Source organism: Chelmon rostratus, chromosome 3 (assembly GCF_017976325.1).
Source record: "Chelmon rostratus isolate fCheRos1 chromosome 3, fCheRos1.pri, whole genome shotgun sequence".
NCBI classification, from domain to species: Eukaryota; Metazoa; Chordata; class Actinopteri; order Chaetodontiformes; family Chaetodontidae; genus Chelmon; species Chelmon rostratus.
In genome coordinates, this window is record NC_055660.1 from 28,417,322 (window position 1) to 28,550,972 (window position 133,651).

Sequence of the window (133,651 nt, forward strand, 5' to 3'; positions counted from 1 at the left end):
TGACTGCAGGGCTGTCACTCAATACTGGACCAATTTCAGAAACTGTCCTCACATTTCTCCCAATTGCCACGGACAATGAAATCTTCCAGGCCATGACTGACTGGGAGATGCAGTCCAGCGTGCTCCTCAGCTCAAATTTAACTGGTTAGTTATTGGTTAATGGCCTTCGGGCCATCAAAAGCAAAAATAACTAAAACTGCCATCGCTAGTTACAGGTTATCCTAATGAAAAAAATATTAGCACATCTACTGTGTAGTTTTTACGCACTGTGTAGATGTCGCTCCAGGATGCTGTCACAGTTATCTCAAGGATGTGACTGAGCTAACGTTAGCCGAATTAGCTGACAAACTACAGCGGATAGAAAAGAGCCCGCTACAGTCATCATCAACCGGCGAAATCGACAGCTGCAAGGCAGAAATGGGAATCCTGTTGTTGTGGACCTCTGAAATCAAGCAATCACTGTTACAATATTATTAAGAGCTTTGAGTGAAGTGGCCTATGTGTGTTCCATGCACTTTTTTCAATTTATGCATAAAAATGAATAATAAACACTGTAAATGCATGGCTCAGATGGAAAAGTGCTAAAAGCAAAAGCGACGAAGTGCAATGCCAACAGAATTATCAAATAAATTACGACGTAGATGAAGCAAAATCATGACGAAAACATCTCATCTGTGTGGATCGATGAGGAGACTGCAACCTTCCTCAGATAAACGCATGAAAGAACCGTGTTGTCATATGATGTCATGGCTTTTTTACCCGGATGAACTAAGGCTAACAGTAGTGGATGGAAATGCACGTTAATTAGCATTTTTCCGATTTACTGCAAATTCTGTTAAAAAGTTGGTTTAAAGGCCTGATTCCCCCCTCCCCCCCCAAAAAAAAAAAAAATAAAAAAATTGAAATGTATGTAATGTGCCAAATTTCACTTATAGTACTGATCATTTACAGCATCAAAAATCTTTTCAGACTTGGATTTAGCTGCGGTTCAGTGCTAGTCTATTTATTAATCGATCAAGTCTAAAACCAGACCACAATTTTCGGTTTAGATTTTGACAAGAGGGAATTTAACATAATATACTGAAATGTTCTCACTGCTGCTGTGATAACATATTTAATCCCTGATCTCATCTGTGACACTTGATCAAACTGTTGGTCAGTCAGAGCAAAAAGCCTGATTAGAGTATTTCTAGTTTGTACTGAGCATCAGTCAGGAAGCTCCTCCTGCGAGCTTTCAGCACAGTGTTGTATGGAGCGCCGCTCAAATGCCACAATCTGTCCATACTGTACACTACTCACCCGAGTGTCCTGCACTGCGTACATCCCTCTGACGTGGCACAAGTCTGCGGTCTCCACCGGCTGAGCCTTTGACCCCTCCTGCTGATCAATACTGCCCCATCTGACTGCTTCTATTCCTGGCCACCATCCCTGCAGAGTCAGCCCCCTTCCCCCCTGCCCTTCTTTTCCGCTCGCCTCGCCGGGACCGGCCTGGCACAGCGGTGTCTGCTGCCAAGTCTGACTCATTTGAAGAGAGACGCTCAGTGACGAAACATTTTACGCATTATGGCCTGTAACTCATGATGTGTGTTACATTGTTCCCCATTTGCAGCCCGATGGGAACAGTTCATATACGAGAAAATTCATAACAACACACAGATATCAGCAGATGACCAACACTCTGATGCAGATCGCGGACATATGATTTATTTACAAGGCTCCCAGTGTAAAAAGCTGAGTGACCCAAAAATGTAATGAGAACAGTGTATAAAAAGATCCAGTCTGACCCATATCCAGTTTAGATATGGAGCGAGTGCATAAAAGATACAGTTCATCTGACAGTGTCTTGGCCCAGACTAAAACAGCTGCACTTTTAAAAGCACATGAAAGTTACAGAACACACTCACTCTCTCTCACTCACTGGAAAACACTCTCGCTCTCTCATCTGAAAATACACTCTGTCACACATTCATACACACACACACACACACACACACACACACACACATACACACACACACACACTGGTCTTCTGTAGTTGCTGATGTTCAGAGTTCTTGAGAGCCACTCATTTCCAACCTGAAAAAGAGAAGAACAGACATAGAACGTACCTTTAATGCAATAACACTTCGAATTTAAAAAATAACATAAGACCTATGAAATAATTTTAACTGCTGTTGTTAAATTGAGATATCTTTCATTATACAGCTGACACCTAGCCAAGGGGACATGACTGTGTTCACATAAGTTTTGGTCTGCTGTCACCAACAACCCTCACGGTGGGCATGACCTGTATGACATGCTCGATCAAAGTTTGATTTATGACTGCCAGAGCTGCCGGCTCTGACAGAATCATCACTGTTGTACAGCAGCATTTTCCCTGTGAGGACGTATTCTCCTCCACATCTCCACAAGGTCAGTCTCAAAAATGACTCATTTTTGTCAAGACAATCTTTTAGTGAGCTTATTGTCCTAAAGCATCTCCCCAAACATCTTTTCTTCCACACAATCTCTCTGCCTGAACACCATCTCACATACGAGCAGAAATGGTGCTGTGAGAAAGTTAGGAGTGATTTCCTGCAACTGACACATACGGCACAGATCCATGACTGGGAACGCAACATCTGATCATAAAAAGATGTATTTGAACCAGGGTAGTAACCACTACATTTACTCTTGTTACTGCAACATACTGTAGTTGGACATTTACTTTTACTCGAGTACTTTTTATCACAGTGACAAGAAAAAGTCCCGTTAAACTGTGTGAGAATAGAACAAAGACAAATGAGCAGCTGCAGCAGAGAAGAAGAAGCTGCTGGTGTGTCTGTGGCTTGACTCGGCCGTCACTGGTGGAAAACATACATGTTGGAGGTAAATATTCATTGGCTGTGGAGGGCCATGGGGTGTGAGACAATGCTAAATATTTAAGAATGGCATCATTATGGGTTATTATTGTACCTCTGCATAGTTACAAAATGTTGCATCTATCTTAATTAATCACTGGTTTAACGCACCACCTGGCAAGAGCGCTAAATGACCCAAAGCAACATACCCATGATGTTACCTGACCAACAGGTGCATGCTGGGTCTGGCTTACATTATAAATAAAAAAAAAAAAAAAAAAAAAAAAAAATACAAAATGCTAAAATGCTTCATTCATTGAGGAACTTTTACATTCAGTGAGGTGAGGCCTGATCATTGATGGTGGGACAAAGAGGCTGAGTGGACTAGTTACAGTAGGACAGAGAGGCTGAGTGGACTGGGTGGACTGGTTACAGTGGGACAGAGAGGCTGAGTGGATTGGTTATATTGGGACAGAGAGGCTGAGTGGACTGGTTACAGTGGGACAGAGAGGCTGAGTGGACTGGTTACAGTGGGACAGAGAGGCTGAGTGGACTGGGTGGACTGGTTACAGTGGGACAGAGAGGCTGAGTGGATTGGTTATATTGGGACAGAGAGGCTGGGTGGACTGGTTACAGTGGGACAGAGAGGCTGAGTGGACTGGTTACAGTGGGACAGAGAGGCTGAGTGGACTGGTTATATGATGCACTGAGAACGAGCAGAGAATCTGAACCCAGAGCAGATTGTTGCATGAGACTCACAGAATGCCGTTCAGACAGGTGAGTATAATAAACATCTTATTTATTGTTTTAACTCAGTGTACAGATGAGTGTCAGCAACTACTGTGTTGCCTAGCAACGCAGCATCTTGCTACGTGGTGTGTAAAAACTGTGCAGTCTCTCCTTTGCTTATATATGTGTGTTAGTTACTGAAGATGCTGTGGAGTTTAAACTGTTTATACATCTCTGTGATGTCTGCTTTGGTGATGTTTTATTCTGCTGTTGATACCATAAGAAGTGTCAGGCTATTCAATTAATGTGTCTCCCACACCTGCTGAGGAGTCCATACACTTTATATTCACTCTCAGTCATCTTCCTTTGAGTTCTGTCGTATTCTTTGGTACATTGTAGTGAGGCTACACTGAGGAAAGTGTATGTATAAAGCGTCCTCTATAGAAATGGAAGTTACTGTTGGTTTGGACATCAGAGCTCATGCTTTATGCTGATGTTGTTCCACTAGTTTATAGTGCAGGTGTTATTTCATTTTACTGGCTTTTTACTTTCAGTACATATTTTTACATGAGTACTTTCAATTTACATGAGTGAGATTGCTTTAAAGTAACAAAACCTATACTTTAGTACAGTATCAAATATTACTCTTCCCATCCCTGGGGCTTCATCAACACAGTACTGAAGACATTATACTATCATGCCACGTCTATTTCTGTGCTGTACCAGCATAAACTGGAGCCCAACAGCGTGACCCATTAGCAGCCTCTGTCATTATTTCCCCCAAATTGTGGAAGCCTCAGTCTGCCTTCCTAGTTCAGTTAGTGTGGGTCCTACAGCAACACAACACAAAGCAATTTGCTCTGAATAGCCACCCAGGACATTTTCAGTACATTACAGAGGCTATGAGCATCAGCAAGTAAACTGGAGGAGAGCGACACTGAGCGACAGAGCAGCAGAGAGGAAACAGAATCAGGAACTGTGTGAGGAAGGTGCATAGAGAAAAAGAGAGAGGCAGATGGAGAATGAAGATGGAGAGCTGCTATCATGTTAGACGGGCACAGTGCTGGTCGAGGTGCTGAAGGGGCAATGAAAGGAGAGCATAACACAGCTGTAATGGCAAGAGAACGGACATTACATAAGGCTGACTCAGGGTCAGTGTTATGTTAGGGGAAAGAAGATGAGAGATGAGACTTGCTGCTGTGGACACAGCAGGTGTGTGTGTGTGTGTGTGTGTGTGTGTGTGGATGTGTATTAACCATGTTGTGGGGACATAAATCTGTTTACACAGTCACATTGTGGGGACTTGCCTGACTTGTGGGGACAAACCCATGTCTTCATAATATAAATCATTCAATTTTAGATTGACATCTTGGGTTAAGATTAAGCTTTTTTAGGCAAGTAGTGGTCATAGTTAGAGTTAGTCTCCAGGAAATGAATGTCAGTCTGTGTAATGTCCCCAGAAATTATGGGAACACAACTGTGTGTGTGTGTGTGTGTGTTTGAGGGGGGTTGTTGTCTCTCCGTGGACCTGATGTTAATATACTGCAGGACATATTAGTTATTAGATATGGACACATGATGTCGTGGCTGGTGATTATGGAGAGGTATTAGTTCTGTTGCTGAGATTGTGTGTGTGTGTGTGTGTGTGTGCGTGCATGCATGCTTGATGACTCAAGCAGCCATGTCTTTCTGCAAACTCATCTCTTCAGGTGAATATCAATAAACCACACACGGCACCCCTGACTCTGTCCTGACTGAGCAGCACAGCATGCAGTCCCGTGGCTGGTTTCTCCTCTTTTCTTACAAAGCAGCAGCTTTGTGTTTGTACTGTTTTGCCTTTCCTTGTGTTACCATGAACCTCAGTAAGAAAAACGAGCTGTCAGACAGTCATAGAGGTGTTAATCAAACCCCCAGGGTAACCAAACTTATTTAAACTGGATAATCTGGGCATATTCCACATGTGCAGTGGAGGTTTACATGCACGTTAGCCAAATACATTTAAACTTATCCACAATTCCTGATATTTAATTCAAGTCAACATTCCCAGTCTTAGGTCAGTTACGATTACTACTTTATTTCAAGAATGAGAAATGTCAGAATGATTTATTTTGGCGTTTGCTTTCTCTTTCTCGTGATGCCATTTATTTTGTGTACTGTACCATTCCCTCCTGCAGCAAAGCTCTCCCACCACATGGTGCTGCCACCCCCGTGCTTCAGGGCCGGGATCGTGTGCCTCCAAACAGCTCCCAACATAATGATGGTCATTATGGCCAAGACATTTCTGTTTCCCCAGACCAGAGGACGTTTCTAAAAAAAAAAAAAAGTGTAGGACTTTTACTGTGGCTATAGATACTTTAATACCTGTTTCCTCCAACATCTTCACCAAGTCCTTTGCCGTTGTTCTACAATTGATTTCCAATTTTCATGCCAAAGTATGCTGATCTCTATAAGACACAATGCGTCTCCTTCCTGAGTGCTGTTTACACTTGCCATCTATTGTTTGTACAGATGAGCAAGGCACCATCAGTCATTTGGAAAATGCTCTCAAGGAGGAACCAGACTTGTGGAGGTCTTGGTTGACTTCTTTTGATTTTCCCAGTGATGTCAAGCGAAGAGGAACTGAGTTTGAAGGTAGGCCTCAAAATACATCCACAGGTAGTGATAGCATGAAATATGTTGAGTGGTTAAAAAGGTATGTAAACTTCCCACTGGATTAATCTGAAAACACTACATTCGGAATAAGGCCTAGTCCAAACAGGACATGCTGTTTACATGATCCGTATCAAATTCATATCAAAAAGGATATTGTCACATCTGGAAGAACAGTGGGATATCAGTGAGCATATAAGCATAGTCACCGTCACCGCAAATGTTTTAAAGACAATCGAGCAGATGGCATAAACAGGATTTAAAATGATGAATAAGTAATGAGGCGAATTGCTGTTTTGTAGTGGTTTCCCCAAACACTTCCTCTTGTCACAGAATAAAGCCACTGCGGCTGATCTGCAGCTGATCTGACAGAATGCAGGAGGTGGCAGAACAAAGAGGAAAAACAAAGGAGGGGGCGTCATTTCCCGCTCTTCCACCGTCACATATAAATCTGACAATGAATGCCGATCACAGAAAAAGGATATTTTTTAGACATCGGCACACTTCATAGAGTCACTGCAGTTCTGGTTTTGCCTTTCAACTCAGTATTTTAACAGATGTAATGTTGCTATGGTGCAAACCAGTGCTTTTGTGCAGCACAGAGTCAGGTTGACACAGAAAAGTTTTAAAAAATCGAAGCGACCACTCCAGTTTCTTTTGCTCTTTTCCTGCTGTCCCATCTGGTCTTAAAATACACTGAACTTATTGTGAAAAAAATATGCTCACTGTCAAGAGTGGCCTCATTCTTTATACGCGTGCTCTCGGCAACACTTTTTGACTTTGCATGAGTTGCTGTTAAAAGCTTATTGTTGATAAAAGACAAATAATGAGTTTTGGAACCAACACCTTCTTTAAAGTGTACAATAGGGCTTTGATGGCTTATGACTCAGGCAATTAGAGTTGGGAAGTCTTACTCTAATAGGCTATTATGCATCCTTTCTAATTAGATATAAGACATGATGATACATGAGGGGGGTATTACAGGGATGCAGCACTAATTATAAGCAGGGAACATTTTAATTTTAATAAATATATTCAAGGATTATGCACTTAGAAATACACATACATGAATGTTAGTTACTTAGAGGAGTTTTCAGTCCTAACAAAGGGCTGCAGCCAATAGGAAATGAATGCTTTATGGCGTCTGGCAGACATTGTTCAGCTTCAGTCTACAGCCCTGGGTTTTGTTCCCTAGTCCTCCATGCTCTGCTGTCAGACACACCATGAGTTGTGTGTCAAGCCATATTGTACCATTCTTCAAAAAGAAAAGCCTCTAGTTCTTTAAAGGATGAAGGAAGTGGAAATGAACTGAGTCCCAAATTATTGATGCTGTAGCTACAGGTAACCTCTGAAATAAAATAGAAACTCGCAGTAAACAAGTGATAGAAAAGCGCCAAGCTGCTGGGCCACATTGTCCTGGCAGAGCTCCTCTTAATGCAAAAATCAATGGAAATGTGATCATCTCCAGTGTGTATCTTTGCTATGATTCATTTGCACCAGAGAAAAAGGAGATAAGTGTGGGAGCCACACCATGTAGCCACAAAATGTTCTGTGCCTAATTGAAAGAAGCACCAGTACCAATGCCAATTTATAACTGAAAAAATAGACATTCAAACATTCAAAATCATTTAAACTGGCAGTGGGGAAGTTTTTTTGCTTTAACGTATCATTATGACGTAAATGTTGATTGCACAGTATAATGGCTGTAGAATAATAACCACCAGTGTTAAGAATTTGCTTGCTTTCACTGTGTAGTTTTCTGCCATGAGTGTGATGTGTGATCTCCAGGGAAAAACAAGGCTGACTGGTGATCCAGTCACCTGCCACTGGTTCTGCTTTCATGTCTTCATCATAGATGAATGAGATTCAAACTATGGTATTGCTCCAAATAAAATTATGACAAGCTCCCTCACAAGCTCCCCTCACAAGACCTGCAGCTCTTATTATCGTCTAATTCAAGATCCTCCTTCTTACGTCCAAAGCTCTTAATGGCCTGGCTCCACACCACCAGACATGCCCTTAGATCATAAGCCCAGCAGATCTCTCAGGTGTCAAGGTACCAATCTCCCTCACCTTCCCAGAGCTTTCCCAAAAACTAATGCCAATTTAGCTCCAAGCATAGAGCAATGTGCACCAACGTCCTGCCTGATGGGTCTCACATTATCCCTAAGAAAACAATTTTAAAGGCTCAATTTATTTTAGAGCATCCTTTTCATTTCTCTTTGTGTAGAGTTCCAGTTCTCTCCCCTGCAGACCGAGATTTAGACTTTGATTGGCTAGTTTGTATGCACAGCATGTATTTTATTTTGTGTTATGTTCAAGTTCATTTGCAGTAAAAGCAAACTTTTTATTCAATTTGTTGTTCTCATGAAGGACTGTGAGCATTGTTATTCTTGGATATCTATTTGGAGTGTTTCATGTGCTTCTTTTCTCGTCTCGTCCTCCTTAATTATCCAATAACAAACTTTGACCTGCATTTGTTTTAAATGGAGCTCTACAAATAAACTTCAACTTGAATGTGTTGTGATTTCAAGTTAAGGGTGGTGTTAAACCACCTGAAAGAGAGTTTTGGATACTTGGAGGATTCGAGCCACCTTTCACTCAGGAGGCTTGTGGACGCAGTGAAAGAGATGAAAGGTTTGACCTTTGACCTACAGCAGGCGGGTGCACCATCAGCCCGTCTGACTCGTGTGTCTGCGCTGCACAGCCAAGGCCAGCTCTGCTTTCATTAGCCTGACCGGCCTGTCTGCCAGACACACAACATGGACATATAACAGAGCGAGGGCGGCTCAGAGGGAGCCGTTTTATATGCACCTAAAACTGGTTCATGGCTGCAGCAAACAATTTCACATTTTTCTTGCCCAATCTCAGTGTTAAGCAGCCGGTCGGCCCAGTACAGCCAATCAGAGGTGGGAAGCAAGGAGTTGCATTTACTCTGTTAAATGTACTTACGGAGCTTTTCCAGTTTCAATGCAGCATACTGTTTGCTCTTATTTCATTTTTTACATTCAGTGAGGTGTTTGAGGCCTAATCACTGATGGTGGGACAAAGAGGCTGGGTGGACTAGTTACAGTAGGACAGATTTAGATTAGATTTAGTAGATAGAAAAAAAAACATTACTACAAAGCCTTTTTGTCCTGTAGTTTCAGGCGTGACGGTACAATAGTGATCAAAATTTTGCAGACATACAAGCGAGTCTGTCATCAGTGAGTCAGGGGTGCAGTTTCTGTGTAACCCACACTACAAAATAAGTGAAGGATGTAAAGATAATTCCAAGGGCTGACCTCATAAGAAAGACCAGGTCAAATGTAGCTTTGAGCACATCTTATTGGTGTTGTGTGTGAGTGTGTGTGTGTGTGTGTGTGTGTGTGTGTGTGTGTGTATGGGGAACTCAATCTCAAATACAGGAGTGTGTATTGACATTAGGGGAGAGTCCAGGCTGGGAGAAAAGTCCATGTCTAACAGAGGGGGTAAATATGAGACACTGTGTTCTTGAAGTGGGGGGAGCAGAGAGGGGTTATTTTGTCTTAGTAATGAGAACAAAGAAGATTATTTCTTGGTTGGCACTTAAGAGACTATAAAGAGGGCAATCGTCAGCATTAGAAGCCAAGACAATGTCACCAGTTCAGAAAGAAGATCCAATAATATGATTCTCCAGGTAACGAGCAGTTCCAATCAAACATCACAGGAGCCAAAAGGTCAGAAAGAACAATAAAACCGGCTCTTGGTGTTTCTGATGCAGCTCAGGGATTCACTCCACTCATAGCTACGACTTCAAATAAACACGAGTCACAACCGATTGAAACTTGCTCGGCTCGTAGTTCAGATTTAGCTGTAACGCTAACTTCTAAGTCATGCCACTGTTTGCAATGCGTTCTCTCTCTCAGATACGGTCCTTCACATGTGTCAGCAATCCTCGGCTGTGCATTAAAGGAGCGGTCTGCTGTGTTTTTGGCTCGCAGCAACATTTTGTGGCATTAAGCCCTCAGAGAGACAAATGTGAGGAATTCTGTCTTGCACCCCATTATCATTTTTCCACTGATCACTCTGATGGTTTTGGTGACAAGTGACAATAACAACAGTGACGCTGGTGTTAACATGTGTATTTGTGTAGGTATGTGTACATTGTATTGACTTCCATTTTATAGTAATAGTTTTATTTACTATCCACTGCTGTATGCGAGCCAAATTGCCCCTCGGGGCCATTAAAGCCTCACTCTACCTGCATGCACACACTGCAATCATAGCAACTGCTCTGTAATGAGCTAAATCTTTATGCTAATTCAAGGAGATTGGTGAACGGAGTGCAGTCTTGATAAAGATGACCCAACCGTATAACTCATTGAGAGATAATGAGACTGACCTACAGTATCATTTACATGATATGTGCAAAGGCTTTGGTTTGATTAGCATATTAGTGAGCCTCCCTCTTACTGGGCACGGTTACAGATCAGCAGTAGCTTTATGATTTTGTCTCTTCGGTGGTTTCAAATGGGCCTCAGTCCTGTTTCACAATAGCAATTGTGAGACCAACAAACAGAGAAAGAAGAAGACTTTGAATGCTGTACAGCCTTCAACAACAGCTGGCCTCTGGATTTATTGATGTGCAAAAATACATTTACACATCATGGCACACCCATGGCCACACACACACACACATAAACATAAACACACACGAAGGTACTTCTGCAGACGCATGCATACAGAAACATTCGCACACAAAACCCCCTAAAGTCAGCACATTTCTAGATGGCAAACAAGCCTGGGAGCTGCTTAGCCATGCTGGTCAGGCTTCAGGCATTACTGGTGCATATAACATGAACCCACGCACACGCACGCACGCACACACACGCACACGCACACACACACACACACACACACACACACACACACACACACACACACACACACACACACACACAGGGCTGTAAACATTAGCAATATTTTCCCATTTCTTCTGCAGGGCAGATGGGAGAGCAGTAGATCTTCAGAGGGGCTGAGCCCTTCACTGCTAATAATCTCCTTTACACTTCACAGTGCCAGGGAGATGAATCACGGTGGATGGTGTGTGAGAGAGGGAAGGGGACCCTGATGTGCCATGCGAAGGCTGGCCTTTATGGTCCTTGGGTGTATGTTAGTGTGTGTGTGTGTGTGTGTGTGTGTGGATTCTTGGGTGCAGATAGAGGCCAATGATCTTGATGATCTCATTCAGATATTGTCAGCAGAGCAGGAGTGCAGAGCTACTTTCACTAATGCAGATGCTGTTGCCTGGATCTTATTTTAGTTTTAAGTACAATGACAAGTGAAGGAAAATCACAAGAAAAATACTGTGTAGCATCACCTTTTCAGGCTGATACACATATTGTTCTTTTCTTATGAAGGAGATAAGACAGGCTACACATCCTGAGTATCTTTTTCTATCCACAGAGAGACCGCCACAGAGGACAGATGAATGAAAAAGCTAGTATTTTTAAGGTAGTTTGGATGAATAATAAATACATTGCCCCTTTTTATTAAATTCAGACAGATACAGTAGATAACACATATAAACTTCAAATATTTTGCTGCTCACATAATTTAACATGATAATACAACCACGTTTTGTTGCGATCATGCATTTGTGCGATTCCTGCCACCCACACATCCCATGCAAAAGATAAAATTAACCATTTCTTGGGAATAGAATCAGTCTGAATGTCATAATCCTCAGCAATAGCCATTCACTGTATTCACTTTCTGTAATTACCTCTTTAAATGGTGGCTTTTATTGGCAATGGTGGAGTCCGCCATTCCCCCATCGGGTTCAAATGGCACAAGAGGAGATGACGGGAAACAATGCACCATGCAGTCTAGTGTTCCTGTTTTTTAATTTGGATCTCACTGATAACATCCTCACTGTTTACTGTTCTGTTCTTACTGCTGCTCCGTCACATTTTAAGCATTCAGCTGGCAAAACGGGCTGGCTTTTAACGCACTGACTGTGATTCTTCATCAAGACAACAACCTTTTTTTTGTCAGTGGATCAGTTTAAAATAAAGCAGGGAGAAGTCGAAGTGAGCTGTTACACATCCATAAAAAAACATATTCCTCTGGATTAAACAAATGGCACGTAACGTGCAATTTATGCAGTGATCTTAAGAGGTGCTGGTAGGATAGAGCCAGGCTAGCTGTTTTCCCATGTTTCCAGTCTTTGTGCTAAGCTAGGCTACCTTCCTGCTGGATGTAACCCATATTTAACTGAAAGATGTGTGTGGTATCAATTTTGCCATCTAACTCTTGGTGAAAAGTGAATTCCCAAAATGTCAAACTATCCATTTAATAGGATTTAAAAGCCCTAAAAAACAAACAAACAAAAGAATAAGTGGGGCCCACGGGACAAAGCTGGCCCGCCATAAGGTTCGCTTTGGGCCTTTGTGTTTTTTTGGAGTTTGTATTCCTGGGGATTGTAAATCCCTGACAGCTCAGCATTCAATATCAGTCAGCAATATTATTATTATTATTGTTTTCTTACTCCTCTGCCACCTTGCATATGAACAGAATGACTTTATTCAACTATGTGGAACATTCCCAATATCAAGTGAAACCAAACTGTGGCTCTGCTGCACATCAGAATATTAAGTGGCATCACTCCTGGATTCACACAGAGAGTCAAAGTGCAGCTAGGCTCATTTTCAGCTGGGCTTTAAATAAAACATACAGTAAGTGTACTGCTAACGTGTTTGTGTGCTGGTGCATCTCGGGGCCATTTGTGAGTCTGAATTGGCAGATTCATGTAAAGCTTTTTAAAATGTGCACACATGCCAAGAATTGGCCTCAAGGTCTTTTCACTTCACGCATATCCAAAGCCTCTCCAGCTTCCTCAAAGTCCACACTTTTTTATTCAAACTTTAACTAACCAAATGAGCGGCGTTAACCTGGCTCGCATTGAGTTACATGGGTGCTCAATATTCTTTCATGGCTTCATCTGAGAGCAGCCTGATAAAACAGAATCTCATGAAAATGCAGATGGCTGGTTTGGTCTCATATTCTCACCTTTTCATCATTTATTGCTCATTTTTTGTATAACAGCATTATTATATTAGTCTTACTTACTTTCCCCAAAACCACATGAAACATGATATTGTGAATATGAATATGAATGTATAAAGAGGGGAAGTATGAAAAGCTCTTGATTGGTCACATCTTTGAAATAACAGATTCAAGCGAGGGAACTCAGGAGACATCAACCATGATAAAAAGAAATTTCCGAGTATCAGATGATGCAGTATCAGGTCTCAGACCTACGCTGTGTGACGTTAGCAGTGACCTGACTGATGAGGACATGGCAGGGTGACAGCGACACCTGCCACCGAGCCGGTCCCCAGGAGACGCTCGCTACCTACGCAAACTGCTGACCGACTTCCAGAGAGGAAAAAAAACACCAGAATTTATGGGCAACATCTGCAGCGTGGTGACAGGCTGCAAGTCAAGATCAGAGGGTGAGTTTTTAAGAACTTGTTCCTTCATGATTCAAAATGACATCCACAGCATGTTATAGGAGATGACATTTTTGCCTCACATTTATGACTGACACTTATAGTAGCAGTAATACCTTTAGTAACAGTAGCTATAAGTACATTTACTCAAGTAATAGAATACAATTACACCATTGCAAAACGTACTTGTGCTTTACCTGAGTATTTGCACTTCATGCTTTCACACTTCTACTACACTATTTGACAGCTATACTTACTAGTTACTTTGCAGATTATGGTTCCACATCAAAACACGTGACCTGCTAATGAAATATTTTGTATTTCTATTATCCACCAGTATATAAAGCAGTGAAATCATGCTGCTCACACAGCCAGCTGAAGTACACACCTGACTAATACAAACACCCCGCCATAAATCCCACCTTCATGAAGGTTATAACGTTCAGTTTTTGTTTTCGTGCAGGCTGCAGCCTGCAGCGGTGCTGTTGAACTGCACTGTGTACTGGGAGCTGCTATTTAATCAACCCTTATTGATATAAATGGGGTGGACAAAATATTTGAAAGTGAAATGTTGTGCATGAGAAATGAATCCAATAATACAATTTATAATAATGTAACACTCTGAAAAAGGGCATTCTGCTTAATTAGAACATTTAGCTGATAACAGTGTTGCTTAACGAGTAACTTAACACCAGCTGGAAATCTTGTTTTTGTTGATCTCCAGCAGCTGAACTTCTCACCTTGCTGCAGTGATGTAGAGGTATACCCCATGAAATGTAGGACTTACAGCTTTAATGGACTATTTGACATAGTGGTGCTGCTACTTTTACTTAAATAAAGGATCTAAATACTTCTTTCACAGCTGAGTAACAGCGGATAGTAATAGTGGAAACAGCAGCAGTACTTTCTTTGATACGATTGCTTTTAATGTTCATTTTTATACTATTTGTGTCAAAGCAATGATTTTGTCACTATTGTTTCTATTCAGAATTTACTGTTTATTCCCATGTTCTGGTCTGTGTTTCTTATATGCCACATAACAGTTTGAAACATAGGAAATTATGGGCCTAGCTGAAAATGTGCTAATAAGTGTAATAGTAGGTTATTAGTGCAGTGTAGTGGTATTAGTAATTGACAGTTAGTAGAAGTAGTAAACAAGAGAAATAGTTGTAGTAGTAGTACACACATTACACAGTGTGAAATCTGTCATTAACAGCTTCTGAAGAGAGTGTACAATATTTTATACTAACACACCAAACTCAAAGTCAGCAGCAGAGACCAAACACTGCTGGCAGTGTTAACTTCAACAGCTTGCCTGCTGAAGCCCACTGGCTTCTTCCCCAAGAGAAATTATTCGCAAAAATCTAATATTGTCCTCTCTTCAACCAGTGGAAGTGAAAGGGAACAATCTGCTATTGTGGTGGTTTGGGAGGTTTGTACTTTGTTTGTGCTTTCTATCATATTTTGGAGGTTCATGGAGGATCACAGCGGTACATACACTCGATGTGCCTTCGTCTGTTTAAACCTCGATGTGAATCTTTGCAGAGTATTGCTCTGCGCTCATCATCTCCCACCGCCCATTAAGCTAACCTTGAGCACTTTCTTTAATGATATCCACTGACTTCAGACCTTGCCAGTCTCATTTGACTGACCTGTCCCTTTAAAAACACCTACAGGATCCTGACTAATCAGGAATTCCAAGCAGAGAGAATCAGTGAACAGTGAACAGTCTCTTGTCTGTCTGTCTGTCTTTCTGTCTCTCCCTTGTTTCTGCTCCAAAGCAGCTGCTCACCAATAGCCAACATTCGCTTTGAAGCGATGCCCCCTCATACTGAATTCTGATTGGGTCAGTGCGATACGATTCACTGCCATGTGTGACAGCTGTGGACCAGAGTGAGAAGGTGATGGAGGGGAAGCAGAGTTAGAGAGACGGCCTGGGCTGGAGGGATGACAAACAGGGTAAAGACAAGTGAACAAATTAGAGCAAGGTGTGACGCTGACGAAGGGGACAAAGATGGAGGAAAAGAGGAAAATGAGGAAAGAGTAATGAGATGTCCGGAGAGGGAGAAAGACAGAGCGCAGAGAGGAAGTGGGTAAGAGAAATGAGACATGTACAAAGAGAAAGACGGGATGTTTGAAGCTGCCTGTCTGACATTAAAGCACAGGCTTTATAAGGCAGCAGAGCCTTGACACCGAAGGGTAGGATGAGGAGGAGGAGAGGAGATGAAGGGTCCCCCTGTAACACCCTGTCAGTGAAGAGAATTGACATAACGAATAATGCAATCTGTGCACCTAACAATCTGCACCACTGTCTATTCAACAGCCAAGATTTACCACCGTGTACAGTATGTACTCTCTGTTCTATAACAGTGTGGCATTATACCAGGGTATCATTAATACATGTATGAACATAACAGATGTCTGCATGCACAGAGAAAAAAAACACATTTGTGTGACATTTGAGATTAAAGTCAAATATTTATCATTGATTCACAACTCATCTTGCCAACAAATCACACCACTGCCTCGCCTGTAGTAAAACACCATATTACTCTGATGCAAATGAGCTGCAGCGAGTGTGATGCATGGAACTGGATGCAGTATCTCCGGGAAACTCGCGGGCAACACAAGCCTCCACTGCTCGTGCGGATCTACTCCACGCCGAGACGCACATTACAGCCTATGAATGGCACGGGAGACGAGGAATTACGGTGGGCTGCGGCGAAAGAGCCCAGAGGCCACGGCTTCTGTACCGTGAATGATGATGTGTGTGAGTGAGGGGAGGTGTTGGTGCGTATGAGCTGCTGGTTTTCCCACAGTAATGAGTGAGCGTGATGGCATACTGCACAAGAAGAGAAACAAAACAGAAAAGCCCCTCTACTCGTGAACACATGCATGCAGAGGATTGGGGGGAGCGCCGAGGAAATGAGAGCGAATAATGTGTGGGAGGGATAACGACACTGGAGCTGCTGATCAGAGCGCTGAGACGAGAGGCTGATGCTATAGATCAGCATATGATTACTTTAGAGCCTCAACCTGCGAGCTCCATCCACTGCACCCTCAGGGGTTATGAAGAGTGTTTGTGGCCATGGGTACAGCATGTGCACGCAGTAAAATGTGTCAGCCAGTCTGTGGAAAAATACGACACGCAGACAGTTAGGTGCACAGCTGGAATAGAGGAAAAGTAACAACTAACAACTAACTACTGTGAAGCTGGTTGATGTTAGCTGCTGACCACTGCTAATACAGCTGACAAGTGATTTTACTGCTCGACTAGTTGAACAGTGAAACCTCTACGAGACCTACTGAAAGACATAAGTAGAAAACCAGACAGACAGATCTTTATTCAGTGAACATTTGGCTCAGTTCACAGTGATGACTTGCACTGAAGTGCTCTGGGACATACGTCAGGGCTGATGTGAATGAGCCTATATGATGCCTGTGAGTTTAAAAGATGATTACTTTTCATGGAGCAAAACCAGAGTAAGCAGGGCTTTGAAGAGTCCTGAGCCAGAGTCTTAATGAACCGTGTTGTCTGAATATTTTGAAAGGTGTACTCTGGAATAAGAAAGTAGTTTAAGGGAGGGAGGGTAAGACATTCTCCCGAGCAACTAAATGCCAGAGCACACTGCTTCATTAAAAACTGCATTTGCTAACAGTCTAGTGGGACTTCAACATTTAGTACGCACCATAATACATACATTTTGATGAATCTATCATACTTCAATTAGTCCATTCAGCCTTACAAGCAGTTAGGAATGATGTTTTCCTGAGGGTGGCACCTGAGGAAAGGTAAAGCCTGGAGGTAATTCATGAAGAAGGTAGGAACCATTCTGATGCCAGATTTAAACACAATGTGGTCAGTAGTTGTGCAGTTATTCAAGGATTACCAGAGGAGGAACATGATGAGGACCTACTTTATTATCTGATCTTGAGGTCTCATCTTGAATTTATTTTTGTTGCATATTGCTGAATTAGGTTATGTTTAATCAAATGAACACTCTGCACCGCACAATTCATATCCAATGTCATCATCTGTGCCCAAGCATTAAGCAGTGTGTGCTCTAAGTGGCAGGACATAAAGTCAGGGCGTGGGGGTCTGGGTGGTGTATGCGTGTGTAGACCATCCACTATAGAGTTTGTGTCCTGTCACAACCATTAACTTTGATCTCTCACTCTCTAACCTGAGCAACACTCTCGCTGTCATGTGCAGATATTGTACACAATTTTTTAAATGTTTGGACATAATTCAGGATTTTGTAGATACCATATCAACGTTCTTATCTGACAATGGTTCCGAGCATTCTGGGGGCTTGCAGCTCATTTCTTCTCCACCCCCCCCCCAGCAGGTTAAACTGGCTATGGGGACATTCAACTCTGGACCAAAACGTTGATGATTTAGACTCAACAAACAGGACTAACAGCCTGTCATTGTGGGGGTTTTTATGGTGCATACAATGAGCTCCTTCAAAAACAAACTTAACATTTTGATCATGGGTACAATGGACATATGGCAAAGATGTAGATTAACACATAGTTTAATGTTACATGTGAAAGCTAAGGTGGGAATCTCGTTAGTGTCTAAAGCCTCCAGTCAGTGGGAAAGGCTTCTGAGAGCGTTAATCCCTCTCCTGACAAAGCCAAGCATCGCTGCTGACTGAAGCACCTTACAAGTGGGAGCGGAGCGGCCTACTGGCAGCGACGATAGAGTTACTAAGCAGGGGTGGACTTCACATAACAGCCACTCAATGAAAACAAAAGCCCTGGCCATGTCTGCTGAGCCTCTCATCCGCTCGCTGGAAAATCTAATAACCGATGTTCGCAGCATCTCTCCCGCCTCGTCCAAGGCTGACGAGTCCTTATTACAATAGATCGGCCTCAATTGATTTGTCTTTAGAAGCCTCAGGGAAACAAAAAGGTCCCATTGATTTTCTGGTTTATAGTGAGGGCGTCTAAGAAGTTCGAGTTTGGGGTGAAGCGGATAGCGAGACACCTGGATGCCTAAAGTCAGCACGAGAGGGTGCAGGGTTACGGACACACAGGTGGTGCCTGGGATGTTGGTTTGAGCGGGCGCGCTCTGTGCCGGGGCTTCTACTGGAGATAAACAAGGCCATTTGTCTGGTGCTGCAGCAGCTCACCTGTCGTTATAGCTCAAGTGCCAGGCAGAGTCAGCACGGCCACCTATCAATCACACACACACACACAAACGTCAGGATGCCACAACAGATCTGGTGCAACGCTGCGGGGGCACGTTCTGTCAGATTTAGAGTGCACAGGAAAAGCCAAACACAGGAAACACAAACAGAAATGTCGAAAGAGGATTAATAAACGCTAAGCTTCATCCAAGTACGCTTTCTGGACACTGCTATTTTTACTCTGATATAGTTTAAACTTTCATATTGCGGCAAGCTTAAGCTTCTCTCCAGAGTGACTTGACATTGAACGCAACAACAGTATTTGAACATGGAAGGTCGAGTGAAACTGCCATGTCTCAGCACCGTGTGTGTGTGTGAGCGCATGTGTGTATATATCTGGGAGTAGGATATTGTCTGTCATACTATGCTTTTATTCTTTCTGTTGTTGTATTCTTTTATTTTGTGAAGCACTTTGTGTTGCATTTTAAATGGATGAAAAGTGCTATATAAATAAAGTTTGATTGATTGATTGATTGAAAGACAGAGCAACAATAACTAAACGGTGACGACTACTTTGTTGAATTCTGAAATCAATTGAACATTTGAGGAACTAAAACGCTGTGCTGAACTCTACCTTTTTAAAGGGGCGCACCACTGATTTCGTGTCGCTCCTCCACAAAGCAAGCAGACTTGTGGAAGACAGATTAAAAAAATAATGGTCAAAACCGAAGCAGCAGATGGATCCTTCATTTCCCATAATGCAACACAAGCACCGTAAACTTTCATTAGATTTATTTAGATTACATTGCCCTAATTTTTCTCTCCGTGCCCCGAATTTTCTGACTTTACACAGACCCTCCAGAGCATGCAGCTGTTTTACACTCTGAACAGTCTGATTCTTCCATGGCTAGCAAAGTGACCTACATATGTAAAATTGTTGAAGGGGCCCCTTTAATTTCACAGCAAACTGCCTTAAATTTTAATGTCTGACTCATTTATCTAATGAGCAGATCTTCAGTTGAAAATACACCTGTCCTCACATGAACTGAGTGGGTCTGTCTAACAGCTAAGCATACTTTAAATACTACTGGAGAGAATAACGGCCATGCCACCACTGTGTACAATCAAATGAAATCATCATTTACGTGTTCACGTTGCCTGTACATGTAAATGTTGTACAGGTTTTTTTTGCTTAACAAAAAGTGGACCAGTGCGTGGGTGACAAGACGCCATGTTTAACCAGCAAATCTGACACATCAAGTCACTTCATTGCTGCTTCACATCTATGATGGGATTTCTGATGTTTTTTAATGATTTTATCACCCCATGTGGTGTTTTTGACAGCTGCTGTGGTTACAGACAGGGGTGACTTGCATAAAGAGCCCTCATTTCGGCTGGATCCTTTACTGTTCGTGCTGACTGGCAGAGCGGAGGCCTGTAACGGTGAGTGGCAGCACAGCGTGAATGCTTTACTCAAGAACAAATAGGTAGAGGTGTGTTGTACAGTGTAAAATCTGTTAAAGCCATCGCTTCATCACAGCTTCTCTTTTTCTTAGCCACGCATAAAAACTTTTTTGCAACATTATAGCTTTTTCTCCCGAACTTCTGGGGTTTCTCTTCAGGTCTAAATAAACACCCTCTGTAGAAGATGGTGCTGGCTCTGAAGCTATTCCTGTACTGGGGAGCCAGGAGGAAATGCTGAATATGGCAGAAGTCAGTAAGTACATGAGGACGGCGCAATATACAGTACATCCACCTTTCACTTCAAAACTTCCAAACAAGATCTTTCCACACAAGGAGTTGCAGGAGCGGTTTTTCAGTGTATTAATCTCCCGCCTGAGCGTGACGACCCCTCTGTGAAATCAGCTGCCAGTAGAAAAAGAGTCAGAGGAAAAGGTCAAAGCATTATGGGAGCACAGAGGAACAGACAACTGAATGCTGTATTGATTAACTCCTCTATGTGTTTTTCTACAGCACTGACTTACATCCAGACCTTTCTCCTGCTGCAGAGCACCTCTGAATACAGCAGCATGCTGCATGGATCTATGGCGTGACTCAACACAACTCAGGTGTGAATTACAGTCACAGCGCTGCTGGAAATGACAGCATTGTTACGACAGGGTGTTTGTGGGAAACAGAGACAGCTAAAAACACCTTTTCATACTTGTGTCTGAGCATGAATCCCTTGGTTTACTGAAATCCTCCTGAGGTTATAAAAGTATCTGAGGTGGAGTCGGGAGAGCCAGTAAACTGGAAATATGTATATTTCAGCCGTATTCATATTTCTTGATCTTGATTCAATTAAAATAAAACGGAGCTCTTATTCTTGAGCGCACAGTATTTTGTCATCTCTCCTGTCTGTCAAAAACTAAATGAAGCAATGTTTGCTGCCTCCAGTTTTCTTCTGCCCCCTCCCCAGACCCCACCCACTTATTCCTCCACCCATTTGCCCTCTCCCTCTGTCTTCCCATCTCTTATTCCTGGGGCTCAGCAATTGTTCTTGTTATTGCTGAAGAGCGCACAGGGGCTTTGTGTCAGTGCGTATGTGTTTGACGACGAGGCGGCGGCGGTGAAAAATGAGGCAGGTGGTGGCAATTTATCAACACTTGAGGGGCGCATGGTGACGCTCTGGCAGAGTGAGGCGAGGCGGCGCAGAGCGCGACGCTGAGGGTTTTTCTGTGTGAGGCCGGGCATGATGAAATGGATGCGGTTTCTCCACCGCTGCATCAAGCAGACAGTCGGAAGGAGAGAGAAAGAGAGAGGGGAGAGGGAAGGGTCTTTCCTCTATCTGCAGGCTTCCACTTCCACATCAAGCATCTGCTTTTCTCCCTCAACAACTCCCTCCACATCATCCCCATCACCCCCCATCCTCCTCCTCTTATCCCATGAGTCGGTTTTCAAGGGTTTACTCTGCAACCGTGTAACCCTTTCCCTTTTTCTCTCTTTCCAATGCAATTTGTATCTCTGTTGGCGTGGAAACAGATGACAGAATGCCAATAGAAACGAGGAATGAACAGGGAGAGAAACTCTTCCACAGTCCAATGACGCCATGTCAACTCTCACTCCCACCCACCCTTTAACTTTATAACCATCTCTTGATTAATCTCCCTCCCTATCATCTGTGCAGTCAACCCCCTAAATCAGCATGCACACACATACACATACACACACACACACACACACAGAGAGGCACGCACACACACACCCTAACCACCCTTACCTTCTCTCAATTTATCTCCTTCCCTATAATCTCTTCTCCCAATTCCCCACTTCAATGCGTAAACACACAAATACACACAGATACTGTACACACACATACAGTACTGTACTACTGGCCCCGCTCAATGCCTGCAGCTGCCTCAGGCATGCTGTGCAGCTCTCTCCACTGGGAGGAACGCATGGAGGGAAAGACGCATCAAGGCAATGGAGGGTCAAGTGGCTAAAAAGCCGCAAAAAAAAAAAAAAAAAACATGACAGAAAACATGAGGACCAAAAATACTGGATAGTGAATTAATAATGATAATAATAATAATAAAAAAAAACCTTGGCTGAAAGTTGTCCTTCACTAGTTCAAAATTACTAATGACTCCATCTGGTTAATTTCTCAACAAAAAGCAGAATGTGCCAACGATTTTATGCCACTGCCAGATACGGGAGGAGTCACACAGAACAAATTAGAGAGGGCTGAAACAAAACACAAGCAAATTTTGATGAGGCCGAGCCAGTGAAAGTGGAACAAACGAGGGAACAATAAGTGGGGATGGTAAAACAAGGACAAATAAGAAAAGGAAACGAGACAACAACAGAGCAAACGCTCTATAAACAAGTATCTGCAGGTGAATGTGGGATCTGTAGGCAAGGGAGAGATCCTGGTATTGGGAATTGTTTTGGTGTCCATTTGCCGTCCAAGCAGTATTGACCAATCATGTTTGAGCAGCCTTTGGTTGCATTCAGGTAAACAGTCTGTGTAGAGAGCAAAAGAGGTAGAAGGCGTTGGCTGGAAAGCAATCTCTGAACCCATCGTCCAACAACGATTTAGCTATTTGTTAGCTTTTCTTTAATGTGTCTGTATTCACATGCAGATATCTGTTTATGGAGATTATCCGAAATGTCAAGCTGTTGTCGAGGTGAATGTCAAGTTGCTAATCAGACTGTAAACAATGACCATGACTGTCTACACTGGTGAGAGAAAGCACCTGAATAGAGAACAGACAGACGGAGAGCTGGAGACAGGCTGAGATAAAAATATCATTAAAGCTCTGTGCCCCTGAGTCACCTGAACATGTTTTATTTACTGTCCCTTAGAAGCAGAACTTTTTGCTCCACAGTCTGGACTGAGCGCCTGATACACACAGCCAGAGGCTACAGTCCTTCAGGACACACTAGAGCCACCCACACACACCCACACACACACACACACACACACACACCTTCATCGATTGTGCCCCCCCCCTTGTTAATAAACCAAGCCAAACAGGTTAATCTGAACTCCTTTAAAGTGAACTGATGGTGTTTGAAAAGTGTCAGTGACATACGGTGGTGAAACATACTGGTGTTTCTGAGAGTGAGGAGTGTGGTGAAGCATTCGCTGCCCCTGCATATCAGTCCTCCACTTAATTCAAAGCTGAATAGTACCTCCAGCAACAACCTGTGTCCTTGGACCGCTCTAACTTTTTAATAAGAGCGTCTGCTCCCAACAGAACGCATCAGAGCAATCTTTGGCCGACTGCCTCCGCAACACTTTCCGTGACATTTGAAAAATGTTTTTGGAAAGGGCAGTCAAGTTTGTATAACAGCATGACGTTGATTGAAACAATCTCCATAGCTGAAACGCAGCAGTTCCTGATGACTTACTGATAGTTTGGGGCAATGGAATTCAAATCTGCCATAGCAAACCCTGAATGCAACTCATGATAAAATGTGGTGTGTCACGTGGTTAAGACACATACCAAATCAATCTCGGTTCAATTCAATCTCACATCTTTGTCTCGTATCATAAGCCCCTCACTCTCCCTGTGTTTCCTGTGTCATTATAATGTCGTACAATCACATAGAGCAAACAAAGGCAACAATTCTATAATTTTTTAAGTAATATTTCAATATTTAATAAGTCAATTCAATGTTTTTTTCAAAGAGCAACTAGCAGAAATGACACTGCCTGTTACACTGCCATCACTCTGACAGGAGAACACAAAGACATGTTTCAGCTCATCATTATTTTAATTGGTAACAGGTGATAGTATCATGATTGGGTATGAAAGAAGCATCCTCCATCCCTGAGGATGGAGGATGGACATGATTGTATGAAGGATATGACTACATGGGCTCAGGAACACTTTGGACAACAGTTGAGCAGCGTCCCAACTTTTTTGGATGAGGGTTGTAGAAGAAATCAGACCAGCTGAAGTTCTGTTTTTCTATAGTTTAGGCATCATGTTGCCGTTCAGCAATAAAAGCAATCAATAGCAGTAGAAGAAGTTAAATCCAGCATATCGCTCCATCACTCTCACCACTAATAAGTTTTTATCCTCTTGCCTTGACTCCTTGCTTTTTCTCTCTTACGTGGGCATTGATTTTTCCACACTCTTGCTCTCTCCCTCCCTCTGCACCCCTGTTGTTTCCCTCCTCTGTTCGGATCTCTTCATCTTCTCTCCTGCTGCTCTGTCTTTCATGTCTCCCCCCTCTCTCCTTGACAGAGAGAGAAACTCCATATCTCTTCCTCTGCCACCCAGGGACACCTACCTCAATCCGCTGTCGAGCCGCTTGCTCCCTAAAACTATCTGCAGGTGAACACTGGAATGAGCTAAGCCCGTTACTGTAGAGCTCAGAGCTACAGTAAAGACTGATTTTTAACATCCTTCTGTCTCGACAAGAATAAGCGTCTTAAATCACAGAGCTAGCAACCTGTCTGAAAACAACCTAATGCAACATTGGCTGGTTGCACATATGAGGAGGATCCAAAATCGAAAATAGATGTTTAGAAAAAGATAAAATGACTTACAGTAAAGAAACCAACATTATCCTACCGTTTTAAACTCCTGTTTTCATGGCTCATCTAAACAGTTTATGTACTGAATTTGGAGAAGATCGGATGGCATTTATACGAGGAGCTGGCTTCCTCAAGTACGAGAGGAATGGCTTCTATTGGAAGAGGTCTCAAACCACCAGCCCAGGGCCTATCTGGACCATGAGACAGTGTCTAAAGCCTTCCCCAATATATAGTTAGATCAGCCTGGTTATTTCTCTGTGTTTTATACAAGGATAATCAGTTAATTTTCTTGTAAAGCTGCAAATCCCAGGCACAAAAACTGCTTTTTTATTTCACATTTGGCAAACTCTGCACAAATGCACAACTTCAAATAACCACTTCAGATAAGACCAACAGCAGTGTGAATTAGTGCCACAAGTTACAAGTTAAAAACATGAAGCATTTTGTAAACGACTGCATGTTGGTGCCACCTGCATCAAAAACTAATGAGATCCTCTTTAGCCCATGGCATTAATTTCAAGTAAATTTCACTGAAATACATTGAGTGGTTTTTGGGATACCCTGCTGGCAGACAATCAAACCTACCTAATTAGTCACGTACCTGCCAAATGTTCAGCAAACTGTCTCGGTGATAATGATGCACAGATACAAATTATAGTGCTGCTATAATGTAATTTAAGGGATCACATGCCTGAAGTGTACAGCTCGTCAGCTGTAGCTGCTAGGTACAGCGTGTCTGATCGACTGTGCCTGCGGCCTGCTGCGAGTGAGAGGGTAAAGCTGGGTTAAGGCCGCGAGGAGCCTTCTACAGCCCTGCCTACTCAGCACAAAGCCTCTCTCCCTGTCTCAGTCTCTTTGTAGAGAGGCAGATCAAAGAGCAGAGCGCGCTCAGAGGATTCACCACATCACGGAGCTTCGGAGCGGATGAACACGGACATCCCATTATGTTTCCCAGTGGGGCACGCTGAGGGATGTGATAGTGCACACACCCTAGTGTGCCTGCGTGAGCAACTGTGAACAAACCTGCGAGCGCGAGCAGCTGCTCTCTGGTCCTGAGCGTTCGATTCTGGGCACGTTTGAAAGTGCTTGGGTTCGGAGGGTGAGAGCGAATGATGATTGAGTTTTCGAAGCATCTGAGTATGCCAACGGTCTGCGGCTTTGATCGGTAATGAGGAAGGTAGGGTCGAACCGAGCGGCGCTGCCTGTTATTTCAGATGAGAATCACAGGATCAAAGGCTTTTTCTGTCCTCATCGTTGCTTCTCTCTTTCTGCCTGTGTGTCTCTGCTTGACCTCAGGCGTCCTTCGCTCACCTCTGCCCTGTCACGCCCCTTCAGAGAAGTTGTCAAAGGCTCTTAAACTCTTAAACACCCCCCCCGCTGCAGCAGGATGGAGGTGTGTACCATCACTGAAACAGGACGTCTTGTTCAAGCTCCCTTCTTTGAGCGAAAAAATCAATCCCAACCAGCAGCAGGACAGCTGCTCTGCTGCTGACCTCTGACCTGCTAATAAGGCTAATAAAGCTAAGATATGTTTTCCTCACAGAGATCAGGGCCTGGGCTATGTGGACTACACAGTGTTTGTAATGTATGAGTTTAATTTCACAGGTTTGGTTTAAACGATTCTCTTACTTTATCTTTCCTATGTGCCTACTGTGCTCCTGTTAATTAGGCAGAGAGAAGAAATTTAGAGAAAAATAATTTGCTGGCAAATTCTGATACAACTCTCAGTTTACCAGAATGTTTACCCTCCTCAAAATAAATTTGCTTAATTTAAACAGCAAATTAGGTAAGAATGATTAGGCTTTCTACCAGGCTTTACTTTAGGATTTGGGGAAAATCCTCAGTGAGTCACTCACTGTGGCACTTAAGCCTATTTTAAGACTGTATAAATCACTCTTCTCTCACTGTGTGCTGAGGTACCACACATACAAGTTATTTGTGTGTGTGTGTGTGTTTGTGTGTGTGTGTGAGAACCCACTTGTGTATGATGTATTTTGTCACTTACCTCATTCTTTGATTCATGTGTCTGCAGCTGGGAAGTGTATGCGAATGTATTCTCTGGAGCGACAGTCTGCCTGTGGAAGAGGAGAGGGAGGACGAGGATGGAGGGAGCCAGAGAGAAAGAGGGTGAGAGGGAGAGAGAAAAAAAGCCAGGGAAGGAGAGGAGAAAGATTCCCCATTTAACAAGTTGTCACAAACTGTTCTCGGTTGTTCAGCCGTGTGAGTGGGAACGCCCTTACATGCTGAACATGTTGTTCTGAAGTTTGAAATTAAAATTAAGTGCCTTGATCCTGACTTTACACAGAACAAACTGAGCTCTTCTGTTTGCTGCCAAATCTGACAAACAACATAAATCATTGTGTGACACGTTGGGTTGTTTGTACAAATGTTTCTGAGCTGCCTTCTAAACATCATTAAGATATTACAGTGGCCCTTCTCCAGTCCCAACATTGGAAAACTCGTTTTATGTTCTCCTTAGTGGCTCCACAAATGAGTAAAATGCAACATGAAAGTGTTGCTGCGGGTTACTCTCTCCGAAGGTTCTTAACAAACCAAACCTCACTCTTTAAAGATGTGATGCTCTATAAAGGCAGTATGACATGATAGTTATGAGTGGTTATGAGTAGTTATAAGTGGACCATGTGTCAAAATCTAACTACTAACAGAGCCTACCATTTATGCAGGGTCTTTTTTTACTCCTCCACATCCCACATCCTCTCTAACAACCCAGTCCTGAGGTTGTCATATCTTGCCCTGCTCCCTAGGTTAGGTTTTTCCTTTGTTTTATACCATTTGTTAATTCTTTCCTGTTTTATTTTGAAATACTAGGCCTCTCTTTTCAGTTTCAGGCACATGAACATGACACATAGCAACAGGGGCAGGCATGAATCAAGGTGATGGCATCATCGTTTCCCAAATGCTCCATTTTGAATGCACACTGGGATATACAGAAACTGCACTGCAGAAGGAGCCTAAAGTGTCTGTTTTAGATCACCATCGCCATGTGAAAAGAGGCTGAAATGCAGAGGAAAATGTTTTGCTAAACATCTGTTTCTGTGTGTTCCCGCTCTCTCAGTGCCAGTTCATCTTTGTACCTTGTGTTTAATTTAGGAACATTAAATATTGTATTTTGCTCAGTTCCATTCAGTTTCAGTGCACACGGTTTTCAGTGCACATTTTGCCTGCATTAGGTCTCCATTAAAACTAGAGAAGCAGCTTAGACGTATGACAGTTTAATACCTCTGCATTAAGAAAATATATGACCTGCATTTCAGCATTCCTACCCTTGTATCCGTCCAGTCTGTAGTTGAACTAAGGTACGCACTGACAAAATATTAAACTTATGAACTGACAGCAGCAGTTCAGGTACGTGGTTAACCTGCAACATCTACAACAAAAAAAGTGCAGAAAGGAAATGCTTTTGAAGTGCTTTTGAAACTCTATTCTAGCTATTCTGCTCGCCTCTCACTTTGCTGTCGTCATGTCATTAATTGAAACTGCTGGCTGCAGCTTTATTTTGTTGCTCATGGCTCAGTCTCTAACAACACTGTGCAGTCAATGTTTTAACAGAGTGAAAGTGCACACTTTAAACAGCTGTCATTCCAGATTTGGCTTTATGTCTCAGCTATAATAATCAAAGGAAGCGCGTGGGTCACAAACAAGCAAAAGCCAGGGGTTTCATGACAGCAAGAGCAGCGTCTTCAGTAGACCGCCCCCATAGAGAGGCTCAGCATCAGATGTGTTGTGCAGTCTGAGAAGTGGGGTCTTTACGCATTGTTATGGTTTGGGGGTTTGTGTCATGCATTGGTTGTGCACTTTTGGTGATGGCGTGGCTTGCCTTGGCCTATAAATGGCCCTGAGCTGCAGTGAAATGGAAGCTTTTGTTGTATGACAATGATTCTGCATTACTGGTTTCTGGTTTGGCATAGTGTTAATACAAGCAATGCAAATTGGCATCACTCTGTATTCACTGAATATATCTCCTTAAACTCAAATGACAGTGATGAATTATGCACAATTTGTAGTGTGTTGTGTATTGAAAGCTTGTTATCCATGAGCCAGCCAGTACATTATAACAGAAACTTGCATTTCACTACATTTGACACATCATTCATACACATTAAATAATGAATAAAAGATGCTCTAATATAAAGCCTTGGGGCACCTCACTAAGGTCATTAGGTTCTGACTTTGTCCCAGTCCCATACTCCACAAGTGATTAAGTGTGGGAGTGGGCCAGTACAGCTCAAGAACCTGCATATGTACAATATTGTTAATGGTCACACTCCTGAATATTTGTGTTTACAGGCAAAAGCTCTTTTTGTATACTGGCATACTTGCTATTGCTATTTGGTCAATTAGTGCTATCTTCTTCCCAAAAGCATCAAGCAGAAGTTACAGGCTCCAGCTTTGATCAATTGATTGCTTTGATTCAGTGAAAGTGTTTGAGCTCATAAACCTGGTCTTGTCTGATCAAGCGACTCCAAACAGTCATCTGATGCTGGTTATGCCTTTTAGATGTGAATTACAGACAAGTATGCATGTGGTGGTTGTGTGCTAAAGAGTATGGGTATGAATGCTTGTTCACACCTCTCCATGATAGTCTGATGAAGGTGTGTGTGTGTGTGAAGCTGCCATGTCAGACAAACTTCAGCATCAGTTTATATAAAGTGCAAATCACCCGACACTCTTTGTACACTTTACAAGTCTGTAAAAAGAAAACACATGATATTCCATTAAAAGTACACACGCACTCACACACAAATACACAGATAATAGTGTTAATATGACAAAAAGGTTGAGGGTTATGGTTCAGTATAACCATAACAGGACTGGGGTAGCTAGCCTACTTGTCAATGATCAAGAACAATCAGTGATTTGGGTTCCCAGCTGTTGAAATCAGGAGAGATGAAAGATAACAGAAAAAAGATGTGTTTTCAGCCTGGATTTGAAAGTAACAGAGCTCATCTCCTGAATGTGACCACCAAAAGAGTGCTCATTAAATGGAAGAAAGGTAAAGTAACCAGCATCAAAGACGTAATGGAGTAGGAGAAACTTGAAGATACACAAGTGATGAGAGCATTTAAACCCTTATAGGTAAGAGGGAGGATTTTGAAGTTTGAAGGTTCTTGCATGAACTGGGAGCAAGTACAGAGACATCAGTGCAAGTTTTATATGATCCAACTTCTTGATCTTGTGAGGACTCTGGCAGCTGCGTTCTAGACCAATTGGAGATCAGCAGTCTTAGGTAGGCCAGGGAAAACTGCATTACAGTAATCTATTCTAGATGTTATGAAGGCATGTATGAGGATTTCACTGTGGGGTGTATCTGGGCTATTTTTCCTGAAGGTAGAAGAAGGCAGTTTGTGTTATATATTTAATGTGTAGCTCAAATTTATGTAAGGGGTGGAATACTATTCACAGATTCTCAACAGTATGGGTCTGAGAAATTGTGCAATCTGTCACCTTGTCCATCAAGGTTACTGGATAAATCTGTAAAAACCGATGTGAATCTAGCTGGACCAACAAGCAACATTTCAATCTTATTTGAATTTAAATGCAGGACATTGTTGCACTTCCAGGGATGGATAAGTATAATTCTAACTTAATTAGCTGGGAGGGATCATTGACTGTTACAGGAATAATTGTGTGTCATCAGTGTGGCAGTGGTAGCAAGGGGGGAGCAAGTGAACACAAAACAAGAGTGGCCAGAGTATTGACCCCTGTGGAATACCATATTTGACCTTAGAGCAGGAGGACATAGTGTTGTTGTATGCAAAATGTTGTGCTGTATAATTTGGCTATGAATGAAACCAAAAAAGTGCCAGCCCTTTGAGGCTAGTAAGGTTCTCAAGATGTTATAGGAGGATGTCGTAATCCACAGTGTCAAGGACAGCACTTAAATCCAAACTCAAATAGTAGGTGAACAGTTAGCAGTTTTGGTGGAGTCTTTAGATGGCCAGTCAGTTGGCTGGTAACACCCTTTTCTTACAGTTTGGATATGAAGGAGAGATTTGAGATTGGTCTATAATTGAGTTTGGGAGTCTTTTCAATAAGGATGTAACCACCATTTAACATTTACTGATGATGTCCAGAAGAGAGATTTTGATCACAGTGAACAGGTCTTTTATGAGGCTCCCAGGAATGGGACTGGTTTGGAGCTATTGATAATTTTGGAGAAAATTGTTTGAATTAACTGGATCAAACTGAAAAGGGTGGCTGGATGTTTGGTGATCAGTATAAGGAAGTGGTAGACGGTGAGAGGGATCAGAGGTAGAGGGACTTACCAGCTATGTTCTTAATCAGTTCAAACTTTTCAGTGAAATAGTTGTTAAAAACCTCAGCCGTAAAGCTGAGGTTTGTCCTGAGTACTGAACAAAAATCTGGGGTTATGTTGTTGATCACACTGATCAAAGTAATAATTCGGATGTGGAAGGGCATATTTGCACATTAGCAATGATTCACTCCAGGTCTAACAGAATACTTCTGATGTTGTTTGCACTGTTTTTTTTAGTCCACATTTCAGCAAGACTGTTTGAGAGCCAGAGCAGAGTCACTGAACTATGAGGTAAAGTTGGGAGAGGAATGTTTTCTAACCTGCAGGGGGGCCACAGAGTCAAGCGCACCTGGTGAGTTGCTATTTAGCTTATTTGTTAAGCAAAGAGTCAGGGATGTTTATTCAGTTTTGTGAGAGCATCAGGAAGGGATGATTCAAGAGCTGCTGTCGCCTGGTCATGTTGAATCATACTCATTACAATATGTTTGTGCATCCTTCCACATATTAAGTACCTGTGGCGATCAAAATTACTGTGGCAAACAGTGTTAAACCTGCAGTGGCTGTCAAGCTAACCTGCTGTACTGTTTTCTGTCCCTGTACAGACTGCTGTTCCCTGTCTAGAGGGTAAAAATACAGATTCGGGCAGAAGCTACAGCTGGAGAAATGAATGGAACAGAACAGCAGGTTTGAGACTGCTATTTACATAGTGACAAATAGAGAAATTCTGCTTGGGGTCATGTTCCCATCAGGATGAATTGTAATAATAATAATTTGTCCAATATTTTGATATATGGCCAAATACTAAAAACTAATATCAAACTACAGCTTCACTTTGTGTTTAAACTTTCAGCATACTAACATCATAACTCTTGCTTTTCTCAGCTATGACCTGCAAGGTGAGGGTCACATCACAGACAGAGACCACTGAAGGTGGTAGTAAGCAACTTTTTGATAGCCCTGATCGACCTGTCTGCTACTCAAATTCTTTAAAGTGAGCCTATGTCGGCCTACGTTTCAGAATTTCTACAGGACGGCTCTGTTTTATTATCTGTCATTGTAAGGAATGTTTTTTTCTGTATGAGTTCATTGTCCATGTTGAGTATTTCACAACAAGCGCCCCTATTCTCCCGTGGGAGAGGAGCAGGAGCAGGAGCAGGAGCAGGCAATTTTACTTCCATGCAGATTCAACCCTATCACTTTCTGTTAATTTCATAATACTCTGATACAGACTTCAAAGGGATACCAGTTCCACAGCATCTTCATTACTAGCAAACCCCATGCAGAAGCCCACCAGTTACATTTCTTCTCTTTTTTCCTAGAGTTACAGTAGATGAGAAGATGATACAGCTATGATATCTGTCCTCTAAATATTAATACAACCATCAGCCGGTTAGCTTGGGGAGTTAATTACCGAGCTTTGGATGTGACTTTGTTACCTGTTGTTAGCCATTTCCGCCTATTTCGAGTCTTTACGTTAAGCTAGGCAAACAGGCAGCTGGCTCCAGCTTCATATTTATGATACAGACATGAGAGTGGTATCCATCCTTTCCAACTCTTGGCAAGAAAGCAACATAACATTTCCTCAAATGTTGAACTATTCCTTTAAAACAAAAGGGAACATCACTGAGGCAGCTGCACAAAACTTTAAACCCAAATGCTTTGACTTCTCTGTTCACCAAAATCTCTAACCTGGCAAGCTGACAAAAATCTGCCCAATAAACCACCTATTTTTTAGATCCTGCAAAACTGATACAGGAATGTATACACACCTGGTTGGCTTGTAACTAGGCAGTGTGAACTTAAACAAACCTTGTAAAAATTGTCAAAATTTCCCACTCTGGTTTGGAGCACCATAAATTATTGTTCTGTGTTACCTGACAAAGAGAAAATGGAGGGAAAAAATGTGGTAAATTGCAACGACTGTGACCACTGTGTCACTGCAGAGCAAAGCAAGGCCTGATCAGTTCACAACTGGTTTCCTCTGGCCACAGTCCCTGGCAAGGCCAGAATGCACCGGTGAACAGATGTGCACTGCTGGCTCTCTGCAGGGGCCCTTGGTACACTCAGGCCACACACACACATGCAGAGGTGTCTGAGTCCTGGCTTTGGTCCATTGGCCTGGGGCAGGTCTTTATCCTCCAGCTCCCCAAAGCCCCTTAAGCCCTGCAGCTATGCCAGTCTGCTCTACCCCATTCCCTTCTCTATCGCTCCTTCCTTTTCCAAATCATTTTTATAATTCTCCTTCTCCCTGCAATCCACCTTCCATCACTTTTTTTTTATACAGCAAATCCCTTTTATCACTCTAATCATTAAACCTTTTCCTCCAGATCTCTATGCCTCCTTCTCTTACCTCTCATCTACACCTCTCTCTCCCTCACATCCACCCTAGGGCTGCTCTTTCGTATCTCTCCAGCCTTCCTCCAACCTCTCTGTGGAGGTCTGGAGTCCAGTGGCTGCAGCACCAGAATGTCAGTCAGCCATATATTAACATTTAGACAGCCTCGAGGCCCGAGGAGGAGCTCCGGTTTAAATCAGTCACATCCTCGGTGAGTGTTCAGAGAAGCTCCACAAGCCGACTGGTACAGCTGCCACCTGCGGAGCACCGGTGTCAATCTTCACGGGTGTTTTACCCCATCAGTTGTCAGACGTGACTGTTTCACGGCTGTGTAGGCTTCTCTTTCTCTCACTTTTTCCTCTAAGACCTGTGTGTTCCCTTCCAATTCCACTAAACACATTGTGTTGTGTCGCCATCAATGTCAAGTCAACGTGACGTTCTAACTGCTCCACAGAGAACCTGGCTTTAAAAGAACAAATGGGGAAATTTACGTGTACCATTGCTATCAGTGTGGAACCATCTGGTGGATTAATCATATTGAACACTCTGTTGATGATTTTTTTATATCTGTTGTCTATAAAATGAAATCCAGAGCAATGTTGGTCAGTCAAACAGTCGGTCCACCATTGTCCACATGAAATATTCCCATAAATATTGAATGATGGTCCATGAAATGTGGCCCCCAGAACATAAATCCTAATGACTGTCGATCTCCTGACCTTTCTGCTACAGTTTATTTTATATATATGTACAATATTTAAAAGTAAAATATCATTGATACTTTGGTTTATGACTAAACACCTGCAAAACTAATGACATCAGCCCCTCACGCTAAAATAAGGTGGTGAATATGGTGAACATTTATACTGTCTTTGTGAAATTAGCTAAAGTTACCATTAAGCAAACAGACTAAAGTGCTGCTAGCTTTGGCCCTTTGTCTCATCAGGTAACACATGACAATCACAATTGTTGAATCATTTTCAGTAGATACTTACACAGTAACACAGTAGCCTTACACAAAAACTTAACAAGTGGTACAAAAACTACAAAACTAAAACAACCGCACTGAACTCTGGCCAGAAAGTCAGACCAATAAAAGCAAAGGAGGAGCCATGTGATCAAAAACTAGCACTGGTTTCCAAGTTATGTCTTTCCTCACACACACTTCTTCAAAATCAGACTTTGTGTAACTGTGGAAGACACATAAGTGAGACACGTAATTATTCATTGTCGGGAGAGCGGAGCAGAGACAGGGTGGAGCACGGTGATGGTGTGAAATCCCTGCAAGGATAACTCTTCGTACTTAGCGAGTCTCAGCGGCCTCACAGAGTCTGATACTTTTCTGTTTCTCGTTTGTGTGAATCGGCGCGCTGGCATGGCTGCGTGTGTGAGTGTGTATGTGTGCGTGCTCGCTAATATGGGCTTTGTTTGTGTTACTGCAGAGGTGACAACAACCAAAAATACACTAGCTCTGCAGGCCTGAATTATTCAGAGAGTGGAGACGGAGCAGGGGGTGGAGATAGATGGATGGATGAGAGAAGGCGGCGAGAAGAGAAACAGTATAGTGAGGACAAACAAAGTCGGGGAGAACAAGGAGGTGAGAAGAAGTTGAAAAAGCAGGGACTCATCAAAGGCAAGCCATACCTTCTCATCACACCGGCTGGCTGAGGTGACATATAAGAGAGAACACACACATGCATTCAGAGAAACATACATTTTGTGATGGTCTGCTGGGGTGCAGAATGAATTCTTGCGACTGCACACTGCAGTGCTAAAAACAAACAGGCACACACACAAAAACAATAAAACCACAAATCTTTGCTTCTTCCACATAAATATATCATGCTCTTCAATATCTGCACACAAAACACACATCGGCAATATCTCTCTCCAAAACACACACACACACAAACACACTGCATGCCTCCTCTTTTCCCCATATACCCACACACGAATGCGTTCCTCAATCTCTTTTATTCCGCGCATGCAGGCTCCCCATTGCCTATCACTCACATTGAAATTCCATCTGTTTTTGCAATCTGGGAGTGCAGCTGTGGAGCTTTTACATTTGTTGTCTTCCTGCCCAGCACGGGGGTGGGGGTGGGGGGTTGATTGGGGATATATGGAAACCCAAAATAGAGACTGGAACATGAAACCACATTTATCGCCTGTTAGCAGGGAACGTGTACACATCCAATATCCAAAGAACGCTACAGTGCTGTGAAGCATGGGCGCTCTGAGGAGAGGTTCTTTCAACGCTGCCGTACATAAACGTCAGCTACACGGGAAAACAAGTCAAACCCCTCTGATACTTCCAGGAAACAGTGTGCTACTGTAGAAAGCTAGAAAAACTGTGAACTACACAGCGAGTGGTTTTTACAGCATTACAAAGAGCCAGCAGTGTACAGGTGACTGCTGTAGAAGGGGAGGGAAAATAATTAGTGACTTCCGCTCAGCACAAAGCACTCAGACAGAGAGGAGAGATCTGGAAATAGGCTGTTACTGTATGTCTCAGACAGCTCCTCAGAGTCCCATTACTGGTGGATGTCTTCCCATCAATGTGTGTGAAGGAGGAGGACGAGAGGGGGACTGGGGAGTAATGGATATAGCCTGGAGATGATGGCCGATGGACCACATGTAGCACAAGACTTCACACGTGACACAACAGTGTTAAAAACCCTGTTATGTGAGGGCCAGTGTCAGACCGGTGTATGAAGCTTATCGGTCATCCAGATTGTCGTGTGCCTGGATGCGATGAGTAGAAGGCAACAAGATTCCCTATTTAAACCCAGAAGACGTTTCATCTGTGGGGCTTCGTCTGTCCACTGGAATGACGAGGCCTCTTGAAGGGAAATCATACGTACACACAGAAAGCTTGCACGCTGAGTACAATCTCTGACTCACAAGCCAAAGCTCCCTTGAAATGAACTAGACTAGACTTTTTAATTTTTGCTAAACAGAAACTACAGTGGCAACTACACCATAATGACAGCAGCAGAGGGGCAGACAGGGAATGTGGGTGGAGAGGAAAAAGGGGAAAGTTGTGGCGATGCGTTCTCTGGTGACCTATGGCCTTTTTGCTTTTCAAGGTCCTCATTAATCAGTTGCCGGACCACAGCTTTCTTTTTTTTGTACAGGTTCCCGACAGAGCCGACAGGCAGGCCTGTTGATTCCAAGTGAGCAGTGCTGACAGAGGAGCCGCACGTTTGTCGGGGAACATTAGCTTAGAGAGATGTAGGTTTCAGCTCTACTGCTGTCCATTAGAGCTTTTAACTGACTGCTGAAGGAAGGGAAGGAAGGAGCAGTCCTGTGGGAGTGTGTACAGTGTACAGGCTTTTATGTGTGTCTGCGGATGGCCAGTGTGTACACATGTGTTGTGTATCTGTGTACAATAGGTCTGGCCAGAGAGGTCAGGAGAGGGAGCTACTGCCTGCATGTTTCAAAGATGATCAGGAAGGAGGCAAAAGTGACAGAATTACTCTCTCAGTAAAACTATTTTACAAGTTTGTTGTTTCCTAATAATGTCTGGACAGTTTCCTGGAAAAAGTATGGAATTTGGCAATAATTAAAAGGGAAACAAAAGACAGAGTTCTGAGAGTCTCGAGTCAGCTGTGTTGAGTTTTTTAGAAGAATCTTTTTAAAACAACTAAAAAAATATTTCTGCACACCTGAATGTGTGAAACATGGGTCACAAGACTTGCTGCTCCTCTATTTACCTATGAACAGGTACAGGATATGAACAAGCATCACAGTTCCTTATAGTATACATTCATAGATGCTGGGTATCCAATCAGAGGATCACAAAAAACAGGTTAACTGGTGATTTAAAAATACTGAGAAAACATGCAAGAGTTAAAGAAAAATAAATGAAATATCATGCTGTTGAAGGGCTGGAAAAGGAAAACAGTATTTCCATTATCAAGTTTCAAGTATCAATTAATCCTTTAGTCTGTAAAATGTCCATCAGTTTCTCATAATTCAAGGCGATGTCTTCATATGTCTTGTCCAACAAATGATCCAAAACCCAGAGACGTTCAGTTTAAAAATGATGCAGCAAATGTTCACATTAGAATGGCTGAAACCAGGGAATATTTGGGATCTTTGCTTGAAAAATGGTTTAAAAGATCAATCAATTCTAAAAAAAAAAACAATTACCCAAACCCCTCAATAAAGAAAGAACAAGAAAATTAAAGTTTCATCATCCTCAGATTGGATCATTTATCCAGCATCTACGCATTCAGTATAGAAGGGAGTTTTTTCACTTTGAGTCAAAGGAATTTCCTTTAAAGACCTGCTCCATGACAAGAGGCAAGAGCGTCAAAAGTTATTCATCCTTCATTTAATATTGCAAACTTTCCTCGATGTATATGTTGAGTTGTCTGCTTGCCTGCAGATGAAACCTGCACCAGTTGAACTGTCTCTATTCTACTGACAGCAGTCTTTCCAGAAGGCTTCCGATGGAATCGTTAGGACAGACTTGTAAAATCAGCGTCACAGTGGAGCTGCTCAGGAGACAGTAACCTCAACAGAGCCACGCAGGCAAAGCCAATAATGGCATCTTAATAACTATAAATATTCCTTGTAGTTAAATCTACAAATATATGGTTAATGTAAGACACTGAGTGATGACTGAAGTCGACTCTGCTAATCAACACATCAACACAAGAGTCAGAGCCAGCTCAGGTGCTGCCAGCGTGCCGGCAAAAACACTCGACAACTGTGAGGTACTGTCACACAAAGTTTTGAGACATTAGTTTGTATGAACAGAGACAATGAAACAAACACCACGATGAGCCTCTACAGCCGCCGAATGGGCCACTACTGCAACATCCCTCTAACGTGTCAGCTTCCTCCGACCTCCGCCCGTCACTCGCCCACTGTCACGCTGACCGCAGAGCAGAAAAGCAGTGGGTCGAGGCAGGTGTCAGCTTGCCTTCTTCTTCCCGTCACACATTTCCTTAGGCTTCGTCGAGTGAAGCGTGGCACACACAAGGAGTGTCAGAATTTAATGGTGTGAGGGAGCGCGGCTGAGATGGAGCGTGAATTAGTTTGAGCTGGCGGTATAGAAGCTTCTGCTGCAGTGCTTTCACACACGAGCCTTCGCTGCAGGATCCAACCATGATGTCATCTTTGCCTTTCATCTGTCTCTCTCTGAATCTCTCAAGCTGTGGAAGGAGGAGTTTATTTCAGTCATGATGGAAGGGCAGAGGATCTTATTAGATAGTGCAGAGAGGGCTCGAGGAGAAGGGAGAGAGAAAGAGAAGCACCGGCTGACGACCTTCCGACATCATGGTGAACCAGTTTCAACTGAAATGTAAACTTTCCTCCATGCTAGAATATTAAGTGCCGAAATAACTAGTCAATTAATTAATTAACTGATTGACAGAACATTGATGGACTAACAACGCTGTCTTTTTCTTCAGTTTCTCAAATATGATGACGGCAAAGATAGTGTGTGAGCTGACTTATTGTAGTTCTGCTGCTGATGACTAACCTGGACAGCAGCAGCAGCTCATGGAGGTCAACACAATACTAGAAATTAGATTAGTGCCGTGCAGATGTCCTTCAAACTCCATGCCCACAGGTTGGAATACAGGCCTCGTGTTACACGTTTAGCCTCCAAACCCAATCTCATGACAACCATGACATTAGCAGGCTAAGTAGTTCCACCCCTCCTCTGTGTGTCCCAGCGGTGAACCACAACTAGACAGAAACCACAGCACAGTGTTTTGTCAGTAGGTGTGTGTTTGCCCTCGGTCTACCATTATGAGTGTCTGGACAGAGGGGCCATAGTGCAGCTCGTCTTCATCTGTCTTTTTCTCCACAAGTTGTGACGGAGGTTTCACAGGCCTGGGGGACGTGAGTCCTCCTCTGACCACGGAAGAGCGACGTAAACACAGAGTTCGACTCCAAACATGACCCTCGACAGAATTGGATCTCTTTTTCTGTGATGTTAGCAACAGAGAGAATAGAAAATATCTGCGGGAGAGCGAGAACACAGGGCCAAAGACGGAGACGGAGAGAAAGAAGACGTGAAAGTCAGGGAGAGAAAGGAAAACAGTCGGATAGAGAGAAAGATAAAGACAGAGGCGCCAGTGATTGGACAGAGGAAGAGTGTCCCCGGTTCTCTGATGTCCACATTCAGTCCCTGCTGCTGTCCTCCTCCTCCCACCAGCTAAACACATCACACTCACACTTTGATGAAATAAACACACACGCAGAGGGGATGAGTTAGCCGCTGCTGCTGCAGCTCCCCTGGAGAAAAACTGATTTTGAGACGTGTAGCTGTGTGCGTTTGAGTGTGTGTGAGTGTGTGTGTATGTATTTTTTCTGTGCAGTGGTGCACACACACAACAGCAGAAGCACAGCACAGCCTAGTGGCAGAGTGGCAGAAAGACAGAGAGCCTGAGGCAGGAGGAGGGAACACTCAGGTGAGGTTAGGCCCTTCTCTCCTCCACCAGTATGACTTCTGATGATGATGTTTTTGAGACTACACTTTTTAAGAGCATTTTTTTAAATAAAATGCAAAAATGCTGCTTATGGAAACTATCACTCATTTAACACCACTCATGTGGTTGCCAAATGAGTAGTAGAAGTATTTTCTGCAGCCACTTGTCCTTTTAAGGGGCAGGTACACTCTAAGAGACACTAAAACACTAACAGTGATCTTGAGTTCAATTCAGTTTACTGTGCTGTTTTAGTCAAAGTGATCAAGAAAAAAATGAACAAGATATTTAGAAGTACATTGGACCTGATGCAAGAACATTTTGTAGTTTTATCCTAATCCTCTCTTGGTGTTTTCTGCGAGGTTTGCCCATACAAGTGTTCCAAGTCGGATTCAGCAAATTCTCTTTGAGGTGGTACGTCGCCAATTCAACCAAATGTGAAATAAAGTCACAGTCTGCCCTCCTGTTCCTCAGTTATGGTGCTGAATAATGTCCAGAAAACAGAACATTATGATGTCACGGTGAAGCTGACCTTTGACCTTTTGGATATAAAATGTCATCACATTTATGTGAAAGCTTGTCAGAATTAGTACATGAATTCTTGAGCTAGGTCCAAAACTGTCTTATGTGAGGTCACAGTGACCTTTGACCATCAAAATCTAATCAGTTCCTCCTTGAGTCCAAGTGGACGTTTGTGCCAGATGAAATGACATTCCCTCCAGGCGTCCTGAGACATCGCGTTCATGAGGATGAGACAGACGTATGTACAGACAGACAAATGGATGGATGGATGGGTAGGCAATCTGAAAACATAATGCCTCTGACTACAGCTGTCAAGGCATGACAATGGAATAAAAACATGAGAATAATGATACCTAGTCATCAATGCTGTTAACACACTTGCCCAGTGTTGTCACTGCAAACACATTTTAAGATAATAGCAACAGCAACAGCTTGAGCAATGAGCTCTGAGGCAGACAAAAGGATTGACTGTCCCCTTGGAGGCTCCGTCAGACCAGTCCCTGACAGTGAACACTGTATTGCCGTCTGAATCATGGTTTCTGCATATCTACCCCACAAATCAGACCATTCTTATTTTGGCTGCATACATTCTTCCCTCCATGTCCCAGGCCCCGCACAGCATGATGCCCGCACCTCCTCCCTCACAGCAGGGTGCTGTTACACCAGTGCACCGCTCGCTCTCCGACACAGCGCTCTGAATCTTTTGCTTTTCGCTCTGCCTGTTCTGCGGGACGGGCTTCCCCGTAGCTTCCCTGTAGCTGCTCTGCTGCCCTGTCCTGATTGGTGAACTCACTGTTGACTGGTGTGTGTGTACCTGTCTGATGGGCTCTGGGACCCGGTAGCGGCAGCAGGAGTGTGTGAGCCGCACGGCCGTGTCCACACTGATCTTGTGGCCGACGGACACGTACACTGGTTTCGAGCTCTTGTCGGAGCTTCTCAATGCCTGAACACAAAGAGAAAATGTCTGTTAACCTTTGCACGCTCCTGCCTCTCTCTGATTGTTACTGTCACACACATGTTGTTGAGTTTGAATGGTAGCATGGTGGGTATTCTTTGAAGTGATCAGCAACAAAACAACGCCTTTGTTAAAAGTATTTGTTTCTGTTTTTTGTGTGTGTCCTTTGCCGCACCTTTCCGAGCACTTTGCCTGAGGCAGCTGTGAGTGGGAAGCTGTCTCCTCCTTTCTGCAGAGCAGCTATCTACGGAGGCAAAGAAACAAAAATCAAAGGCAGAAACCATGTGCAGCCTGCCAATACACATAGCAGCGTACTGAAACAAACTTCTTCGCACTCGCATCTCATTCCTTCTCCAACCCTTTCCTACGATATGTTTCAAACCTTATTTAAATATTTTATTAAAAATATAGCGATTACACACTGTTTTATCAAGGTGAAGCTTCAGGACACTATAAGAAAACTGTTTTTTCCTACAGAGGAGGGTGTCATGTACCAACATGCTCTTCTTTGAACTGGGATAGTCTCTGGAGAAATTTCCTGCCGGGCAGGTCAGAGGTGTTTCTCCAACACTATGGCAGGTATTTCACTGATTAGCACAACCAGGACTACCTGCTGTAGAATCTTATTATTAAAGAGTGAATTCAAAAATTGTAAAAAAAAAAAAAAAAAAGTCACAATATTTTGTCACATTTTTTTCCAAAGCATTTTTTTTCAAATTATGACAAAGAAAACAACAAAATAGGGACAAAATGCTTTTAATTTTAATGTTTCACACTCTGAAGGCTACACTCTAAACCAGCTGTACCCATAAGCAGAACAAAGTAGCTCAAAATCACATTGACGGATAATAATTCATGCAAAAGGTAGTTTTCACACTTTGATTTTGCATGAAAAAATGCTCATTTTTAAAGGTTCAAAATACAATATTTTATAATCCAATAGTAACTGTTAAATGTATTCAGAAAGTCCTGAGTATGACTAAAGCAGAGAGGCTCTCTTTTATTGCTGGATCCCTTTTGTGTTTGTTCCTGTTATTATTATTCTTTCTTTCTTCTTATTTTCCAAAAGACGAGAACTCACCACAGTGGGCAGGATGGTTGTAATTAGCACTGTATGCATATTGTTTTCCATTTTCCCATATGTTTTATTAAATTTCACCAAAATATTTGACAGAACACTCAAGAAAAGCAGGTTGATGTGTGTCTGGTTTATAGCATTTCCTCATTGTATCCAGATTGATTTTAGAAAGTCTGGACAGCAAAAAACCATGAAATGTGATTTTTGCAAATCAGATCCAAGTCAAATCCGATCACAAGTGGGAAGACTCAGACACATGGCGGGTCATACGTGTGCCACAGGAACTAATATACATGTGCAGCTTATTCTAACTGTAACGACAACAAATGAGCATAGGACAAGATGAAAATGGAAGGCACTCTACGTACATCAGGGCTCCTCTGCATTTTTTTAGACACCCAAAATGACAAGTGTCCATCAGCAGGTGCTACTATTATCACGGTAAGTGCTTTGGTCAGTTACTCCAACATTTTACATCCAAAATTGAAAAATCTTACATGAGCATATTCCCTGAATTTTTTTGAATAGCAAAATAGCAAAACATACTTTTTGGAACTGTTTTGAGTCCGATACGGACTGATGATGAAAAGTTATTAAAAGAATTTTCTCTGTGCTGCTCTCGATGTTCAACTTCAACGGCATGGACCCCATTAATACCTGCCTGCAGGTGGAGTTTTCTGTGGTGTTATTCAATCTTTAAAGAAGGCGAGAGAAAGTATCTGATAGTTAACAGATGCTGAAATTTCATGTACAGGCCAACAGAAGCACGTCAGGATAAAAGCCACAGTCTTTGACACAGATCACCAGAAAATGTGATCCCACTGTACCTGGAACAAAAACACAATATGCAGCATCTAAATATTCAGGTACTAAGCCTTTCCCTCGCCCACTCTGAAGACTGCGATCAGGTGCCATCATAGTGGCTATTAATCTAGTATTTGTATCCAGCAACAATAAGTCAAACGTGTGATTAGTGGATGAACCCAAGGCAAGTGCGTTTTCATTTTTTCCCGACAGGAACTGAAAGTTTTGGTCTCACAGTTGAAGAGATGGTGCAAAGTCAGATGTAGTGATGTGGCCGCTGTTGACAGGTGTGCTGCGGGTTATGGGCCAGAGCGATGAAGGGAGCTTAGCCGCCATGATGGATGGGGTGTCTGCTCTACTATGACTGATTACAGCAAGCAGCCAGCGGGGAGACAGGAGGGGCCGCACAGGGCCTCCGATCCCGGCTGGGATGAGGCCAACAGTGTGTGTGTGTGTGTGTGTGTGTTTGTGTATGAGAGAGAGAAGTTTGACTCCTATGAAGAGAGAGAAGAGCTGAAGCCAAAGCACACAAGTCAGACAGATAGAGCAAGTCATCAATAACACACTGGTTTGAGTTACACCCCGGCTATCAAAGAGAGAGGGGGAGAGACACAGAGAGAAAAGGAAGAGGATAACAAGAAAAAGATGAGATGGGAGGAAAAGAAAGTGAGAGGGAGAAAGAAGAGCGAGTGGGAGAGGAGGAATACACTGGATGTAAGGAGAGAAACAGAGAGAAAGAGATGAGGGAGAGACAGAGGACGTAAGATCTGAAGGACACTGAGCTGCGTGGAACTTCAATTACAAGGATATAATTTTCCCAAAGTGAATCTAGGACAAAGAGGAAGAAAAGAAACATTCTTTCTCCTCTTTCATCCTCTTTGTTTCGTCTCAGAGTCAGATCTCAGACAAAAACACACAGCACTCCCTTGCCTCTATTCAAGCACAGACATATTACTTTTCCGTCTTCTGGGCATTCAGCTGCATGGAAGGTGGCACGGCTGAGCAGGTGGACTGTTTTTGCTCAAGGACACGTCAAAATGAAGCTGTCGAGGGGACTCTAAACACTAAAACAAATGTGTTTTAATCTTATTTGTTTGAAGACTCAACTGTCGTTTTTCCTGCACTGCGAAAGTTGAGTTGAGTTTTCTCAAACTCTCAAGCTTCATTTGTTGAAAGGAAAACCTTTAAGGAAAGAGCTTTTCTTTTTCTTTTTCTTTTTCTTTCCAAAAATGAGATAAGAAGATTAGCACCACTATTCCGGCTGTCGTTAAAGCATCCATCGCTGGCAGCTTCATGTAAATAAAATCCAGTATTACCACTGTGGATTCAGTTTGTTTTATTAGGTTTCACCTGTTAATGAACTGCTCCAAACCCGTAACCCTGCTAAAGCAGCTAACTAAGGCTCTTTAAATAACCATGCTTGATTATTTTAAATAATATAATCTGTTCTTCCCATTCTGTTGACTGAGGGAAAGTACAGAGCTACACGAAGCTGTGGTTAGCCTAGCTTAGCATAAAGAAACAGGTAGTAACAGCTACTCTGGCTCTGTTCAAAGCTCAGAAATACACCTACCAACAACAATGAAACTCACAAATTAGCATGTGGGATCTTTTGCTCGTCCAATCCGTACACACAGAAATAAAAGTAAAACGACAGTTTGCAGAAGGAGTTGGAGGACGTGCTGCCTTTTCTTCATCTTTATGCTAATGCTAGGCTAACCACGTCCACACTCAAGATACATACACAGACCTGTGATTGAAAAGTGCAGATTTTTTTTCCATATATAGCACAACTTATTATTCAACAGTGTTGAATGTTGCATCCTAAATGTTATGTGTGGGCCCTCGGGGGCCAAGCCTGCCCATGGTGTTTCTGAACATTAGAAACTGATTTACCAATAAGTAAAGCTCACCTAATGAGGATGGTCACTCAGCAGGTGAATCCACTTTAAAGAATCAGCTGCAGCCAGTCGTTTTGTCAACTCCAGACTCCAAACTTTTGGGTCTTTTTCACCGTATGCTTGCAAATACTGAGTAATAGATATGTTAAAGAGTAGAATAAAACGTCCCTTGAGCTGCATGCTGTTGCAGTCTTGCTCAGTTCATGTGTGGTGCTGTCCATGGTGCTGATGCCACTGTCATGTTTTTAAGGACTTTCTTAGGCCTCGAGCTGTTTGTGTCTGAATTGTGAGGTTTAATAGTCAAGTGAGACAACTCGACTTAGCATACTTTGCCATTCTTATAATGAACAGGCTCCATTACCAGGTTAATTCATTTATATCAATTGAGGCGAATTTCAAATACAGTAAATAAGCATATCATTTCATGGTTGTTTTTTAACACATAAACCTACATAATACTGACCTACTCAACATCAATCCACTGTTACTTCCTAAAATACTGAACTCTTCTTTAAAAAAAATGATTTTTGAAGTTTACCAGTAGCATTTTCAGGCAGGCCAGCAGACCAGTCTCTCTAACCACTTGGTCATTGTGCCAGAAACATACGTGTTTATTTGTTCTACACATGCACACAATACTTTTGCTTTAAAGTGCTATATTTTGTTACTTTAATACCTGAGCCTCACAGAGACGTACACTAACAGCTTTACTCCCGAGGCACGCACGCTTAATTACAGCAACTGAGAGAAAGTTTCTCTCTCTATCCTTCAGAGACTCTTCTCAGACTGCATATTGGTTTTTGAAAACTCTCCCCATGTTTTTGGAAACTCTTTCTGACATCTAATTGAGTATGGCAGCGTAATGCTTGTCAGTGGTACGTGCCGGTGTCTGCGCATCTCCGGTAATGGCTAATCTTATTTCTTAACAGCTAATTTTCTGAAATTTGGTAGGGAGTCTGATATGGCTTGTGTTTCACGGATTACTTCACGGCTAATTTTCCACCAAGCACTCAGACGCCACTGTTGGTGTTGACTTGAGGTGTCGCAATTCTGTGCGTGCCTCTAGACGAATTAGACGGAGCCCCAGAGAGTGACAATTACATCAATACGGCCGGGAGGGGAGTTCTAAAATTTCATGCACAGAAGCTGATCCGAAGCTAATAGCTTGAGCCCAAAGATGCCGCATGGGCTTGTAATGCAGATGGTACCTGATACTCAACATGAACATGTCCAAGCCACTAGGCTTTTGGCACAGAGATAATATCAGGATATCGGTGAGACTGCATCCTCAGAGTGAGGCTGTTCTGTGTAAACAAAGAGATCAGGTTCCCCTCCACGCCAGAGATCAACCAACACTTTCTGACGCCAAAGCCACTAGCACTGATTGAGGGAGATGGATACACTCCTGTGGAGAATTGAATCAGCATGCTACACGGCTACATGAAAACCACTGGAGTCTTCGGCCTGCTCATCGAGTTGGCAGTGGACTGGATGATTGCTAAAGTCGTCTGCGCTGGTTCCCTTTGAAACTTTTGAGTTTTGCTTATCATCAGGAAATGCTCATCGCACCTATCTACAGAGCAACATCATCTACAAAGAATTTGCGTGATGATAGTTTCCTCAGGGAAGACACTTGAGCTCAGTTATTATCAGTGTCACTGCAAAGTAAAAGACAGGGCTCAAGCCCTTTCTATTTGTCTATTTTGTTTCTTTTTCCTCAGCACGTTTGTGTTGGTTTGCTTCAGGCTACACATCCCAAACACCAGATGCAACTTTAGCCGTTTTCCAGAGGGATGACAGATGCATGAACAACATAGCGTGTGCAAATGCATCTGCAGTCTAAGCCTATGTGAATGTACACATCTAATTGGAAAATACAGTGTAGAGTAGACAGTCTAACCTTCAGCTTCTGCAACCAAAGAACTTCTCCTTGCCTCCAAACCCTGCTGAATTAGATCATGTATCCTCTTACTTTAGACTCTAGCCAGATGTCTGCTCATCAGGCAAATTTAACTTTAACTTGCTTTTATTCTTTGCTCAACAGGTCACTGAGGCTCCAGACTGAAACAAAGGGAACATTTGCATATTAATGAAATCCAGCTTTTTCCTCTCCCACAGGTATACTTTGACCAATAGGTATTTGCTCCAGCTTTGATTTGTATTCAAAAAGTCACATTAGCATTAGCTACACAAGGAGGCCTTGGCTTGCAGTAAAAGTCACGCTGTCAAAACAGCACGCACACTAGCACACACACTCACACGCACGTACAAAGAGAAGTGTGGGTTCAATGCATGCACACACACGCACACTCAAAAGTAATTGAGGATTCTGTCCTTTGCTTCGTCCCTCTCTGACATTTCTTTGCTTTTTTTAGAACACAGTGAGCAATGAGCAACAGGAAAAGTGACAACACGCTGATGACTTAACTTGAATAATTTAATCTATTGACTCTTGTCAAGGGTGGCAGCTCTTTGACAGACACGGCATGTCAAGGCTACAGCCGTGTCCCACTTTCTTCCTTTTGTGTTTCCCTCTGTTTCCCCGTCCCTGCATCTCCAGGGCTCCCATCTGTCTCTCTCTGTCTCCCTCTCTGCCTATGTGATTGTCTGACTGGACACAGGTGTGCTGAAGCCAGAGCAGAGCACCAGCAGCAGCATCCCATCCTGTAATGAAGCCTACAAAGACTCAGCTCTGCCTCATTCACCTTGCCGGATCGTCGTCTCATCAACCATCCTGCTGCTGCTGAATCCGGCCCTGCCTCACCCCCTCTCCTGTTATAAGTCTGCTGCTCTACTCTGCTCATCCAGTTCCCTTTGGGACCTGTCTCCCATCCCTTCACCTCTTCTGCCCCGCTCCCCTGCCTCGGACCTCAGCTCAACCCAGCGACTCTCCAGATTCTGCCCTGCACCTGCTGGACTCCTACTCCCATCCCATTTGCTCTCATAATTAAATACCTCAAATATTACATGTGTCTGTGTGTGTCTGTATCTGCACCTCTGTACTGTACATTACAGTCTCACTTACACTCTGTAAGCCGACCCACAGAGTGACAAAACTCTACAGCACTGTTTCTCAATCCTGGTCCTGGAGTACCACTGCCCTGCATGTTTTAGATGCTTCCGTGCTCCAACACACCTGATTCAAATCCTCAGCTCGTTAATGGGCTCTGCTGAGGCCTGATAACGAGCCATTCATTTGAATCAGGTGTGCTGGAGCAGGGATACATCTAAAACATGCAGGGCAGTGGTACTCCAGGACCAGGCTTGAGAAACAGTGCTCTACAGCACAGAGGAGAAAAAACAAGTGAGTTCAAGTCGGGTTGATAGGCGGTCCTCAATTTAGTCTCACCTGTGACTGGTGTTCTTCATTCTTGTACACACCCTGCACCTGCAGCAGGTTCTTGGCCACACCCACACACGGCAGCCCTGACAGCACTCCAAGATGACATGCCAGGCCGAACTCTGTAGGGTACAAACCGTGACAAATCTTCAGTTGATCTTAGCACAAAAATATTGACCTTGTGGGCTTGCTGTGCTAATCTTGAACTCTTCAAGTGTTTTTCAAGTGGATCCAAGTAATAAGATGACATTAACTGTACGTTCACACATCAGTTTGTGTATCACTTCGTCTTGTTCACCCCAGTTATTAAACTGCTCAAAGGAATAGTTTCAGTAACATCCCGAGAAATACTTTGGTTTTCTTATAAGAGTTAGATAAGGAGATTGATGAAATCTAGACTACTCTACATTAATCCATTTAACATACTTAACATACTGTGAACCCCCATGCTCTGATGTGATAGCAACAGACTGTCACACCGCGGTGAGGTTTGTCTCGTCTTGGGTTTTTGTCTTGTCATTTCCTGTTTTATTTTGTAAACCTAACTCTCCTCTCGTTTCAGAGCACTTGCCCTCCCTCATGTGTCACCGGTGCGTCAGCCTGATTACCTATTGTCTCCACCTGTTGCCTATTACCCTCCATGTGTTCAAATAGTCTGCGTCTCCCTTGTCTCGTGCCAGTGTGTTTTTTGTCCGAAGGTCGTTTCACCCGTGCCAACTATAGATCCACAGCCACAGTTCAAGTCGCCTAGTAAGCCTTTGATCCTCTTCGTGAGCGTTTTCTGTTTGTTAATATTTCATAGTCTAGTTCAGGGTTTTGTGTTCCTTTGTTATTTCATAGTTTATCCAAAGTCCTCTTTAAGAGTGTTTTTGTCGTTTAGTAGTCTTTGTTTTCTTTCTAGATATTTCATAGTCCTCCATGTGAGAGTTTTTTGTTATCAAAGATTGTTAATCGAGTTCTGTAAATACCTCGTAGCCAATTCTCCATCCTCCTTGTGAGCGTTTTTTTTGTTCTAATCCTTTTCAGAGATAATTGTGATAGTCCTCCGTCATTTAAGAGCGGAGTGTATTTTGATTTCTGTATAAGTGAATTTCTTGCGTTGGTTAATTTGATAGCCTTGTTACTTTTCCTCCTTCTGGAGCGACTTTTTGTTACCTAAGTTTTATAGCCTCGATTCCTCTTCTCAGAGCGCCCTGTGTTATTCTAAGTTTTAAGTTTCCGTTGTGTCTTGACCACAGTCTGGTCCAGAGAGTATTATCAAGAATAATTTCATAGCCATTGCTTTCACGCTTATCGAAGAGTTCATTGGTTTATTGTGTTAAATAAAGACTGTTACCGCTTAACTCTGCACCTGAGTCCTCATTCTAGTCCCGGCCTGACACAGACTCTCCTCAGAGCAGACTTTTTGATTTGTCATAGCAAAAAAAAAAAATGAATGATTACTCAGTGCCAAGTGTCTACGTAAAGCATTACACTGAGCTCACACATATAGTCATAGAGACACTGGCTAATGTCTCATTCATGTCATATCCTCTATAACGTAATTACGAGCAACCGAGGAGCAAAAACCATTCCCGTTAGCCTCTGACTTGTAATTCAGAGCTGGAGATATCAGGGATTTCTGACACCAACAATATCTGGTGAAAATAACCATACACGTGTCAAACTGCTGGCAGAATGGCAGCAAATGCACCACTGCTGGCAGTTACGTCTAAATAAAAGTAACTAATTTTACAGAAGCTATACACCGTTTGTTTGTCTCTGGAGTCACTTGGAATCAAAGTGATCTAAATACGTAACACAACAAAAGCAGCTAATTTAGGCTGTTTATCTGATGTGACTACAAGGTTAGCACTACAGCTGACAACCTTGGAATGCATGAACACTCCTTAGCCACAATTAGGGGTGCTTTTCCTGTTCTTGCCATTCTGCCGACATTATGTGAACGCAGCATAATTAGGGGACATGTCCCAAAAATGCACAAAATTAGAGAAGCGTGTGAAAAAATTCAACTTCTCTTTGCGTAGTTCAAAATCGGTGAACTTTTACATGACTTTTGGCTCAGCAGGTAATGGTCATGTGCCTGCATTTGCGTCATTGTGTGACCATACCCTAACACCTAAATGGAACTCTGCCTTTAATAATGTTATTAACCACACCTGTGCTTTTCTGTCATTGAACGCATCCTGCCATAAATCAAACAGAAAGTATAGACCAGCTTCTCTTACCTCTGTAGTGGAACAGACCATTCCCATCCACCAACACCACCTGTTGAGAGGGCACACCACACATACACATCTGATTTGAATTTCCCCATAGTACAAAACAAAGCTCTTGCTGCTTGAGCTGCTGCCCTACTGTTCACCATTTTTTTCACGCTAGCACTTTTCCAAGGTCTTCCAAAAACTTATGTACAGCAGACATATTGACATGTCAAAGCGGTAAAAGTGCAGCTACATTGAATAATATTAATCACGGCATCCTTTAACCTGTGATTTCAACCTGTGCTGTTCCTGAAACAAGTTAAAATGCCTTCTGTGAAACGCTTTTCTCCTTTGGTACAGTCGATGACCCCCGCTGCCAGCACTGTCGGACACAGTGTCAGACGCACAGTGTGAGAAGGCAGAGTCTTTATCCTGAGCTTCAAAAGCTAAAGTTAGTAAGAGACAAGATCCTCAAACTGATATTCTGACTCGTCCAGTTCCAGCACACTGGTGAGTTCTTGATGCCAAAGGTGACTCTACGGACATTTTTCAGCATTGAATCTTAAGTCGCTGGGAATAACTCACTTCAAAGGTTGCAGATAAAGGCAGCGGTGACTGCATCTGTCCTGGGCTAAATGTCAGTGGAAGTAAAACTGTGTGCATGTGTGCGTGTGTGTGATTGTGTATGCGGTGGGTGAAAGTACGTATGTGTGTGTTTCTGCACACCTGCGTGCATGCTGACACACAGACAGGGTGGGAGGAAGCGAGGGAGGTGTGTGGGCAGAGACGAAACAGAAGCGAGTAGAATTTTTTGGCAACTTCCTGAGAAAACAGCAAGGGAGGGGAACCAGAAGAGCTTTGTCACAGTAGCTGCAATGTATTCAGTGGGTTTTAATGTGCAAGAGCTGAGGCACGCTTTACACCATTTACACAATCCCAATAGTGTCAGTAAGGTGTTAAGGTTTGTTGGGTGCATCAGCGATCTATAACTCATTTTAAAAATCCAAAATTTCTGCTTACTTGTCTCTGCAGTTCATCCTGGATACTTAAAAAATAATGACCAAATCCCAGGCCTCATCTGTGCTTTGAGAAATGCTTAAGTTAGCATGCAACATTAGCATGCTCCCCGTATGGTTTACAGCATGTTAGCATGCTGGCTTTAGAATTATGATCAAAGCACAACTCTGAGGTTAATAAAGTACAAATACAGCGATTTAAGGTGAGCAAAGTCTGACAACAGAGCCTGACAAGCTGAGAGTGATGTTTTAGTGTGGCCACGAATCACCAGTTAATAACAAGGTTTTCCACGGTGGTGTCACACGTCATAATTCAACATTTTGGGGAATAAAACCTACGGTAAGTATAAAGACTGGAGGCAAGAGGAAACAGCTAACCTGAAGAAGAAAAAACTAGTAACGCTGACTGAAGAGTTTGCAACTTGTTTCTTTTTCGTGCTAAAAAGAAATTTATCTTAGGGGGCGTTACAGGATGTAACAGCTATGACGCAATTTGCCAGATACTGCTGGTAAGCACAAATCATTTCCAGCCAGGCCAGCTCCCCCTGCCTTGAGCCTTTATGCTAAGCTAGGCTAGCTATCTCCTCACTCTAGCTTTGAGCACACACACACACAGGAGTGGCACCATTCTTCTCATGTCTGGAAAGACAGTTAATACTTCCCAAAATGTTGAAAATGAACTAAACTACTCCTACCAATATGAACTAACCAAATTTGAATCCAAATGACAAAAATTAAGAAAGGGCTTAGCACACACCAAAACTCAAGAACATATAGAAGAATATTTCTTAAAGTGGAAGAGTGAGCAGTACCTTTCCTGGATTCTTTAACACATTCACTTGGGGAACAAATGACAGGAGTGATATAGAGGACCCAAAACATTTTCAATACCTCAAAATGTTATTACAATTATACCGAGTGCTCGTAGTCATTGGAGGTGCTCCTCTACATCACACCTGACACTTGATCATCGAGTACCTTGATGAAACACATGTGAAGTATCTTGTTTGCTCTTCCACTTCCAGGAAATATCCTGACTACAATTATGCATTATGAAGCCCTTAAACGGGTTGAAAACATCATTTTTTTTGACCCTGTTAGAGAGTGTGTGTGTAGAAGATGACCTGAGGCAGAAGTTGGGGCTGGTTCCTCTCCAGTCGCTGCAGAGCATCCAGGAGGAAGGGGGTTTCTCTGAAAGCCAGGAAGCCAGCGATGTACGGGGTCGTCAGGGTCACCATCTGACTGTCCTCATACAGCAGCTGGGGGGAGGGGAGGGGACAGAAATATACACTTTTTTTCTGGGCATCAAGGTGGCTGATTGGTAATGGACTCTCTGGTGATCAAAAAGCAGTACACTGATTCCCCACCTGCTCGGTCATTGCGATTCACACCTAATCACAGCTCGAGCAGCTCTGGGTTTGGATACATTCATCTGTGTCGGGGATCAGGTGCTGCACGCTTCAGGCAAACGCGTCTACCCCAGTGTATATGTAAGGGTGAGCCCACAGACACACACAAGCTGTGCAAGATAATCACTAACATGCCACATCTGGCAGGTTACCTGCTTAAAATCAATTTACACGGATTTTCATGGCTTTCTACTGTATATTTTTGGTTTCATGATGGTGCCTCCCTGTCTGCGCACTTACCGATTGCAGTGCACTCACAGAATCAGAATACTTTAATGATCCCTGAGGGGTCAGCTGGAGCTGCTCCCAGTAATAAATATAAATAATATAAATATAACAGTAATAAAAATACAACAGAAATATAATGTCTTAGAGAATGTACAAATATCTACAAATATGTACATTATAAAACAATATAAATCAACCATAAATATAACCAACAATATGAAATATGTAGAAGAAATGTCATTGTTTTTTGGAAATTCTGTCCTCAGTTAGAATTTGATTCTAAATGAGGACAGAATTTTCAAAAAAACAATACAATTTCTGTTTCAACATTTGATATGTTGTCTTTGTGCTATTTTCACTTAAATCTGGGGTTTGAGTGTTTTGCAAATCATCCCATTCTGTTTCTGTTTACATTTTACACAGTGTCCCAACTGTTTTGGAAACAGGGTTAATAATGCAGTATAAAAATATGCAGAATAAGTCGTATACATTGAGTTACTGCACAGCCCTGCTGAATCACTGCACATTGTTATAATTGTGGGTTAGTGCAGTAATGCTACTGACAGGGGTGAAACAGTAAATCCGGAGTGACTGACACTCTGAGGGAGGAGTTAAGGAGTTTGATGACTTCCTGCGGCGTTCTGTGGTGCATCTCAGGGGGGTGAGTGTCGCAGTGGATGAGCTCCTCTGCTTGTCCAGCAAGTCATGGAGGGAGTAGGAAACTGTCCAGAATGACACTAATCTTGGGCGGCATCCTCTTCTCTCTGTCGCTGCCTCCAGAGTCCAGCTCCACCCCGACAACATCACTGGCCTTGCCAATCAGTTTGTTGAGTCTGAGCCCTCGACCTGCTGCCCCAGCGCTCGCCGGCGAACAGGAGAGCACTGGCCACCACAGGCCCATAAAACATCCTCCGGCAGATGTCGAAGGACCAAGCATACTGTTTATAGCGGAAGTCAACTTTTGAACTATATTCAGAGGTGGGGCAAAGTCATTGTTTTGCAAGTCACAAGTAAGTCTCAAGTCTTCGCAATGAAGTCTTAAGTCAAATGCAACTTGTGTGTTTGTGTTTGTGGTTATGTGCTCTTCAATTACAATTTACTATGGCAATAAATTTGGTCCCCTTTCAGTTAGTATAGTTACGTGAATTAAGAAAAATTACAAATGCTTTCTAAAATGTGTATTAATTTCTCTCAAATAAACATCTATATAATAAACTAAACAAAAAAAAAAAAAAAAAAGGATGAGGAATGCCCTTGTCTGTTATTCCTGTGACAGGATTGCATGCTTTTATCATTCCTGAGCTGAGTGTTTTGCATGCTGCTGTCTGTTTTTGACCACGTTATAGATGTGCTCATCTCAGGTAACATCTGTTTGTCTGCCCTGCCAAACACACCGTCCTCTCCTGGTTGTGTAATGCAACTGACTGCTGTCAGATTGGTTCAAACTACCTGCACTATGTTGAAGCGTAAACAGATATGTTTTCTAAATATGAAATCCAATCTGTTGTAAAGTTCAGGCAAACGTCTCTACAACTGAGAGTCTCTGAACTGAGATTTTAGATAAACTCTAATTGGATTCAGTGATCAAATTTTCTTCATAAGCCGTGGTGCATTTCAAAATCTTTTTCGCTCGTGATGAGAGGATGTACCAAGGTCTTACATGCTGTAACACCAGGTGCAAACAGCTTTTATCAAGGTCGACAGCAGTGGCTACGAATAAGACAAGCAAAAGCTCTTGTTTGTGAATGGGGGCAAGCCTATGACACCTCGACACAAGGATGCCTTCTAGTCTGAGCAATCAGGAATGTCAATGTCATATTTTTGACAGCAGTGGCCCTCATCTCTCTTGGCTAAACAGTGGTGATAAAAAATTGCGGAGTGTTATGCAGCTAAGCATTACACTCAGTAAGAGTTGTCCATGTGTTGAGTGTGTTTTGAGCTGATCTTTGAGACCAGCTTATTTAAAAGCAACTGCAATAAAACTACAAAATCACTGTGTTTTTCTGCAAAACTCCACAGCAGTGGACACACTGTGCATCATGTTACCAGTATTACTTTGTGTCACAAATGGCCTCAGGTGGCAGTGTTGGAGTAAATTGAATGCAAGCAGGAAACATAATCCCATTATTGGACAGCATTTCTGAACATTTCATTAGCCTCGTTGGGTCCGTGTATCAACAACGTACAGTGACAAATGCCATTAATTATAATGGCTTATATAATGAGAAGGTGCCAGCAGCACGTGTAAATGCACAGATAAATGGCAGGAGCGAGGAATGCTTATGAAAGGCTCTACAAAAAAACGGTAATGAAATGAAAATTGGGACTGGCAAGGTCTTGTCTTAACAACAGCCGGTTTAACAAGACTCGACCTTGAGCTGGATTGTATATTAAAGCTCGGCTCTCCTGTGTATTAATGTTGCTTTCAGGCTTGGCAAGTCCACTTGAAGTGCTCAGGTTGACTTGATAAATGTATCTGGATTAGAATAGACATCCACCAGTTTTATGGTAAAGAATATCAACTTTCACCACACTTCTGAGAGGAGGCAGGGTTAAGTGATTAGAAGGCCATTTTACGATATGATAGCATTCAAAAGCCTGTTTGAGTTTGGATGGGTCTTTCTTGGCACAAGTTCATTCATAATTCCTTAACAATAGTGTAGAATACATTTACTATGCATTTGGCATTTTTTAAGCATCATTGATGTTGATTCTATGTTATTGAGCCTCCTGTTGTCCTCGTTCAATGACCTGAATACAACTTGAGACACAAAACATGGAAAAATGACTTCAAATGCCGGAAATCTGAGTTATATGGGTTACATGTTAAACATGAAGCTACAACAATATCAATATTTTTATATCAGCAAAAGATCAAATGACCAAGCATCACGTGAGCCTACAGAGAATTAGCTCTACAGAGCTTTTTAGCGACATGGAACAGCTTCTGCTCTGGTTCGGCCACCGTTCAGAGTAAATTAACCAAAAATACACTGATTTCATTACAAAGTTGCTTCTCAACTGATACCAAAAATATAGCAGGTATTCTTTGAACTGGGGAACGTTCAATCTGACAACAGTGTGCACCGTTACAGTTTTCAGGTTGACTGACATGTTTACTTGAAACAGTGTGAAGCTGTGTGCAACTGGATTTGCAGTACTTTTGCTCTTGTTTGGTGTCAGAGGTGTTTGCAATCGGCAGCATGACTGTATCAAACACGCAGGATGCTTGCATAACACAACAGGCTGTTCAATTCACCACCATTTGTTTAAATAAACATTTAGCTACGTTTTGTCGGGGATGAATGTGCACATAAGGAGCAAATTGTGACGACATCAGTGGGTCTCACTGTTCTGGGTGACCTTGTTTCCAGCAGCAGCAGGCAGCTATAAACCCACTGTGAACTACGAGCTCAGTTAAAAAAAAGCTCAAAGACAAAGTTAGCAGATACCTGGCAATCATAGTAAAGCAGCTAAAGAGCTACAGTGCATCTGGAAAATATTCACAGTGCTTCACTTTCTCCACATTTGGTAATGTTACAGCCTTATTCTTGGTATATTTTATTGTTTTAATATATTTTCATTGTCAGTATATTTTTATTTCTGGTATATTTTTATTGCATTTACACATATTTTTACTGCATGTTAGTTTATTTTATTCCATTATCTTTTTTTATTTTATTATCTTTCTTATCTTTTTTCTTATCTTGTTTCTAACACAGGGGTTGCAATGCAAATTTCGTTGACATGTCCATGCTCAATGACAATAAAGGCAATCTTGAATCTTGAATATTGAATCTTATTCCAAAATGGAATAAATTGATTTTTTCTCAAAAAAATCTACACACAACACCCCATTATGACAACGTGAAAAAGTGTTTTTGAGATTTTTGCAAATGTGTTAAAAATAAAAAACTGTCCACCTGTGGTAAATTCAGTTGATTGGCCATGATTTGGAAAGGCACACACCTGTCTATTTAAGTATGTCAGAGCACAAACCAAGCATGAAGTCAAAGGAATTGTCTATAGACCTTAGAGACAGGATTGTATCAAAGCACAAATCTGGGTAAGGGTACAGAAAACTTTCTGCTGCTTTGAAGGTCCCAATGCGCACAGTGGCCTCCATCATCCATAAATGGAAAAAGTTCAGAACCACCAGGACTCTTCCTAGAGCTGGCCGCCCGTCCAAACTGAGCGATCGGGGGAGAAGGGCCCTAAGTCAGGGAGGTGACCAAGAACCCAGTGGTCACTCTGTCAGAGCTACATTGTTCCTCTGTGGACAGAGGAGAACCTTCCAGAACGCCAACCATCTCTGCAGCAATCCACCAGTCAGGCCTGTGTGGTAGAGGGGCCAGATGGAAGCCACTCCTTCGTAAAAAGCACATGGCAGTCTGCCCAGAGTTTGCCAAAATGCACCCGAACGACTCTCAGACCACGAGAAACAAACATCTCTGGTCTGATGAGACAAAGATTGAACTCTTTGGCGTGAATGCCAGGTGTCATGTTTAGAGGAAAACAGGCACCACTCATCACCAGGCCAACACCATCCCTGCAGTGAAGCCTGGTGGTGGCAGCGTCATGCTGTGGGGATGTTTTTCAGCGGCAGGAACTGGGAGACTAGTCAGGATAGAGGGAAAGATGAATGCAGCAATGTACAGAGACATCCTGGATGAAAACCTGCTCCAGAGCTCTCTGGACCTCAGACTGGGGCGATGGTTCATCTTTCAGCAGGACAACAACACTAACCACACAGCCAAGATGTCAAAGAGTATCTTCAGGACAACTCTGTGAGTGTCCATGAGTGTCCCAGCCAGAGCCCAGGCTTGAATCTGATGTCTCTGGAGAGATCTGAAAATGGCTGAGCACCGACGCTTCCCATCCAACCTGATGGAGCTTGAGAGGTGCTGCAAAGAGGAAGATAGGTGTGCCAAGCTTGTGGCATCATATTCAAAAAGACTTGAGGCTGTAATTGCTGCCAAAGTGCATCAACAAAGTATTGAGCAAAGGCTGTGAGGACTGATGTACATGTGATTTCTTAGTTTTTTATTTGTAATAAATTTGCCAACTTTTCAAAAACACTTTTTTCATGTTGTCATAATTGGGAAAAAATGAATTTATTCCACCTTGGAATAAGGCTGTAACATAACAAAATGTGGAAAAAGTGAAGCGCTGTGAATACTTTCGAGATGCACTGTAAAAGGTGCATGAAAATTGGATTTATTCCCATCAGTCGGAAAGCAACACAACTTCAAATAAATGATGATTTTGCTCCAAGACAGCTGGATGTGTAAATAAGCAACTTTTTACAAACACGTATATCAGCTTTATGTAGTGATAACATGTTACTGTGTTATTGTGTTTAAAGCTTGTTCTGCTTTCCTCAGGTGGCCAAAAACAACACAATTAATGCAGGTTTAAATAAAGGTTAAATGTAAGCCATCATAAGCTGATGACTTTGAACATGTGACAAAAAATCTTAACCTTAAGCTTATCGAAAAGCTTTCAACCACGCAATCTCACAATCTTTCTCAGCAGGCAAGGTGTACTCAGTTGCCATGGAGACAGCTCCGTTTTCATCACATAAGTACAGACCTAAGACCTGGGTTCATACATAGTCCAGTGAGCTGTCTCACCAAAAGCTAGCTTTGAGTTAAGATATTTGTCTCAAATACAAAAAATTAGTTCCTTCACACACTTATCACCTCTGCATTGATTTTTTTTTTTTAAAAGGTCATCGTACAGTCACAAGCACCTTTTTCAAGACATATCAGTCACATAGTAGCACAGTACTTACATGTAGTCCACAGCTGAGTCACAGCTGTGACTCTTACCCAAAACCCTCTTGTTTGTTGGTGGGATTGTCAAGAGATTTGAGCCCTTTCAATCCCTCGTCACACCACTACCAGATGTAGTATGCACTTTTTCTTTTGCTTCTTTGCTGCTCTTTCTTTTTGGCTGAGTCTGTGTATGTTATACACCTATAAATAGATATACCTACCTGTATGTGTGTGTACTCTACAAAGCTATTTAGCATCATGCGTTTCTGTGACCATGCATTCAAAATAGTGCACACATACAAAAAATTACATATACACATATACATGCATATATATAAGCACTGTTTCACTGCTTCAGAACTGAACTTCAACCTTAAAAAAAAAATCTATGTAGAGGTGATAAGTGTGTGCAGGATTTGACTTCTTTCACTGGAATCAAATCTTTTGGGGGATTTGATTCCCTGCACCACAAAAGACACAAAGAGGTGGTGTGCGTGCTGCCTACTCATCTGTCTCCAGAGTCATGAACGAACTTTCATGCTCGATCTTGAACTCTTGCTGTGATCTTAATGTTTGCCTCTAGCAAAATGTCATGGCTGCGTGCAGGTCAAGTATACTAAGTATTTAGTTGTTTATACTGCAATATGAATATGTAATGCACATCTGGCCAATCCAGTTTAGCCAATAAGGACGTCTTCTATTTCCAGCTCTCATTTAAAAGAATGACATTATATGTGCACTTACTGTCATTTTCTATGCATCTAGTAAATCTGGTTCACATACTGTCTCACTATGAAAACAGAAAAAAAAGCAACTGACTATACAGAACCTGTAAATGTGCAATATGCCAGATTTCAATGTTGTGTGCCCTGCTGTGTGTCCTGTAAAAATTCAAGTAATGATGTTTACGTGAACCTCAAGTAACAACCTGAAAAGAAAACAGGAGGAAGGATGAAAACAGCTGCTCTCTGGCTCTTGATAGTTCTGCTGGACATTGATTTCTGAAAATATCAAACAGCAAGCGGAAATAGACACAGGACATCAAAAAAACAACAGTTTCAGGGGTCACCTATGCAAGAAATTAATGACATTATCAGCGTGTGATTGTACAACATTCAAAATCAGCGACTGGCTAAACCAAGCAGGGAGCCTTGGTGAAAGTAACTTGCTGAAGTGTGTTCACAGTCCTCACGCAGCCAGCTCTCAGGAGTCATACATACAAAACAAGTAAACTTAAAGTGATGATGCTGCAGCAGGAAACAACTTCCTGTGACCTTGCATACAACAACCCACATAAAGTAAGCAAGACTACTTTAAATGCAAATCAGACATTCTGATATGATTCCACATCATGATACTTTGGTATATTTTCATTATATGTGTTGAATATGTTCTGTGATTGTCCCTCTTGTCTCTGTTTTTTTCTGACAAATGCAGGCTTCTGTTACGTAAGTGGTCGACTTAGCAAATGCAGTCAATACTGCTGCTGTTCCCACCTGTCACCACTAGAGGTTGACAAAGCTCAAAAATTGCTACAGCTCACCTCCAGGTCGGGGTAGCTGAGCACCACGAGCTGGGCGCAGGCGTTGACATCGTCCCCTTTGATGAAGGAGAGGTCCACTCCTCCGACTCTCTCCAGGCCCGAGAAGTCAGGACTCCTCTGCCAGTCCTCAGTGTCCTCCTCCACCACCTGCTGTCTGAGCTGGGCCTGCTCACTGCATGGAGAACAGACTACTGAGTCTACAGTGCAATCACACATGTACAGTCTGTAATCCTAATGTAAACAAGAGGGGTCACCTCCACCAAAACCCTAAATTTTAGATGTGGGTTCTTTTGTATTTAAAAGAAACAACTAGTTTACATTCTACAATTACATATATTAAACAAGTGAAGTGTTTTAAGGGGGCCATAATATATCTTCACAAATAACAAATAACCTTTGTAATTTTGCTAAATACACGCACCTCATGTGTGTATTTAGCACAAAGTGTTTGTATTTAGTGTATTTGTACAGAGAGAAAACCAAGAGGTTTCCAATTTATTATCATAAATGTCAATGCACATTCATGCAGCACATTTATTTTCAAATTTAAACATCTGAGACACTGGAACCTGCAATGTTTTGGCATTTTTGCTCAAAAAATGACTGTGAGAATTAATTGACTGTGAAAAGCTGCAGATTAATTTTCTGTCAATCAACTAAAAGACCAGAAAGCAGCTTTTGGAGCTGCAACTAACAATTACTTTAGCAATTATTATTCAAATTATATCTTAATCAATACATTGATAGTTTTGTCTATCCAGTGTCTGAAAGGGGACAACCAACCATCAATCCAAAACCTAAAGATATGTAATCTATAATCATGTGAAACCAAAAAGCAGCAGAGCTGGATGTTCCTGCGGGTTCACTGTGAATTCAAAACAAATTTTCTATCCCCGGATTTGTGCAATTTCATCTGCACAGAAGTTCTGTTACTGTATTCTGAGACATGGGATTGTAGACTAGAATAAAAAAAGAATCCAAGTCATGACACCTTGTGGCCTCTACCTGAGCTTTGCATGCATGTCAGCACACATTATTACACACACACACACACACATCTGAGCTGGAGATGGCAGGCAGCAGAAGGACATAATATGGACTCATGGTGTCATCACTGGCCTTGCTGTTACTGACTCACAAATCAATGACTGCTGACGACTGGTGGCTCAGGTCCAGAGCTGCTGGCAGAGCTACAACAACAGACACACAGAAGAGTTTGCCAACATCTGTAGGCAGATTATAGAGCGCTATGTTCGCGTGTTTGGTTGTTGTTTGTTTGTTTACCAAGCTTCAGCTAGCTCATGGTAACGATTAGCTACAGTGTGGAGATACTGTAAGTTCCACTGGTATCAGCCCTGCTGTAGTTCTGTGGTGTAACTTACTGTTCGTGGTTCAGGGATATAAACGTAAGAAAAGCACTCTGACCTCTCCCACTGCTTCACCAACTCTTCTACAGGAGGAGCGGACATGTGTAGCAGCCTGCGAAAGGACTTATAATCACGATAATCAAGTGACAGAAGTAACGTGGACACGGACGCTACTGTTGTGCCCGTTTAGCTTCCGTATGCTGACGTCACTGTAAGGGCGGAGCCTGCGTGTGGTGTAATGCGGGTTAATCCTGCCATCTAGTGGGTAATAGGGCAAATTACTTTGATAGGAAGCGACACTGCAGCTCGAAGCAACTCACTGGATGCATTACATACTACTCGCACACACCTCAAAGAGCTTCTGTCACTCAGTAGATCTGGACATCTTAGATAAGACTTTATCAATCTCAGAATGGAGAAATTTACTCCTACAGAAACTCCTGAGAACACACAAGGGGGGGACTCCATCAGATAATCAGATAACAGTATCTCTTCACAACTGTGATCTCCCAATGTTTGACACCCAAAATTCTTGTTCTTTTTAATCCTTCGCTATCCTTTGATCTACACCTTAAAAAGTCAACAGCTTTGCTTTTCTGCCCGCACAGTAACACTGACATGGCCTCACCCACAGCAGAACAGACAGCGTCTCAGAGAAGAATTCAGACTGAAAGGAGCTATTTGAGGACACTCAGGTCAGTGGGGACAGATCATCTTTTGTGATCATTATTGAGGTCAGCGATGCAGCAAACACGAAACCCATTTTTATGATTCTCATTAATTAACAAGTCATTAAAAAGCGAATGCAGCCAGTGGCACAGAAACATGTAGGGACACTGGGAATAGGTGTTTTCCAAATTCATCTCAGTTAACTGAAAGTTAAGTCCAATACATAATGTTTAAGTTTTGGATATTAACATGTATTTTACTTCATCACAGAGCCACAAAAAGACACATGGAAACTCAAATGAATGTGACAGAAGTGCATGAATGTTCTCATAATTCAAGTTTATTGTTTCCAAAAAATGTAAAGGCGCCATATTCTCATTAATTCAAACATGTACTTTTTACATAATTCCTCACATCAAGTAAAGAGAAGATATGCAACGATGTCAGAAAAGGAAGCAGAGAGACAGACAAATATGTTGAACAGACAAACAGTTATAGCCCTCATTTGTCAATGAGATCTTGATGAAAAGTGTACACACTGTCAAAGCTACAGTCAGAGGGGCGGGGGGCAGCAGACCATAGAAGTGTTCTGGTGTTTGTAACACTAAATTTAAGCAGAAATTAAACAAAAATATCTGATCTGAGTACACTCTTTATACCTATGGCTTCAACCAAGGTCCACTCTGCTTTCTAAGATATACACAATGAAAAGTGTTTGAAAGCAAAACAGCAAACCTGGAGTGTACAAGTGACGAAGAGTAGACAAAGAGAGACAAAAGGAAGCATTAGAGAAGTTAGGTCTGGAACTGTTGTTACCTGTTTCACCATCAGTCGAACCACTGAAGAAACGCGGGAATAACCAGGAGGAGGAAAGTTAGTCGTGTGGTTCTAGACATGCTTCAGATAGTGAGAAGAGGCTGAGAAGAGAAACACACCTGGCCTGAGGGGCTGAGGGAGTGTTTAAACATATCTTACAGGCATATCTTTTATCCAACTGTTCACTCTTTTACACCATCATGCACACTTAACAGCCCACGATCTGAGGAGGTCCTTCTTCTCAGTAAAGCAGTTCATGTTATTGCAGTTAATGACATACAGTTACCACAAGTTAACCCTTGACCTTTCATTAATATTTAAAAACAAGCAGTTCATGTATCAAAAAGGAGCTGCAGAGTGAGTATTTCCAGGAGTCCAATTCCCATACAAGGAGAAAGCCTCTGCCTTAAGTTTTGTTTTTTTCTGTATGCTGTCAGCCGCACTCAGTAACCATGGGAACAACATGCGATGACTCTTGGCAATGGCAACCATTTCTGCCCTCTACAGGGAGTCATCAACGCTTATTAACCAAATAAACTGTATCAAAGAATTGTTGCATGGATGCGTTGCGTTTAGAAATGTCCACTCAATTCACAATCGTTCATCTATTACAGTGGTGACCTTGAAAAAAAGCAGGTACGTTTCTAAGTGGTGCTTACAAAGGCTAAAATGGTATTTATTGACACATGACTCTTCAAATGGCTATATCTTAATTGCTTAAATAACAGATCTGTAAACCCAACCACCACATGAGCATGCAGTAACACACCACACTGCTTCACCCCATCAAGTACTCATCTCCAAAAAACAGGAACACACAACCAACACTAGTACAGGTACAGTATCAATGTGTTGTCTACTGGTGCACCTTCAAATGATAATCACAAAGTAACATTCACCCCTAATGCACACTGAAACCTACACCACTCTGAAAAATTAGTAGAGAATGATGGCAGTTCTGCCCAATTACACCACAACCCTCCAAATTCAGGCATTTCATTGGCTGGCGAGCACTAGCCAATCAGTAGCACATTCACAAAATCAGTGACAAGGCATTTCCTTTACGTCTTGATTTTGACTCTACTTCCTCAAATTGTGCAGACGCTGGGTAGAAAGCAAACCAACTGTGGTCATTCGAAGGAAAATAGAACGTGTCCAGGAGAAAATCTGGTAAGTTATTTGTGTTTCTCTCCTAACAGAATGGTAACCGAGACAGGAAGTGATGATGTCCGTGCCACAGAATGTAGCTGTTTACTGGCTCAGTTTGCTTGTCCGTCTGCCTGTACACAACTTACAACAAAAAATAATCTGCAATCAGCACCCATGATCCTCCACGTACATCTTCATGATAAATAGAAAGATTTCACACAGTTGAAAGTCAAACTCGTGTTATTGCTTCTAGCGGATTACTTCGCCAAGAGTCAGACCCGGGTCAAATATTCAAAAGCTTTTCAAGGTGTGATAAAGCCCTCGTGAGACAGACGGGTGGCGTTGGCCACATTAGATAACAAAATGAATGACAGAAAGCTCACACAGTCAGGGGGGAACATCTGATTGTTACTTTCCCGCCAGCTGGCAGCTTTGCTGACACCATCTGCATCGTCATGATTCAGTAAACTCCACCCAAATCTGTAGCTCCATGCAGTTTGAAAAACACAACATTTGCAGGTGATATTCGACCCAGGTCTAGTAAAGAGTTTACCCCGCCCACACACACCTGACCTATAAACAATTCACCAGATTGAACAAACCCCTCTGGTAATATGGCAAACTCTGTAAATTTTTGCATGTCATCAAACATGTATTTGTATGTGTGGTGGCGTTTGTATGTAACAGCACATCCAGTTTTTCAGCCAACACACAAGAATGAGGTATGTGTCATCTCAGTACTGTATGTGTGGGTGTAAATGTAAATGCATATATGTAACAGCGCCTCCAGTGTGTTCATCTGGCCCCGTAGCTCCCAGGATGAGAATATTGCTTCTTTCAGTTTCCAGTGCCACAAAGGCGCCGCAATTCATCTCCCGACCTTTAACCTTTCCCCCCGGCATGAGACACGACACAAACACACATTCTGCTAATGTTCTGATTCGAACTGCTGCCCAGCACAGATGCCAGGCACGAAAAATATATGACCTTTGTGCAAAAATCAGCCCTTTAAATTGTACACAGTCTCTGTTTTTTTTTTTCTTTTTGCCTCAGATTTTTTTGTAATTATTTGTCTGCTGTTTGTGCAAGCATGCATCAGTTCCACAGAGACCGGCTGTGCAAAAGTCCAAAGACGACGAGGAAGGGCGGGAGGAGAGTTGGCTTCGGTGTGGATGGTAAGGGCAGTGTGGGGGACAGGGGGATTGAAGTCCTCAGCTTCCAGTTTCTACCTGGAGATCATCGAGCTGGACTGCGACTGGCTGGAGGAGGTGGTGGCGGCACTGAGCTGAGAGAAGCCGCTGTGGCTCGACTCCAGGCTGGTCATCGAACCCCTGAGGTGAGAGACAGAGATCCAGAGAACGTGTGAGCCGACACGAATTCCACATTCTGCAGCCAAATTCACATGTATGCAACACCAGAGCAACCGCAGTCTGCCAATCACTAACTGAATGCATTCTGTGTGCACAACTCGTGCTCATGATGCACAACCATGCAGCCAGATCAAACCCACAGGAGGGAGACTGAGGCACTCTGTGAGACACACAAGGCTCAGGCTCTGCCATAGGCTGCAACAAACAACAGTGCATTAGGTAGAAAAGGGCTGAATGTGAGAAGACATCAAAATGACAAATTCTTCGCTTGTATTTTCACACATACTATGGGTGAAAGGGGTTCTGGGTGTTTTGTTGAAGGCAGAAGAAGATCTACTCAGTTTCATATGCAAAACCAAAAAAGCCTTTTCTGTTATGGCTTCCTTGTATCTTTGAAGGCTTAACTGCCTATGGCAAAGCATGAAGCATTTTGTTGTTTTTTGTGTTTTTTGGTGCATTAATTTCACACAGCAAAACTACCTGGACATGTTTTATCAATGTAGTATGTAGTCTGCTTGGTGTTTGGATGTTGTTAGTAAGGCCATGTCTATAACATATCATATATAGCTACATAATGCATGATAACACATGAATTTTCATCTTTTCCATTAAGCATTAAAAAGACATTAATGCAATCGGAATACTTCAGCAGGTATTCCTTACAGTAACTTTCCTTTTTTCGTTAAAGGTTATGAAGTGTTACCTGAGGGCAATATGAGACTACACTCATTCATTACATTTAGAGAAAGCACCATGACGGTCTTCCGACTTTATCTTCAAAGCAAAATGGCAGGGCTCGAATTTGGCATAACAGAGCGGGCAAATGGGAAAAATTACTGTGGCACACTGAATGACTGACTTCTGACACTCTTATTAACAAAGCCCAGTGTACAGAACATTCAGCTAGCAGCTTCTCCGTCTTAGCCAGCACTGATCATCACTTCCATTGGCTATAATGAAAAACAGCAGGTCATTGTCACTGTCCTATTGCATTATGAATGCTTGGCACGCGTTCATATGTTGCTGTGTAGGTACATTACAGATATGGGTTACCTAATCCATACTCTTAGTTCAGGTTAGTGTTTCAGATATTTAGAAATCTCAACCTCTACCGGACGTGTCAACCTGCAGCAAACATCCTGTTAAATGCTGCTAGAATGAGTTAGATGGTGAAGTCTGCTGAAATGAAACAGCAGGTGTGTACTAAAAGCAAAGTGAGATTCAGCATGTTGTTAGTTCAGATGGGTGAGTGCAGAAAGTACAAATGCCAGGAAATGTCTGTGTAAGTAGGTGTACAGGTGCACGTGTTGGTGTAAGTTGTGTCTGTGCACACTTGGGTATACAGCAGTTTAGCGCTAGTGGGCAGAACTTAACCCAGTCTGGGATTCCTGATATTAGTCATGCAGGCAGTGACTGAAGCCAGCAAGTGGATGGTTAGACTGTAGTCCCAGGGCAAGGATTCTTTGTTCGGTGTGAACAAAGCAACAACATCCTGTTAGCCAATGCTAACACAAGCCATAAGCAAGAACAGATGCAAACAAGCATCTCTTTGCTGCATCAAAAGCGTGACTGCCATGAGGGGGCCGTTCAAATTAGCAGCAATGACGATGAGCTCGTGCTAAAGGAAAAGGGACAAACACTGAGCCACTTACAAACTCTGCACATCACAGCAAGCCGTTCTTCACAGGAAGAAGACAGAGGAGGAGGAGGAGGAGGAGGAGGGGGTTGTGAGCGATAGAACAGGAGCGGATTGGACAGAAAAAGCTGGATTAAAGGAGTTTCCGAGGGAGGGAAGCATCCTCATTTCAAACTCTGTGTCTAGAAAACTCATGATGCTCTTAAGGCTTTTCACAGTTTCATTTAAGCAAAATTACAGACTGAATTCACTCAAATATCAAATGTCATACGTGGCACTATGTGGTGGGTTGTAGAGGGGAAAAACTGAAAGAAGGCAGGAGTGAAAAATGAGCAGTCATACAGGAATTATGTTTGAAATTAAAACAATGACAACATCATGGTATAACACCTTAACACACCAAAATATGGGCACATACATAAATACACTTTACATACACAGCATGTATGTCTGTGTTTTACTCACACACAGACACTCAGAGTTACTAACCTGAAGTCCTCAGAGCCCAACACCTCAGTGTAGTACATGACTTTACACTTGTGTGAGGAAACCTGCAGGGTGGCCAGCACGTCATCCACTCGAGGCAGGTTGGTGGCCGAGCAGGCTGGCATGTTGTGGAACTTCCACTGCAGGATGTAGAAACCGGGCCATCGCGTAATGTGGGAGCCCTGAGGAGGAGACAGAATGACAGTGCAGACAATGTCAAAAACTGACAAGCAAAAACAACACAAAAAATCCATTTAGAAAAAAAAAAATTGTTTAAAATTCACAATCCTGAAACCTAACCTGCACGCTCTCGCCCTCCTTGCAGGTGAGCGGGGACTCCACCATGCTGTAATCCTGCCCCAAAGTCCAGGACTTGTCGATAAGTTGGACGTTGTTGCCTCCTGGGGACGTGATGCCATGGGCTCCCAGGGGATCTTTACGCGGAGGCTGGGGAGCCCGCTTGGAGTGGTAGATGTTGAAAACCACGTCGCCTTTGCACATGTCAAAGTCCCAGGTGATGACTGAGGAGGCGTCAATGATCTCAATCAGAAGCTGGTTGGTGGAGAGAGAAGGGAGGGAAGGCAGATATGAGAAGACTGGCCAGAAATATAAAAAAAGAGATGTTTAAGGAGAGAGTCCCAAGTAAGGATTAACATTGTTTCTCTCTCCTTAGCTTTTAATTTCTTCTATTTTCTTTAGACACATCCTTTCTTGCTCAAAAGAATATTGAAGGAGCGCTATGGCTGTGGGCCTCACACTCTTCATTTCCGTTATTCATAACAAAACTCATACTGCAGCATTCACTTTATGTGGATCTATATTTAAGCACCAGCTAAATGTGGCAAAATAAAAGACACGATCAGTGACAAATAGCAGTGACAGAAAAATGAGCATCTGTTTGTGAGGTTATGAGCTCATTAACATGAAATCAAAATCATTTCCAGAGGGGTGATTATGTATGACGATGCAGCTTTGCCTTTGGAATAAATTATGCAACATGACTAACTGTATGTCACTGCAAACAGATTATGTTTCAAAGCCACATCACATTTGTTCCACTTCTGAATTAAAACACACATGAACAAGTCACTGACCACATACAACCACCAGATGGCAGAACATTCAACAAAACCTCCATCAGAGACATCATGCAGCTCTCTGTTGTCCTGCCCTACATACTCATTTAAAACGTCACCACAGGCTTTCCTTCGTTTCCTCTCACTCCGGTACTCTATGTTAAGCCTCACCTCGTGTGGAGCTCCCTTGAAGACGCTGGCGCTTTGGTATATGGTCTCTGTCCACAGGCGGACATCTTCGTTCTCCATCTCCTCAGCCGTGCGGTACATTGACTTCGGGACCAGGCCACCTTCTGGTACCTCACACTGCAGAGGAAACGCATGCATGTAAACGCACGCACGCACAAAACTGGGTCAGTAAAGGAGATCTCAATGTGGGTGCTCTCATGTCCCAGAAAGTTCAAATTCAGAATTAAATCATATTCTCAAATGATAACCCAAGAGTTTCTTCATCTTCATCAGACACTCACCATACACTCTCCCCCCAGGAAGTCAGGGATGATTTCCTTGTCTATGTAGTCCACCAGCCCTCCAGGACCCTGGTAGTCATTGCCTGCATAGATGAGGAACTTCTTGCGGGTGTTTTCATCGATGAATGGACTCACCTAGGGACAGAGGCAGAGGTGGATATGGGTTATGGACAAACCAAATTAGTTGTATCCAACTTATCCCATGGCAAAAACATATGAATTTATAGCAATGATAAGAGTGCATTTGGTGTGGTTGTGCACTGAGATACCAGTATCCAGTATTCAGGTTAGAAAATGAGGGTGGACCGCACACCAGAAACACCCTCCAAATCCATATAAATCGGTACTATGAGAAGTATCCCCCTGCTGATTCTCACCAGTGTCCAGAGGACTGGAAAAACTCTGGGAGCTCTCAAGATAAGCAGCCGTCCCAGAGTCTCTGGGTAGTTGGCCTCCACCACCTCGATGATCCTCAGCAGCGCCTTGACTCCTGGTCGCCACAGGTGACGCATGTTCAGCCCCTCCAGATCTACCAGACATGTCCAACAGCTACAAAAGAGGTAGAGCGAGGATTAGAGAGTGGATAAATGCACGGCAGAGACACACGCGTAAATGGGCCACAGCGTCTTTTCAACCACTTAGCACCTGTCACACTGAAGTGAAGCTTAACTGGTGAAGGCAATGCTTGCTAATTCTTGACCTCCTCCTCCACATCCTCCCTTTCTCTCTATCTGTTCTGGCCGAGGGCTGTGACGTGAATGCCACTCATAGTTCACATGCCTTCCTGTGTGGCTGTTGTCCCAGCCACCTCTTCCTGTTTGAGAAGGCTGACAGATGACAGATACCATCTCTGTTCCCTCCCTCTCACTCTCTCCATCTGAAGCAGTGCACTCAGGGAAGAGCCTCATGCATTCTTTCCATTTCTCCTCCGCTCTCACTCATGCTGTGTCTCTGTGTGTGCACCTGCGTTCAGGCTACAACTGCTGAACTTAATCCAACGGGCTTGCATGCTGCCTCATAGTCAAAAAAAAGAGAGAAATGCAGCTTGTTTAAAGCATTTTTCACCTTTTCCTATGTATGTATTGATCTACGACCACATTTAAATCTTTTACTGTACTTTTATCGAGAAATTAGTACCGACCTAGGGCTGCAAATAATGATTATTTTCATTATCAATTGTCATATAGATTTTTTTTTTTTTGGTTAATTATTGTTAAGTGTGAAGACATCAGGATGCTGAACTCCATCATCTTACCGCTATATATTCTCAGGCTTGCCTAACATACTGTCCTCCTTCTGTGAAGTACATTTGCTTATCTTTACTCTTATTCTAATCAGTATTCTTTACTGCATTCTAACCTTTGTAGCACAGCCTCAAAAGTATGCCACCCTACATTTCACTGCACATCCTGTATCAGCATGTGGCAGAAAAAAAACTCTTTGAATCCTGAATTTTGTTCAGTTAATAAATATGCCGCATTTTTGCCTTATAAATGACTGAACTAAATTGATGATTTATCTTTCTCACTTATGAAGGGTTACCTGATGGGTCGACCAAACACCTTGGTGTTCTCCTCACAGCGTCTCAGACCCTCCTCATTAATAGACAGCACCTAGAATGACACAACATGAACTCAGTGGTCTATAGTGATCTTATTATGATTTCAAGCATTTTGCACTTGCACTGCTAAACTGAGCACATTACATTGCGTGCAACAGTATAAACAAGCAGACTATTTATATATGTACTGTGCTGCATACTTCCTGGTGTCAATACACTTGTCAGGACGTGCCAGTGTACATTAATTCCCTAACCTGTAATCCAACCAGCAACAGCCTGACCTATAAACTTATCAACCTACAGTGATACACGCCAGTGTGTTGCGACTTGTGTTACATACATGTCTGAGCAGAGACTCCTCTCCGAGGGCACGGACAAGTCCTTTGGTGTCCATCTGGCCCAACCTCAGGATGTACAAAGGACGGCCATCTAGAGGCATAAAACAAATATTTACATGGTCTGTCAAACTGTTTACATTCTGCAAGGCTTCATGTTACATCAAGTGGTTTGCATAGTTTGACTGTTTGTTCTTCTGTTGTGTAAGACCATAAGTGACTGTGTACACTGAGAAATGCTTTCATGTTTCATGTTGATCCCATACAAATGAAAAGATTGAAATGAGAAGATAAACTGTTCACTGATGTGGGAGCATACAAGTCATTTAAATTTGATTTATACTGTCAACAGTCACCCTCTGTTCTCAACAAGGAATCCACAGCATGCACCAAAATGAAGAATGTGATTGTGTGCGAGTGTGTGTAAGCTATTTGAGTAACCAAGTAGTGTCAACAAATTGGCCTCATGTTTAATTCACTTGCAGGGCTGAAGGCTATGGGCTGCTAAGAATGACTTAAGTTCATGTGGTGTGTGTGTAACTTGAGTCTGTAAGAAACTAGGCAACTGAAATCTTCCTCTAGTTAACAGTGTAGGTACAGCCCGCTCTGACATGGCCTACATAAGCCATGAGTGGATGTTAACTTGCATAAGTAACACGTGACTTCAAATAGTTTAAATGCTCAACTGTCTGTGAGTATGGTGATAGATGTGCGTATTTTTTGTTGTTTTCCTGAAATGGAATGCACACACTGGTTCCCTCTGTCAGGGCCTACCTCTGTCATGGTGGTGCCAGCCCCCAGTGTAGTAGTCCTGGAGGACCTGTGGTGAGCTCCAGGTCTCCAGCAGGTAGTCCACCTGGTGCTGCTTCCTCCAGGTCAGCGACTGGCACAGGATCTCCCGCGCCTTGTCCATGTTGAAGTCCCTTGCACGCAAGAAACGCAGTATGTGCTCGTCCTTTGGGATCTGGATCGTAAGGGGAGAGCATTTAGATGTACGGGGTCAATTAGCCTTCTAAGGAAGTGAAAAGTAGCTGGTAGCTGTCAGACTAAAATCTATTATGACCTGACCTCTGCAGATGTCCCTGATAATGGTTAAATCTGAAGGTGGACAATTGTACCATTTTGATACCAAAATTACCTCATATATGCAAGCTTTCTAAATGCAGGTAGCCCATCTTAAAGTAGGTAATTGACTCATTTCCCATTGCCAGTAGACAAGTTTGTCTTCCTGTTTTGTTTTGTTTTTTTCTGGTGTGTCACGCTCAATGTCACAAATGTACCAGAAAAAAGAACAGTAGGAAGCAGCATTGAGGCCGGTGACAATTTTAATGCAATTCATAGATTCACGCTGGAAAAGGGAAAATATGTGTGTCATGTTTCCATTACTGCCAATCGTAGCTGGAGCTGATAAATACCGGTGACTACAGCAGAGCCATTTGACCCGGGAATGAATGCCAATTGTACCCTTTCTCATTGAAGACAAAAGCCAGACGTTAGTGGGAATTGGTTGGTGTTTTTTGTACAGTCTGAAAGGAGTCTTACAAAAATCTCTTGATTCAACATACCTAAAAATTGCTATTCTATTTTGCTCTATTATTAAAAAACCTACAAACAGAACAATACCTTTCCCTTGTGCGTCTCCTGCAGCCATTTACGAAGTCTGATTAGACAGCTCTCTTGCAGGGGGGTCAGGTCGCCTAGGTAACGTTTGATATAGTCGGCATCCAACTTGTCTGTAGCAAAAAAAAAAAAACAGAACTCCTTCAATTAACATAATGCAGTTGAACACAAGATAAATGAACTTTAACTTTGCATGAACATGTGGTTTACACCTTGAATGACACCAATAATTGTGTTGTGCATGGCGCATGGTGTGTGTGTGTGTATGGGAGTGGGACAGGTTGTGTGAATGTCATTGTCTCACTTGGTGATTGGCAGGTAAACAATAAGTTGACCTACATATGGGAGTCAAAGGTGATCCACGGATAAAAATTAGGTCAGGGGAAGCCACAAAGTTTTTCAACCGTGCGTGTGTGTGTGGGTCGGTCTGTATGTGCGGCAGAATTAATTTGTATGTTTTTTGTTTGTTTTTTTTTTTTTGTACGAGCTCGTCTTTTAAATAGGTGCACCCGATCTTTTGTGGGTGTTTTTAATCTTTGAAAAAGTTAATAAAGGTTTGAACGGCACATCATGGCAGACCTTGTTTTTGGATACACCACGTGTTGGAAATGACTTCTGATTCCCACCAGTGGTCTTTTTTGTGGTTAGATGGCCACTACACTATAATACTGTATGTTGTCATTTCTGTGTCAATTCAAGATCAAAATCAGTTTAAGCACCTTTTGTAGAACTATTTTCCATTCTGCTTTCAAATGTACATTCCTTTCACAAGTAAACAAAGAGGCCTTTTCATTGTTTTTGCTGTAAAACGCACCCTGTATTCTGCTGTAATGATAACAGTGCTACTTCAGTATGGGTACAAAGATTTTCACACATGCAAACCATTCTGGCTTTCATGTTTCAATCATATGTAGGAACACACCTTCAGGTGTACCAGCCAGGATCTCTGTTAGGCTGTCTGCCTGAAGTGTGCTGCTGTCCTGCTTGGTGTCCTGAGAGGTGCTGTCCTTAGCATCGGTGGGCTGTGGGATAGAAACGTCGGGTGTGACTGCGAGCTTGGGAAGGACCGGTGGGCTGGTGGAGAGGGTGGTTGGCCTGGGGAGAGGCAGGGGAAGGGAGGAGGGAGTCCAGCGCGGCACATGGGTGATCCCTTCATCTTCTAGCTCCTTCAGGTAGAACTCTATGATTTCTTTTCCCTGTGAGGAGTCACAATTATGGCAAAAAAGCAGAGGAGAGTGTGAATTCAAGGAAATGAGATTTAAGACAAGGATATGGAATACAGACCAACAAGACTCACAATACTATATCTGCATAGAGCATGCACTTTGTTTAAACCAAGAAAGGCTAAGGCTCTGCATATTCAATCAGTATTTCCAACTCAAGTGTTGGCTAATGGAAGCAGAGGGAAAAAATAAAAGGGATGCATTCAACATTGCCCACATCCGTCCCATCCGAAAGCAGATGACTCACTACATCCACAGGAGAAGACCCATGTCCACTCAAAGAGATTATACAAGCTCACTTATGCAATTACAGTATGAGACAGACTGACTGACTCATGCTCCAGAAACCTTGTAACACCACTTCATAGAATATACTGTCAGTTCTGCATAATCCATATAGCAACCATTATGCAACTATATATCAATTGTAAACTTATGTTTCTGTGAATGCACAGAAAATGCAAAGGAAACAAGTACACGAGCACACCTTTTTGATACTGCTGGCATATTGTTTCATAGCAATCTTTTCCACGGTGCTCTCAAAGCCAAAGAAGGACTTGATGTCCAGGCTGGCCGTCTGCTCAAAACACGTCCAGTCCTCATTTTCCGGGTGAACCTGTACCAACATACACAAACACACACTGTACATCATTCTGTATACACAGGCAGAAAACAAGATGACCAGGTTACTATGGTAACCACACACCCAGCTTCACTTGATGGTGACGCACACAGAGAGCAATCTTCACACTGTGCACTGTGTGTGGGAGTGTGTGTGTCAGTCTGTCCATATAAAATTAGCTGGCCCTTTACACATGAACAGTTTGGAGCTAAAACAGACAGCACGCAAACATACAAGGACACACATGTTTCTGGTGTGTGGTAAAAAGCTTGTGAGATGTGATGTTAAATAAACAGAGTCTATTTAAGACAAATCTGAAGAAAATCATTAGGTTTAGCTGGACAGTATCAGTAATATAAAGGACAAGTGTTTTCCATCTATCTTTGATGTGATTATAGTCCTGCTATGGCAACTCTACGAGGGAAGTGCTTGAAAGAAAAAAAGACAAATCTAAAAGATTTTTTTTATTTTGGTTTATTCTGTGTATATTTTATAGACATGTCCCGAGCCAATAATAAGGATCTGCATCAGGGCCGATCTAGGCATGTTTTAATGGATCAGCATTGTCTAAATCAAAATCCAATCCTTCCTTCACTCTGCTCTGTTGTTGTCCACCTCAGCCTGCTAATGCTGTAGCACTGCTCTCCTCAATGACAGCCAGGCTCAACACTAGGAGTATTTCACTATATGCAGTGTGTGAATATGAAAACGGGGAAAATGATTTGGTTGTACCAGTGACTGACTCTGTTCTGGCAACAGGGTTCACTGAGTTCTGACGGTGACAAACCTGTTATCCTTGCTCTCTTAACAGCAAAGAGCAATCCACAAAGCGTTCAGGTAGCAGCTCGTCATGTTAGTTTGTACTTAACATAAGGTGTGTCAGTTTTAGTAGGTTAAACCTTATTTCATTATGAACGATACATTTTCACCAACATTTAGGGTAACGTAAGTATTTGATCAGACATAGTATCAGCAGATACCCAACATAAAATGTCTCAGCATGGGATCAAGGCCGATAAACTTGAAACGAAATTTTAACCAATTATTTAAATCCATTTTGATTTAGGCTCCAGCATCATTAAATCAGAGAGAAGTCAAGAGGTTAATGCTTTCTGAAGGCACTGTGCTGGTAGCTTCACTACCCTTGGCTAGCAAAATATTTCAGCTTTAGCCAGGTCCATTGGCTCCGTATAATTGAGCTGTCCGTCCTGGTTACTGTTAGCACAGTGCGCTAAGGCACACAATAAGAACCTCTGTGCGGCCTTGGTCCTAAAATTAGCACTCTAGTTAGTTGGAGGCTAATACAATGTGCTTGACCTCATTAACTCAGAGCACTCCCATTCATGATACGCAGATCTGAAGTCAGAGTTAAGCATGCAGTGCACAGTAGGGACGGGAGAAAAGTGAAGACATGCTGGTTTCAGATCAGTACATGAGCATGTTTGGCCAGAATGTGATGGAACTGAATAATTCAGAGAGACAGGGATAGGTTGAGATAGCTAGCAACATGCTCAGTGCTAGTCTAAACATGGTTTTCTCTGCAGGAACGCAGGGATGCTGGCGGCAGCTTGCCATTCAGCAGCTGAAAAACAGCTTTACAGAGCGTGTGTGTTTGTCCGTGAGAATTTACATGTTTGGTTCTGAATAACTCAATGGATTGTGCATATCATGAAAACTGCCAGGGTCAGGGTATGATTTTCCCTCTGGGGCCATCTGTACTACAATGATATGTTACACATGGCTTCTGGACAACAGACTGCACTAAATGGCACAGGCGTGTAAAAGCTACTGACCGAATAGCAGCAGGTCTCATGGATAATGACCCTGTTGGAGAAGGTCTCATTATGGGACTCGATGTGAAGTGTCCTCTCCTTTCGGTTGAGCGTGTTTTTCTGGATGAAGTAGACATAGTCCACACCCGCAATCTGCAAACCGCACACACAACAACTCATGTTACAGGAAACTAAACTGACATTTACATCACAACTAAACATAAGGTTGCAGCTTAATAAACTACTGCACATAGAACTAAAAATTCACACTCTGAAACGCAACATACCCTTTTGAGCAAGCGTGGGGCGTCCACATCCAGAGCACAGCGGCGCTCAATCCTCTGGGTGGAACCATCCTCGCTGGTCTCCTCATCCACCACATCACTTGCCACAAACATGGGGATAAGGTGACAGGTGGGGAACCGGCGTTCATAGGCCTGAAAGAGGAAGGGGAGCCAAGCTTGTCAGCTAGCATGGTGGCTTTCAATCTGGGAAGATATCTCTTAAGTTCATTCTAGAGAATAAAGTAGGAGGAAAATAACAGCAGTTTCGAGAGCTCTGGTGTCATCTCTCTACATGCTGTGCAGAGGGCAGACAACAAAATCTGTTGTCCAGCAGTGCTTAAGACAACACCAATAATAAAGGGGGGGTTGTTATTGCATATGGCCTTTAGTGTGTTAATGAAGGTAGCTGAAAAGGTGAAAGATGAAGCAAGAGACAACACTGTCTTTTTTCTGCAGCACACAACAAAGCCCCCACATTTAACCATTTAACAGCTATGGTGTTTATTTCAATAAATCTGATTGAAAGGCTCAGGATAAATTCATCTTATAAATACCACACAGCAACAGTGGGTGTTGTAATGCCAGCTTATATAAAATTCATTATAAAAAGTTCATGTATTCTTTAAGAATGCAAGTATTGAGCTAAAAGGGACTGAAGAATCTGAATAGGTGGGCAGAGAATAATTCTATGCAGCAAACAAGTGAGAGGCCAAACAAAAGCTCTTTCACTTTTGCACTGTTCCAAACTTCTCACTCGAGCTAAGCCACAGCAGAAATTGCCAAGACTCAACTAAAGCACTTTTTAATTCCTTTACAAAACAGGGCTTGATGCAGAATAAGCGCCGCTGGGCCCAGGGGCAACAGCATGTCTCTAAATTATGTGTTCACATAAATGCAAAACCCTAGCAAACTCAGCTCTTGCTCAGAGATCAGCCAGGCCAGCTGTTATGCAACTGGGCTTTGGCTGACAAAATGTGCAGCAGCAGCACACACTTCTTCCTTTTCTTCATTGCCATCATTCTCCCATCTTGGATCTGATTAGCATGGTTGCGAAACCAGTAAGTCTAAAACACCAGACAGGACTGTCAGCAGTAAACCGTAAACTGAGTGATGTTCATGATAAGGTGCTCTGGAGACACAGCCAAAGTTAGTCATAACACTGAGCTGGTCTGAGTCTTGTGTCAAGTATCCTTGCTGCATAACCGAACAGGATATTTCTTCATGTTTAACAGTTTGTATGAATAAATGTACTTGTCTGTGAGTGAATGAGCAAATCGGTGAATAATGGAGATTTAAAAAGACCACAGAAGCAATGCCATTAAGAAAGACAAGGGAACAACCTAGATGTGGGGAATGTTGCAAATCTACCAGTTTATCAATGGGGGCTGGAAACATACAGAGTCCCTGAAAATATGTGTCTGGAAAGATGAGGTCAGGGACAGACTGAGTGAGATCAACTGAAAGAGCGAGTGCTGCCCACAAGACTTTGGGGGTCGGCTGAGTTGGTGTCAGCTGAGTCTCGCTGATAAAGGAGCTGTGTTCCATGGAGCAAAGGGCAACCCATTTTTCTTTAAGCTCCAGGGAAAACCATGATCACAGAAAGCGCTATGACATCAAATGGAGCTTAGAAATGATCAAAACTGAACAGAAAGCTTAATGTTTGGACCAGAGCCACATAATGATTGGTCTTTTTGCATATAACTGTCAGTATACATTTGCCATCTTTAAACATAAAGAAGCAAACATGACAGGAGGTTTACTGTTCAGTATGTGGATCAGCAGCCATTGGGTGGTGACTGAGCAGGCAGTCAGCAGGGTTCAGCAGCTCCTGGCATACCACTGCCAGGGCTACTGAGCCACTCAGCTGCCCACTGTCCACTCCCTGAGTGAATGCTGAGCTTTGTTTTTCTGCCCTGACACTCTGGAACACTGGGCGCAGGCTTTGTACTGCCGTCAGCACAACAGCACTGACTGCAAACATCAGTTTCACCTATTAAAAACAACCATACGTCAACAACAAACTCACCCACAAATGGCATGTGCCGTGAAAAACCCCACTACTTCACTCAAACAATGGGCTTACATACTGCACAAAATAGGGTTTACTTTGCGTCAGACAGTAAACCACTAAGAGGAAAAAAGCCTCTATCAGAACCTTGTTCTGCTTCATGAAAAAGCCAACCAAACCTTTATGCGCACAACGTCAGCACATCTTTAATCTGCCCCTCGTGAACTGAAAATAGTCACCACTGTAGTAGTGTTAAAAACAGGAAACAGGCATGGCATGATACCAGCTTATTCCTCGAGAAGGGAACGTAAGGGCATGCTGCTAGGCTACACACTTCAAAATACACAGAGGCTAAACCTGGTCACATCTGAGATACTATTATGTGTGTGTGTGTGTGTGTGTGTGTGTGTGTGTGTGTGTGTGTGTGTGTATGTATGTATATATGTATGCATGTACTAATAACTGTGAACTGCCATAATTAACTTTTGTCACAGTCATCTCAGAAATCAACCAACAAATACAAAGCACAATTGATCGGGATAACAGACATACTGACATACATACTGACCAACAACTTCAAACAAACAACAAACAGTGTGGAATTGGAAACACTTAACTTGTTGCTATTTAATTTGCGCTAAGACATCTTCTATTATTTTCTCCTCTTCTCCGATACCATGTAGAGAATAACTTGATGATAACCTGCTCATGAATCTGTTGAATTCAACAGCAGATAATGGATTTAGCATTACATAACTGCCAGGTGCGTGATGAACAAAAAGATATAGCTTAACAACAATAAGATGCATACTTGACACCTGCGATGTTCTATTTACTCCATCTTACAACCAAACCAGATTTCCAAACAACTTCTCAGTAAGCAGCCAAAGCAACAGTTTAATGACATTCATCTGCCCTGTGGTCAGTGTTAAGAACAAGGAGCAGGCACTCATGACATCAACCGTAGCAGACACGGTAACCATTCCACCATAGTAAATACTCATTTGTCTGCTTTCCTGAAATGCTTTAGCATACCGAGACAGCGAAAAAAATATAACACAAAAACATATCCAAGTTTCCTGGCTAGCTAAAACAACTGTGCGTGTGTAAGATAGACTGCAAGAACATTGTCCTCCAGTCTCCATGGTGAAAGGATATGCCTGGACACACCTCAACTGGCAAAGCCATGAGTAATGGTTCCTGGAATTTGCCTGGAGTTTTTATTTGCTTTCCATGTGGCGCATGAGAGAAAATATAAAAAACAATACATGGTTACTTAATCCTTTCCTGCATACACGGAAAACATTTTGCCTTTGGACAACAGGCAGTGTGAATAAGGGCATGGGTTTGGAAAACAAGACCTATTTCAGTCAGGAAGGGAGATTCAGGAAACCCAGGAGTTCCGAGAGGATACATGGTACATATCAAGACTACAAAGGGTTGCGTGGTGCATGTATTTGTGCAGAATGTACTAACGGCCAAGAAAACAAGAGTGCTGGCAAGCAGCCCAGCCATTATCTGGCTTGAACCTGTGGCATAAAAAAAAAACAACTTAAATATAGCTGCAACCACACGGCAAGCAAATAAAGGAGCTCTCTTGGATAAACCTGTTCCAGGCGTTTTTCTGAAAGAAATTCTTCATTCTCAAGTTCCACCTTCTCAAATGTGTGAATTTGGTGCTTTTCTCTGTTTAATATCACTGTAAAGTGAGTGATGTTTTAATAGCTAACCAATCAAATTGAAAAACTGTGACAATAACCATTAGTCGCAGCCCTAAAATCATGGTATTTCATCACATTGATGCGAAAATCATGGCAAATTCAAATCTTGCCATAAAACAGTTGTGCTTGTTTTGCAACCATGCCTCCAGTAATCCTGTACACCCAGAGGCATTGCAGGGGAAAGATACCACAGGATAAACAGTAAAAAAAAATACATATCTTCACACATTATGTTTCGTTAAATTGCCCAACCCTAATGTCGACATGATTTGAGAAAACCAATTCCGATCAACTATTTTAATAACATACCAAACAACAGAACAAAAATGAGCAGGTCTGAGTTTGCACTTGGCGTGTCTGAAGTTGACCTGCTTTTGCTTTTAAGGGATGAGAGCCAAAATGGCTGAAAATGTCTAGTATCAAGTAGCACTTTATTCCCCATCTACAATGAATGTGCAGTAACACTTGCTGGTAACATTGGTGCTGGGTCATATCGATAGCCACAACTCAACACAGTAAGAATAAATACAGGCACACAAGAGAAAGGAACTGATATTTACTGCAAAGAAGTACAAGAGTAGAACTGAATTAACTCTGTATTTACTGTATGCATGACAGATAACATGACTATGTTTGGAGAAGGGAGGCAGTGTGAGTCCACCAATGTATTGCAATATCGTACCACAAAACACTGCATTGGATGAAGTAAGAAACACCCTCACTCAAACGCAAAGCTGTTGTAACATACCAACAGCTCTGATGTAAAGTCTCTATCAATTTACAGCTGTTCAAAGGAACTAAAGGGAGTCAGATGCAGAGGACATGAACTGACATAATGGTAAATGTTCTGGTATATCAAGTTTTACATAGCTTTCAAATAGATTTCAATTAAACAACCAAAAATAAATGCCACAAACACACAGTTTTTGTTAGACAAGGCCATTCATATGTTCCTGCCAGAATGCAGAACGTTTTAAAAAGAACTTTTGCTCCACTTCTTGGGTGTGCTGCATCTTAGATAATGGCATTTACTTATCTAGTGAATCCTGCAAGTGAGATGAGGGACAATCTGCTATGGGTAAGATGAAAATCCTCGTCCACTAGGTGTTCTGGGACCAACACTGCCACAGAACACTTCCAACTTCCTTGGGAGCAGTGTCACATCCCTGGAGCTCATGAAAATGGTTGTGTAATAGAGATAGCAGCCACCCAGAGGTAAGCCTCTGCTATTTTTATCAGCTGGCTTTTCTGGCAGCTGGGAAAATGGGAACATTTTGGTGGAGGGCACTTAAGATTAAGATACTTGATGAAGATAGCTTAGAGATGATGTCAAAACACACCAGCAAACAAAGCGCAGAAAAGCTGAGACGCAGCAGTCGATCAGGTTACATTTCCTATTCAGATGAAATCCACAAGAAGAGTGACTAAGAGTATGAGCAATGTTTGACTTGTTCTATTCATAGGCTGCATTATTCCTCTGTTTGAATACGGAACAAACTATGGCTTTTGGTGGTGTGAGGACAAACAAATGAGTCAGCATGACATTTGGTCCTAGTTATAAAACAGTAGTGTACACAAAAGGGATACCAGCAACTGCATCCTAAGACACTCTAATTTCTCTTGTAACATTTCAGTATCTTTCAGTATCTCACACACACTGTCACACTGCTAAATTGCATCCACTGTCAAACAACATCCATTGCATTCATTCATTTAGCTGATGGTTTTATCCAAAGCGACAACATGTGCATTCAACCATGTGGATACAACCCAACAATTACAAGAATCAAGCAAGTCCATCAGACTTCATCAAATACACTGAAATGCAGTAAGTGTAAAAGTATATATATAGTATAAAATAAAACAGAGAGAGAATACGATGGGCTTGTTTTTCTTTCTTTCGTTTTTTATTTTGATTTCAAGGTGCAGTTTGAACAGCCGAGCTTTTAGTCTGCAACAAAGGTGTGTAGAGTTCCTGCTGTCCTGATGTTAATGGGGAGCTAAGAGACAACCAAAAACATGGTTCATTATCGGGAGTGCTGCCACACTTTAGGCCTTCTCTGACGCTGTCCTCTGATTTTTTCCTCTAAAAAAACTAAATGCATATTGCATAACAAATACACATCAGTCTTGACGTCAGATAAAAACAAACTGGGCTTTGAGTGACTGCTGCTGGCAGGGGTGTGACGTCATTTAGCCAATGTTTGATGGAAAAAATCATTACGAGTTCCCACCCACCACCTCAGGCAATCCTGGGACCTGACCTGTTGGGAACGTCATCACAGGGGTTGAGATCAGACGCATTTTTGTTGGACATCGTCCATCATGTTCGTGTCAATTATCAGTTGGACTTAATGGGTCATGTTCAATGTTGCTTACAAAGAGGATGTCAGGATGCTGCCTCGTGGACAATCAGGGTCACAAGAAAATTTGAGAGGCAATTAGATGTACAGATAAGTGATCCACCCAACCACCAGCACCGGCGGGATGCCAGTGCTGCTAAATGACGGATAATGTCACGTTCATTCATGAAACAGTTTGTTGCAGACACACGACCCGCTTCTGTAAATAATGGTCCTGACGCACAAGACTTTGCTGGATTTGTTTACATAATTTGAGGTGCATAGGTTAGAGAATGAGGTATAGAGAACAGCATATGGAGAGGAAATTTCCCTCTGGTTTTCATTCAGAGAGTGAAGCTATAAACCCCAAACTAGGTCATCAACAAGGATGGGGCGAGAGCAGGAGGAAAGTTACTGAGCAGGCAGCTTGAAAAATTGTGAGTTTCTTGTAACTGACTCAAATGCACAGGGAAGTGTCAAAGACAAAAAGAAACTGGTGTTAAGTGGTTACTTAAGATATTTTCATACGTGAGAACTAGCAGATTACAATTCAGACAGGCTATACTGGTTTATCAGGGCACTACAGTTAATCAGGGCAGGGAACAGGAAAAGGATTTACGCTTGCAATAGTGAAACCAAGAAGGGAGAAATCTTTCACCTCGCTCTGTGTTGGATTTTAATTTAATTCAACTACAATTTCTCCAGAAACATCTGGGTAATCCAATACTAACACCAAAACCATTGCAAAGAGTGTAATTCAGGTGTTTTTCTGGTTCAGACACACTTCTATCCAAGCTTGGTTATAGTTTGTGCCTAGGCATGGACTTGTGCCTTTAAGAATCAGAAGTCCTCGTTAGTCTTTAACATATTCTGTGTAGGAATGCAAATGTAAAAACTTAAAGCTTTATTTAAAAACTGGCTTGGGCCATTTCCGTTGCACAGCCTAAGGAAATTTGGTATTTAAATAGTGAACACAAATAATATATTTAAATCATACATGAAAGAAAATGCTTTCACTGACATTGCTGCTCCTGCTCATTAAGTATGACTGAACAAAATTCACGTAAAGAATAAAACATACATTTTACATACATACAACATTTACAGGCTTTATTTGAAAACAAAAACTAGTTGCCACTTTGTTGATTGTCACCTAGTCCATTTTTGATCAGTCAATTCTTAAAATTGATTAACTGACCATCAATTTAGAAAAAAACATTCACAGTGTTTACTTTGCCTTCCACAGCATTGGAAGCCCAATCAATGGCAGTTGGACCATAGCGTGGCCCATTAGGCTTTTCAACAAACTGGTTTCACTATGAATCAATGTGTACAGAAGGAGCATTTTAATGGAGAGCCACTCGTGGAACTTAAGTAGGTGAAACCACTCTTGGGAAAAGATGCTATAACGAATCAAAAGCCTCCATGTCCCTGTTAGCTGGACCAACCAGTTAAACCCCCTGCACAGCAATATGACAAGGATACTGTGGACCCAGCCTCCAGCGTTGATATAGTGCTAATACTAATCTATTTGTAGAGTGCTCAACACAGTATTTGCTATACTTAAACAGACTTTAAATATTTTGATCTGCTGTAATGTTTTAAGATAAAAAAATAAAAATGCAGGTCAGTGTGCTGTAAAAGGTTCATCATGGCAAATCAAGGGTATTCATAGCACTACCTAAACACAGCCAAGATGAAACATTTCTCCACCCATCAGGTCCCACAGCATCTAAGCGTAGGTGTAGACTAGATGTAGGATAGGAGAGAGAACAAGCTCCTGATTGAACACATGCAACAATAGAGCCTTTGGTCTCTACATGCCATACCACCCACTTCTCTCCTGCCAGTGATCTCACTGCTACAATGTGCATTGTAATGGCAGAACTGCCTGGAACTACCAACTTGGAGAGAGGAGGGGGGCAATCTGCCAAGTATATAGACCTTATATAAATGTAAGGTTCTGAATATTTGGTGTGCCATGCAATATGCTAAATTACATTCCTAGATTATGCACGCATGGCTGGATATATGTGCGCACCAGGGAATACAAAGCAGCAGGAAGGCCATCTGCCGGCTATCAAAAAGTCATCATAATAAGAACAAGAGCTGCAGAACTGTATGCATTTTTGCTAGTGTAAGGCTTACTGAGATACAACTCTGTCAAAGTAAGCTTTTAACTCCATCAGCTCATTAAAAGACATACAGGAAATGCTGAGACAATGATGCTCCAAAATGATGAAATGGAGTGACATCTAAGGACACATTTCATCGGGATTCAATTACATTTGATCATATCAATATGGAATTTACTTATTGAATATAAAACCTTTTCCAGTCTCAAAATCTATTAAGGCTTCACTTTGAACAATGTTCACTTAAAACGCTACTGACATTTACAGAACAAACAAAAACATAAGAAAACAACAAAACATACCATCAGTCAAGGCAAGGTAGGGTCTTGAAGGAATTCTAGTTTCAAAAGACCAACAGATTTAAAACTGAGGATATGAAACATGCCCCAAAAAGTCTCAGTCTTTGATTTCCACCTAATTGATGTGAAACATTATACTATCCATTACTTTTTTGTAGATGGTGTAGAATGTTCCCTGCAGTCACAAATATTTAATGTGGAAGCTATAATAAAAAAAAAACTTGAAAGATGATGAACTGTGTCCATAACTGTGCAGCCCTACTCATCACTTTCACTGGACCAAACCACTGCATACAAGTTTATGAGAATTCCTCACAAGCAATGTGCTACAGGAAACTGTAGCATTATTGACATCCTGCTTTACAATAAGGGGAAGAAAGGCAGGCAAAGCATATTCACTGCCTGTTCTGCCACCACTATTACAACATTCAATTATTTTATCAACTGTGACGAACGTCTTATTGAATGGTTATGGTAAATGCTGACGACATTCCTGAGCATTTTTTTCCAGGAAAGGCTGAGGTAATGACTGGTAACTGGTGATTTCTGATCACTGCTCTTAAGAGATGAACAGACTGCTCTGTGTGTGACTATGGGGTGTCAGTGGGGACGCCTACAAATCTGAAGGGGAAAGAAACATATCACCTACATTCACACTGTGTCATATCATTGCAGAGTAGGCAGCAGGCCCACTCACACATGCAAAGACTAATACAGTATACCATAAGCATGTCACAAAGCTGCCGCACTGATCTGAGTCACTGTCCAATGCCACACTGTAGCATAATTGCAGTATAAAATGTGAAAAAGGGTCATTGTGTAAGAGAATGTGCACACACATTCATCTGTGTCTAGCAGAGTGAAGCAGCATGGGGGAGGGGAGCTGTTGGGGAAGCATCTCAACCTTGCAGCAGCAAAGAGGGTGAATGAGTGCCCCAGTGATCAGTGAATGAAATCAGCTCCAGAATTTTCTCATAGGCTCACAAAGTCACGTGGTGGGGGTGGTACAGTCCGTTATTAATGCTGTTTGAAGCAGCACGCCAGACGATAAGCTTCTATCCCTTAGGCAGGTCATAACTCTTCCCTGTTTTTGGCACACAGCATCTAGCCGAGTAAGTGAATTACACACTGCAGGCAAAGCTCTGACAGATCCATTCAGAAGAGTGGTAGGAAATTCTCTGAATCAGAACAGACAGGTGCAATGCTGAGAAAAGCTGATGAGAAAAGCAGACATAAACAGCTAATTCAGCAAACATTTCACTGGAAGAGTAATACCAAATTGCCTTCTTGATATTAAATCTCCCTCAAGGAGCTCTGTCTGAATAACTACCATGAATGAAGTGTAATCAGGTTTCATTCTATTTCTCTGTCCTCTCTTTTTCAGTGGACCATGCCAAAAAGATAGTGTGGAGTGATTTCTCTATTCAGGCAAGGCTGGCATGAAGGTCAGTCTTGGCCTGTATGTAAGTATATGCCTCTCGATGTGAGACCAGGAGGTGAATATGTGCGCTAGACAAGCAAGTAGCTCACAGACGGATTAAAACAATAGATAACACCCAGGATGCTTCTGTGCCAAAGAATTGGGCTGCAAAAGCCTTAACCAGACCTGGCCGTAAGTGGGTCAGGACATGGTGGGACAGGATGTCACTGTGGCGAGCTGCTCTGCGCTTAGCCAGGCCAGACAAAGAGTAGGGGGACAGCAGGATGAGCCAAGTTTAGAAACACTGCCCTGGCAGTAAACAGGCAGAAAACAATGTGATGGCGATTTGACACTTAGAAAAACATGCAAGACAGGATCCACATGTAGGCAGTTATAGGAGGCACAAACAGCTCACATTAGTTCATGGTGCAAAAGAAGACGAAATAAGCAGACTGTACATGATGTGAGCTCGCAAGTGCAGGAGCAAAAATCAGCCTTTTCCAGAAAATCAAACCTGGTAACATCAAACATTTCATCAACAATATCTCTTTCCTTTAACTGTTTACGCTCTGTGGTATGACAAATGTGTGCTCTTAAAACTGCTGGGTTTTGGTGTCGCCGTCAAAACCAACTAACAGACAAAACAGACACAGATATAACAACACTTGAAAGATGAAGTTCCCTGTCAACTCACCTAATTGAGCTGGTCGAAATTTTTATTATAACTCTGTGTTTCACTACAGGTCCTGTTTCTTTCACCTGCTGCAAAAACCTCATACATATACGATAACTGAACTGTGACACAGAGCAGTTCATGCAACCCTGGATTATAGGACATAATCGTTTTCAGCAATACACTGAAGGTCTCATCAATGAGCCTCTGGTAACAACATGTCATCGAGCAAAGAACAGGTTCCAGTCTACCTGTGAAGGTGGCGTGTGCAGTGCATTCTTTCACCCTTGCTTTCACCTAAGTGTGTGGGCCCCACAAAAAGGGAAACACTGAAATTCAGACACTCTGAAGGTTGTTGCCCAGAGGCTACTGGGTTGGTAGGCAGAGCTTAGCCTAATAAGTGGCTAACACAGTCTGGGTCACTTTGCCTCTCCTCTTTCCTTTTGTCTGTCTTCTTGCGGTATTTCGGCTTAGCCCAGTAAGTTTCATGTATTCCTGCTCTGCTTCCTCATCTTTTAACAGCTTTATTTTGTGCTCTCTAGGTATTAAACCTCATGTGTGTAGTGCTTTTGAGTCAGTTTTTTCAACAGTATAAGGTTTTACGCACAACACATTTCTGAATGCAATTGCAAGTCTCTTGCCATGAAAAAATTTAGAATATAAAGCATATGCATGTATTTGTTAATGTTGCTGCCACTGATAAAGAGAATTTAATTACCAAGAAAGAAACATCCCCTGTCGCTGATGGTGCCCAACAAGTCCAGCAGGCATTACACTAGCATGGCAGTATCTACTGGGACAGGGGCGGGACCAAAGCGCTTTGTATTCGTGGATTAGCTACAGGCCCATACGTTTCCATGGAGCAGGTTAGGTTACGACAGGCTTTGACTCACTTAATACCCTCTTCCTGCAGCATGCATACTAATCTGGGAGTTGAGGGCTTCAGGGATAGTTTTTGTGTTCAAAGCTCAACTGTAACAGACAGCATCAAGCTAGCTGCTATTTCCTATTCCAGGGTTAGCCAGTTTTCCCCCTTGTGGTTACTGAAGTCATTCTTCAACTGTGGTTGTATTGCAGAAGCAACTGTCCCTTCAGGCCTGAAACAACAGCGAGAAGGGTGTTGTGTTGGGCTTTTGACATTCCTATGTGACTCCCCGAGGATAGACTAGAGGCTCTGAGACTGGACTGCTGCGATAATAGCAGCAACAGCATTGACTACATTTCCTGTTATTGAGATGCGGCAGCAGACTCATGGGACCGCTGTGGCTGAGAATGATTTTTTTTTTAAACCGCTGCTGTACTTCCTTCAGTACTTCAGTGACACTCCAAATCCTTAAAAAACGACAAAGAAACAGAAAACAGAAAGGAAGAAAAAGAAAAAGAAAAAGAAAAGGCCAACTTTGCGATAAGAAGGGTATCAAGCTCGAAGAATGATGAGAACTGTTGTTGACCGAATTTACTTTATCTACAGAGGAAGTTCAGAGTTTCCTTTACACAGAAGATGCTTAGTGGAATCACTTGGTGAAACATAACAGCAGAATTTTAAATTAGTTCTGTCAGGTTTATTTGTACAGCCCTTTATCATTGTTGTAACCTCAAAATGCTTTACAATTAAAGTCAAAGCCAGATCGGTCTAATGTATTTAGAGAAAGTATGTCATAACTGTTGCAGTTAAAAATAAAGATTGTAAAACCATCAGATTTGACTTTCAACTGCCAGGTTGTGAGAAGCCTGACAAATCTGCCAAAAGCTGTCAACACCGGGAACACTGAGAATACCATGTTCAAAGCAGGGTACGGTAACCACTGCAGAACAAAAACAGCTGAGGGGCATCTGAGATCCAAGCCTGACTTATGCAACAGTACATTCAGCCACAGCAGTGTTGGCCAGAGGTTGAAATACTTTGATAGCACCTGTCAGTTGGCCCAGTAGCTCCTCGAGGCCAAGTGAAGAGAGGCTGTATTTCATCTAGACTAAGAGGATGCATTTAAAGGCTTTAACGGAGAAATGTAGAGCCTTGGTTTTTACCCTCAGAAAAGTAAATGGATATTTCCCAGAACTGACAGTATCCAAACAACAGAGTCAAGTGGAGAGAGAACACCAAATTCCTCAAAGCAAAATGTCAAATATTATCCCCCAATAGACGAAAGGGAGAGGCCATTACTGGCAAATATTTCAGCCTCTGACAGAGGAAGTGAAGTGAGGAAAAACAAGGTTGAACTAAGCTATGGCCCAATATAGTAATATGCATATCATTTGGAACTACTCTGCATAATGCCTAGACCTGCCTGAACAACATGTAGACTTTTTATACATTTAAAGTTAAAGTAGTTTTGAAATGAAGATGATTGTAGTTAACACAGTAGATAAAAAGTACGCTGTATCAATTCTTCCTAATGGCTTCCCACAAATGCAGGATGTTGTTACACTACTATACTGCAATGGCAACAGACCTGCTACAGAGGAAGTGAGAGGGGTGACATTTCACTGGGTTTTCAATAAAAAGAGCCAGCAAGTGTTGTGACGCACCATTAAATCTGCTCTGCAGTGTCTGCAAAAATACTCACTGCAGAGAAAAGTCACAAAAAGAAAATAATCCAAATACCAAACTCAGCTTCTAACTGACTGAAATGTAGATTTTAGCCACCTGTTAATGCAAAAATCCACTGTCGATTCTGACCACAGTCCTAATGTCTAAAAAACTATATCACAGAACACAAAGAAATCATTTTTCATACATTGTATCTGTTGCTGCCCTACCTTAAAAAACACAGGGCTACTTCAACAGTTTTCCAAATGTAAGCCGATCCCATCAGGAAAAAACCCATGAGGTGGGTCATCTCAAACTTATGAATCATGCAAGTCTGCTTTGCTATTATTGCTATAGCCCCCCTTTGGCTGCATGTGTACACCCAGGTGTAGGTACTAGCCCTCTATTTATAGCAGTGCGTTTGCCCAGTGCTCAATCCAGCCTGTGTTAAAGAGATTTAGTCTTCCTGCATCCTCTTTCTTGTCCGCGTAGAAAGCTCATTTACATTTAAAGAAAACAGCACCTGTCTGGAGCCTGCCATGCTAAAAATGCATGACAGTTTGTTAAAAGGAAAAAGGAAATAATTCCCAACTAACTTCCTGGTGATCAAAGGTCATTTAAATGAATAAAGCCAGAACAGCCATACGTTGCTGAAACTATCAGTACAGCCATAAAGCATCTTTGACTAGTGAGACTGTTTGGCTGAAATTGACGGCTGTATAATCAGGCCAGGACTCTGCAGGCGTGCATTAACACTACACTACTGACAAACAGCAGCTGAGGTCAAAACATTGCTGAGTAACCCATGCATCCACAATCCATCCAGTGTTTGATTAGTGTCGTGAAGCACACTGTTGCTTGTTATTCTTTTCTTTTACATCGCATTTAAGACTAGATCTCACTTGAATGATAACCAGGTGTGAAAATATACAGAACATTTTTACTATTTCCATTGTCTTCCACACATGAAACTACTGTATGAAGACACTCTACACTACACTTCTGGCACTCAATGAATAACTGTTTTTAATTTGCTGGCTGCTGGCGCATTTAGCCAGTGAACTTTCCACCCATACCTTGTCCTACAGCACTGGGGTTGGGAAGATTGTTGAGCAGCTTTGCATGGCAAACTACACACACAAAAAAGCAAAAACAAGAACAAGAAAACAATACAAGCTCCAAAATTCCAAAAGAGAGAAAGCATGGATGGCACTAGGAATGCTGCTGAGAAGGCCATTCGAAAAAGAGCAAAAAGAAAGGAGAGGGACATGAAAACCCCACGTCTCTCTCTGCACTCAGCACAGGCACTCAGGCTTGAAAGTGAGTGAAAACATGCAGCGAGGCAGTCACTAAAAGCAATGCAAGGCACTGAATTTTTTACACTGCAAATAGTCTACAACCACTAAGTCTGTGGAGGAACCTCTGTTGGACATAACAGCACTTCTATGTTATATATTCAGATGCTGAGTATGCAGGTGTACAACACAATGATTCCACACTTCAGTGACCAATGAAAAGATCTTAAGCATTGGGAAGACAGAAAGCTGGATGAAGTCTGTATTTCAGTCGCCCACATGTCCTAAGGGAATGTGCGTGGTGTAGAGATGCAACGACTTGACGATTATAAGTAGACAGAAAGAAAATTAATTCCAACTATTCTGATAAATGATTATTGTTTCATAGATTTGCTGCTTTTCCTTGTCATTTATGATCTGGTTAATGAAGAATCTTTGGGTTTTGGAATGTTAAAATGTTGTGGAAAGTAGGAGTACTCCAAAGATGTCACTTTGGGAAATTGTGATGAGAATTTGTCACTTTTTTTTTTACAAGTCACAGGTAAAATTAAACTGATCAATTAATTGTAAAAATAATCAGCCGATTATTCGAAAATGAAAATAATAATTAGTTGCAGCCCCATAGTGGTGTGTCACAGGGGTACAACCTCCCAATTTACATGGTTATCATTCTAGATAGTTACTCAATGGCCTGTTTTAGGCTGCTGCTAGCGTGTTCCACTGCAAGAAGCTCAAAAAGTCTGTGTCTTTACATTTGCTGTGATGATTTTTTTGTTTTTCATCTTTCAACTAGGAACATGTCTATAAATTTATGTTATCAGTGCCCATCAGAAGCCACTCTCGTAGTAGTGTTGCTGCAGGTCCTGCAGACCACAAACAGCACTGACAGTGCAGCGAGCAAACACCTAACTCGACTAGCCACGGACATGAGAATGGTAATGTGAGAACAGGATGTTAAGTGTGTGCACTGCAGTTTGCCTTCAGCAACAGCATTTTCAATCTGTGAACCAATCACATGCAAGGTGTGTAATTCAATGACTACTTTCTGAGGGTGACCACGAAAGCAACCATCAACCAGCATTACATAACTCTGCATCTATGGGGTGCAATATTAATGTAGACAGTGGATTGACTACAAGTACAGGTAAAGACACTTACCGCCATCACCAGCTCAAAGGGATGCTTGTACACCCGCACAGGTGACTGATACTTCTGCACCATGATGGGGATCACAGCAACGCCAACAACCTGAAGAGAAATAAGAATAAATAAATCAGAAATAACAGATTAACCTATAATCACAGGCATTTACAAAAGGAAGAAAAGATGAAATTTGGGGCTGTATTTCATTCACTCTTGGCATTATCACAATAACCATGTGCTATGTGCCAGAATGACAGCATTATAGTTGCATCTGGCCCTTCAACAGGAGACTCAACATGTAATTAAGCAAAGGTGTGTTTTGGCTGACTGCTTCAATGATGCCAGGTGCTTGTGTGTGTGCATTTGTTTTTTTGGCAAGCAGCCCTACGAACTCGAAAACCATGTAGTGATGGGCTGCAGAGGGGAACTCTACTGAGCCGTGAACGAGGAGCTCACTGATCAATGGATGCAGCATTTCCCGTTCATTTATCAAACAGAGACTGTAACACCGCAATGGCTTTTCACTGCAAACTACCAGGGATATAACTACGCCAAGTCCATCTACTGTCGCTGCAGATGCTAGGGTCACAGCTACACATGACAACGCTGCATGTAATGATGAAAAAAGGCAGGTGCTGCTCATTGATTATCATGTAATCAGCACATTCCACATGATGGAGCATTTAGGCAAAGGCTAGAGAACAGGATGAGACAGAGAAAAAACAATGAATAAAAAAATCTTCTAATTGCTTGATGTTAATGGTTAAAAACTAAGGCTTTAATAAAAACCAACAGAATGTGACGTAACAAGAACAAGGGTTCTGCTTACTCAGCCAATTGAAAGGTGGTGCAAAGTATGGCTTGAACTTCATGTTCTATGTTTATTCAGCATGCTGATACATGTCTGTAACTCCTGCTATGCAGTGATGGGAACATGGGTGCAAGGAGGGGTGTGAGCTAAGGTCCCAGCACTACTTACAGAGGGATCAGGGCAGGCGGACTAATAATAACCGGGCTAAGGCAGACAGAATATAAACAAGTCGCCACAGTGTTCCTCTCTAAACAAGACAAATCTAACGTTTGCTACGGCAACACATTATTACCGTCATGCTTCAGGATCTGTCAGCAACTTCGGAGACATGTCAAAACAAGACAATTACGTTAGTAACACCTGTGTGTTTACTCAAACGCACCATTCCTCCGCTAATCTTTGTCTCTCTGAATACCTAGCATGATCATGTCAAGTGATAGGCATCGGTTATCCAATCTAATTGTTATTTCTGACGTTTAAGTATGCAAATTCTGTTATGGCGTACAATTTTCTCAGGCTTTTGTTTTGGCTCAATAAACGTGTTAGTTAATTCCTCATGTTTAATCTCATTTCTGTCACTTGTTTATGTCTTCTATGGAGTACTCTGATGTGTTAGCTAGCAATTGACAGGAATCGGCTGCAACGTTTAACAGTTTTAACCGAAACACGTCTGGAAAAATAAGACACTTTTATTCTCCAATCTCACTCTGTTATGCTACTAGTAAAAAATGAAAAAAAAGAAAAGAAACTCGATGAGAGATACTGTTATTTTTTTACACAACCACCTGAGAGTGTTTAAAAATACTTGCCACGCCGACTTGTTAGTGTTAGCTTGACGTTACACAACAGCAACAACACAACAGCGCTGGCTAACTGAGACTAGCCCGCAAGCTAGCGCTAACTTTACAAATTAAACTACATAACGAAAAAAACACAACTGGGTCTTACCGGTGATTCAAAGAACTAAATAAATTTGAGTTGGTTTAGTCTGGTTAGTCGTTGTTTCTTCTGAAAGGACTATCCGAGTAAACTCGTGCCATTCCCCTCCTCGTCTCTTCACTTCGCCGGGTCCGGACGATGAGCTGGAACCTGATGCTAACGATAGTTAGCTTAATTGTGCTAGCTGGCCATATAGCCGGAGCAAGTAGCAAACAAGCTGACCCTGGGACAAGTCCTCCTGATAGCCCGCGCTGACCGGCAGGGTTGTTGGAGAGATAGCCTATATATCCTGAACAGTCCCCTCTTAAACCTCGCCTGAACAGATGCAGTGTCGGCACAGGAGGACTGTATCCCTCTGTCGGTGCTCCCCTCCTCTCTCAGTCATGCCTGTGATGCCGTCGCTCCTCCCCGTTTTCTCAGATCAGTTTTTTTCCACCTCTCAGGGCAGCGCTGTGGCAGCGTCATGTGCAGAAAAAACCGTCTCTCTGACCACATTTACTGAAGTGAAGGACGAAACACGAGAGGACAGTCGTCTCCGAGCAAAACATATAATCAGGGCAAAATGATGTAGATCTCCAGCCACGGCATTATGCTTTTATTTCCAAAGATGTATTGTGAGAATTGCCGGACCGATGAGTCAGTGACTTATTTAACAGTCTAATGCTGTGTGACCCCCTCTTCTTTATGCATTTCACAGACTGTGAAATGAATGACGCTGTAAGTGATGTGTACAGCTTATTTGCAGCACATTGATATCATGTTTCCTATGAGGTGTAATGAGTGTTGTGTGTCTGCTACTCCGTAAAACCAAAGATTTATTCAGTCCCGGTGATACTTGAAGTCGATCAGCATTCCAGTGATTAAGAAATGCACTCTGATAAACTTGGGAGCTGCAAATTTTAAGAAACAATCGTCCAAATAGAAACCTCACAGGGCCAGTTATCTTAAATTTGAGCTCCTTGTATGGGGCAAAATCTGCAGAATCCTACATTTCCCAATATGCAACCAGTGGCACATCTCACAAACTCCACACCTCCAGTGTCACCCAGGCTTTCTCTCTACTACTCAGCTGACCTTAATGTGTAAAATCAGTTTTCTGATGAAAAAGCCACATGATAGTTTATGTGAATCTTCCAACCTTATTTGCATAGGTGTTTATTAGGGGTTGGAACCTTAATTCCTGATAAGATAATGGAAAGCAATGGGTGACACTATAGACACAACGCTCTCTTTCTTTCAGCTGTTCGAGATGATAGAGGGTGGTGTGTCTTTCCCACGGGAGGGTCTTTGGTTTCATCTGCCCTCATAAGAGTGTCATGTTGGCATGCTGCCAAGCCCCTAAATACCTTGTGTAAATGGATACAGCGAAAACCATTTTAGGCCATAAGTAATCAATGCTGCTGTTGGAATCTGTTGCCGTATCGCTGACATGTAAAATGAGCTTTGTAAACAAGTGCAGATCTTATATATGAACCAGTTCATTTACACACCTGAAACCCAAGACCTCTGCTGTTGTAAAACTTTAAACAGGAGTTCATTGTAAAAAGTGTCAAAATGAAAAAATGTAAACTAAAATGAAGTGAAAAGCACATTAGTGGTACAACCATTAACAATCAAATATAGAAGTATTTCTATTTTCTTGAACAGTTTTGCTTTACTTAAACATTTGTTGATAAATTATCTTCATTTTGAACCTGTGCTTCATATGCGACCGCTTCCTTCCTCTGCTGTTGCACAAATATGTCTGGATTTGCTGCAGCCTTTAAGCTTCTGTTTAGTTCTCAGTTAAATACACTCACATCCTAATTATGTAAGGGGTTTAGCAGCGATGGCGGTGGATGATAGCATTAAGGCGATTGTGTTGCAAAGGGCAGGCTGGTTGAGTTTGTACCGCTTACGCCAAGGTTTGCCACCACACCAAGCATTAAAGAACAACAGCTGTGACATTAAAAAAATATATTATTGTACAGTCACATAATGTCTGGCACAACAATGTGTTTATGGAGAAGGTGGTCCATTGTGATTCCATTATGACAAAGTAATACACCATTCATACCTTGAGTGAATATCACCGCTTTGATTCAGCTCAGACTGAATCAAGGTCAAAAGGTCTGCATGTTGGGTGTTGTTCAGTGGTTCACTGAGGGCAATTTTCACCAAGAGTGAGTGAAAACAGGACATATACTGTGCGTCGTTAAGTGGGGTGTACAGTGGGCTTGGTGGGATTAAGGCGAAACACCGTGTTCGTGTGACATCCCAGGTACATATACAGTTTGAGAGTCTTTCCTAAAGTCATCATTCTCCTTTGCTTGTATTTCTCTACCCTTTATTACCTTCCTCTCAACAGTCTGACAAAGGCAAGGACAAAGAAAGTCATCTTTATATATCATGTGCTAATAACAAATACAGATGAATACGTGTATATTCCTTAATAAGAATCATCTGGACACCAAAAACAGTATGTTTGTGTTTTTTTTGTCAAATTAGCTGTGCACAGTTTGATCAAGAGCATGTGATCTGATTGAAATAAATATAACAGCTGTAGCTTCTATGGTGGCAAATGGTAATATGACACACCGAACAATCATTTATGAGCAGACAACTAAAAATACCGTATGGAAAAAGAAATGAGCCTTAAGAATATTTAAAATAGATGTGCAGTGTCCCCTAGTGGCCAATGACCGCACTTACAACAAATTGCAATTAAGGAGGCATATAAGGTAACACTTTGGATACCTCACAAGTCTTTTAATTGCATCCGCGTTTCCCTCACTTGCATCTTTTCCTGCGAGGAGAGAGGAAACGAGGAAACATTTGTCGACCATCTCCTTGGGGGATCTCTGACTGGCTGCTGTTTATAGCACTCTATCCCTTCAGATCTATATAATCATCGGGGTCACTGCCAAAGGTTTTATCAAATAAAGCTTCCGCACTCATGTAAACATGAGGTAACATAAGTTCAATCAGGAAAGACAGCACTCTTTCCTGATTGAACTTATATTACCTCATTCTACAGTCGTAAATAAATCTACAGGTGGCTTTTCATCATTCAGTCTCATCAGCGAGTTTGTGCTTTAGCCATGCTAGCCGCATGGCTATATGAATGACAGTATTGGTTGATCCACTACTGATCCTGATTGAAATATTTGAACAACTATTAGATGGAGTGCTATGAAATTTTGCACAGACATTGCTAGTCCCAGAGCATCCTACATGCGTTGGTGATTACCCTGACTTTTCATTCAGTGTCAGCTGCAGGTTAAATTTTCTACTTACCCAGTGAAATATACACATTTGCAAGATTCTCAGACTATTTCCTTGCATAGGTTGACATTTGTGGTCTTGAGTGAGATGTCTTGACAACTATTGGATGGACTAGTATGAAATCTGGTGCAGACATTCATGGTTCCCCTCAGGATGAATTGTAATAACTTTGTTGATCCCTTAATTTTTTTTTATTTAGTGCCATCATCAGGTCAAAACTTTAAGTCATCTGATGCGTCAGCGTGTGACTTCATACCTGCAAAACTAATGAGATATTTTATCAGAAAAATCAAAGAAAGGACAGAAAAAGTGAAATATCAAATTCTGAGACAATATTTTGTCTCCTATCTATGCAAGAGCAACATAAATATTTCTTTATTTGGACGATACAGCAAAATGTTGCTGTTGGTGATTCTGATGATAAAAGCTGAATCTACAGTCAATAGGGCTGCAAGTAACAATTATCATAATTGATGAATCTGCCAATTGTTTTCTCAATCAGTCCATTAATCGTTTTGGCAATGAAAAGTTAGAAAAAATACTGAAAATGCCCTGTATAACTTCCAACAGCTCAAGGTTGACATCTTCGAATGGCATTTTTTGTCTGACTGGCAGTCTTAAAAATCCAATGCTGTTCAGTTTCATGTATGACAAAGAAAAGGATCAAATTCTCACATTTAACAAGCAGGAACCAGTTTTTTTTTTGGCAAACAGCTGAGAGCCTTCACTGTCAGCTGGAGAAGGAACTCCAGCAGAAGGAGCTCCTTCAGAAATATGACCAAGAGCTCCAACAAACATATGTAGTCAGCCAGCAGAGGTTCGCTGCTGCGCTAAAGGAGGAGAAGGAGAAGAACAAGCATCTCCAAGAAGAATTGAAGAAGATCTATGTGGTCAGCCAAAAGCTTGAAGCTGATCTCATCACCACGAGACAGCAGGCTGAAACCCTTCAGTGTTCCCTGGACAAGGAAATCAAGTCTCACGCTGACACAGTGTCAGAGGGCTGGCGTGTGATCAACGGCTTGAGGGCTGAACAGGACGCTCTTCGCCAAAAGATGGCGGAGGGGACAAATCTGTGGCAGCAACATGTCTTTCAGAGGGAGAGATCGTTCGGGAAAGAAGTGGAGGAGCTGAAAACTCAGCTCAACGCTGAGATCTCACTCAACCTTGAGCTTTCCACCGAGCTCCAGGCTGAGAGAGAAGACCGGCGACCTCCCCGAAAAAAAGCCAGGCGTGAAGAGAAGCCTGAGAATGAAGCGCAAAGGGATCCCTCCCTAATGCACCCGCTTTCAAACCCATGAAAGATGCTCAAGGCGCTGAGGAGAAGCCACCCACCACCAGTACAACATCCACCCTGGAATCCATGAAGCCGCTGATGAGAAGCTCGCAGAGACAACACAATCCACAAACCACAGATGTGAAAGAAGAAGGAGACTTCAAATCAGAAAGGACAGGAGAGAAATAATCAATAATAAATCAATAAACAACCAAAAAAACTGAAAGGAAAATTACATCCCTGCAATATTATTTGTTTTATATTATATTATTGAATATATTTGTTTGTATATTTGTTCATGTATTTGTATGTATAAAGTAGTTGTGATAAAGCTTTCATTTATGAAGAACTCGGTTATTTGAGTTTGTGCAGATGCAGCATTACAGTTACATGAGGCAAGGACTCCATAGTAACTGAGAAGGATAAACTAATTGATTAATTAATTAATCAAATTTTCCCTTTCAAAGGGTGCACTCAAATTAAGGAGATGCCATTATGGGTATTTTTTAGCACTGCTGCGCCACATCAATCTGTCTGCTCTGGTAAATTTCCAATCAGTGTGCTTCAAAACTGAGCAAAATGTGGTGGTTAAAGTCAAAATCAGAAGGGCACACCACATACTGTCGCAGGGATCTCAGCAGGAAATCTTCCACATGTGTGTCATTTACATATTGTAGCTTACAGACTTTACATGTACCAGCTTGGCTTTGGCCGTACTTTGCCCCCCAAAGTTCATTTGGGACTTACAAACCGTTCTTTACACATCAAGTCTTTTTTCAACAATGCATGCACAAACACCACACACATGCGCGCGCACACACACACACACACACACACCAATGTGTGATGTGTTGAAATAAAATTCAACAGCGTGAAACTTCGCAACTTATTTTGTAGGACAGATTACTTGGGACATTTTGTGATGGTGGTGGGCCGAATAAGCAGTATAAGTGTAAGAAAAGGGGAACTGCAAGGTAACTGCAAAACCTACAGCAAACAAGCAGGTGTAGATTCATATAGAGGGATAACACCAGAGCATGGCTTGTGGATGGGATGTCAGTGAGGGATCCCTGAATCCTACTGGTTGGTCAGGACCCCGGCATGGAGGAGATTTGTGCTACAATGTGCAACACATACAAGGAAAGAGAGAGAAAACAAGGAAAAACTATCCCCCCAAAAGACACAAACTTCAACAAATATGCAAACCATTACAAGAAAACATATAATGTATTTTTAGCAGAAACTAACCATTTCATGGTCCTATGGGTGGCAAACACTGGGAAGTTTTTCCATGTGTCGCACAGGTGACGGCCAAATGTCACCCAAAGGCTGCTGGATGGCAGCAGCACTGTGGTTATGGAGTGTGGGTCTCCAGGGATACAATGGGCACACAAGTTTGTGACATCTGGGACAGTATCTGTGAGCAGGTTTTGGTCTTTTTATGGGATTTATATATGTCAGCATGACCTTTGTTCAAATGGAAATTGTCCAAGTCTTAGTGTTTACTGTACATTCATATTTTGTGAACCTGTGAAACATAATTTCTGAAGTAGTTTGTTCTAAACAAGTAATTCAAGACTCGTGTTTCAAGTCAGCAGTCAAGCACACAGAGTGATTTATTGTTCATGTGAGTTTTCAGCTGAGACACACAGGTGCCTCTCGGAAAACAAACGTCATTGTGGTGCTTAATGTACCTGATGTGCTTTGAAACCACCATGAAGATAAATGCAATGGTGTATTTTATGGATGCGTCTTACTTGATGAAGACTGCAGCATTAAACAAAACAGTAGTTGTATTTCACATGAATGAAATAAAGAAAAACATTTCAATTTCTCCTTCTGAGTGAACTTTTACCCTCAACCACACGCCATGACACACACACTGTGACTTCACAGGGATGTTTTTAGGCCTAAATGTTCTGTGTCCTCTTTTGATCACTTGTTGATGATTTGCTTTAGATGCTTTTAGGTTCATAATTAATTCACTAGATGGAGAGTGAGTGGATCTACATAAAGGAAATGAATCAGTGGATTTTAGGTCCTGCAGTGCTGTAGGAGGCTGTGTGCTGCCTCAAGGGTTACATTTCCTCTGACATCATCACCTCACCTCTGTAGTTAGTTATAGGTCGTACTTTTGGTTTTTGCAAAATCTTTCACGTCTGTCTGTTGGTTAGTTAAACAACACACACACACACACACACACACAAACAGAGCTATTAGAGGTAGCACATTACTTAGTGAGGTGCTACTGCAATGTGATTACTTTTTTCAGAAAGAGTGTAAAAAACGACAGTTTGAAATTCAGTAGGTCGTCATTTGTAGCGACTTCCACTGACTCCAAAGCTGTCCTGTTCACGTGTCGTGTGTTCTTAGCCAACCTGCCAGTGAGTCACCGAGTACAGGGGTCGGCAACCCGCGGCTCCGGAGCCGCATGCGTCATCCCTCTGATGCGGCTCCTGAAAATAATTAATGAGCATTTAATTAATTAATGAGCATTTAATTAAAATGTGTTTTATTTTAGTTCGTTCGTTTTGAAACAAACATCGCGCGCTCACAGATGACAGCTTGATCCTGCGTAAAGATTCAGGTGACGGCGCACAGCGCTGATTTGCAGACGCAGTGCGCGGAGGTTCAGGAGCAGAAATCACATTAACCACGTTTGATTAATATTTTAATTGCCTATTATTTAGCAGATATTCATATTTTTTAATCGTTCAGTGAAATAGTCCTTTTATTATTCAGGTTGACAGCTGACTGCACGCGTCAGTAAAAGACTGACGGCACGCAGAGAGTGGACGGTATTTTTACCTTGCTGCCGGTGAGAATTTAAGTTTGGTGTTTTTTCATAAATGCAAGAAGGACTCTAATAGACATTGAGAATTTTACTTGAAAGTACCTTCAACCCAACGTCTTTTTGTCGGACTTCAAAATGTTGTTGTTGTCAGTATTTTCTGACCTTGGTTTTTCATGTACTAAATTAAGACCGCAATGAGTTCATCACAACAGTTCAAGAATCTGCTCTGAATGTTTTTTTTCTGCACTGAACTGTTGCCAATATATTTTTATTCTGCTGCGACACATGTATATTTATCTACTGTGCAATACAGCAGACACTATCTGTTCCTCCTCCTTCCAGATCCAGCGTCTGCCGTTCTTACAGAGTTCAAACCTGGCTCTGTATACGCTGCAAGGCAGCGACGAGGCCATCGGCTTTGAGGACATCCTGAACGCTGAGAACCGCATCCCCTCGCCTTGACAGAGTCGTTCACACAACTGTCTGAATGTGATATCTAACCACCACTCTGCGTCTGTGTCCTGTTACCATGCAGATCCAGCTCAGAGCGAAATGATGGGCGAGCCACACATGATGGTGGAATACAAACTGGGCCTGTTGTGAAAGAAGATGCGCGTGCACACACACACACACACACACACACACACACACACACAAAACACAAGTACACACAAAGATTCATTCAGCATTCAGTACTGCTTTTGTTCTTGAATTTCTAATAAACTTCATAACCTTCCTCATGATGTGGGTTCATTTGACAAATTATTTAACTGTTGTACTTAAACTTGTGCTCATATCGTCATGTTGTGGCATCAAAGGCATATGGATGCCAGATTTGGTGATGAATATGTTCAAACGTTTTCTGGTAACAGCTATCAAAATAATATCACGATGTGGCATTATGGCACAAATGATTGATCAGGTGTGTAATGTCTTTGTACAACTACTCATGCCACTGATGCTGCCTTATAACACTGCAGCACTGTAGCAATTGTGTTATACTTTACCAAGTTTATAGTAATTGGCTGTTAAGAGGGCAAAACCCCCACGCCATATGTTGTTAAATGACTTAATAACAGCAGATTGATCATATTGAAATATCGAGGCAGTTGATTGAGTGTGAGATGGATAAGCGCATGCGCAGAGACGTACCTGGAGCGTTGCTACGGCATGGTTGCTAGGTTTTGTATACACGCGCGTCTTTTAAAACAATTTTAATTTGAAGGTTAATAAAACTTCCAACGGTCAGAGAACACTTCGAAAGCGATTTCAACGAGAAGAAGACTTCAAATTGATAATATATTCATCGACACTTCACTGACGAGAAGCAGATAAATCACTTTCTTCCTTAAAGATGTAAGATTTCTACACCTTTTAAACTAAGTTTTTTTCCAACATTAAATCGTCAATTCCCCGATGTAGGCCTATTGCTAATATTAGCAGTTTCAGTCGGCTATATATGAGTCCATTTTGACGGACATTTGACAGTTTTGAGCAAGTTTTGAGTTACAGGTGCTTCCGTGAGTTGTTTTATATCACCCTCCTCTATTCATATAAAACAATATTACATTTATTACTCTTTAAACTGTCAGACGAGCGTCGGTGAATCTGCTAATAAAACATTGCTAACATTTTGTTCAATGTCATGATGAGACACTGTTGGAAATAGACGCAGGGCCACTTTTAAAGGCTGAATATGCTCACGACAAAAAAAAAATGCCTTGAGAAACAGTTTCTATTCATTGGTTTATGATCAGAAACGATGTTTTAGGAGATGCAAACTTCCCACTCTGTATGGTACTGCTATATTGACAATTTGTTGAAAGATGTTAGGTGAAAGTTTCGTCGCTAGAGTGAGATTAAGAAATTATCGTTTAAGTTTATGAATTAATCTTTTAGTTGAAACAAAAATGCATTCATGCATTTTTGGGCCAAATAATTATCAGATTTATCAGATCAGATTATTATTTTCTGACACACAGCAGAATCAGATATGCAGTCATAAATATGACGATGTATTCTGTATATTCATACTCGCACTGGCCGTGTGCAGTCATAACACTGTGATACACTGGACCATTATTGTATTTCGGTACTTTTAATTTAACATTGCAAGGATTCTTTGTCCCAGAAAGTCATTGTAAAGTCATAGTAAAGTCATGGTTAAGTAAAGTTCATGTGCAATAACTTGAATGATGTATTTCTCTGCCTTTAGATGGACCAGCGCTGCATGTGGTCACCGGCTGTCAGTGCCAACCCTGACCAGCCCAGTGTGTCTCCAGCTACCTCCTCCTCTGACACTGACAGTGAGTAATGTAAAACAAAACTGTTCTTCATTCAATCCTTTTTTTCTCACTTCAGTAGCTGAAAATTATTATTGATGTAAACTAAACTTTCTATTTAATATTTGTGGTTGAAGCTGTTGTGATTGTGATTCATTCTCAGTTAGACAAAGGGTAGGATCAGGCATCTGAACAGCATTCATTTGGCAGAAAACCCAAAGTAAATTATCTTAGTACAGTAGTCAGTGTACCACGGGGCATGACAACAAAAAATGTCTTTGCTCCAACCTTTAAAAGTGGTTTGCATGAAGCTAAAACATTTCAGGTTGAACTGAATAAATAAAGATAATATTTTTATTTTTAATTTGAGGCAAAAAGAAATAATTGGTTTGCTCCATCTTCAGAAGGTAGCTTGCATGGAGATGAAAAATACAGTTTAAACTGAATGAATTGTTTACATCAAGTCAATGTCAAATATTTCATGTGATTGATTGCTTCAGTTTTTTTGAAGTTGAACCAATGTTTTATTTTTCTTCAGTGTACTCCACGACTTCCATGTCAGAGTCACAGAATGAACAGTGGATCCTGGTGCCAATCGATCATCCAACGAAGATCCACCTGAGAAAGGTGCGGCCCCGGAGCGAGAGCCCCCCAAAAACCCCTCAGGTACATATACTCTTAAAAGAATACGCTCACTCAGCTTAAAAACACTGAGGTAGCAATTTGCATGGATCTTTTGAAGTAACTGTAACTCAGCCATTATTGAGTAAATCACACGAAACACTAACTCAGTTAGTTCATGACAACTAACATGATTTGTTTTGTCCTCTGCAAGCTTTATTAAGGTGAACCAACTTCATTTTATTAAATTTGACAATTTGTTGAATGAAGTCAGGAGAATATTCTGTTTCTTCTAATTTAACACTGTGATGATTTTCCCCCCACAAAGTCATTGTCATGAGTTTAAGTTTACACTTCTTCCTACTCCCTTTCGCTCATTACATGTTCGAAATAAAGGAATCAATCAATCAATCAATTGTAAAGCCATTGTAAAGTCATAGTAAAGCCATTGTAAAGCCATTGTAAAGTCATGGTTCAGTAAAGTTCATGTGCAGTAACTTGAATGATGTATTTCTCTGCCTTTAGATGGACCAGCGCTGCACGTGGTCACCGGCTGTCAGTGCCAACCCTGACCAGCCCAGTGTGTCTCCAGCTACCTCCTCCTCTGACACTGACAGTGAGTAATGTAAAACAAAACTGTTCTTCATTCAATCCTTTTTTTCTCACTTCAGTAGCTGAAAATTATTATTGATGTAAACTAAACTTTCTATTTAATATTTGTGGTTGAAGCTGTTGTGATTGTGATTCATTCTCAGTTAGACAAGGGGTAGGATCAGGCATCTGAACAACATTCATTTGCCAGAAAACCCAAAGTAAATTATCTTAGTACAGTAGTCAGTGTACCACGGGGCATGACAACAAAAAATGTCTTTGATCCAACCGTTAAAAGTGGTTTGCATGAAGCTAAAACATTTCAGGTTGAACTGAATAAATAAAGATAATATTTTTATTTTTAATTTGAGGCAATAAGAAATAATTGGTTTGCTCCATCTTCAGAAGGTAGCTTGCATGGAGATGAAAAATACAGTTTAAACTGAATGCATTGTTTACATCGAGTCAACGTCAAATATTTCATGTGATTGATTGCTTCAGTTTTTTTGAAGTTGAACCAATGTTTTATTTTTCTTCAGTGTACTCCACGACTTACATGTCAGAGTCACAGAATGAACAGTGGATCCTGGTGCCAATCGATCATCCAACGAAGATCCACCTGAGAAAGGTGCGGCCCCGGAGCGAGAGCCCCCCAAAAACCCCTCAGGTACATATACTCTTAAAAGAATACGCTCACTCAGCTTAAAAACACTGAGGTAGCAATTTGCATGGATCTTTTGAAGTAACTGTAACTCAGCCATTATTGAGTAAATCACACGAAACACTTACTCAGTTAGTTCATGACAGCTAACATGATTTGTTTTGTCCTCTGCAAGCTTTATTAAGGTGAACCAACTTCATTTTATTAAATTTGACAATTTGTTGAATGAAGTCAGGAGAATATTCTGTTTCTTTTAATTTAACACTGTGATGATTTTCCCCCCACAAAGTCATTGTCATGAGTTTACACTTCTTCCTACTCCCTTTCGCTCATTACATGTTTGAAATAAAGGAATCAATCAATCAATCAATCAATTGTAAAGCCATTGTAAAGTCATAGTAAAGTCATTGTAAAGCCATTGTAAAGTCATGGATAAGTCATAGTAAAGTCATGGTTAAGTAAAGTTCATGTGCAATAACTTATTTCTCTGCCTTTAGATGGACCAGTGCTGCACGTGGTCACTGGCTGTCAGTGCCAACCCTGACCAGCCCAGTGTGTCTCCAGCTACCTCCTCCTCTGACACTGACAGTGAGTAATGTAAAACAAAACTGTTCTTCATTCAATCCTTTTTTCTCACTTCAGTAGCTAAAAAATTATTAGGTTGTTGATGTAAACTAAACTTTCTATTTAATGTTTGTGGTTGAAGCTGTTGTGATTGTGATTCATTCTCAGTTAGACAAGGGGTAGGATCAGGCATCTGAACAACATTAATTTGGCAGAAAACCCAAAGTATATTATCTTAGTACAGTAATCAGTGTACCACGGGGCATGACAGCAACAAAAAATGTCTTTGCTCCAACCGTTAAAAGTGGTTTGCATGAAGCTAAAACATTTCAGGTTGAACTGAATAAATAAAGATAATATTTTTATTTTTAATTTGAGGCAAAAAGAAATAATTGGTTTGCCCCATCTTCAGAAGGTAGCTTGCATGGAGATGAAAAATACAGTTTAAACTGAATGAAATGTTTACATCGAGTCAACGTCAAATATTTCATGTGATTGATTGCTTCAGTTTTTTTGAAGTTGAACCAATGTTTTATTTTTCTTCAGTGTACTCCACGACTTCCATGTCAGAGTCACAGAATGAACAGAGGATCCTTGTGCCAACCGATCATCCAACGAAGATCCACCTGATGCCGCCCCGGAGCGAGAGCCCCCCAAAAACCCCTCAGGTACGAATACTCTTAAAAAAATACGCTCACTCAGCTTAAAAACACTGAGGTGGCAATTTGCATGGATCTTTTGAAGTAACTGTAACTCAGCCATTATTGAGTAAATCGCATGAAACACTAACTCAGATAGTTCATGACAACTAACATGATTTGTTTTGTCCTCAATTATCCAACAAAGATCCACCTCAGAAAGCGGTCGCATCGGAGCGAGAGCCCCCCAAAAACCCCTCAGGTACGTATACGATACACATATGCAACATTTCATCTGGCTTTCGTCTCCATATCTGTGCCCATATGATGTGTACGACCTGACCCTATTTTAATTTGAGAAGAATAGTATTCTGTATCTCAGTTAAGGTTTAGGAATTCATCAAATGAAATTGTACTTTTTTGAAACCTCCCTCAGGTTAGTAAAAAACCTCGGCTGTGCCCCTCCGTCCCTCAGCCAAGGTGGGTGAGAAACATACGGAGGATTTTAAACGAGAGGAAAAAGCAGCGTGGCGGTGGGGGACTTAAGAGAGCTGCTGCACCTGACGGTAAGTCTTCAGGTAAGTCTCAAGTGAAAAATTCTCGTTCCAGAACTTAGTTCAGTTGTTCTGTTTTTAAACACTGAAGTGTATTTTTTTTAGTTGCATGATTTTTTTTGAATTGTATATATTTGTATATATTTGAGTTTTTTGAAGTGTGTGAATGTACTTGAATTGGATTTATTTGCAATGTTTAAACTGAATTCACTTGAATTGTTTAAACAACAAATTTTGAAGTGTGTGACTTGACTTGAATTGGATTTATTTGCACTGTTTAAACTGAATTCACTTGAATTGTTTAAACAACAAATTTTGAAGTATGTGAATGTACTTGAATTGGATTTATTTGCAATGTTTAAACTGAATTCACTTGAATTGTTTCAACAACAAATTTTGAAGTGTGTGACTGTACTTGAATTGGATTTATTTGCAATGTTTAAACTGAATTCACTTGAATTGTTTAAGCAACAAATTTTGAAGTGTGTGAATTTATGAGAATTATTTGTTGGCTGCTCCTCTTCTCTCCTCTCCTCTCCTCTCTTTTACTCTCCTCTGCTCCCCACTTTTCTCTTCTCCTCTCCTCTCTGAAAAATTCTTTTCCGCTCTTCATCACACCTCTCTTCTCCTCTCCACTTCACTTTACTCCTCTCCTCTCCTTGTATCTCCTCTCTTCTCCTCACCTCTCTTCTCCTCTCCACTTCATTTCACTCCTGTCCTCTCCTTGTATCTCCTCTCTTCTCCTCACTTCTCTTCTCCTCCCCTCTCCTCTCCTCTCTTCTCCTCTCCACTTCACTTCACTTCTCTCCTCTCCATCCCCTGCTCTGGAGTGGAGAGGAGAAGAGTGGAGTCATTTAGGCCGTGATCAGCAAGTCATCTGTCTAAATTGAATGAAGTTTTTCGCATTTCCTTTCTTGCCATTCGGTGGCCTCTCCTCTCCTCTCCTTGTATCTCCTCTCTTCTCCTCACCTCTCGTCTCGTCTCCTCTCCACTTCACTTCACTTCTCCCCTCTCCACTCCCCTTCTCTGGAGTGGAGAGGAGAAGAGTGGAGTCATTTAGGCAGTGATCAGCAAGTCATCTGTCTAAATTGTATGAAGTATTTCAGATTTTCTTTCTAGCCATTCGGTGGCCTCTCCTCTCCTCTCCTTGTATCTCCTCTCTTCTCCTCCCCTCTCTTCTCCTCTCCACTTCACTTCACTTCACTCCTCTCCTCTCCTCTCTTCTCCTCACCTCTCTTCCCCTCTCCTCTCCTCTCCTCTCCTTGTATCTCCTCTCTTCTCCTGACCTCTCGTCTCCTCTCCACTTCACTTCACTACTCTCCTCTCCTCTCCTCTCCTCTCCTCTCCTCTCCTCTCCTCTCCTCTCCTCTCCTTGTATCTCCTCTCTTCTCCTCCCCTCTCTTCTCCTCTCCACTTCACTTCACTCCTCTCCTCTCCTCTCCTTGTATCTCCTCTCTTCTCCTCGCCTCTCTTCTCCTCTCCTCTCCTTGTATCTCCTCTCTTCTCCTGACCTCTCCTCTCCTCTCCTCCTCTCCCCTCTCCTCACCTCTCGTTTCTTCTCCACTTCACATCACTTCTCTCCTCTCCTCTCCTCTCTTCTCAGATCTGATATACTCCTTTCCTCTCTTCATCACCCCTCTCCTCTCGTCTCCTTGTGTCTCTTCTCCTCTCCACCCCTTCCCTCCCCTCACCTCTCGTCTCCTCTCCTCCCCTCCCCTCTCCTCACCTCTCGTCTGCTCTCCACTTCACTTCTCTCCTCTCCACTCCAGAGCAGAGGAGTGGAGAGGAGAAGAGTGGAGTCATTTAGGCAGTGATCAGCAAGTCATCTGTCTAAATTGTATGAAGTGTTTCAGATTTCCTTTCTTGCCATTCCTTGGCTTCTCCTCTCCTCTCCTCTCCTCTCCTCTCCTCTCCTCTCCTCTCCTCTCCTCTCCTCTCCTCTCCTCTCCTCTCCACTTCACATCACTCTCTCCTCTCCTCTCCTCTCTTCTCAGATCTGATATCCTCCTTTCCTCTCTTCATCACCTCTCTCCTCTCGTCTCCTTGTGTCTCTTCTCCTCTCGTCTCCTCTCCTCCCCTCCCCTCTCCTCACCTCTCATCTCCTCTCCACTTCACTTCACTTCTCTCCTCTCCATCCCCTGCTCTGGAGTGGAGAGGAGAAGAGTGGAGTCATTTAGGCAGTGATCAGCAAGTCATCTGTCTAAATTGTATGAAGTGTTTCAGATTTCCTTTCTTGCCATTCCTTGGCTTCTCCTCTCCTCTCCTCTCCTCTCCTCTCCTCTCCTCTCCTCTCCTCCTCTCTCCTCTCCTCTCCTCCCCTCCCCTCCCTTCTCCTCTCCTCTCGTCTCCTCTCCACTTCACATCACTTCTCTCCTCTCCTCTCCTCTCCTCTCTTCTCAGATCTGATATCCTCCTTTCCTCTCTTCATCACTCCTCTCCTCTCGTCTCCTTGTGTCTCTTCTCCTCTCGTCTCCTCTCCTCCCCTCCCCTCTCCTCACCTCTCATCTCCTCTCCACTTCACTTCACTTCACTTCTCTCCTCTCCATCCCCTGCTCTGGAGTGGAGAGGAGAAGAGTGAAGTAATTTAGGCAGTGATCAGCAAGTCATCTGTCTAAATTGTATGAAGTGTTTCAGATTTTCTTTCTAGCCATTCCTTGGCTTCTCCTCTCCTCTCCTCTCCTCTCCTCTCCGCCCCTCCCCTCCCTTCTCCTCTCCTCTTCTCTCCGCCCCTCCCCTCCCTTCTCCTCTCCTCTCCTCTCTTCTCTGCTCTGATATACTCCTTTCCTCTCTTCATCACTCCTCTCCTCTCCTCACCTCTCCTCTCCTCTCCTCTCCTCTCCTCCCCTCCCCTCCCTTCTCCTCTCCTCTCCTCTCCTCTCCTCTCAGCTCTGATATACTCCTTTCCTCTCTTCATCACTCCTCTCCTCTCGTCTCCTTGTTTCTCTTCTCCTCTGCTCTCCTCTCCTCTCCTCTCTTCTCCACACCTCTCATCTCCTCTCCACTTCACGTCAGTTCTCTCCTCCCCTCTCCTCTCCTCTCCTCTCCTCTCCTCTCCTCTCCTCTCCTCTCCTCTCCTCTCTTCTCTGCTGTCCTCCTTTCCCATCTTCATGACTCCACTCCTCTCCTCTGCACTCCCTGCCACTCCTCTCCTCTCCTCAATACTCATCTCCTCTCCAATCCACTCCTCTCTTCCTCCCTCTTTACCCCTCCTTTCCTTGAACATTCTCAAGTCTGCACTTGACTCCTCTCCTCTCTTTGATTTTTCTTTTGACTCTGCTTTGTCTGGTGCCACATAGTTTAGAGAAGAGGAGTGAAAGTCAAGGAGAGGAGAGGAGACGAGACGAGAGGAGAGGAGAAGGGAACAGAGGAGTGGCTCCACTCCTCTCCTCGCCGCTCTTCTCCGTTATCATCCTTAGCCCTCTTCATGACTCCTCTTCTCACCTCCCGTCTCCTCTCTTCTCCTCACCTCTCGTCTCCTCTCTTCATCACTCCTCTCCTTTCCACTGCTCTTCTCTCCTCTACTTCTGTCAGCTTCTCAACAACTCTCCGCTCCACCATACACTTTTTCTCTCCTCGCCGCTCCTCTTCTGTCTCCTCCACTCCCTTCAACTCCACCCCTCTCCTCTCCTCTTCACTCCACTTCTCTCCTCTCCTCTCTGCTATACTCCTTTCCTGTCTTTATCACCCTCTCCTCTCCTGCTATCTCCTCTCTGGCATACTACTTTCCTCTCCTCTCCACGCCACTCCCCTTCTGTCCTCTCCACTCCTTTCAACTCCACCCCTCTCCTCTCCTGTCCTCTCCGCAATCATCCTTGCCTTCTTCATGACTCCTCTCCTTACCTCCCGTCTCCTCTCTTCATCACTCCCCTCCTCTCAGTTACACTCCTCTCCTTTTATCTCCTCTCCTTTCCTCTCATCATCACTCCTCTCCTCTCCTTTCCTCTCCTCTCTGATATGCTTCTTTCCTCTCTTCATCACTCCTCTCCTCTCTTCACCTCTTGTCTCCTCTCCACCCCTTTGGAGGAGAGAAGTGAGAGAAAGGAGTGGAGAGGAGATGAGAGGTGAGGAGAAGAGGGGAGGTCCAAGGAGAGGAGAGGAGTGATGAAGAGAGGAAAGGCGTATGGAAGAGAGGAGGGGAGAGGAGAGGAGAGAAGTGGCAGAGGGAGGAGAGGAAAGGAGAGGAGAGGAGAGGACAGTAGGGCCCAACAGATGGCATCAAAGGAAAGGTGAAAAACTTGAAAGACAGATGACTTGTTGATCACTGCATGAATGACTCCTCTTCTCTCCTCCCCCCGCCACTCCTCTCCTCTCCTCCCCACACCACTCCTCTCATCTCCTCTCCTCTCCTCTTCTCTGTTCTCCTCTCCTCTCCTCTCCTCCCCACAACACTCTTCTCCTCCTCTCCTCTCCTCTCCTCTCCTTTCCTCCCCACACCACTCCTCTCCTCTCCTCCTCTCCTCTCCTCTCCTCTCCTTTCCTCCCCACACCACTCCTCTCCTCCTCTCCTCTCCGCTCCTTTCCTCCCCACACCACTCCTCTCCTCCTCTCCTCTCCTCTTCTTTCCTCCCCACACCACTCCTCTCCTGTCCCCTCCTCTCCTCTCCTGTCCTCTCCACTTCTCTGTTCTCCTCTCCTCCCCCCCCCCGCCACTCCTCTCCTCCCCACACCACTCCTCTCATCTCCTCTCCTCTCCTCTTCACTTCTCTGTTCTCCTCTCCTCTCCACACCAATCCTCTCATCTCCTCCTCTCCTCTCCTCTCCTCTCCTCCCCACACCACTCCTCTCCTCCTCTCCTCTCCTCTCCTTTCCTCCCCACACCACTCCTCTCCTCTCCTTTCCTCCCCACACCACTCCTCTCCTCTCCTCCTCTTCTCTCTGCTCCTTTCCTCCCCACACCACTCTTCTCATCTCCTCTCCTCTCCACTTCTCTGTTCTCCTCTCCTCTCCTCCCCACACCACTCCTCTCCTCTCCTCCTCTCCTCTCCTCTCCTTTCCTCCCCACACCACTCCTCCTCTCCTCTCCTCTCCTTTCCTCCCCACACCACTCCTCTCCTCTCCTCTCCTCCCCACACCACTCCTCTCCTCTCCTCTCCTCTCCTGTCCTCTCCTCTCCTTTCCTCCCCACACCACTCCTCTCCTCTCCTCTCCTCTCCTCTCCTCTCCTCTCCTTTACTTTCACTCCTCTTCTCTAAACTATGTGGCACCAGACAAAGCAGAGACAAAAGAAAAATCAAAGAGAGGAGAGGAGTCAAGTGCAGACTTGAGAATGTTCAAGGAAAGGAGGGGTAAAGAGGGAGGAAGAGAGGAGTGGATTGGAGAGGAGATGAGTATTGAGGAGAGGAGAGGAGTGGCAGGGAGTGCAGAGGAGAGGAGTGGAGTCATGCAGATGGGAAAGGAGGACAGGAGAGGAGAGGAGAGGAGAGGAGAGGAAAGGGAAAGGAGAGGAGAGGAGAGGAGAGGAGAGGAGAGGAGAAGAGAGGAGGAGAGGAGAACAGAGAAGTGGAAAGGAGAGGAGAGGAGAGGACAGAAGAGGAACGGCGAGGAGAGCAAAGGTGTATGGTGGAGTGGAGAGTTATTGAGAAGCTGACAGAAGTGGAGAAGAGAGGAGAGAAGAGCAGTGGAAAGGAGAGAAGTGATGAAGAGAGGAGACGAGAGGTGAGGAGACGAGAGGTGAGGAGAAGAGAGGAGACGGAAGGTGAGGAGAGAAGTGATAAAAAGAGCAGATGAGAGGTAAGGAGAGGAGAGGAGGTGGGAGGTGAGGAGAGGAGTGATGAAGAGAGGAAAGGAGTGGAGAAGTTCACAGAAGTGGAGTGATGTGGACAGCCGACGACAGATGTGGAAGGGAAAGGAGAGATGTGTGGAGGAGTGGAGCAGAAGAACGTGGAGAAGAGAGGAGAGGAGAGGAGTCATTCATGCTGTGATCAACAAGTCATCTGTCTGTCAAGTTTTTCACTTTTCCTTTGACGCCATCTGTTGGGCCCTCCTCTCCTCTCCTCTCCTCTCCTCTCCACTCCTCTCCTCTCCTTGACTTTCACTCCTCTTCTCTAAACTATGTGGCACCAGACAAAGCAGAGTCAAAAGAAAAATCAAAGAGAGGAGAGGAGTCAAGTGCAGACTAGAAAATGTTCAAGGAAAGGAGGGGTAAAGAGGGAAGAAGAGAGGAGTGGATTGGAGAGGAGATGAGTATTGAGGAGAAGAGAGGAGTGGCAGGGACTGCAGAGGAGAGGAGTGGAGTCATGAAGAGGGGAAAGGAGGAGAGGAGAGGAGAGGGAGAGGAGAGGAGAGGAGAAGAGAGGAGGAGAGGAGAACACAGAAGTGGAGAGGAGAGGAGAGGAGAGGACAGAAGAGGAGTGGCGAGGAGAGAAAAGGTGTATGGTGGAGTGGAGAGTTATTGAGAAGCTGACAGAAGTGGAGAAGAGAGGAGAGAAGAGCAGTGGAAAGGAGAGAAGTGATGAAGAGAGGAGACGAGAGGTGAGGAGACGAGAGGTGAGGAGAAGAGAGGAGACGGAAGGTGAGGAGAGAAGTGATAAAAAGAGCAGATGAAAGGTAAGGAGAGGAGAGGAGGTGGGAGGTGAGGAGAGGAGTGATGAAGAGAGGAAAGGAGTGGAGAAGTTCACAGAAGTGGAGTGATGTGGACAGCCGACGACAGATGTGGAAGGGAAAGGAGAGATGTGTGGAGGAGTGGAGCAGAAGAACGTGGAGAAGAGAGGAGAGGAGAGGAGTCATTCATGCTGTGATCAACAAGTCATCTGTCTGTCAAGTTTTTCACTTTTCCTTTGACGCCATCTGTTGGGCCCTCCTCTCCTCTCCTCTCCTCTCCTCTCCACTCCTCTCCTCTCCTTGACTTTCACTCCTCTTCTCTAAACTATGTGGCACCAGACAAAGCAGAGTCAAAAGAAAAATCAAAGAGAGGAGAGGAGTCAAGTGCAGACTAGAAAATGTTCAAGGAAAGGAGGGGTAAAGAGGGAAGAAGAGAGGAGTGGATTGGAGAGGAGATGAGTATTGAGGAGAAGAGAGGAGTGGCAGGGACTGCAGAGGAGAGGAGTGGAGTCATGAAGAGGGGAAAGGAGGAGAGGAGAGGAGAGGGAGAGGAGAGGAGAGGAGAAGAGAGGAGGAGAGGAGAACACAGAAGTGGAGAGGAGAGGAGAGGAGAGGACAGAAGAGGAGTGGCGAGGAGAGAAAAGGTGTATGGTGGAGTGGAGAGTTATTGAGAAGCTGACAGAAGTGGAGAAGAGAGGAGAGAAGAGCAGTGGAAAGGAGAGAAGTGATGAAGAGAGGAGACGAGAGGTGAGGAGAAGAGAGGAGACGGAAGGTGAGGAGAGAAGTGATCAAAAGAGCAGATGAGAGGTGAGGAGAGGAGAGGAGATGGGAGGTGAGGAGAGGAGTGATGAAGTGAGGAAAGGAGTGGAGAAGTTCCCAGAAGTGGAGTGATGTGGACAGCCGAGGACAGATGTGGAAGGGAAAGGAGAGATGTGTGGAGGAGTGGAGCAGGAGAACGTGGACAGGAGAGGAGAGGAGAGGAGAGGAGTCATTCATGCTGTGATCAACAAGTCATCTGTCTGTCAAGTTTTTCACTTTTCCTTTGATGCCATCTGTTGGGCCCTCCTCTCCTCTCCTCTCCTCTCCTCTCCACTCCTCTCCTCTCCTTGACTTTCACTCCTCTTCTCTAAACTATGTGGCACCAGACAAAGCAGAGTCAAAAGAAAAATCAAAGAGAGGAGAGGAGTCAAGTGCAGACTTGAGAATGTTCAAGGAAAGGAGGGGTAAAGAGGGAAGAAGAGAGGAGTAGATTGGAGAGGAGATGAGTATTGAGGAGAAGAGAGGAGTGGCAGGGACCGCAGAGGAGAGGAGTGGAGTCATGAAGAGGGGAAAGGAGGAGAGGAGAGGAGAGGAAAGGGAGAGGAGGGGAGAGGAGAGGAGAGGAGGAGAGGAGAAGAGAGAAGTGGAAAGGAGAGGAGAGGAGAGGACAGAAGAGGAGCGGCGAGGAGAGAAAAGGTGTATGGTGGAGTGGAGAGTTATTGAGAAGCTGACAGAAGTGGAGAAGAGAGGAGAGAAGAGCAGTGGAAAGGAGAGAAGTGATGAAGTGAGGAGACGAGAGGTGAGGAGAAGAGAGGAGACGGAAGGTGAGGAGAGGAGTAATGAAGAGAGGAAAGCAGTGCAGAAGTTCACAGAAGTGGAGTGATGTGGACAGCCGACGACAGATGTGGAAGGGAAAGGAGAGATGTGTGGAGGAGTGGAGCAGAAGAGCTTGGACAGGAGAGGAGAGGAGAAAAATCAAAGAGAGGAGAGGAGTCAAGTGCAGACTTGAGAATGTTCAAGGAAAGGAGGGGTAGAGAGGAAAGAAGAGAGGAGTGGCAGGGAGTGCAGAGGAGCTGTCAAGAGAGGAGAGAAGATGAGTGACAAGGAGAGGAGTGGAGTGGTGTGAAGGTAAGCAACTATTACTGCTATCTTTTTTCAAGATGTAGCGTCTAGTCCTCATTCTTTTCGTGAGTGCCACATTGCATTGTGGGATATGTGTGCAGGCATAGTGTCCAGTGTTTGCGTACTGAAATATTTACTGGAATTAGTCTGCACCGCACATGCTGTTTACTTATTACACTTTGGGACACACTAAAAAACTCTACCTCCTTTAGCATGCTCTATTAGTATGTTAGGATGGAATTTTGGACGGGCCCTAAATACAATGTTCCATCATAACTAACGGGATAGCTGTCCACCATCTTACCTGGGTATTGTTGACAAAACCCACCTATAGACAGTAAGTATGATGGTCAGCTGAGCAACACATTAACAACCAAAGACACCAGGGAGGCCACTGTCCCTTTCCACACATCATTATAGAGTAGATAAGAGATTTCATTTGGCTCTAAAACTACAAACAGTAAGTCAGCTGGATAACCAATCATCACTCCTCAGGCCTAAAACAACCCAACCTACAAAGGTACTAGCCAATCAGAGGCAGACTAGGGCCCTCCTCCACAATGGGATTTGTAATTTACAATCCCCAAATGGCAAGTCACTGTGACACATAACATGTAGTGTTTTACATCTATGGCATAGATCCACGGTCCACTCTGATGTCCATCAGTCCATAGATGACACACTTTATAGGACAGCGCCATCATTTCATCATTCAGCAGAAATGCAGAAGAAATGTAAAAACAAAATACACAAATAAATAAGTATGGGAAAATAAACTATTTTTATTTATATACTCTTGAAATATCATATGCATAGCCTTCTGTAGTTGATTTTATGTTGTATCTGTTTATCTATTGTTGATTTTTTGTATATTTTTATTGTCTATTGTATTGTATTTGTTCTACTGTTTTCTCTGTTTTCTACCTCTCTGTTTTATTCTGCAGTTGGAACAAGTAAATTTCTCCGGCATGGGATTGATGAAGTCTTATCTTATCTTAATGTCATATTGATTTATTTATTGAGTCATTTCTGTGTTTCATTTTGGCAGCCACTTCTTCCAATCTTTGTATTGTTTGTAATGTGCATATACATACATAGCTGTTTTTCTATTCTTTATTCTTATTTGTCTTTTATGATGGGGTGTTCTTTCAATTCATTATTTTTTCATTTTAGCAAAATGGTCAAAAGGCTAGTCAAGGTTGGTGGTGAGGGAGGGGAGAGAAGAAACGTAGAGGTTCTGTAACTCACTGTAGCAATCAATTGAAATCTCACCGCCATCGGACCAATCGAGAAGACTGATGCTACCTGTGAATCTTTATAGCAAACAGACAGCGGGAGAACATCCACTATCAGCAACAACAGTTATCATGTGGCTTGTGTAAAGTGTAAGAGTTGTGTTGCATTAAAAAAAACACTTGACATAGTTTTGTACTTCCATAAAGTGTAAAGGAATAGTGAGAGTCAAAGCAGCAGAGGCCCAGATGTCCTGACTTTTAGTCCTCAATATGAGTCAGACTCAAAAAAAAACCCATCCTACATTTCCCATGATGCAACACAGTAGTATCTTTCCTTAATACCCTCTTCCCTGTCTTTCAAATGCCATGCCTCCAATGCGTAACATAGGATTTCGTTGTATCAGTGCCCAAGTCCAATATAACCCTGGTGACGTCACTATGACATCATTAGGGTTATTTTCTCACCCTTGACGAACCTCCTCTATGAGGAGTACACACACACAAACAAAACGCTTTTATGATTTTATTTAGGGTGAAAAGTGGTCCTGATTGATGTCCTGAATTTCAGTCTGTTGTCAGCATTGTTCACATCTGCTCTTCAACCACAAGATGGCAGTATTAATCCACACTGAGACGCTCGCATGGGGCTCCAGTTCATCACTAACCCAGGTTCTGATCCAACACACAAGTTAACCAGGTCCTGTGTTTCTTATCAGCATTGTGTGTTAATGAATACAGTGTACAGACTTCTACTGAGTAATTAGATATAGTTCAGAGCTTGTGGGTGAGGTGTGAAAAAAAGAAGAGTCAACTGAGGTGATTCCTCTGAATGACTCATATGTTGTTGTTTCTTTAATGAATGCATGAAGACACTCAAGTGAATAATGTGGATTAGATTCATTGTTATTAAAAACACAGTTGTAGGAGTTGCACAAGAACTTTTACCACCTGTTTGTGTTTCTCTGCAGCCACAGGACATGTATGGGGAACATGCACCATAAATATTGTCACCGGCTGTGGAAGCTCTGTGAGGGACAGAAAGAGACTGAATCAACTGGTCAGGAGATCAGGTTCTGTCCTGGACTGCCCTCTGGACACCACTGAGGATGTAGGTGAGAGGAGGATGTGAGCCAAGCTGACATCTATCGTTGACAATCCCTCCCACCCCCCTGGGGGGGGGGGGGGGGGGGGGGGGGGGGGGGGGGGGGGGGGGGGTCATATGAGTCATTCCTTCAGCAACAGACTGCTGCATCCACCCTGTAGGAAGGAGCGCTACCACAGGTCCTTCATACCAACAGCTGTCAGAGTGTTCAGCTCCAGCGTTGCTTAATGTAGCACTGGGTCCATATTCAAACTGTTTTCAACTAATGTGTGATTCATGTTTACTTCAGCCTGCAATCTCATACACCAAATATCTTGTGCAATATTACTTTTTCATTCTCTTTACTCAACCAGTGCATATATACTTTTTTTCTACTGTGACACATATATATTTATTACTGTGTAACAGAGTAAACACTGGGCTAAACTTGTCTGTACCCACCATGAGCAGTTTCAATCCATGTGCAATTTCTGTTAAAACTGTGAAATTCTCATTGAACTTTTGGCACGCTGGGGAGGAATAAAGTCTTATCTTCTCTTATCCTTGTGTGTTTTCATGTATATCATGCAGGGATGTTGACAGAGTTTCATTTTAACCAGGTCTCTGATTCTGACCACCTGACTGTAGTCACTTACTTGATGCAGGAAGTAGTTAACCCACTCCTTGTTGTTTTGATATTTTAATGCAAGTGGTTGCCTGCTGGTGATTTCAGGATTCACTGTGTGCACCCTCGACTAAATGTAAGGGCTGTGATCCCAGGGCGTCCCAGTGATGACAGGCATGCACAACTGCTCTGAGTTATGATGATGTTATGGAGACATGTTAATTGGGAGGGGTTTAGATTGAAACTGAGTTTGTTCCAAAGGCTAAAATAAAGCTTGCTTTGGTGTGTTTTGCTGACAGATTTCCCACACACGCTATTAGTCATGATTGACTCTGGGCTGAGCCAATTACAGCCGAGGGCCAAAGGTAAGAAGAGCGAAGGTACGAGGCGAGACCATAGACATATAAATGTAGACGCCTCATCAAGCGGGTTGGCCCGTTGCTGCAATACGGCAGTGTGTCCGTCATATTGAATAAGGCAGACCTGCCTGTAAACTTGTGCAAGGAAATGGACCAATCTTTATAAAGTGCCTTTTTACAAAGTTATTTAAGTTAATGCGTTTTATCTACTCATTAACACGCACTAATGTATTTGGGAGACAAATATGCATCAAAAACAACATGTAACTTTCAACGTGATGATTAGAAATGTTTACTCCTTTTATGTTTAGGCCACAGATAAGCACCAAACCAACGTATGTATTTTTCTGATGATTTTATTAGATTTACTGATACCAATGTAGGTAACACTGTTATTGTGATGATGCATATTAAAATATTTATTTTAAACATCTGTTTATAATAACCAGATGTGACAGGTGGGTTTTCTGAAGAAAGAGCACAAACATTTACATTTAACTATACATACATACATCCATATGGGGGGGGGCAATGATGAACATATATGCATACATATATCTGAACAAAATATAACTACTCTCTGAACAACTTAAAATTTTACTAAACAGTAAAATGGGTTCTTTTTGAAATGCGAATTCCAAAATAACAAAAAGAGTGGACAGAAGCCAGCTAAAGGGAGGCAGCCTACCTAAGGATGTGTTCCAGGAGTGCAACGACTTACCCACCACGCATGCTCACTGCAATTGGCAATCACTGCAAATGGTGCACCGCTGCAGACTGTGTCCCGGTGAACTTTAACACTACAAACCGTGAGGGGAACCCCTCTAACGTGCCTAGCCTCCACTATAAGCTGACTAACCCCTCTGAAAAAAGGAAAAAACATTCAGGAAAACAATTAAAAATGCACCAGTTGGTCCAGGTCAACATGTATGCATGTATGAATGTGCAGGAAAAACAGATCAGTAATGAAGGCAAACACTGAAGCCAAGGTAAAACAGCAGCTGACAAGGGCCTATAATTTAAGATGGTTGCATTAATAGTAATAAAAACATGTAACTGCCACTTCAATTATTTCCTACTTATAGTTAACATTACATGCCTTAATAAAAAAGGTGCACAGGCTAACCCAGCTTTACAATGAGCACCACAACATTGGAGGTGAACTATGAGAGCGAGAATTCAGGTTTGCTGGAATCACATCAAATGCACCTCATGTATGGAAGTTTACAAGATAGCTTCATTCGCTAGCAGGTGCAGACACCAATACGAGCAGGCGGAAGAGGGAGAGGAGAACTCAGAGTCAGAAAGGAGTCCACATGCCACCCAGGAAGAGACAAAGAGGGAGCCAGGAGCCCGCAGTTGCCTTAAATGTCCTCTGAGGTTGGCCTGAGCACCAGGGTGTATTTAAGAACCAACAACCTCATGAGCAGAAAAAAAACACTGGTTTTCCCATCACATGAACATACTGTGTCAGGTATTTCATTGCCAAACAAAAGTCATAGCCACCAGGAAATCACGACCTGTACAGACACAGGTCCTCATCTCCAAACTACCAACGTCTTCAATATCTGCCTGGTTCTGGATCTTATTGATTATAATTACCTCATTAAAGATGATGGTTTCAAAATATCTAATAATGTGAACTATTTGGGTTGTTGAGGCTGTTCTTTAAGTAATGGAAATGGACCCTGACATGTTAAAATCTGACCATTTATTCATTCATTTATCTATTTAGCTACTTATTTATTTTTGTCTGTCTGTTTATCCTGTTTGCTTATTTTCATTATTACAATGTGTAATGTATATTTGATATTCATTTGCACCACCATTTGCACCTTTTTATATCACTGACCTTGTCTCAGACTCTGTTCAATGTTTAACTGAGAGAATCTAAATAAAAAGTTCATTAAAAAAAAAATGATGGTTCCATGTTGTTTCTGGACCTCCATAAAGCGCTCGACTCTATCGAACACGATTTCATTATTAATACATTTAAACACTTTGGGTTTGGTAACACATTTCTTGACATGATTGCCATGTTACACACCAACATTAATAGCTGTGTTTCCCTCTCAGGAGGCACATGTTCCAGGTTTAGGGTCAAAAGAGGCATCAGACAGGGCTGCAGCATTTCACCTCTTTTATTCATTGGAGCCACTGAATTACTAGCTGTAACTGTTATAAATTCAAACATTAGGATTAGACATATACAATCACAGATTAATTATAAATCAGATCGCAGACGATACAACAATCTTTCTAAAAAATGAAGAAATTCCACTGGTCTTGGATATAATTAAACTTTTCTCTCAAGCCTCTGGTCTACACCTGAACCTGGACAATGTGAACTTATGAGTAGCTGTTCTGATTCTTTCCTGTATGGTATACCTGTCAAAAATGAGATCAAATGTCTAGGAATTTGGATAACTAAAGATGCAGAGGATAGTGAAAAGAATATTCAAAATACTATTGACAAATGCAAAGAAACTTGAAACAATTGGCTGCAAAGGGATTTAACATTGTTTGTTAGGACGATGTTAACCAAGATTGAGTCTTTATCCAGATGAATCTATCCAGCATATTCCCCAGCTCTCCCGCCAAGAATTATAAAAGAAATCAATAGAACTAATTTCAATTTCATACGGAAAAATAAACACCATTATATCAGAAATAGAGACTTGACAAAGGACTATGAGGATGGTGGTATAAAAGCAATTGATTTTGAAATTATGAATGGAATATTAAAGATCAAATGGCTCCGATCCTTCTTAAGGAATGATGATGATATTTGGTTTTCACTGCCTTCTCTTCAACAATGCCTTCTCTTCAACAATGTTGGAGGTATTGAGTTCCTTTTTAGTATGTGCCTTTGAAATATCCAAACTGCCCATAAAACTTTCTAAATTTCACCAACAGGTTCTGTTAAATTGGAAAATGTTGTTCAAGCATAACTTTAGCCCCATAATGTGCCATTGTGGAACAATAGGGTGATATTAAGTTGGGGAAGATCTATGTTTATGGAAGAATGGACGTCGAAACGAATATGGTCTGTGATGCATTTAATGGATGGGAATGGAAATATACTTGAACTAAAGGATTTTAATGCCAAAATAGCATGAGCTGCTCCATCGAGATCTATAACAAAGTCTCACAGAATATCCCAAAAGTCTTTATCCAATCGATAAAAAGTAATATCTTGAACATACCAACTCTAAATTTACAGAAAGTGAGAATAGATGAGCTCGACCTAGTGAGCGAAAAATGCAACAATACATTTTAAGGAATTAAAAAAAAAACACCTTATATCCAGGTAAAAGCTCACTTTCTTTTAGAGATTATAACAAATCTGAAATTTCAAACATTCAAACAAAATACTTAAAATTCCCTATTCCCCCAAAGTGGAAAGAAATTCATTTTAAAACTATAAAAAATATTTATCCTTCAAATGAATAAATGATTCAGGATGTCGCTTCGAGGATGAGACATGGGCCTATAGTCTAATTGTCTGACGCGCTTCTCCAATGACACAGAAATAACTTAGAAAAACGTGCTTTAATTAAAAAAGATAATCAACTTAAACAACGTCCCAACTTAACAAACAGCGATCAATGGACTTAACGTGCATGGTGCGGTCAACAAAAAATACGGCGACCCACTCAAACCTCCTCCCTCGTGAACACAGGTGAACAGGTGCTTAAATCAACTAAGTGATACCGCCCATATTCCTGTGACCCAGATTCCACAAATCACTGCCACCAATCACAACAAACAAAATACCAAAACAAATCAAGAGCATAATCAACATTTACCCTGCCTTCATGGCTCCTACAACAGCTGTTATATTTGTAAAACGCCAGACCAGGGGTCGGCAACCTTTACCACTCAAAGAGCCATTTGGACCCGTTTCCCACAGTACAGAAAACACTGGGAGCCACAAAACCCTTTTGACATGTCGAATAAAATATCGTCATGTTGTGGCATCAAAGGCATATAGATGCCAGATTTGGTGATGAATATGTTCAAACGTTTTCTGGTAACAGCTATCAAAATAATATCACGATGTGGCATTATGGCACAAATGATTGATCAGGTGTGTAATGTCTTTGTACAACTACTCATGCCACTGATGCTGCCTTATAACACTGCAGCACTGTAGCAAATGTGTTATACTTTACCAAGTTTATAGTAATTGGCTGTTAAGAGGGCAAAACCCCCACGCCATATGTTGTTAAATGACTTAATAACAGCAGATTGATCATATTGAAATATCGAGGCAGTTGATTGAGTGTGAGATGGATAAGCGCATGCGCAGAGACGTACCTGGAGCGTTGCTACGGCATGGTTGCTAGGTTTTGTATACACGCGCGTCTTTTAAAACAATTTTAATTTGAAGGTTAATAAAACTTCCAACGGTCAGAGAACACTTCGAAAGCGATTTCAACGAGAAGAAGACTTCAAATTGATAATATATTCATCGACACTTCACTGACGAGAAGCAGATAAATCACTTTCTTCCTTAAAGATGTAAGATTTCTACACCTTTTAAACTAAGTTTTTTTCCAACATTAAACCGTCAATTCCCCGATGTAGGCCTATTGCTAATATTAGCAGTTTCAGTCGGCTATATATGAGTCCATTTTGACGGACATTTGACAGTTTTGAGCAAGTTTTGAGTTACAGGTGCTTCCGTGAGTTGTTTTATATCACCCTCCTCTATTCATATAAAACAATATTACATTTATTACTCTTTAAACTGTCAGACGAGCGTCGGTGAATCTGCTAATAAAACATTGCTAACATTTTGTTCAATGTCATGATGAGACACTGTTGGAAATAGACGCAGGGCCACTTTTAAAGGCTGAATATGCTCACGACAAAAAAAAAAATGCCTTGAGAAACAGTTTCTATTCATTGGTTTATGATCAGAAACGATGTTTTAGGAGATGCAAACTTCCCACTCTGTATGGTACTGCTATATTGACAATTTGTTGAAAGATGTCAGGTGAAAGTTTCGTCGCTAGAGTGAGATTAAGAAATTATCGTTTAAGTTTATGAATTAATCTTTTAGTTGAAACAAAAATGCATTCATGCATTTTTGGGCCAAATAATTATCAGATTTATCAGATCAGATTATTATTTTCTGACACACAGCAGAATCAGATATGCAGTCATAAATATGACGATGTATTCTGTATATTCATACTCGCACTGGCCGTGTGCAGTCATAACACTGTGATACACTGGACCATTATTGTATTTCGGTACTTTTAATTTAACACTGCAAGGATTCTTTGTCCCAGAAAGTCATTGTAAAGTCATAGTAAAGTCATGGTTAAGTAAAGTTCATGTGCAATAACTTGAATGATGTATTTCTCTGCCTTTAGATGGACCAGCGCTGCACGTGGTCACTGGCTGTCAGTGCCAACCCTGACCAGCCCAGTGTGTCTCCAGCTACCTCCTCCTCTGACACTGACAGTGAGTAATGTAAAACAAAACTGTTCTTCATTCAATCCTTTTTTTCTCACTTCAGTAGCTGAAAATTATTATTGATGTAAACTAAACTTTCTATTTAATATTTGTGGTTGAAGCTGTTGTGATTGTGATTCATTCTCAGTTAGACAAAGGGTAGGATCAGGCATCTGAACAGCATTCATTTGCCAGAAAACCCAAAGTAAATTATCTTAGTACAGTAATCAGTGTACCACGGGGCATGACAACAAAAAATGTCTTTGATCCAACCGTTAAAAGTGGTTTGCATGAAGCTAAAACATTTCAGGTTGAACTGAATAAATAAAGATAATATTTTTATTTTTAATTTGAGGCAATAAGAAATAATTGGTTTGCTCCATCTTCAGAAGGTAGCTTGCATGGAGATGAAAAATACAGTTTAAACTGAATGAATTGTTTACATCGAGTCAACGTCAAATATTTCATGTGATTGATTGCTTCAGTTTTTTTGAAGTTGAACCAATGTTTTATTTTTCTTCAGTGTACTCCACGACTTACATGTCAGAGTCACAGAATGAACAGTGGATCCTGGTGCCAACTGATCATCCAACGAAGATCCACCTGAGAAAGGTGCGGCCCCGGAGCGAGAGCCCCCCAAAAACCCCTCAGGTACATATACTCTTAAAAGAATACGCTCACTCAGCTTAAAAACACTGAGGTAGCAATTTGCATGGATCTTTTGAAGTAACTGTAACTCAGCCATTATTGAGTAAATCACACAAAACACTAACTCAGTTAGTTCATGACAACTAACATGATTTGTTTTGTCCTCTGCAAGCTTTATTAAGGTGAACCAACTTCATTTTATTAAATTTGACAATTTGTTGAATGAAGTCAGGAGAATATTCTGTTTCTTTTAATTTAACACTGTGATGTTTTTCCCCCCACAAAGTCATTGTCATGAGTTTAAGTTTACACTTCTTCCTACTCCCTTTCGCTCATTACATGTTCGAAATAAAGGAATCAATCAATCAATCAATTGTAAAGCCATTGTAAAGTCATAGTAAAGCCATTGTAAAGCCATTGTAAAGTCATGGTTCAGTAAAGTTCATGTGCAGTAACTTGAATGATGTATTTCTCTGCCTTTAGATGGACCAGCGCTGCACGTGGTCACTGGCTGTCAGTGCCAACCCTGACCAGCCCAGTGTGTCTCCAGCTACCTCCTCCTCTGACACTGACAGTGAGTAATGTAAAACAAAACTGTTCTTCATTCAATCCTTTTTTTCTCACTTCAGTAGCTGAAAATTATTATTGATGTAAACTAAACTTTCTATTTAATATTTGTGGTTGAAGCTGTTGTGATTGTGATTCATTCTCAGTTAGACAAGGGGTAGGATCAGGCATCTGAACAGCATTCATTTGGCAGAAAACCCAAAGTATATTATCTTAGTACAGTAGTCAGTGTACCACGGGGCATGACAACAACAAAAAATCTCCTCGCTCCAACCTTTAAAAGTGGTTTGCATGAAGCTAAAACATTTCAGGTTGAACTGAATAAATAAAGATAATATTTTTTTTAATTTGAGGCAATAAGAAATAATTGGTTTGCTCCATCTTCAGAAGGTAGCTTGCATGGAGATGAAAAATACAGTTTAAAAAATTGTTTACATCGAGTCAACGTCAAATATTTCATGTGATTGATTGCTTCAGTTTTTTTGAAGTTGAACCAATGTTTTATTTTTCTTCAGTGTACTCCACGACTTACATGTCAGAGTCACAGAATGAACAGTGGATCCTGGTGCCAATCGATCATCCAACGAAGATCCACCTGAGAAAGGTGCGGCCCCGGAGCGAGAGCCCCCCAAAAACCCCTCAGGTACATATACTCTTAAAAGAATACGCTCACTCAGCTTAAAAACACTGAGGTAGCAATTTGCATGGATCTTTTGAAGTAACTGTAACTCAGCCATTATTGAGTAAATCACACGAAACACTTACTCAGTTAGTTCATGACAGCTAACATGATTTGTTTTGTCCTCTGCAAGCTTTATTAAGGTGAACCAACTTCATTTTATTAAATTTGACAATTTGTTGAATGAAGTCAGGAGAATATTCTGTTTCTTTTAATTTAACACTGTGATGATTTTCCCCCCACAAAGTCATTGTCATGAGTTTACACTTCTTCCTACTCCCTTTCGCTCATTACATGTTTGAAATAAAGGAATCAATCAATCAATCAATCAATTGTAAAGCCATTGTAAAGTCATAGTAAAGTCATTGTAAAGCCATTGTAAAGTCATGGATAAGTCATAGTAAAGTCATGGTTAAGTAAAGTTCATGTGCAATAACTTATTTCTCTGCCTTTAGATGGACCAGCGCTGCACGTGGTCACTGGCTGTCAGTGCCAACCCTGACCAGCCCAGTGTGTCTCCAGCTACCTCCTCCTCTGACACTGACAGTGAGTAATGTAAAACAAAACTGTTCTTCATTCAATCCTTTTTTCTCACTTCAGTAGCTAAAAAATTATTAGGTTGTTGATGTAAACTAAACTTTCTATTTAATGTTTGTGGTTGAAGCTGTTGTGATTGTGATTCATTCTCAGTTAGACAAGGGGTAGGATCAGGCATCTGAACAACATTAATTTGGCAGAAAACCCAAAGCATATTATCTTAGTACAGTAATCAGTGTACCACGGGGCATGACAGCAACAAAAAATGTCTTTGCTCCAACCTTTAAAAGTGGTTTGCATGAAGCTAAAACATTTCAGGTTGAACTGAATATATAAAGATAAGATTTTTATTTTTAATTTGAGGCAAAAAGAAATAATTGGTTTGCTCCATCTTCAGAAGGTAGCTTGCATGGAGATGAAAAATACAGTTTAAACTGAATGAATTGTTTACATCGAGTCAACGTCAAATATTTCATGTGATTGATTGCTTCAGTTTTTTTGAAGTTGAACCAATGTTTTATTTTTCTTCAGTGTACTCCACGACTTACATGTCAGAGTCACAGAATGAACAGAGGATCCTGGTGCCAACCGATCATCCAACGAAGATCCACCTGATGCCGCCCCGGAGCGAGAGCCCCCCAAAAACCCCTCAGGTACGAATACTCTTAAAAAAATACGCTCACTCAGCTTAAAAACACTGTGGTGGCAATTTGCATGGATCTTTTGAAGTAACTGTAACTCAGCCATTATTGAGTAAATCGCATGAAACACTAACTCAGATAGTTCATGACAGCTAACATGATTTGTTTTGTCCTCAATTATCCAACAAAGATCCACCTCAGAAAGCGGCCGCATCGGAGCGAGAGCCCCCCAAAAACCCCTCAGGTACGTATACGATACACATATGCAACATTTCATCTGGCTTTCGTCTCCATATCTGTGCCCATATGATGTGTACGACCTGACCCTATTTTAATTTGAGAAGAATAGTATTCTGTATCTCAGTTAAGGTTTAGGAATTCATCAAATGAAATTGTACTTTTTTGAAACCTCCCTCAGGTTAGTAAAAAACCTCGGCTGTGCCCCTCCGTCCCTCAGCCAAGGTGGGTGAGAAACATACGGAGGATTTTAAACGAGAGGAAAAAGCAGCGTGGCGGTGGGGGACTTAAGAGAGCTGCTGCACCTGATGGTAAGTCTTCAGGTAAGTCTCAAGTGAAAAATTCTCGTTCCAGAACTTAGTTCAGTTGTTCTGTTTTTAAACACTGAAGTGTATTTTTTTTAGTTGCATGATTTTTTTTGAATTGTATATATTTGTATATATTTGAGTTTTTTGAAGTGTGTGAATGTACTTGAATTGGATTTATTTGCAATGTTTAAACTGAATTCACTTGAATTGTTTAAACAACAAATTTTGAAGTGTGTGAATGTACTTGAATTGGATTTATTTGCAATGTTTAAACTGAATTCACTTGAATTGTTTAAACAACAAATTTTGAAGTGTGTGAATGTACTTGAATTGGATTTATTTGCAATGTTTAAACTGAATTCACTTGAATTGTTTCAACAACAAATTTTGAAGTATGTGAATGTACTTGAATTGGATTTATTTGCAATGTTTAAACTGAAATCACTTCAAATGTTTAAACAACAAATTCTGAAGTGTGTGACTGTACTTGAATTGGATTTATTTGCAATGTTTAAACTGAAATCACTTGAATTGTTTAAGCAACAAATTTTGAAGTGTGTGAATTTATGAGAATTATTTGTTGGCTGCTCCTCTTCTCTCCTCTCCTCTCCTCTCTTTTACTCTCCTCTGCTCCCCACTTTTCTCTTCTCCTCTCCTCTCTGAAAAATTCTTTTCCGCTCTTCATCACACCTCTCTTCTCCTCTCCACTTCACTTTACTCCTCTCCTCTCCTTGTATCTCCTCTCTTCTCCTCACCTCTCTTCTCCTCTCCACTTCATTTCACTCCTGTCCTCTCCTTGTATCTCCTCTCTTCTCCTCACTTCTCTTCTCCTCCCCTCTCCTCTCCTCTCCTCTCTTCTCCTCTCCACTTCACTTCACTTCTCTCCTCTCCATCCCCTGCTCTGGAGTGGAGAGGAGAAGAGTGGAGTCATTTAGGCAGTGATCAGCAAGTCATCTGTTTAAATTGTATGAAGTGTTTCAGATTTCCTTTCTTGCCATTCGTTGGCCTCTCCTCTCCTCTCCTCCTCTCTCCTCTCCTCTCCTCCCCTCCCCTCCCTTCTCCTCTCCTCTCCTCCCCTCCCTTCTCCTCTCCTCTCCTCTCCTCTCCTCTCCTCTCCTCTCTTCTCAGCTCTGATATACTCCTTTCTGCTCGTCATCACTCCTCTTGTCTCCTTGTGTCACTTCTCCTCTCCTCTCCTCTCCACCCCTCCCCTCTCCTCTCCTCTCCTCCCCTCCCCTCTCCTCACCTCTCGTCTCCTCTCCACTTCACATCACTTCTCTCCTCTCCTCTCCTCTCCTCTCCTCTCCTCTCTTCTCAGATCTGATATACTCCTTTCCTCTCTTCATCACTCCTCTCCTCTCGTCTCCTTGTGTCTCTTCTCCTCTCCACTCCTCCCCTCCCCTCTCCTCACCTCTCGTCTCCTCACCACTTCACTTCACTTCTCTCCTCTCCACTCCCCTGCTCTGGAATGGAGAGGAGAAGAGTGGAGTCATTTAGGCCGTGATCAGCAAGTCATCTGTCTAAATTGAATGAAGTTTTTCGCATTGCCTTTCTTGCCATTCGGTGGCCTCTCCTCTCCTCTCCTTGTATCTCCTCTCTTCTCCTCACCTCTCGTCTCGTCTCCTCTCCACTTCACTTCACTTCTCCCCTCTCCACTCCCCTTCTCTGGAGTGGAGAGGAGAAGAGTGGAGTCATTTAGGCAGTGATCAGCAAGTCATCTGTCTAAATTGTATGAAGTATTTCAGATTTTCTTTCTAGCCATTCGGTGGCCTCTCCTCTCCTCTCCTTGTATCTCCTCTCTTCTCCTCCCCTCTCTTCTCCTCTCCACTTCACTTCACTCCTCTCCTCTCCTCTCTTCTCCTCACCTCTCTTCCCCTCTCCTCTCCTCTCCTCTCCTCTCCTCTCCTTGTATCTCCTCTCTTCTCCTGACCTCTCGTCTCCTCTCCACTTCACTTCACTTCTCTCCTCTCCTCTCCTCTCCTCTCCTCTCCTCTCCTCTCCTCTCCTCTCCTCTCCTCTCCTCTCTTCTCCTCCCCTCTCTTCTCCTCTCCACTTCACTTCACTCCTCTCCTCTCCTCTCCTTGTATCTCCTCTCTTCTCCTCGCCTCTCTTCTCCTCTCCTCTCCTTGTATCTCCTCTCTTCTCCTGACCTCTCCTCTCCTCTCCTCCTCTTCCCTCTCCTCACCTCTTGTTTCTTCTCCACTTCACATCACTCCTCTCCTCTCCTCTCCTCTCTTCTCAGATCTGATATACTCCTTTCCTCTCTTCATCACCCCTCTCCTCTCATCTCCTTGTGTCTCTTCTCCTCTCCACCCCTCCCCTCCCCTCACCTCTCGTCTCCTCTCCTCCCCTCCCCTCTCCTCACCTCTCGTCTCCTCTCCACTTCACTTCTCTCCTCTCCACTCCAGAGCAGAGGAGTGGAGAGGAGAAGAGTGGAGTCATTTAGGCAGTGATCAGCAAGTCATCTGTCTAAATTGTATGAAGTGTTTCAGATTTCCTTTCTTGCCATTCCTTGGCTTCTCCTCTCCTCTCCTCTCCTCTCCTCTCCTCTCCTCTCCTCTCCTCTCGTCTCCTCTCCACTTCACATCACTCTCTCCTCTCCTCTCTTCTCAGATCTGATATCCTCCTTTCCTCTCTTCATCACCTCTCTCCTCTCGTCTCCTTGTGTCTCTTCTCCTCTCGTCTCCTCTCCTCCCCTCCCCTCTCCTCACCTCTCATCTCCTCTCCACTTCACTTCACTTCTCTCCTCTCCATCCCCTGCTCTGGAGTGGAGAGGAGAAGAGTGAAGTCATTTAGGCAGTGATCAGCAAGTCATCTGTCTAAATTGTATGAAGTGTTTCAGATTTCCTTTCTTGCCATTCCTTGGCTTCTCCTCTCCTCTCCTCTCCTCTCCTCTCCTCTCCTCTCCTCTCCTCTCCTCTCCTCTCGTCTCCTCTCCACTTCACATCACTTCTCTCCTCTCCTCTCCTCTCTTCTCAGATCTGATATCCTCCTTTCCTCTCTTCATCACTCCTCTCCTCTCGTCTCCTTGTGTCTCTTCTCCTCTCGTCTCCTCTCCTCCCCTCCCCTCTCCTCACCTCTCATCTCCTCTCCACTTCACTTCACTTCTCTCCTCTCCATCCCCTGCTCTGGAGTGGAGAGGAGAAGAGTGGAGTCATTTAGGCAGTGATCAGCAAGTCATCTGTCTAAATTGTATGAAGTGTTTCAGATTTCCTTTCTTGCCATTCCTTGGCTTCTCCTCTCCTCTCCTCTCCTCTCGTCTCCTCTCCTCTCCTCCTCTCTCCTCTCCTCTCCTCCCCTCCCCTCCCTTCTCCTCTCCTCTCGTCTCCTCTCCACTTCACATCACTTCTCTCCTCTCCTCTCCTCTCTTCTCAGATCTGATATCCTCCTTTCCTCTCTTCATCACTCCTCTCCTCTCGTCTCCTCTCCTCCCCTCCCCTCTCCTCACCTCTCATCTCCTCTCCACTTCACTTCACTTCTCTCCTCTCCATCCCCTGCTCTGGAGTGGAGAGGAGAAGAGTGAAGTAATTTAGGCAGTGATCAGCAAGTCATCTGTCTAAATTGTATGAAGTGTTTCAGATTTTCTTTCTAGCCATTCCTTGGCTTCTCCTCTCCTCTCCTCTCCTCTCCTCTCCGCCCCTCCCCTCCCTTCTCCTCTCCTCTTCTCTCCGCCCCTCCCCTCCCTTCTCCTCTCCTCTCCTCTCTTCTCAGCTCTGATATACTCCTTTCCTCTCTTCATCACTCCTCTCCTCTCCTCACCTCTCCTCTCCTCTCCTCTCCTCTCCTCTCCTCTCCTCCCCTCCCCTCCCTTCTCCTCTCCTCTCCTCTCCTCTCAGCTCTGATATACTCCTTTCCTCTCTTCATCACTCCTCTCCTCTCGTCTCCTTGTTTCTCTTCTCCTCTGCTCTCCTCTCCTCTCCTCTCTTCTCCACACCTCTCATCTCCTCTCCACTTCACGTCAGTTCTCTCCTCCCCTCTCCTCTCCTCTCCTCTCCTCTCCTCTCCTCTCTTCTCTGCTGTCCTCCTTTCCCATCTTCATGACTCCACTCCTCTCCTCTGCACTCCCTGCCACTCCTCTCCTCTCCTCAATACTCATCTCCTCTCCAATCCACTCCTCTCTTCCTCCCTCTTTACCCCTCCTTTCCTTGAACATTCTCAAGTCTGCACTTGACTCCTCTCCTCTCTTTGATTTTTCTTTTGACTCTGCTTTGTCTGGTGCCACATAGTTTAGAGAAGAGGAGTGAAAGTCAAGGAGAGGAGAGGAGAGGAGACGAGAGGAGAGGAGAGGAGAAGGGAACAGAGGAGTGGCTCCACTCCTCTCCTCGCCGCTCTTCTCCGTTATCATCCTTAGCCCTCTTCATGACTCCTCTTCTCACCTCCCGTCTCCTCTCTTCTCCTCACCTCTCGTCTCCTCTCTTCATCACTCCTCTCCTTTCCACTGCTCTTCTCTCCTCTACTTCTGTCAGCTTCTCAACAACTCTCCGCTCCACCATACACTTTTTCTCTCCTCGCCGCTCCTCTTCTGTCTCCTCCACTCCCTTCAACTCCACCCCTCTCCTCTCCTCTTCACTCCACTTCTCTCCTCTCCTCTCTGCTATACTCCTTTCCTGTCTTTATCACCCTCTCCTCTCCTGCTATCTCCTCTCTGGCATACTACTTTCCTCTCCTCTCCACGCCACTCCTCTTCTGTCCTCTCCACTCCTTTCAACTCCACCCCTCTCCTCTCCTCTCCTGTCCTCTCCGCAATCATCCTTGCCTTCTTCATGACTCCTCTCCTTACCTCCCGTCTCCTCTCTTCATCACTCCCCTCCTCTCAGTTACACTCCTCTCCTTTTATCTCCTCTCCTTTCCTCTCATCATCACTCCTCTCCTCTCCTTTCCTCTCCTCTCTGATATGCTTCTTTCCTCTCTTCATCACTCCTCTCCTCTCTTCACCTCTTGTCTCCTCTCCACCCCTTTGGAGGAGAGAAGTAAAAGAAAGGAGTGGAGAGGAGATGAGAGGTGAGGAGAAGAGGGGAGGTCCAAGGAGAGGAGAGGAGTGATGAAGAGAGGAAAGGCATATGGAAGAGAGGAGGGGAGAGGAGAGGAGAGAAGTGGCAGAGGGAGGAGAGGAAAGGAGAGGAGAGGAGAGGACAGTAGGGCCCAACAGATGGCATCAAAGGAAAGGTGAAAAACTTGAAA

The 133,651-nt window shown here is 42.6% G+C and overlaps 2 protein-coding genes across 5 annotated transcripts; both read right to left on the minus strand.

Annotated features, from left to right (window-relative positions):
* Positions 1-1,698: 1,698 nt before the first annotated feature.
* LOC121604480 (endonuclease V-like) lies at positions 1,699-62,204 on the minus strand. Of its 4 annotated transcripts, none has more exons than XM_041933999.1 (10): positions 62,078-62,204; positions 60,653-60,824; positions 52,820-52,954; positions 51,406-51,501; positions 50,704-50,743; positions 48,485-48,597; positions 41,528-41,596; positions 41,212-41,340; positions 26,823-26,892; positions 1,699-2,076 (listed from the first exon to the last, which is right to left on the minus strand). In XM_041933999.1, the coding sequence occupies exons 1-9, from the start codon at positions 62,119-62,121 to the stop codon at positions 26,836-26,838; spliced, it is 855 nt and encodes a 284-aa protein (XP_041789933.1). In that variant the 5' UTR covers positions 62,122-62,204; the 3' UTR covers positions 1,699-2,076; positions 26,823-26,835. The 4 variants fall into 4 exon arrangements, with proteins under 4 accessions (XP_041789933.1, XP_041789935.1, XP_041789934.1 ...); XM_041934000.1 differs by lacking the exon at positions 1,699-2,076 and adding an exon at positions 5,764-5,876; XM_041934001.1 differs by lacking the exon at positions 51,406-51,501.
* An 806-nt stretch (positions 62,205-63,010) lies between these two features.
* Positions 63,011-94,783, minus strand: si:dkey-237i9.1 (SEC14-like protein 1). Its single transcript, XM_041933012.1, has 16 exons — positions 94,434-94,783; positions 92,690-92,779; positions 77,112-77,261; positions 76,846-76,977; positions 74,918-75,046; positions 74,130-74,403; positions 73,211-73,320; positions 72,362-72,551; positions 71,593-71,681; positions 71,234-71,304; positions 70,069-70,240; positions 69,692-69,826; positions 69,393-69,527; positions 68,446-68,697; positions 68,149-68,327; positions 63,011-65,984 (listed from the first exon to the last, which is right to left on the minus strand). The coding sequence occupies exons 2-16, from the start codon at positions 92,750-92,752 to the stop codon at positions 65,879-65,881; spliced, it is 2,187 nt and encodes a 728-aa protein (XP_041788946.1). The 5' UTR covers positions 92,753-92,779; positions 94,434-94,783; the 3' UTR covers positions 63,011-65,878.
* Positions 94,784-133,651: the final 38,868 nt, after the last annotated feature.

Excerpts from the sequence above, each read along its gene's own strand:
- LOC121604480 (XM_041933999.1), bottom strand. The coding sequence starts at position 62,121 with ATGTCCGCTCCTCCTGTAGAAGAGTTGGTGAAGCAGTGGGAGAG. Across the intron at positions 60,825-62,077 it reads TTGGTGAAGCAGTGGGAGAG|TGAGCAGGCCCAGCTCAGAC; the intron begins GTCAGAGTGCTT and ends TTCTCCATGCAG. Across the intron at positions 52,955-60,652 it reads TCAGCTACCCCGACCTGGAG|CTGCTGTATGAGGACAGTCA; the intron begins GTGAGCTGTAGC and ends CCCTCCCCCCAG.
- si:dkey-237i9.1 (XM_041933012.1), bottom strand. The coding sequence starts at position 92,752 with ATGGTGCAGAAGTATCAGTCACCTGTGCGGGTGTACAAGCATCCCTTT. Across the intron at positions 77,262-92,689 it reads CCTTTGAGCTGGTGATGGCG|GCCTATGAACGCCGGTTCCC; the intron begins GTAAGTGTCTTT and ends TTCCTCTTTCAG. Across the intron at positions 71,682-72,361 it reads CTGGCACCACCATGACAGAG|ATGGCCGTCCTTTGTACATC; the intron begins GTAGGCCCTGAC and ends TTATGCCTCTAG.